General features: G+C 32.7%; 3 protein-coding genes and 1 long non-coding RNA gene across 5 annotated transcripts; 3 read left to right on the forward strand and 1 right to left on the reverse strand.

Annotated features, from left to right (window-relative positions):
- Window positions 1-11,866: 11,866 nt before the first annotated feature.
- On the reverse strand, window positions 11,867-39,469 carry LOC133190498 (nuclear receptor-binding protein-like). Its single transcript, XM_061326159.1, has 14 exons — window positions 39,289-39,469; window positions 37,866-37,988; window positions 27,164-27,265; window positions 26,224-26,313; window positions 25,589-25,629; window positions 24,275-24,363; window positions 20,193-20,273; window positions 18,239-18,297; window positions 18,037-18,144; window positions 17,578-17,707; window positions 16,988-17,096; window positions 16,347-16,397; window positions 15,802-16,105; window positions 11,867-14,741 (listed from the first exon to the last, which is right to left on the reverse strand). Exons 1-14 carry the CDS (start codon window positions 39,397-39,399, stop codon window positions 14,649-14,651), a joined length of 1,491 nt encoding a protein of 496 aa, XP_061182143.1. The 5' UTR covers window positions 39,400-39,469; the 3' UTR covers window positions 11,867-14,648.
- On the forward strand, window positions 29,990-34,497 carry LOC133190500 (uncharacterized). Its single transcript, XR_009721598.1, has 2 exons — window positions 29,990-30,120; window positions 34,465-34,497. It is a non-coding gene; the product is annotated as an uncharacterized LOC133190500 (long non-coding RNA).
- Window positions 39,470-40,703: 1,234 nt separating the features above from the next.
- LOC133190501 (protein phosphatase 1G-like) lies at window positions 40,704-48,855 on the forward strand. 2 transcript variants are annotated; one of them, XM_061326160.1, is made up of 10 exons: window positions 40,704-40,916; window positions 41,099-41,168; window positions 41,312-41,530; window positions 42,533-43,320; window positions 44,733-44,887; window positions 45,981-46,074; window positions 46,676-46,910; window positions 47,142-47,271; window positions 48,260-48,353; window positions 48,487-48,855. In XM_061326160.1, exons 1-10 carry the CDS (start codon window positions 40,806-40,808, stop codon window positions 48,712-48,714), a joined length of 2,124 nt encoding a protein of 707 aa, XP_061182144.1. In that variant the 5' UTR covers window positions 40,704-40,805; the 3' UTR covers window positions 48,715-48,855. The 2 variants fall into 2 exon arrangements, with proteins under 2 accessions (XP_061182144.1, XP_061182145.1); XM_061326161.1 differs by having other exon boundaries at window positions 41,312-41,503.
- A 23,270-nt stretch (window positions 48,856-72,125) lies between these two features.
- On the forward strand, window positions 72,126-88,525 carry LOC133190732 (uncharacterized). The gene is made up of 16 exons (XM_061326419.1): window positions 72,126-72,219; window positions 75,717-75,989; window positions 80,860-81,046; window positions 81,833-82,020; window positions 82,250-82,386; window positions 82,639-82,680; window positions 83,078-83,231; window positions 83,868-83,950; window positions 84,095-84,326; window positions 84,462-84,619; window positions 84,848-85,019; window positions 85,368-85,517; window positions 85,645-85,800; window positions 86,061-86,163; window positions 86,259-86,313; window positions 87,800-88,525. The coding sequence occupies exons 1-16, from the start codon at window positions 72,126-72,128 to the stop codon at window positions 88,505-88,507; spliced, it is 2,892 nt and encodes a 963-aa protein (XP_061182403.1). The 3' UTR covers window positions 88,508-88,525.
- The last annotated feature ends 23,428 nt before the right edge of the window (window positions 88,526-111,953 follow it).

The following is a 111,953-nucleotide window of genomic DNA, read 5'->3' on the forward strand; positions in this document are numbered from 1 at the left end:
TGCTCGAGTAATTTTTTACGTAGAGATGATGTGAAATTGCCGTAGTTATCTTTAAAACATGGAAACCCCAGTGTGTCCCGGGAGGAGAAAAACGGTAAAAATATGTGCAAGTTCAATATATCAGAGCTGCCTCTTTATATCCACAAAAAAGTTGATGAAGTAAACCTCAATTCTCTGGAACTACTGCATGTGTAAATAATTTTGAATTCGCATGACTTCGAATTGTCTATGTAAGGGGTCTCTTTACACACATGGAGATGGTTGAGAGACCTCTGGGGCGATTCAAAGCTTGTCCGTTCTCTAAGCGATCTCTGAACATCTCGACAAGCCTGTCTCTGTATAATTTTAAAGGAGATCATGATACGCTTGTGCTATGAAGCATTGAGGATTTTTCCATCGGCAATCTCTCCCAAATCACACACCATTCCAGTCCCTTATGGGGCACTTTTTCTGAGTATATATAGTCTTTTATCGTAATTTTAATACATAAAGTTTCTTTTAGAGTCTACCCCCAACTTTTAAAAAATGTTGGTACGGGGCTTCATTCTCCAAGATCTCTAAAAAAAAAATCCCTCAACGATATCTTTAGCAGATGGTTGATCCCGCGTAGATCTCCGATGTATTCTCTATAGCTAGTCAGTTCAGCTGGTCTGCGATCTCGCAATGATCTCTCGAATCTTTAGGCGTTCGTAGTAGTTTTTGTTCTTTGAAAAAAATCTGAGAGATCTTTATCGTTATTGCATCTTTTTGTGCTCTTGGGGCGATCCCTGGGTGATCTTTCAGAGACTGCTTATTTTTGCGATCGTTAAGACTGTTTTGGGGTAGAATCAAAACATTTAGGAGATCACAGAGAAAAGGAATTGCCAATTCAAATTCAATTTCGAAAAATTTCCCTCGAGCTCTTTAATTTTTAAACAATTATTTCAAACTGCATGTCGTTTATCTCTAGCCTATTAAATACAGGTAGAATTCCCCCAAAAGTTAATCTGTAGCATATCTTCAAAGCTGCCAAAGAAAAGAAAAGATACGTCGTCATTTTTTTTTAGAGGTCGTCTAAGAGGCCTAATAGAAGCATCAATATCCAATATATACTGCTTATCACATTTAACATTATAGTATCCTGTCCTTCCGGAAAGGAAAATCATCAGAAAATGACAGGGAAGGTTCCCCGGCTGTAAGAGATGTTCGGCATTTTCTGCAGCAGGGCACGAACATCTGCTTCCATCTCTTAGAAGCAACTGAAGACAATAGATTATCTATACAATGGGTAACGCTTACTGGGGGCCCAAAAGCCCCTTTGGAACATTTCCAGTTTGTCTATCGAATCCTTTTGGATATTCACCAAAGCTATTGCAACTTTAGTAACCTTTGGTTTCCCTTCTCTGCCATGAGAATAGGTTAAAGAAAGGATCAGGCCCCCCCCCCCCCCCAATCGACTTCTGTATCCTAATGTGGTAACGTTAAGTGTTTGCGATGTGACAGTGTTGAACTCCACAATAAAGACATTTTCACCTTTGCAAAAAAAAAAGTGTTAAAACCGATAAAACGCACTTAACTCTGAATCGGAATAGACTCGATACCAGAAGTAGACCCCCAGATATTTTTTTTCCCTAATACACATTCTTAAAATTATCACAATACATTGTATCTGCAGCAATAATTTTCTGAGAGCCTTTCCTTCATACTTAAAATCGTTTCTTTTCTAAACCGTGCAAAGAAGCGTTTAATAAGCAATCACTTCTGCACAAGTTTCACTTTATATAATTATATATTGAACGTTTAATCGAAACAGGCAGTACTAGTAATTTTATATAGCAGCGGAGGGGCAATCTAAAAAGAAAAAAAAAACTAAACAAAAACGGGAAATAATATCAGAATGTCTGCTAAATGGATGTGTGATGTTTACAGTGTGTGTGTCTGTCTGTGCCTATCACTCTTGCTTTCAGCTCCACCCTGGCTAGCAGTTCACTGCAAAAAGTAAGCAGAATATGTAAGTCTTATCTGCCAGGTACAGCCTCTCCACAGTTAGACCTATGTGGCCCAGAACCCCCTCGAGGTAGCACATGAACATTTGGTACCTTAGGGCCCCAAGCAGAACCCCAGGGTCTTGGAGGAGACTAGGCCCATAAATGCACGTCACGCATGGGCCACCGGTGAGTGGATATGCCCTGCTGTCTGCAAACCTAGCCCCCAGCTATGGGTCAAATAGCCTCACTGCCTTTTGGGAAGGCTTGGGAAAGTCAAAGGCTATGGAAGAAAATCCTGACAGAAAATCTGTGTAGATGAGCACGAAAGCAATGGAACGCAGGGGAAGGAAAACCTGAGAGAAAACCACTGGCCCTCTGAGTTCAGGGGGTTAAACTTAGGGCCAGCAACCCTAACATGTCAAACAATGCAGCTACAGAAACCTTAATCAGAGAACAAAATGGTGGAAGAAGGATTGATTCAACACAGGATACTGGTAGTATGACGGGTGAATTTCCCACCCTGATATATAGATGTCCTTCGACCAAAAATAACGAGTGGGCTGCTGGAACGTGCGGACCCTTTACCAAACAGGAAAACTGGCGCAAGTGGTAAGAGAAATGGAGAGTTACAAGATCGAGCTCCTTGGAATAAGTGAAACTAGATGGACAGGTAATAGGTCAAAGCAACTAACTAGTGTCAGGACATCAAATACTCTCTTCTGGAAGAACTGATGAACATCATAGCAGAGGAGTAGCAATAATCACAACAAAAGAGGTTCATTGAAGTCTATAAGAATGGAAACCTGTAAGTGAGCTGATATTAACAGCAAGATTCAACTCAGCTTTTTCCAAACTAACTGTAGTTGTCTGCTTTGCAACCAACAGATGATGCAGAAGATGACGAGAAAGTCTCCTTCTATGATAGCTTACAAAAGATAGTAGACAATACACCATCGCATGATGTTCTGCTTATCTTGTGAGACTTAAATGCAAAAGTTGGGAAAAGCAATCAAGGCAAAGAAAACATCATGGGTGGGAAAGGATTAGGAGAATGTAACAGCAACGGAGAGAGGCTTGGCACTTTCTGCCAAGAAAACAACTTGATAATTGGTGGGGCTATATTTATGCACAAAGATATCCAAAATGACAACATGGAACTCCCCAGATGGTCATAAAAAACCAAATTGACAATGTCATTGTTAACAAGAGATGGAGAAGTAGCCTCCTGGATGTGCTTGCAAAACAAGGGGCTGACATGGGAAGTGACCACTCATTAGTATTGGCTAAAGTCAAGTTGAAGTTAAGGAAATCAAGGAGAAAGGATAAAGACCGTCTCCAATTAACATCAAAAAGCTAAAAGACACAAAAATTAAGATATCTCTTTAATTAAAAGTTCAAAATAAATTTTTGCTTCTCATGGAACACTCAGATGAAATTGATATGGAAACATTTAATTATTAGAAAATGCTCAACAACTACTTGGTCCAAGAAAAGGGGGAAACAAGAATAGATCTCAGACAGTGCATGGAAAATAGTAGAATAACGTAAAGAAAAAAAAGAAAATGGTATCCACTAAATCAAAGAGACAACAAGATCAGCCCCAAGCAGAATATCGGGCTATAGACAAAGAAGTAAAGAAGAGTGCAAGAGCAGACCGCAAAGTATACACTGAAAAACTAGCTAAAGAAGCAGAACAAGCAGTCTTTAAACAAGATATGCAGACCCTCTATCGAATAACAAAAACACTAGCAGGTAAATTTCAGTCATCAGATTTACCAGTTAGAGATATAAAAGGAAATGCATTATCAAAAGAAGACACGTTGGAAAGAACATTTGAGGAAGTTTTAAATGTTAATGATACAGAAAACGAAGCCCTGATAACACCAGCCATAGACACATTGGACATTAATACAGATTCACCCAGTGTAGAAGAGGTGAAAAAGGCAATAGCGAAACTAAACCAGAAGTCTCTGACGAGACTGTAACTTTACTGGTTGTACATGCACTTATAAAAGAAGATAAAAGTAGCACTTGGACTTGAAACTTTGCAACAGCAATAAATAGAATAATAATCCTTGGTTTAGTCTCTTTTTGTGGCAAGATTTATTGCAATCAGACTAAAACTGTAGGAGGAAGTAGCCTTTTAAAATAAATTTACAGAAATTTCGATTTAAGTAACCATGGCAACATCATTTAACAAAATCAAAAAACAATAATGACAATTACGTATCTCAGTGTAGTCTACTTGTATGCCAAGTTATACTGAAATCAGACAAAAAGTGTACGAGGAGTAGCATTTTGAAAGTATTTTAAGGAAATTTCTATTTTTAGTAACCATGGCAACACCGTTCATCAAAAATAGAATTATGTATCTTAGTGTAGTCTACTTGTGTTATATTGAAATCAGATCAACACTGTAGGAGGAGTAGCATTTTGAAAGTATTTCCAAGAAATCCCTATTTTTAGTAACCATGGCAACACCGTTCATTGAAATCAAAAACGGATAAATAGAATCATGTATGTTAGTGTAGTCTGTTTGTGTACCAGGTTACTTTAGACTGAAATTGGACCAAAATTGTAGGAGGAGTAGCGTTTTGAAAGTATTTTAAGGAAATTTCTATTTTTAGTAATCATGGCAACATCGTTCATTGAAATCAAAATCCGATACATAGAATCAAGTATCTTAATATAGTCTACTTGTGTGCCATCTTATACTGAAATCAGATCAAAACTGTAGGAGGAGTAGCGTTTTGAATGTATTTCCAAGAAATCTCTATTTTTAGTAACCATGGCATCATCGTTCATTGAAATCAAAATCCGATATACAGAATTATGTATCTTAGTGTAGTCTACTTGTGTGCCAAGTTATATTGAAATCAGACCAAAACTGTAGGAGGAGTAGCATTTTGAAAAATTGTTTACAGACGGACGGACAGACAGACAGACGGACGACGGACACCTTACTATCGCATAAGCTCTTCTGGTCTCTGACCAGTAGAGCTAAAGTGGAAAGCCTGCAGATATTGATCAGATAAATGCAGAGCTTCTCAAGACCGAGGAATACTGGACACCTACCATCTTGACAAATATTCTACAGAAGATATGGGATCAGAAGAGACCAATTTTCTGAAGAACAGGCCTTATAGTTAAACTACCAAAAAAGGAGACCTCTCAAATTGCAACAACTATAGAGGGATAATGTTGCTCTCGGTAACCATGAAAGTTCTAAGCAGAGTGATATTTAACAGAATCACAGACATAGCAGATCCCCTTCTGCGGAAAGAACAAACAGGTTTTAGAAAGGAAAGGTCATATGCCGACCAGGTATTAACTCTCAGACAAATATTAGAACAGAGCAATGAATGGAACTCTCCACTTTACATCAACTTTATCGACTTTACAAAAGCGTTTGACAGTGTTAATTGCCTAGCCTTAGAAAAAAATTATCAGTCATTATGGGATCCCAGATAAGCTCATCTCCATCATCATGATGCTGTACACATGCAGATATAAATGCCAGGGTTATCTGTGGATAAAACCTATCAGAGGAGTTTACATTGAAGACTGGAGTAAAACAGGGATGACTGCTCTCCCCTCTTCTCTTCACATTCTACATTGACTGGATCATGCGAGAAACCGCCAGGAATAAGCGTACGGGAATCAGTTGGGCTATGTCAGAAATGCATGAAGACCTAGATTTTGCAGATGATGTAGCACTGCTAGCTCACCAACATCATGATATACAAGAAAAAAAACAACCAGCTTGCAAAAACAGCAGGCAGGAAAGATTGGTCTGAAAATCATCACCCTAAATGGTATAAAAAATTGAAGATGTCAGAGACCGTCTACCTAGGTCTACCTAGGAAGTAAGATCACCGCAGATGGGAACTCTGAGGTAGATGTACTAGCTCGGATTTCTAAAGCCACAGGAGCGTGTGTTGCTCTGCAAAACATCTGGAGGTCAGCAAAGATCAGCATAAATACCAAAATTAGGATTTTCAACAGTAATGTGCTTGGGGTCCTCCTGTATAGTGCTGAATCAGGAAAGTAACAAACGCCATTTCAAACAAGCTAGATGCCTTCCAGACCCGTTGCCTTCGCAGAATTTTACGCATTTTGTGGCCTTATACCATCTCAAATGAAAAACTGTACAAAAGGACTAACACCACTCCTCTATCCCAAGTAATAAGGAAAAGAAATGACTGTGGATAGAACACATATACAGAATGCACCCAACCTCCATCCCAAGGGTTGCACGAAGATGAACACCAACCGGTAAGAAAAAGAGAAGAATACCAAAAGCAACTGGACATGGGAACAGGTCCAGAGATGGAATAAAGACAGACTAGCATGGAAGTCTCTGGTGACGAACTTATGTGCTGAACAGCACGAAGAGGACTAAGTAAGTAAGTAATATCAGATTCATGCTCTGTTAGAATGCCCATGGTACTATAATTGTACCCCATTATTAGCAACCTGTTTTTGGAGTCTCATATTATATGAAGCAGGGTTTATTCAAAAACGTTTACATGAAAAAAAAAAAGTCTCTTGCTGTGGCCTTCAATTCAACATACATTTAGATATGTCGATGACTTTTTATCAATTAACAATACTTGTACTAATTTTCATTCATACATTGATTCGATATATCCATTTGAACTCCGATATATCCAGTTGCACTACAGATAAAGATATTACGAAGTATTGCACATCCGCTTCATACATGTTTTGGATATTTTACTAGAGAAAGACATTTTGATAAACGTGACGACTTCAACTATTTTTATCGTCAAATTCCCTTATTTATGTAGCAGTATTTTAACCATACTTGTGTGTAGAGTCAGAATGATTCTTAGCAAAGTACAGTGGAACCTCGTTAATCCGGACACTTTGGATCTTAGAAAGTGAACTGGGTGTATAAGTTGGATTTCTAGAAGTAGAATTCAAACCAACTTCTTCTAGGAAATCGCTTATTAGATGTCCTTGAGAGGTGTAGGTAAATCAAAGCTATGCATTGATATGAATTTTAGAGATAAAATATGAAGATAACGAACAGTAATCAAGCTCAAAAGTCCATATTGTATTTGTATTGTTCCAATACAAAATGGAAGCAGAGCAAACACTGACCTCTAAAAACATAGAGGTCGGATCAGGTGTCATGGAGGTGTAAGCATCCTCTGTCAACCGGTCACACCCACTTTGTGCCCCTTGTCATGATCGGGTAAACGGGATAATCCATAGACAATTCAGTGTGATTAATTGATTGATATTGTTCAACGTCTCGTTCGAGAATTTTTCACTCATATAGAGAAGTCGTGATGTACCGGTGAATGACTTCAAAGATAGACCTTTCTTCGGCACTCAAGGTCATTGACCAATGAAGGATCTTTATCGTGCCAACGCTTGCCGTGTCACGGGATCTCAGTTTTTAAGGTTTTATACGAAAGACCCGCAACTTTCACTTCAAAGTTGCCGAGAGCTTGGCGAAGGAACATTTGCTACCTATTTTTTTTTTAAATCGTCTTCGGTCAGTCGCGGTCAGGGTTTGAACCCACGACCTTCCGATCACGGAGCAATCCCTCTACCGACTGAGCTACCGTGACGGTACCATTCAGTGTGAATATAATTTGAATGAAAATCATTTGTCAACATTCGACCTAACGATAGATTGTATTTGCTATCACGGTCATTGTAGCGATAATAGAATTTGCGAAATAATAACTTTCAACGAGAATGTTCATATCCTTGTGTCCCTTGCATCAACTCATTTGTCGACAGCTTTATTTCGCAATCAATTGATTAGATTTTAGGTACCAGGTACATACAGGTAAATACTTTGAATCTAGTTATTTTTTTTTTTACAATTATGCTGTTCTGTTGTAGTATGTACATGTATATACAGCTGCATTACCGATGATGATTTTTCCAAAAAGTGGAGGGTCAAGCCCCCCCCCCCCTTCCCCCGAGTCTACGTGCCTGCAGAAAATTTCAACATTCTTTTTTATTCAGCAAGTAAGTGATGATTACAACCTCCAACTCTCCAACGGCTGATGCACAAATATTTACGAGAACAATTTGGATTTTTTTACTTATAAAAGAAAACTCAGTCACCTATTTAAATCCCCCACTCAATGCATCTCGAGAGCTATCACTGCCTAATATTTCTTAAATGTTGTATATGTACATGTTATATTAAACTAAATAATCTTCTTCGAATCGGTCATTTTGAGGAAAACTATGCAATACTAGTTCAATCTTTATGTATTTTTGAAAGATTTTTTTTGTTGGCATTATATAGAGTAGATTCTCTAATTTCCTGCTGAAAAGACTTATGTGACTACAAAGTTTACATTCAAACTAGCTCCATCGGAAATAAAAAGCATTCAATTTAAACATTTTTATTGTACAGACTGTAAAATTGTTGACAGGAATGAATGTATGTGTGTATTATGTCATTTGAAAGGGTTTTGAAATCCAATGCGCGGCGATAAGGATCACAGACTCACATAAAAACAACTTCCTCACAAACAGACAAAGCTAGAATGTATGGGATCACTAGAACACTGGTAAATACGGTTAATTTTACACACACGTGGATTATACCCTCTTATACGAATTGTCACTTGCACATTCACATTCTGAATCTTTAATGCTCCCATGAAATTGTTCTGATTGAACGTAATGTAATGAGTCCTTCAATGTTCCCACTAAGTTTTGTCCTCCATATTAGTAGAATGGACATGAGCCCTGCCTCTTTCCCGCCTGTTTCCACATCCAGAATTCTCTTGGAAGGCTCGCAGAAGTTGCATACGTGTTTGCACAACTTCGTTGCTTCGAATCCTCTTCTGGATTTTGAACTGGGAATTTCGCAGATATCTGTAGAGTTGGACCTCTTCTTCACTGTTGAGTCTTGTCTTCTTTATATGTCCTGCAATGAAGGCGACAACGGCACCAGCATACACTAGAACCGTGGCCACCACGAACAACATGGCGCCATGAGCATCATACTCCTGGACTTTCGGGTCAGTGCTGTTTGCTAAAACACACAAAGCATCCGTTTCATTGCATTGCATATTAACTTAGGTTTTAAAAATTGACATGAAAAACATCATCCCTCTACCAAACGATTACTAAAATTGTTCCATAAAACTCCCTTTTATTTGGACTATTAGTCAGAAGAAAAGTTTTCAAGAATAGTTTGCAAAGGATTTTTCTTTTTTTCATAGCAAATTGAAAACCAGTCAAAAAGATTTAAAGGTAAACCCCACAATTAATGGATTTCTATACAGAAAAATAATTATCACTTATACTTAAAAGCACAATATATACACATAATCGAGATATATTATGCAGCAAGATCATGCAAGAGCTTACCATTGATTAATAGGGTTAGCAAGCAAAGGATAATTTTTATGAGGATGTCTCATCGTCTGTTTGGCAAGATGAATCAGTGAATGTCTTTAAAGGCAATTCTTTTAGTTCCAACGGTTCCATTTCTCTTTCGGTCTCATTTTCAATATGAAACGTGACTTTAGGTCTATTCTCGTCAGTTTTCTTGTTTCCTTCGTCGCCATTATAATCTTCTTCCTCCATTCTTAAACCAAGTTCGTCGATAGTTTCGTTGGTTTTGATCATTTTAACAAAAGTGTTTCGACGAAAAATTAGCTGCTGTCTGCGAAAAGATTCTCGAAGTGTTTTTCCTGTTTTGATAAAATGTTGAACGTCATCATCCAACTGACGACGATAAGTGTTAGATTTTTTCCGCAGACGACTGACCATCATTGACACGATTCCAAGGAGAGAATACACCAGGATGGTGCTGATGATAAATTTCATGGCCCCCTCATGATCGTAAGCTTCTGTGGTAGTTGCTGGAAAAACTGTCGTCTGATTCCAAGAGATCATATCTATTGCAAGCGCGAAGAGGAAATGCACACTAAGATTTCCACCATTGCACGAAAGAATAGTTTCGGACCACCTCCCTGTGTGTAATAAAACAACTTTTACTTGATGGGATTTGTCTTTTGTGCTCTGTCTATTATCATATTTAGACCTATAAAAAAAAAAATTTAAAAGTGTGTACAAATTTGCTTGACAGGGGAGTTATACGGACGATTAAGCTGTATTTGAAATGCATATATATGCCTTGGCATTGGGCGGTATGAAAAGCACGGGGGAACTATTCAACTTAACCAAACGTCAAGTAAATCTTATTGTTTTGATGACACGAAATTCTCTTAGACATTTAAATTTTGAAAAGAGGCATGGACTATTTTCAGTAAGTATTATCATAATCTATTAAGATTTGTTCTGATATTAATTGATCAAACAGATAAGTATCCCATTAGACAAAAGGTAAATAATAATTGTAGGATTTCAGTATCCGATAGACGCCACAACACAGCTGTACATAAGAAACCTCAGAATGTTTACGTTTTTTAAACTCGCAACAAAGACACTACATATACATACATACATTATATTTTAATACATATGTGTTAAAATACCTTTAAATACTCCTACACTTCGAAACAGGTGTTAAGACTTTTCTTTCATATTCCGTTTTAACCATGCACAATGGCCTCACCATATATAATTAATCGAATTCAAGAGGACTGTTAATTTGCATGAAAACACATATTAAATTTCGGTTTGTCACTGTGCTCTAAATGCATGCGCCAACCCTGATGTTGAGCTGCATGGTGTTTTTGCATGGTGCAAATAAGTCCATTGTCCCTCTGTTCACTCGTATAAAAAACTTTACTTCAAGAGTCTTCTATACACTTATCAGAAATATTTTTTGGACTGTGAGAAAATTATATTGCATAAAGATGAAAATATTAAATTGATATATTTCATTTTCAACAAAGGGTATCTGTCAGTCTTCGATGTTGAAGGACACTAATGAATTGAACAGATACCACTGTTGCTTACTATTACAATGTATGTGGGAAAATACACTCAAATAAAGTATTCTACTAAGTTTATCTTGGTCTTATACAATGTTAAGAATACTTGAATTGATTAAAAACTGTATTACACTGTAGAATTTAAATCAAAGGGCAGATCACTCTACAGTACCATGGATTAGGAACTCTTCAGTGTTTATTGTTAAAGAGTCCTTAACGCCGAAAGAAATCTAAATTGAAAGACACACAATTTCAGCATACCTTGTGGGGCAAAATTCCACGGAAATTGCCTTTTTATGTGACAATTTTTAGAAACATAAGTCATTTATCCCACTAAGATTTATCTTGTCTCGGGACATTTTGGGAGGGGGGGGGGGGTATACTAGTAATCGATATTTTGTGAAGATTTTTTTAATTTTCATACATTTCTTTTCCAGTTCAATACGTCCCACATGTCAAAAATAATCTGCGAATCTGTAAAATATTGTACATCAAATTCTTCACGTTAAAACTACCCAATGCACACATATTTCGAGATGTTCCGATATTTTTGTGCTATCACTACCTAATGCACACGTATTTCAAGATGTTCTGATATTGTTATGTTATCACTTAGCTTAAAATAAATACACCCCCAAGTATTCTTCAATCTGTTTCGATCTTGACTTTTGATTTGTATCCCAAACAAATAGAAATAAGCTCTGGACAAGAATTTCACAGAGATTGGTTTTGACCATGACGTTTGACCTAGACAATTGAATCGTCTGTGATGCATGAGATAAACTTACCAAAGGACAGAAAATATATGTCCATACAAGGATTCTGCACACACAAAAAAAAACCCACCCCATTTTTTGACCTTCAACTCTGACTTAGAATTCTGGTTCAAAGTCACTGCACATCAGGGACACTCTTTAGGTCAAACATTAACAAGGGAGTCATATTGGCTTCACATCAATTCACAGAGTAACACATAAAAAAAAAGAAATATCGAGAAACTCAATATTTTAATGCAGTTCAAATTAAATGTAAAAATATTTGTAAATCATTGCACATGTAATAACAAACCATAACAAAACAAAATGTGGCATTCTTATTGTAAATCTGAAATGACAATCTTATTGTAAAACTTAAATGACCAGTGTTAATTTTCTAATTTGATAAAAAAAATATTTCAGAACAAATACTTTTTCTCAAAACTGAAGCAAATAATTTTAATTTAAAGCTATGTCCAGGAACATTCATGTAGCACAGAGTTTATAAGTTATTCACAGTATATATTTACAAGTGGCCACATTAAAACAAAAATAATATACATATAATTATATCTGTGTTTAATCACTGACCCCAATTTGCAAATCTAAAAATACACCCACAAGGTAACTGTACATACATTATGAGTTATACAAAGAACGTCTATTATATAATAAGTTGTACAGAGTACCTCTATTTTAAGTGTCAGAGAGGGTATAAGAGCACAAGTTAACTATATTAGCAAGGAGTCAATTTGATTTCATTACATTTCAGAAACATAGGTTATCAAAATTACAAAGTTCCTCTCGACAGACATCATCTATATTAAGTAAAGAAAAGTCCACCAGAGGATGTTCCAGCAGTGTGCACCCCTAGATGCAACATCAATGCAAGTTTGGTCTTGGTAGGGTTTAAAGTTACTTGGGAATGGACCTTAAAACTTCAACTGTTCAATCATCCTGAAAATGTAGGTCAGATGATGCATCCAAAGCAATTCTGGTGATGTGCATCCCAAGTTGTATCATCTATGGAAGTTTGGTAAATGTAGACTAATATATTTACCTTGAAATGGACCTGCTTCAAAACTTTTTCCTGGTAACTCATCCTGAACATATAGGTCAAATACTGCCTCTGAAGCAAGTCTGGTACTATGCATCCCTAGATTAGAACCATCATCCATAAAGATTGGTGACCATAGGGTTACATTTACTTGGGAATTGATCTGCTCAAAAACACTAATCCATAAAATGTAGGTCAAATTCTGCATCCAAAACAAGTTTGGTATTGTGCATCCCTATACTCATCATCCATGCAAGTATAGTCACAACAAAGCTTAGTCTATTGAGAATGGGTCTGCTCTAAAAACTTAACGGATCTGCTCAAAAATAACTTTAACCGGGATGTCAATGCCGACACTGGTGACAACACCAGTAGCATAAGCTCATCTCAACTTCATCAAGGTGAGCTAAAATAAGGGGAAAAAATGGGAAAGGTCACTGTAGACTACATAAATGTACATGTTTGATCCGTTTCAAAAAATTTCACAAAAATATTCAAATTGTATGATAAATTGATAACTGTACTAATTCTTTTCCACCGGTAAACAAGGTTTTAATTTGAGAGAAATCATAAATAAATAAACAATGGCAAAATAAAACAATATCTCAAGGCAGAAAGAGGATAAACATGTAGGCTGTAATAATAAAACATTGAAGACCATCTTCAAGACAGGTGTATTTACAAATTTTAATCAAATGTGTTTGTATACCAGTTCAGTTATCCATTATGCTGCATACAATTATATTTGAATAAAGTTAAACTGTCAAGTATTACACAAAATGTCTTGTACAAAAAATTTTGTTGAAATTTAACTTTCATAATCTACAAATTTAAGAATTCTTGACAGTATGCAGAGCATTGATTTTAATGAGTGATTAAATACACATACCTTTCTAAGTGTAATTCAATATATAACTTGTTGTTAAATTTGTTTTAATGCCCTTTAACTTGGAATTATGGCACAAATGCAATTCCTTATATATACAAAAGATAAAAATGAAATATTGAAAACTATATGTTAATTTCATATTAAAATGATTCCATAAACATATATTAGCAATTCAAAATGAGAACTAGTTGTATCCTCTTTTCAGTTCACTTTTTTGCCCTCAAATTCAGAGGAGAAATATGAATCTCTGCTTTAAATCATCCAATTACTAAAATGACTGAAGCAAAATTGTTTTCAATGCACTTTGGCCAATATATCGTGAAGGCAAAAACTTAATATAATAGAGCATTTAAAATTTGTTTTTTTCCCCTTCAGTTCTTTTCATTCAATAAACTTTGTTCACTGTAACAAAAAATGCAATCAAAGAATCTTAAATGAAGCATAATTATATACAAATGTATATACATGTATACAAACTATTTATACACCATGGTGTTGATAAAAGAAAAACATTCAATATTTCACAACTGAAATGAAAAGTCCCTCTTTAAGACTTGCATTCTTTGTGCATTTCAATTCAATATCTGTATTTAACCTGCCAACTTGACAAAGTTAGTTTACATAAATGCCAAAATTAAATTCAAATATGTCTCACTCATTTCATACTCCATATAAAAAGGTTTACTACAAGTTACTGTTCAAAACTTTGAAAATAATCTTTTAAAATATCCTCTTTCTAATTAGGAACAAAAGAGTAGGTCAACAAGTGTCCTTAGCTTTGAGCTATTAAAATTTGACAGGAATTCTCTGGAGACAGCACCATGTACTGTGTACCTTAATATAAGGCAACAAAAAATCTCCTAATCATTGGCATCACATTTATCAACCGACTCTGAAGTACAAGGATTGAAAGGATCATGTTTCTCCACAACTTCCTGAAACTGTTCTTCCTCCCACAGGCTTTTCCCAATATGAAAAGGCAGGTGTAGGCAAGTTATCTTAGCCACACTGGTTTTTTATAGTTTGGAGTGGCCCCTTTACTATCACATTATCCCAACTCAACAGAAGACATCAAGCTGTGGCAACATTTTCTAGTATACCATTTTCTAACATAGAGGGGCGAATGGAATCTTCAATTAGTTTTGTTATACTATCACGGTCTCTCTGAAAAATAAAAATAAAACAGTTTCAAGAATTGAAATTCTCTTAATGCATTGACACAGGTTACTTCTGTTTATTTTTGCTTTTATCAACACCCAAATAATTTTGAGCATTGCTGACATGGTTCAGAAAATCTAAATTTTCCTGCCTAGACAATAACACTGAATTTGACACAACATCACATTTTTCTCCTGTATGCAGTGCAACTGCAATACAAAATTCTCTTTGAAATGGGTATTTCATCTACAAATGAGCAAAACTGTACAATAATATTTACAATACAGTGCATTTACTCCGGTCATAATGGAAACAATTTCCACGGTGGAGTAAAGTTTTTTGACACAGTAATGAGAACTGCTCCTATTACTGGGAAATCATAAATTTCGTGGGGGTTTAATTTTTGTTGTTTCGAGAAATGAAAAGACCCATACATTTATATCAACCACGAAATGTAATTTTTTTTTACATATATTAATACTCAACAATTCTTCATCCACAAAATCAAATCCCCACAAACCCAGATTTTTTCCTAAAACCACAAAAAATCGACCCCACGAAAATACATGTATGTAATTTCACAGTACTAAAATACCTAAAAGCAGGTGTATGTACCTATAGATACAAATGAAAGTAAATAACATATTTTCTGGATTATGAAATAAAAACAAACAAGAGGCCCATGGGCCACAATGCTCTCCTGATTCTCTATGGCTCTGCTGTTCCTCATCAGCAGATTTTTTTTCCTATACATTGATTGACCATTGTGGCCTCACCCTAACCCCCGAGGTCATGATTTGAGTAAGCTAAAATCTATACTATGTAATGAAGCTTTTGCATAAGTTTCATCTTTTCTGGCCAAGTGGTTCTTAAGTTCTTGATTTTTGAAAAAATATCATTAAATTTTCATTAACTCTTAACGATCTTCTCTTAATTTAAACAAACAAGAATCCCCTTAACCCAAGGATACTCTTTGCCACTAAAACATCATTATATACACTGTACACTGGGTGCATGGTAAATCACCATATACTGTCCAAACTTTGCAGTAAAGATACACACACACCTGATTAATGAAGCCATAATGCACCAGCTCCTGAGCCAAATTCTCTGGCGTGTCCTCATCATTGACCTCTGCTGTTAACTGCCTGTTCATTTTGTCATCCATTTTCAACTGTAGTGTAAGGTTGTATGTGCCTTGTTCATCTGTTTTCTTCACTGAACAAGTGGACTGCATGACGAGGCGATTCTCCACATCCACCGGTTCAGGGATCTCTGACTTAGACAGCTCCTCCACTTCTGGAGTTTTGGCCCTTGGTTTGGGAGGGGGTGTGGGCACATTAAAGGCAGTCAGAGGAAAGATGCCATTTCTGAGTGATAAAAATATTACATCTATACTTGAATTTTTCTTGGAGAAATCAGTTTCAGAGAGTTGTGAAATGGATTTAGAAAATCACAGTGTGTGATCCAGAAAATCAAAAACAACCATTATGTGATCGAGTTAACCCAACAGTAAAATTGAGTGATTCACAGTTGGGCATATAATAAATCAGAATTCAATTATTTGCAAATCAAGGATTTCTATTACAGAAGAAGTGAAAATGCAATAACCTGACATCTTCTAATAATTTTTCCCGTTCCATTGGAGGACACTTGGACACTCTGCGAAGGAAAAGAAATATATTTAAAACACAATAAAGAACATGATTAGGCTATCTTTAAAATAATGTTTGCCCTTTCCCAACTCAGGATAAAAAAAATTGGGTTGGTAGGTAGGTGGGAAATTTTTTTTCACAGAAAATTTCAACATCAATTCTGAATTTTCAGAATCTTTTAAAATTGAAGGTATTTATAAAATTAAAATAGTTGTTGACAGGATGAGAAAATTCCAGAATGAATTGAAAAAATTATTATTTCCTAAAGGTTTAAAATAGTTTGAGTTGGGCCATTTTTAGCCAGTCGGTCAGGAAAGGGCAAACAAACAATCATTTTAAGATGGCCTTATGAAATTTGTTTATAAAAAATTCTATCATATTTGAAATTTTGTTTTTAAAAGCATGAACAAAGTACATGTCAACACATTAAGTGCAGCACTAAAAGAACTGATTAATAAAATACATTTCAGTTAACATCAATTAGTGACTTGTAGGTAATTCATTAATCTAATAAATATGTAATTTTTAATGGTAAATTTTGTAATACCAGGTATCTAAGCATCTACTTATATCTGCCCAAACATTATAACTGTTTACCTCCATACCACCCCTTCTCTGCCATCAGGGTGTGTAATCTCTGCAATCACTTGATTGGGTTCAAGCTTGTACTTGTTGGCTTGGTCTGTTAAATTTTCTGGTAAAATTGCTGGAAAGAGAAAAGTAGAGGAGAAATTTCAATATCATTTATATTATTATATTTTTGTACCATATACCTCTATCATGTTAACAATTTAACATAATGTCATTTACCAATTGCAAGGAAATTACAAATGCAATTCAAATATATTTACTAAATAAACAAAGCACTTTAAATTAAAGTACTTTCTACAGTGAACAGACTATAAAAATTAAACTTAAAAAAAACAATGTCAGACTACAACTGATAAAATGTGCTTCTGTTACAAAATTAATGATTTTCCCCCCAATCTAGACGTGTACAATAGCGTGTACTGCAAAGAGTAAGAAGTACTTATATCAAAGCACAGTAGCATGTACTGCAAATAGTAAGAGGTACTTATATCAAAGCACAATGATATGTGCATCCACTATTTTCAGATGTATGCATTTCACAAATACATGTACATGTGCAGTTACATATTCAACAACATCAAAAAAAAAATACTTACATGAATGTACAATAGCATGTGCAGCTAAGAGTAGCAGCGAGTGGACTTCAAAGAGAATTTCATGGAACAGAAGCTCCCTGGCCTGGGGCCGTTTCTTAGGGTCCTTCTGTATGCACTTGGATATGAAATCCTACAGGAAAATAGGTCGTTCAATTTCCATATAGAATTGCTGGTTCCAGCTTTTATTCATGTATGTATCAGAAAGAACAAACATTTCAAATGTTTGTGGAAAACTTTAATCTTCTTTTTCTAAATGATTTAGATTTTTAATCTTCTAATTTCTTGCATTTTAATCATAGTGTTTGTTCTACCAATGGACATGTACCTTTTGTATATCTAAAGGGATTTCAAATAAAACCCAGTGTATTTTTCCATGATTTCTTTAGGTTCCCCAGCAAAGCATTATTTCTGGAGAGCTTACTTTTTATGACATTTTTCTGGTTTAGCTACTATTAATACCTTTTGAAGAGGATTTTCCAGCGAGGCTAGTGTTTTTTCTATGGCCTCTTCAGTGACATGATTAGTACCACCTTCTCCTCCATTGCCCTGGAAACCTAGTGCTGCAATCTATGAATGTCCTCACATTAATCAATACAAGGAAAAATGAACCAAATAACCATAAAGTAAAGATCTAATACAAATAATTAAAAACGATAATTACCTCCAAAGCACACATTCCAAATGAGTAGATATCTATGGCAGTTGTGCATCTAGATGGATCTGAAAGGATATCTTGTAAATTAGCCTCTGCTGCCTTTATATATGTAATTTTGTATAATAAGAAAATTTTTTTCTTCCTAAACATTTCAAAGAGAAGACTTCTCTGTTTGATACATGTACTGTAAACACACTTATTTTAGCGATTATCAAATTTTAGCACCTTTCATGCTGCTTTTTGTCCGCTAATTTAAAACTACTGGTAATACATGTCATTGTTAAAACTCTAGTGTGCCAATTTATGATTGTCCTAATTCATTTACATAACAATATTTTCTTATTCTCTCATAAACAACACTGTTACAATTTATCATTCAGCAACAGCAAATGAAATTAAAATTTGCCTAATGATATTAAATTTATTGATCAATTTAATGTGGACCTGCTACCCTTGACAGTAACTTTTAAAATATTTTCTTACACTCCATATAAAACTTTGATCAATGAGTCAGACTTTCCAACAGAGATAAGAAACAAGAGGCCCATGGGCCATAATGCTCATCTGCGTAACTTTAGTCTTGCTGCTCCTCTTCAGACTTTAATATTCCCATGGAAAACTATGACCCCATATCATGGTCTAAAAGGTCTTTGTGTGAATCCACACAATATGGGGATGTTTCAAAATGACCAACATGGGCTTGAAGTTATGGTGAAGAAATTTTTTTCCTATACACATGCACTATATTAAATTTGATCCTGATTTAAGCTAACTCTAACACAGGATCCATAACTTAAAAAAAAAAATGAATCCACACAACTTTGGAATGTTTGCAAAATAATGGGTTCTATTGCGATTCTTGAGAAGATTTTCAATTTTTTTTTCTCATGTAGTCCCATGTAAAATTTTGATCCCCTACTGTGGCCCCACCATAACTCTAAGGGTCTTGATATGAACAATTTAGAATCTACATTATCAAGATTATATTAGGAAGATTTCATACAAGTTTCATCTTTTCTGGTCCAGTAGTTCTTGAGAAAGAAGTGATTTTAAAAAGATTTTCCCCTATATATTTCAATGTAAAACTTTGTTCCCCTCTATTGTGGCCCCACCCTACCCCTGGGGCCATGATTTGAACAATTTTGAATGCAGAACAATGGGTGATCAGAAAAGCTCAGGGATGGACACTTTTGCTTTAATATAAACATTCTTTGTTATATCCATTCAGTTTACAATATATTTTAAAGCCACGGGGAATAAGAATCACTTTGCTGTAAGCATCAATTCATTATAAGCATGTTTTACTGTACATATGTCTGATTATAAGTATTGATTAACTCTAAATTAGTTTCATATTTTTGGGGTACATTCAGTATGTTCGTTAGAATGCACCCTTGATAAGCACAAGACTCAGTTAGATTTATGTTGAGTATTGAGCATCTGAAATAGTGAGATTCTTTTATCACTAATAAAATTGCTATAAAGATTTTTCATAATACATGTAGAAAAATAGTTTTACATGATGTATAAACTTTGTATGTTCTGCACTGTATTCAGAATTAAAACTGTATCATGTTTTTTGGCATTTGGTGACACATAAAATTATTTACTAATTACTAAAAACTTATCTAAACTATTTAACTGACTGTCTACTAAGTGACTGTCATCTAGCTGTTTGAACCAAAAAAGTTTACATGCTCGACTAAAGTTGCAAGTAGGAATTTGAAATATGTAGTAGCTAAATCAAGGTAAAATTGCATGAAATCACTAAAAATGGTTTCAAAAATGTGTCAGACATAAAGGTACAACATATAGGTTACTGCCTTGCAAGGGAATTTTACGGTCACACCCAACAATAAGCTGTTTTATATGGTGGGTTGCTATCATGGTAGTTCTAACTGTATATATTTTCAAATATTCAGTAACTCCAGTTTTTATTTCAAATAACTCAGTTACTTACCTTCATATTCAGGAGCCACACAATGCATGTTTTTGATGTCTTTTCTGTATGTTTTCACAATGTGCATGGCATCAGGAGCCACTGAAATTGACAAGTTAAAATTTAACAAACTACCCATATAATTAACCTTTACAGCCATGTAATGATCTTCGATTTTCCAATTCATCTGATCAATTAGTCAAATCAACATGTTCATCAGCCCAATAAACAAGCTTCTGAGAGTATTGCATAAGTAATACTACTGGCAAGTTCCTCCTAAAAAATTAATTCTGTCATAAATCATTGAAGCGGAACAAAACTTAATCCTGTAACTCAAGGTACACTTATTCAGCTCAATATCTGCAAGTGTTTAGGAAAAAAGTGCAGAAAACCAAGTGGGGCAGACCGACAGACTCCAGTTTCACAAGTAGGGGACAAGAGGAAAATGGATTGCAGCTCTCATTTGAGTTACACCAAAATTCATCTTCCCTCATTAATATGATCAATTTCATTTAATTTACAATGGAAATAAATAGTATTTTCTGGTCTCTCCAACAGATAATAACATTATTAGTAACATTGGTGATAATTTGCAAAAAGTTATTTAAAGGGAAGGGTGGGGGTGGGAGGTGAGCAGCTATCTAATCAAGAGTGATATTAGATGTATTGTATTTGGACCAATTGAAGACATAGCAATATGTGATATGGAAAAGGGTATGTGTTATTCTCTATGGATAACAAAAACATTCTATTTTACACTTGATCAATATTAGTTTGGCATGCAGTCACTCCAATATTGGTGAGACAATCAATTTTGTGTCAACAAAATTCAAAGACCACGTTTAAATAATGATTAGATTTGTTAAGGACCATAAGAATAAAATGAATAACTTGAATATGTGTCCAATTTTGTGGGGCTGGCAATCTGCTTTATTAGAGAAGGCATAAAACATGAGTTTACAGTGTTCAATATCACTAAACATGGATGCATGCACATAAATATGACAAGGCATGACCCTGCTGCTCTCAGGAAAAAGATTTTTACAGATTTTTTCCTAAATATTTCTATGTAAACCTTTATGCCCCATCCTACCCTTGGGAGCCATGGTTTGAAAAAATTTGAATCTACACTATTTCAGGAACCTTTCACATGTTTCCTCTTTTCTGGCCCAGTGGTTTTTGAGAAGAAAAAATTAATATGAACAAAATCAATTCTGTATGTTTTTGGGGGGATGAAGGGGGGGGGGGATATTGGCTCATTGGTTATGGAAAAGAAGATGAAAGTGTGAAAACTTTACTATGACACAAACGACAAACAATGGAAAATTTTTTATCAGAATAGCTCACTTGAGCTGGCTCAGGTGACCTAAAAAGCTATAAACATACCATCCCTACAATGTGATGGCAAAATTAAAAACCTTTGAAACTAATTTCAAAATTTTATGATGCATTTCAAACAATCAATTAGAAAGAAAAAAGTTTAAAAAAACAAAATTTATTGCTCAAACTTCTCAAAAATAAGATAAAGAGAATCTTTCTTCTGTTTCATGTACAATGAATATAAGGTATTTAAAATTTTTACAATTGTTAAATCAATTATAAATGTTTAAAAACTGCTTGTACATATACATGTAGTATGATGTCAATATTCTCTATTTCAGATAATTCAAACAAAGATAACTAAATCAGTTTTGTACATGACAATTTATAATAAGGCCATTCCAAGTTTTTTCTATGTTTAGCATCCTCTTGCGCCTTGGTTTTTGACACCCATATCAGAAAAAACAAACAAAATCAGGAGTCCTGAAATTGATTATTCTGGTCAAAATCTGTTAATTCTGTCAATATCTCTAAGTATTTGTCTACAATATGTCATATTAGGTATATTTTAAGCATTCAATACGTTTACTTTGCTAAAGAGTAGATCTTTCTAGGAGAAAAATAGATTTATGAAATCAAATGCTTTGAATGACATCATTTTTAACACTACAAAGTCTGTGTTTTATTTTTTGGCTTTTGTGTCTTTTGCGAACAGGTAGGTGGGTTTTTGAAAGATGGGTGGACGCTAAACAGAGAAAAAACTTGGAATGGCCTAAGCTTGAAACGTGTGCATAATTTACACATGAAATGTATACTGATCATTTACTTTATATTTCTGAATGGAAATTTGTATTAACTGTACCATATTCCTTTGGAAGTCCAAGGTCACCTACACATAGTAGTATTAAAAGGAAAAAAAAATTATCAACACAATGCTCACCTCTGTCATGTAGTTAATACTGACATTTTAATCAAAAACCAATCCTTTATCAAGAAAATAAAATTTTTTTTAAAAAAACTGTTGATTTAAAAAATTTCAACTTACAGAAATATCACAACATCTGTACTTTCATTTGTCAGAATATCTTATTATCAGAACATGTGCAGGTCTATTCAAAACAATGGTGATGTTTAACTACTGTATGGTATGTTAACTTGATAATCACAGACTTGTTATGTTGTTCTTCAGAAGAATACTTAAAGAGGCTAATGTACTTGAAAATGACAATACAAAAATTCTGCCCAATCCTCCCATCCCCCAATCTGTGGCCTCAGCCTTGACCCTTTTGAAAAGGAATGTAGCCCTTTGTTTTTTTTTTAAAAAAAATAATTTTCTCAAAAAGATGCTATGTAGAAAGTTAATCCTGTTAAAATTAGAATAGACTAATGTCTCTTGTGAAAAATCTAAAATGTCAATAGTTATCAGAATCCATAAAGACAGATAACTATAAAAGTGTGATCAGATAACCTCACATCAGTGTTAAATGCAGGTAAACTAAATAAATACAAATACAAACAAGAAGTCTGTGAGCCAATGCTCACTAATAATACCCCCGCTCTGATGTGAATATACAAGTTCAGTTATGGACAGACACAGTGATAATCAGGAAGTGGACATTGGATCTTTACAAAAATGAATTTCAAGCATCTGTGACGAGTAGTTGCTGAGAAAACTGCGACCAAAATGTTATGTATGGTATGGACAGACAAACGAATAAACAGGAAGTTGACATCGGATTCATACAAAAATGAATTCCACCATATGGCATGCCTAAACAAAGAGTGTGCTAAAATTTAAAGAATCTGCGATGAGTAGTTGCTGAGAAAACTGTGACCAAAATTTGTTATGTATAGTGTATGGTACGGACAGACGCATCAATAAAGAGGAAGTTGACATCAGATTCGTACAAAAATGAATCCCACCATATCGCATGCCTAAACAGAGAGTGTGCTAAAATTTCAAGCATCTGCGATGAGTAGTTGTTGAGAAAACTGCGACCAAAATTTGTTATGTATGGTATGGACAGACACACGAATAAACAGGAAGTTGACATAGGATTCATACAAAAATGGTTCCCACCATATGGCATGCCTAAACAAAGAGTGTGCTAAAATTTCAAGAATCTGCGATGAGTAGTTGCTGAGAAAACTGTGACCAAAATTTGTTATGTATAGTGTATGGTACGGACAGACACACCGATAAACAGGAAGTTGACATCGGATTCGTACAAAAATGAATCCCACCATATGGCATGCCTAAACAAAGAGTGTGCTAAAATTTCAAGCATCTGCGATGAGAAGTTGCTGAGAAAACTGCGACCAAAATTTGTTACGTATGGTATGGACAGATGCATGGATTAACAGGAAGTTGATATCGGATTTGTACAAAAATGAATCCCAACATATGGCATGCCTAAACAAAGATTGTGCTAAAATTTCAAGCATCTGCGATGAGTATTTGCTGAGAAAACTGTGACCAAAATTTGTTACGGACAGACACACAGACAGATGGAGAGACAGACACACAAGGGTAAAACAGTATACCCCCCTCTCCTTCGGAGCGGGGGTATAAAAATAAAATTGCTTTGGATAGGGTAGTGTTGTGTTAGCTTATTTTAATTAGGAGAGTTTTCTCCATTTTACAAAGATAAATTTAGCCATAATGGATATTATTCCAGTGAATAATAGTTCCAATAGACTAACGAACATCATTAGGCCAGAGAGAAAAATGTGCCTAGACATACCTCACTTGAAAACAGGCAATGAATTGAGCACATACTTACCGGAACCTATTTTGATGAGCCCATTGTGTTGTATAAAAATTGTATCACAGGTCAAATTGCCATGTATAATCTCACAGGAATGTAGGTAACTGTAAGTAAGATTGATGAAATTTTAAAGCTTTTTGAAAATGGATCCTATAGAACAGTGAAAACATAGGTAATCAAAGATTACAGAGCTCATCTCAATGAGTATTGTCTTTAAGTGAGGCAAAGTCTCATACCAAACAAATGTTTTGGTAGTGTGCATCCATAGATGCAAAATTTTTTCATGTTTGGTCTGGGTAAGAGTTTTATTAACTTGCTCTAAACCATTTTTCTGCTCAATCATCTGAAAAATGTATGTAAGATTCAGCACCTAAATCAAGTTTGGTAGTGTGCATCCCTAGATGCATCATCCATGCAAGTTTGGTCAGCATGGGACTTCTAGTCATATATGAATCTGGGAAGGAACCTCTTAAAAAAACATAGGTAATCAGAGATTACAGAGCTCAACTCAACGAATGTTGTCTTTATGTAAGGCAAAGTCCCTTGATGCATCATCCATACAAGACTGGTTCAGATAGGCCTTATAGTTACTTGGAAATGAGATCTGCTCCAAAAACTTTAACCTGGTCACTCATCTGGAAAATGTAGGTCAGATCCAGCATCTGAAGCAAGTCCAGTATTGTATATCCTTCTTCTGTATCATCCATGCAAGTTTGGTCAACATAGGGCTTATAGTTACTTGAAAATGGGATCTGCTCCAAACACTTTAACCTGGTCACTCATACGGAAAATGTAGGTCAGATCCAGCATCTGAAGCAAGTCCAGTATTGTATATCCTTCTTCTGTATCATCCATGCAAGTTTGGTCAACATAGGGCTTATAGTTACTTGAGAATGAGACCTGCTCCAAAAACTTTAACCTGCTCCAAAAACTTTAACCTCCTCCAAAAACATTAACCTGTCATTCTTTAGCTGAAATTGCAGCATCTGAAACCTTGACTGGTACAATGAAACACATTGCTCCAAAAAACATTAACCTGGTCATTCTTATGGAAAATATTGGATGAAAATGCAGCATCTAAGCCTGAATGGTACAATAAAACATACAAGATGCATTACAAAAACTCCCCCACCCCATTTGAAGTGAGCTTAAAGATGGGTTAATGACAGCAGGTCAAGCATGATATTGTCTAATGCATGATTTTTTTTTTTTTTAGCAAAAGAAGCTATTAAAGAAAAAGTCCTATCATTCATTCCATACTCTTATTTTAAATTAAAATTTTGAATTTATTACATTTTTTCATAATGCTTCATTTAATGTGCAGATTACCTGAGAGCTGATAAGATCTGTGTACACCATCTCTTCCACGCCTGGTAAAAAAAATACATTACAGTAAAACACGCTTATAGCAAACACGCTTATAATGAATTGATGCTTACAACGGTGATTTTAATTCCCTGTGACTTCAAACTGTATTTTGATACTAACGGATATAACAATTTACATTTATTACGAATCAAAATCATCTGTCCCTGGCACTTCGTTATAAGCGTGTTTTACTGTATACATAAAAATATTTCCTCCAAATTGTTCAAATGTCTTTCTCATTTTTTGTATCAATCACAGGATGGTGTGCACACGGCGGGGGTGACCGGTCGGCAGGGGATGCTCACTCCTCCATGGCACCTGATCTCACCTCTGATGTCTTTGAGGTCTGTGTTTGCTCTGCTCCCATTTTATCATGGTTAATGAACTTTTGAGCTCGAATGCTGTTCGTAATCTTCACATATTTCAAGGTAAATACATATTATCATAAAATAAAACCCATCATAATTTGGCATTGTCTCCATACAAGGGTTTGGATGTGGATTGCACTGAATTCTCGCTACATTGTAAACATGGTAAAATTAACATTAAATCTATAAATACAAGAGTTGTACATTGTCTGTCTTAATTGAACTGACCTTAAGCTGGAATGTTTTGTTGTTCTTCTTTGTTCTCTTTAAGAACTGTTTCAGGGAACCAGATGACATATACTCTGTGATGAATATAACCTGGAAAGGAGTGAAGAAAATATTGCATCAACATCAGAAGAAACTGTGAGCTCTGATCTCACATAATGATACCCCCACTCCAGTATGTGTATAATGGCAAAATGCGTTAATTGTAGTATTCTGTGAAAGTTCCATTGAATGTCACTCCAAGCTTTTTTTTTTTATTTAATATTTATTTATGTACTTCGAAAATTGCTAGAATATAATTCCCTGCTTTAAGTGACTACCTGACATATGTGACCATTTAAGCATTTCTCTTGATAGTTTGCTTAATACAGGTTTGAATGTATTTCAAATAAAACAGAAGTCTCTGATGAGACTGTAGTTCTACTGGTGTGTATTTAAGAGAAAGATTGATTGATTGTAAGTTGTTACATCCAATTCAAGAATTTTTTACTCAGATAAAGACGTCACCATATACCGGTGACTTAAGTACTAAAAATCGATAATTAGAATTGTATATCTTAGTATAGTCCACATATGTACAGACAATGGACACCTATAAGTTATTACCGGTAAATAAATGCATAAGTTCTTCTGGCCCCAAGACCATAAACTGAGAATAGACTTAAGTCAAAATTTTGATTTTTAATATCTTGAGAATTATTTCATGTAATTGCTTAAAATTTTGCAGTTTTATATAACATTTAAATTCTAATATATGATGAAAATTTTGTTTCATTACCAAAATTATTTCAAAAGTTATATTGCTTTGAAATTTTGACTTAAGTCTGTTCTCAGTTTATGGTAGTCTAAGAGCTAAAAATGGCAAAATAGCAAATGATACATGTAAACATACATTTACATGGTCTAAAATTAGAAATCAAGAATAAGTTAATTTGACACTCACCCTTGGTCGCCCCTCTTTGGTATCAGTCCAGTACTTGTGGAATTTGACAATATTTGGGTGATCTAGCTGTATCAGACTGTTAAAGACTTGTCGAATCTTTTCCTGCAAAATGTTTTTACATAAAGATACAAACCCAATCGGACACAAATACAAATCCTTATTATGTAGCAGCTGATTTTGTATACTGGCAACTCTCAAATGTAACATTTGATATTAATCTATGAAGATTTGTGATCATAAAATTAGTTTAGTGTATAAGTAAGTTCTAAATTCTAACTCAACTATTAAACTTCACTGCAAACCAACTTTAAACTTGAATTGCTCAATTATTTTCATTTTTTTTTTTTTGAAAGCCATAATAAAAGATACATGTATCTCTGCACTGATGTACAAGGGGTTATCAAAATGTCTGTGGACCAAAGTCATAAAATTAAGGTACTGGTACTAGGCTTTGATTCAAAATGGGTGCATAAAATAACAAAGGTATAAGTGTTGAAAATTTTAGCTTGATGCATTGATAATTTGGCAATTAATCATTTTACAAAAAAAAAAAAAAAAAAAAAAAAAAAAAATTATACAGTCATTTTTGATTCCCTGGCACTGTTGCTGTTTAGTTTTGTTGTTTGTCACTGTCAGTCGGCTTCCTCTGCTTCTTGACAAAATACCTTAGTGACACTTATTGAAACCCATCTTAAACATTTCATGAACTGCTGATTTCATGCACAATATCATCAATCATGCATCTACACAAAAGATAAAGATCCTCACTTGACATTGTGAGCTTAATCCATTTTTCTACCTCACACAAACAATATTGCTTTTTGATGTGACTATCTTTGGATATCTGGACTGCAAATCCGCATTGTGTCTCTCCCCTCTCTTTAAAAAAAAAGTTTAATAATAGTCTGGACTTATTTTTTCTCTCTCCAGCCTGTTTAAACATTTTCTAAGTCTCTGTGAGTTTTTCTGATGTGAAACTATAAATTACAACAAGTAGATAAACACCCCTGCCCCATTCCAGCATCTTTTTTTATGATCACTCTCTGTAAGAGCTCAAATTATACCTGACAAAATAAGGTAAAAAATGTAAATTTTATGAAAAACTGTGTCAAAATTACATGAGTGAAAATTAGGCAACATATGCTTATATCAAAATTCGACCCACGATAGAAATATATCATATTTTGAGGTTCTGCTACATGCTTACAAAAAAAAAAAGACAATATATTCAAAGTTAAACCCTATGTCTTATAGTCTATTCTGTATACAGAAGAGATGATGTTGAATAAATATTTTTAAAAATCAATGATGTCCCTTAAACAGTTTAAATTTAATGGCCCCAGTGCACAGACTTTTTGAAAACCCCTTGTTTGTGTTCTGCAAATTAAAAAATTACAACCATATCACATTGGTTACCAGTGAGAAGGATGTCTAACTTTTTTAGCATTCAAAAACTTTTAATTTGAAATATTCTGTGTGTACCAATCATGTATATACCAAACATGACATATATTCTATCATGCAAAATCATACACCATTCTCATTTACCAATACAATTATAGTGCATAGCAATGTGAGATGTGCAATATGCTAGGTAGACACATAATTATTTTGACATATGAGAACATGTATTGTGTTAACTTTCCCAAACTCCAGTACAGCTTCCATTTTCACCTGTAATTTTGTACAAATGCACAAGTACAGACTTGAAGCAAAGTATTCTATTGTACCAATGTATATATACTATAATGTTAGAATGAGGCCTGATAGCACATCAGGACTCACAGACTTATACAAGTGAGTACTAGTAACTCTGTAAAGCTATGTCAGCTGCAATACACTTTATTTCCAACCCTAACACTATCCACACTGGGAACCTTCATATCTACAGACCATTCCACCACATTCCTAAAAGACAACTGACAAAAGCATGTGGTTCATGTATCTTGATGTTAATAACTTTGTATTGTATTTTAATAATTTATTGGAATTTTACATTCTTTTTCTCTTAAAATAAGGTTTATGAATTGCAAAATTCTAACAAGCAGTAAATCTTGAAATAACAGGAATAAGTGAATGCTACTGGAAAAAATCTTGAAATACAGTGAAATTTTAATACTAATCTCATATGCATAGATTAATTATGGTGCTCTTTTTTGGTACAGTACATAAATCTAATTTGTAAAAGTCTCTGAAAAGTTTGAAATAGAACATATTTTTTCCAAGGTGTAAAATTTTGTAATTGTATTTGACATACAATCAAATTTGTGCATTACAAAATGAATGGCACTGTTTTTCTGAAGAATATATTTTTTTCTGAATGCTTTCTATAATTCATAATTTTCACATTGTAAAGATTTTTTCCCATATATTCCTGCCAAATACTTTTTTATTTGGTAAATCAAAGAAGTTCACCAGGTTGCCCAGCTCCAAACATGGTGGCCAAAGTGAGTAACTCAAACGGAAAACATGTCATACAAAAACTATCTATTCATGAAGTCCTATTTCATCTAGGGCTAGGTAACTATCTAAATTAAATTAATGTACATTAGATGAATACTTTTTTTCTGAAAAGTAATACACTATACATTAGTACATGTATTTCAGCATTCAATGTACTAATTTAGTTGCTTTTGCAGTATTGTCAACATAATCACTAAATAAACTGTCATCTTGTTGAACTAAGAAATTATAAAGTATCGAAAAAAAGAGAAAAATAATACTGTTACTGATTTATGCTTAATAACTTTTTTTTATACATGTATTTATATAATCATGGCTGCTTGTAAAATGACAGAGAACAGTTAGATGCTACACAGTAGTAATGCAAAAGCTTGGTGTGGACAAGCTGAGAAAACATACGTTCAACAGGTAATCATTCTGAATGGAAGATTTTCGCCTGGGTTTGCTGGCTTCTGAAGTCTGAAAATCGTGCATGCAGTAGAGAAGAGTCAAAGGTGAGAAAGCAAAGTTCAAAGTTCAGCATAAAATTTTAAAAACTAAACACTTTGCACAGCAAGAGAAATGCAGGAATAGAGAACAAGCAATTTTATCAGTGATGTTTTAAATAATATGATATATTCTATACTAAAAATAAATACAATGTGAAAAATTTAAAATAATCTGCAGTACTTGAAATACTGTGCTATGATTATAAGAATTTAAATATTATAAGTTGTAATTCAATTATTATACCTCACTGCAAACCAACTTTTAATCTTCAATTACTCAATATTTTCATTTTTCTATAAGGCTACCATAAAATCTATCTCTACACTGACTTGTGTGTCTCTGAACCTGACAATTCACCAGTAACTACAGTTGGTTTACAGTAAGGAGAACTGCTATTCATTTTAAAACATTCAAAACAATTTGCAAAATATTACTGTTATATATATACCAGACTGACCACCCTGACATATATTCTATCATGCAAATTCCTATTCCATTCTGATTACCAGTTAAAATGCATAGCCATGTGATGTGTAAGGTAGAGACATACACATTTATTTCTATATAGCATTAGAACATATTGTGTAATGCTAATTTTCCAAAACCACTCCAGTTTCTTTTCTCACTTATACCAATATACCAACATATATACTAATTACCTTAGAATGAGGGCTGATAGCACATAAAAAAGGCCTAACAGGCTTATATAGGTGAGTACTAGTAACTAGTGTTGCTAAATCCAACCAAAGTTACTTATGATTATCAAAATGAAATTGGCAGCATTTAATATATTGTAACGAAACCGAGGGTATAAGGTTATTACTTAATCAGTTAATCGTGGGCCGCTGTTGGTTACTGTTAACTGGTCAAGGTTGAAATGGTTATCCACAAAGTTTATATACAATCGGAATAATGACCAATTTTTAGTTCACTATAATATCTGCACTAGAACCGTGACGAATAACACGTTGTAAAGTTTATGATATTTATTAAGACGATCAAATGGTTCAATTATAAGCACAATGATAAACTTGGTTGGTACAACGTTATTTGGTTAATACAAAGATGACGAACCAATGGTCAATCCAGGACGTTTCTACTCTGAATGACTCTTCACTAATGATTTCGTATACATAGACTTGGTACTGTTTGTACATACCACTGTCTTACACCCGAAGTATACGGAGTCGCAACCCAATGCAGACTGACTTCTAAACACAAAACAGCTGTCTTTTATAGACAAAAGTTGTTATGATGACGTATAAACGTCAGATACCAATAACGTCACGATCAATATCTAATTTGTAAGTTAGCGGGTTTTGACCACTAAAATTACTTAATAACGTTGTACCTATATAGAACATATACAACATAACGCTTTGTAATTACAATACATAAATCAAATTGATAAAGTTCAAATAATAAATCATTGTTCAATTCTTTCGTTCATTGTTCATTGACAAATATTTTAGTAGTTTATATACATCGGGTTCAGGGTCCGTTTATTCGGAACTTGTCAACAACAGTTAATCCGAATTTCACAGGTAAACCTATCGGAACGTAACAATATTATTTAATTGATTGTTTGAATTTCATTCAAGGTTACATTTAATAAAAATAACCATATAAATTGCATTCTGAGTAAAAGATGTCCTTATAAATGAATTAGGAGTGAAACGGTTCACCGCGGTATTGATGTACCGCGGTATTTTTTCTCGGTTTGATACACGGTGCAAAATCTCAAATTTTCGGTTCGGTTCATTTTTCGGTCGGGATCGTTATTCAGTCGGGTGTGGCATAAGGTATAACACGTTACTCAGTATAAATAAATATAGAAAACGTAAATTTTTGATGACTGATAGCTTGTAAAATAATTTTTGACAGTCAAATAATTTTAATCAATTTCTTCTAGTCAATTTGCAAATAAAATTCGTAAAATATGTGACTAGATTTAGAAAAAGAAAGCATAAAACAACGTAGAATTTGTTTCCTTCTATCAAAATGTATCGTATCGAAAATAACCGAACCAAGACAAAATTATACAATATGTATCGAACCGTGAAGGAGGTGTATCGTTTCACCCCTAAAATGAATACAATATTTTATTTATACAAATCTGAGAGACCAACTTTTAAACATGCTTAGTTGAAAAGTTTGTCTGCCATTTGCATGAAAAATAGAGTAATGCCCCTTGACTGTGTTAAAAATTAAACTGGTTTGGTTAAAAAAAAAAAAACATGGATATTTAGCATTTATCACTGTTAATTTTTTTTTATATTAATCAATTATTGCAGATGTGTTGTCTTCACTCAGTTCACTGACGATTTTTTGATAGTCAGTTCAAACTATTAACTCTATAAAGATATGTTGGCTGCAATACATTTTATTTCCCAACAATGTCCACATTGGAAACAATCAACCCCATGCCTCATATCTACAGAACATTCCACCACATTCCTAACTGACAGAGAACTGACAAAAAATTGTCATGACACCTAACAATAATCTACCACAGTTATCTATAGTTTACTACAGTATATTCTTTGATACTATGATTTACTTTGGAACTTGACTCAAGAACTTTTTTCAAGAGTTTAAACCTTGATAAATCCAAAACTTCATTCCATTGATGTAAATTTTGGAAATAATATGTAAATATACAAGTAATTTTCCTGCTGATAGAAAAAAATCCCACTGAAAAGTAAGATAAAATATAAAAACTTGAAATTCATAGTAAAAACTTTGATTAACTATGATTTACTATAGTAAAAACTTTGATATTATAGTAAACTATAGTTTACTACGGTAATTTTTTGTTAGGGGACTGCTTGTAATAGGATAAAGAACAATTAGCTGCTGCACAGTACTAATGCAAGCGCTTGGTGTAGACAAACTGAGAAAACATACGTTAAACATGTAATCATTCGGAATGGAGGATTTTCGTCGGGGAATGCTGGTGTCTGAAGTCTGAAAATTGAGCATGCAGTAGAGAAATTACAAATGAAGAGTCAATAGTGAGAAAGCTAGGTTCAAAAATCAGTGCCAAATTTTAAATAGAGGCCCATGGCCACAATGCTCACCTGGGTCAACTTGGCTCCGTTGTTTCAAAGATTTTCTTTCCCCTCTATAATCTAATGAAAAATTTTGATCCACATTGTGGCCCTCTTGAATCCAAAAGGGTCATGACTTAACCAACTTGAAGCCAAACAACATGGGGATGTTTCAATATCAATATGACTGATAATATGACCTTGCTGTGCTGAATTTCTGAATTTTTATCAGCAAATGGCTGATGGACAACGGTAATCTGAAACTCTGACTTTAGAATGTTTGTATATTACTTTTGCCATCAGTGCTAATCTAGAAAGGGTTTTTTCAGAACTTAAATTCCTATAAATTCCTTTATTGTGATCCCTCCCTACTCCCAATGGTCCACGATTAAACAAATTTGAATCTTTACTAGGCAAGGATGCTTACATATTAAATGTGCATAATAATGGCCCTGCTGTTCCCCTTCATTAGATTTTTTAAGATTTTTCTTATATATTTCCTTGTAAATGTTTGACCCCTTACTATAGCCCAACCCAAAATTGAACAACATGAATCTGTACTACAGGAAGACACTTGCATATTACATGTAATATATGACTAAAAAAAATCATGATTTGGTAGATTTTTTTTTCTTCTATATATTCCAATGTAAATTTTTGATCTCCCCATTGTGGTCTGACCTAACCCAAGGTGCCATAATTTTAACAAACTTGCATGTGCACTATGTCAGGAATTTTTCACTAAGGTTTTATCTTCTCAAGCTCTCTGATTCTTAAGGAGATTTTTAAAGACATACACCTTTCTTTGTCTTTTCTTGATTATCATCCCTTTCAAGAGGACGTGGCCTTAATTTGAACTAACTTAAATCCTCTTTTCACAAGGATACTTTATGGCAAGTTTGGTTGAAAGAAGACAGGGGTTCTGGAGAAGAAGTTGAAAATGTGAAATTTGAGTTAATAGAAGGACTGACAGATTATATGTGATCAGAAAAGCTCAAATGAACCTTTGATTCAGGTGAGCTAAAACTTCTCAGAAATTCAGAAAGAAAGAATATTTTTAAACTGATCCTAAGTAATGACATTTCTTAAAATCAATATATACAAAAAAAATTTAAGAACAAAGAACAGGTTGATGCTTCAGAATCACAGAAGTAATGCAAAAGCTTGGTATAGAAATAAAGCTGAGAAAACATACGTTTGACCTGTATTCATTCTGAACAGAGGATTTTCGTCGGGGACGGGTGTTGTCATACAGAGTCTGAAAATTGTGCATGCAGGAGAGAAATTATAAATGAAGAGTCAATTGTGAGAAAGCAAAGTTCAGTGTCAAATTTATTTTCAGACTGTTTGTTTACCACTGCAAGATAAATGCAGAATTAGAGAACAAGCAATATAATCAGTGATTTTTGAATTTCTTCAGAACAATATATATAAATATTACATATTTAAAAACAATCTGATAAATTAAAGGGATTCTACTTGCAATATTATACTGTGATTATAAGAGTGTATTATATTAAAAAGTAGCAAATCAATTATCAAATTTCCCTGCAAACCAATTTTAAGTTTGAATTACTCAGTATTTTAATTTTTTTTTTTTTATCTATAATGCTGTCCATACAATCAAATTCACCTCTGCACTGAATTATGTGTCCTTGAACCTTACAAATTAAAAATAACAGTAAAATCAATTGGTTTACAGTAAGAAGAAGATTTTTTTTAAGCATTCAAAATTTAAAGAAAAAATATTTATGTTATATATACCAAACGGACCAACCCTGACATATATTCTATCATGCAAATTCGTATCCCATACTGATTTACATAATTACAGTCAAGTGCATATTCATGAGACGTGCAAGGTGGAGATATAGAGACACAATTATTTCCATATAACATTAGAACATGTACTGTGCTAATTAACTTTCCCAAACCTTGATACAGCTTCTATTCTCACTTGTAATTTTGTACAAATGCACATGTACTGAAGTACATTCTTGATGCAAAATATACCCATGTACCAATGTATATATACATGTACTATAATGTTAAGATGAGGCCTGATAGCACACCAAAAGGGGCTCAGAATTATACAAGTGAGTACTAATAACTCAATAAAGCTATGTTGGTTGCAATACATTTTATTTCCCAACACTATCCACTTTTGGAACAATTATATCTACAGACCATTCCACCACATTCCTAATAGACAACTGACAAAAGCACATGGTTCATGTATCTTGATCGTTAATAATTTTGAATTGTGTTTTTATAACTTAATGGAATTTTACATTCCTTTTCTCTGAAAAACTACTCCTGAAAATACAAAATTCTAACAAGCAGAAACTATTTCAAAATGATAGGAATATAGTGAATGTTATATACACAAAAAAAAAAAAAAAAAAAAAAAAATGAAAAAAAAAAAAAAAAAAAAAAATCTCAGTATGCAATGAAATGTTTATGTTTAAATTTATATGCATTCTTAATACATGTACTTGCCATTGCATGATTATATGGTAAATCTCATGTGTAAAAGCTTTTGAAAAGGTTTAGAAAGCCAATGCATTGCTTTCTCATGTGTAAAGTTCTGTGATTTGTGTTTCAGGATATCAAATTTGTGCAATATAGAATGAATGGTGAGATATTTCAGTGATTCAGTTCATGTGCCATAAAGTGAAGTGTTGTTTATAATTTCTTATCCATATTACATTTGGAAAGATTACAAGAAACATGTGACACCTGCAGGGTTTTAAGTGCAAGAAATTAAATTTTAAATCACTTTAATTAAGAATTGTGACCTTATAATTTTTTTTATATAGTACACATATCACACTGAGACTAACATTTTCATAACTTTATATATGTTATAATTACATTTGTATAATTGTAAAACTCCCATTTGGAACAATGACCTTGAACTGCACCAAGTGTTGAACAATGACCTTGAACTGCATCAAGTGTTGAACAATGACCTTGGAGATGCTTCTCAATGACATTGTAAGCAATCTTTTTATCAAGTTCCTTAAAGATATCAATTAAGACAGACCCTGTGAAACATGACTTGTATTAGACAGACTGACAGTCAGATAACAAAGTGATCCCTATGCATCTAAGATATCTAATCAGCTCTTAAAAGAGTGACCTTCTAACATGCAATTAACCATGTGCCATAAAGAATTGTAATTATTAATTAACTCCTAATTCATCTAAGGTTAAGTAACTATCTATATCAAATTTGAATGTGTAAGTATGTGTCCATTAGAAAAAAAGTTTTTTTATAAAATGAGTATATGTTTTGGTTTTTTTTTTTCATTTGTTTACAGCATTCACTATATTAATTTGGTTATTTTTCCAGAAGCATTTAACAAAATAATAAATCTACTTTAATTTGTCACCTCTTCAAAACAAAATTAAATTACCAATACTTACTAATATGGAATAATTATTTTTTTTATTTAATACATTTTTAAATATAGAAATATATTAAGACTGTTTGTAAAAATTAAGACAAAGAATTGTTAAATGATGCACAGTAGTAATGCAAAAGCTTGGTGTGGACAAGCTGAGAAAACATACGTTCAACAGGTAATCGTTCTGAATGACGGATTTGCGTCGTTGGCGGCCGGTGTCAGAAGTCTGAAAATTGTGCATGCAGTAGAGAAATAACCAATGAAAAGTCAATTGTGAGAAAGCAAAGTTCAAAGTTCAGTATCATGTTTATCTTTAAAACTAAATGTTTAGCACAGCAAGAGAAATGCAGGAATAGAGAGCAAGCAATGTTAAAAGTGATGACTAAGTTCCCGTAGTACAAAATATATCGTAATATATTTAAATACAATGTGAGAAATTAAAAAAAAAAATTCTACATGAAATATTTCACTATGATTATCAAAGTACATTGTGATCATTAGCATTACTAATTATGTACAACTCACTAGTATCTTAACACTTTTAGGATGTATATGAGTTAATTATTTTTGATGATTTTCTGCAAACTAAAGTGTACATTATATATCAGCAATAGCTTTACAATTTGATAAATGGTGACAGATTTCAAATTCTTTTGACATAATATACCAATGTAAAACTATATCAACATATTCTAATTTTCCAACCAAGATGTCTTAGAAATGCACAGTTTGCCATGCTAGTAACTAACTAAGAATAATGCATACAAAATTGTCTTGACCTTAAACTTCTTAGTATATAACCTTGACATCAAAAAGAGATTCATCATGCAATTATTAAAAAGTTCAATAATTAAAAAAAAAAACTCAATGACAATATTTTTACAATCTTATGACCTATTTCACTCATCTGGATAAAAGCATCTGGACAACCAATGGATGGTGACTGCCCAGAAAAATAAATATTTATATGATACACAAGTTTTCCAGATCATTCAGTCTGTTGTGTGGTATTTTGATTAAATCAACAAAATATTAATGGTTTATTAAATCAAATTATTTAGTGTAACAGTATTACGGAAAAAGGCTGAGCTAAATTTGTCATCATTACTATGGCCCTGATAACAATTATTAATTAAAAGGTTAACACTAGTCCAAATGCAGAAAGTATGTGAATGACAATAGTTAAGCTTGAAATATCTTGACAAATCTAAGAGTAAGTTTAAAAAAGTAAAAAAATAAAAAAAAAAACATTTTTCTTCTCCAATTCTTTATCTGCTAAAAGTTAGTTACCTGTTGTTCTTTCAAGTTTCTATTTCCAGAAAACTGCACTTCATTCCAGACAACCTCTACTCCTTCTTCTGTGTCCATGGCCAGGAATGCATTATCAATACCAGGCACATCTCGCTGCTCTACCTACAGAATATAATGTAGTATTTTTTTTAAATACATGTATACATTTAATGTTAAGAATGCATTTACTAATAATACTTGTCAAATTTTAAAAGTATCATCAAGATAAATAGAATGCCTAGACCAGGATAAAATACTCATTAATATCCACCCCTTACAAATACATGTGGCTAATAATCAAAGATAATACCTGTTTACATGCAGGATATAGACATTTAGTAGAGTCAAACTTGTTAAATTGCCAACATGTTCTATAAATTTCACACAGTTTTCAGTATGTGTCCATTAGAGATTTTCTGCTCTTATTAAACATTCTTTGTTAAAAATTTGCACTTTTCAGACTTCATTATGGAAATGCAACTAACATAAGATGTCATGTGTCACAGTCTAATTGTTCCAAATGAAGAGGTGGATATGAGTTATAAGTAAATGGATATCCAGTAATCTCAGCAAAATTCGTCAAGACTAAAAATTTCGTCATGACATCTCTTTTGAATCTCAGACCAGTGCCACACAAAGTGATTAGGGAAATTAATCTTGCACCAACTTCAACTGCTTGTTAAGATCAAAACAGGTTGAAATGAATTCCTAATCTCAGCAAGAATTGTCGAGACTAAAAATTTTGGATTTTCAAATACTTCGTACTATGGTTCATTTCTATAGGAAATCATAGTAGAATGAAGTTTTGAAGTAGACTATTGCTGGAACTCTTTGGCATCGGAGGTTTAAATGAATATATCAATGCTATGAAAAAATCAACAACTTGATTTTGGTTGGATTTAAAGTTTTAAATCTTTTAAAGGTAAGAAACACGGGTTTCATAGTGATAGGGAGTTAGAAGGATGTCCAAAGCCAAAAAGGTGAAGCAGGAAGGGAATTCCTTTCAGCCCACATTGATCGAAACAAGTGGTCGAAGTCCGTACAAGATTTCCCGAATCACTTTGTGTGTCTGAGATTCAGAAGAGACATCTGTACAAAATTTTTAGTCTCGACGAATCTCACTGAGATTATTGAATTCCCTGCTTCAACTTTTCGCTTTGGACATCCTTTTCATAGAAATGTTGCCTCTGGCATATGATATGGCTACTATACCCCATTCAGGCATTCAGTCTCAATCTATTTAACAAGTCTGACAAGCAGTTATGAAAGGCATGCTTTTAAAAAGAACAAACTAGTGATACATCATTAACACGTTTACTTTTCAACAGCAGTTAAACAAATATATCGTGTAATGAATAAATGACAAAATCCAACATCCTTTTCTCTTGCCTATTGGCTAGGCCTACATCAAAACATTTCTCACCTCTTCTCGTCTCTTCTGCCATCTTCCACAAGGACTTTCCTCTAAAACTTCACTTTCATCCTCAGATTCACTGTCTGCTTTACTTTTACTACCTTCGTCTGGTTCTGCCATTCCTATGATGCGTTAAACATGAAAATATGCAAAATATGTGATAATGTCTTCCTTCCAAGTTAACCGGATACAAGCTAGTGAAACTATTCCGCAGCAAATAAAAATGAATACAAGTAGCTTGTGCAATGCTATGTTCGTTTATAATTTTAAGCTTCTAACTTTAATAATTGTGAAAAATATAATACAAAAAATCTTAGTAGAAGTTCGTTTCTAACAATAAAATGTGTCATGAACCACTCATACATGAAAAGATTATGCTACTATATTGTCAATGTAATGAATATTGGTACAACTTACTTCTAGCGTACTTGATTCCCATAACACTACTGAACACCTCCTAAATGAATTCTCTATCCAGAGGCGCTACTAACACCTCTGTTAACGCTCGTTGTACAAGATTCTCGTATAAGTTTTAAACGGTGAAAATTTGAAATTAAAATCGTTATTAACTTCTGTAATTATTGATAAAGATGACAATTTATCATTTCCTTTAATAAATCTATCATCCCTCAAAACGATTTATTTTCATAGTTTTTAAGGGAACTATTCCGCGGAGAAAATATTAAAAAAAAAAAAAAAAAAAAAATCCTTTCAAGGGGTAATAGATTAATATAAATCCTGTTTACCGATAAGAAATAGAGAATTAAAATCGATAATTAATACAATTTTTCATCTTTTACAAATTTTTTAATAATCTTGTTTAACAAGCTTTATTTCTTTCTTTTGACTGGACTAATTCATAACATCATTTAATAAATATGTAGTAAAATATATGTACGATTTGCTGAAATATATAATTCATTAATATGAGGAATCCAACATTTGCTATACCAATGAAAATTTCTTGCTTATGAATATTTATTAATGAACTTTAAAAAAAAAATGTACTTATAGCAAAAGTTATTTCATTGACTATCAAAAATTAAAATATTAAATCGTTGAGAAACTGCATATTTTGATTAATCTTATCGGTTGGGAACTGCAGAAAATGTCGCAGCGGCGGCCCTTCACTTTATGCAGTAACTGTCGTTGTCCACTCGAAGCTCCTCGGGTGGCTCGTGCTTTATTGTCTGTTGATCATGACCATCATGGTAATCAAGTACGCCATTTGATTTTTTTTTTTATCGAAATACTTAAAATAAAAAAAATAAAGTAAAAGATTATATCCCCAATGGTAAGAAAAACTATGAACATCAGCATAATTCACATAACTTAATGAAATTTTTTTTTGAAACGTTGTTTATTAACATTCAGAAATCACGTGGTCTGTCCTGCACGCCGCGAAAATGTGTACACATGCAGGATGATCATGATACATTTGTTTTCAGTGCTTTGATGATATCTGAATATATTTACGAATGACACGGATATATTATAGAATATCTGATACGAGGAGATTGTAAAAGATGGGAGCTTATCTGTCCACTCCAAATACTGAAAAAATATCCATTGACAAAATCTCCAAAAGGTTTTGCTACGGTGCTTCCTCTATGCAAGGATGGAGAGTTTCACAAGAGGTTAGCTAACTGGGTATTCGTTTATTGTGTATGAGAGTTTTGTTAATTGATTAAAACTGACTGTTGTGCAACTAGTGGTTGAAAGTTATCAGGTTCATGGCTTTTGATTTTGTAAGAATTTGTTTATGTTTCTCAAGGAACAAAATCCAATTTTCAAAAGAACTTGTCATTTTCTATTTAAGGATTCACACAACTGCATTGATGACTTGGATGAAGATACTGCTCTCTTTGCTGTTTATGATGGACATGGAGGTAAGCTAGAATTCTATAATTTAGCATAAATTAATTACTGTTGTTTTTTATGATATATTATCCACCTGAACATGCTGCAAACACTTCCAAGGTTTGTATTAAGTTTATATTAAATTTACATCTTTTATTATTTATTAAAACAGGATCTGAAGTTGCCCAGTACTCGTCACTTCATTTTCCTGATTACATCAAGCAACATCCCCTTTTCAAAGAAGGCAAACTGAAGGAGGCACTAGAAAGTGCATTTCTTGGATTTGACCAGAAATTGCTAGAAAAGGAAGCCTTGGATGAGATGAGAATTTTAGCTGGAATAGACGAAGAGGAGGATGAAGAAGGTGAAACTTCCAATACTTTTAAACAGTGTAGGTCCAAATCTCTCACTGTGTTGTTTGATCTGGCTAAAATTTTAATGCTTTTCGAAAATGTCAATAACTCATACATTTAACAAAAATAGCATTAAAATTTTGGACTATAGATTTAACTTTATCTGTCTGAAAATTGGTGTAATGGCAATGTCTTGCCTGTCTTTTTGTCTTTGAGCCCATCCATATTTAATTAAGATATCTTAGTCATCCCTTCTTTTTACTTGTCAACATTTGAAGTAGCTAGGTCACTCATTGACACTCATGTAACAGGAAAAGAGAAAATGTATGGCTGGACCAGGAATCAAACCTGGGACCTCTGCATCACTAGTCAAGTGCTCTACCAACTGAGCTATTCAGGCCGATGTCCACAGCTCAAAATATAACACTCAACTATATGACACTCAAGGGCATAGTTTTAATGTAATAAAGTTGATGAAAGTTCATAGAAAAGAATTCACTATAATGAGTGCATCATGCAACATGCATAAATAATGAAATTAAGATCTTATTTTCACCCATTCTTTGAGAAATTTGTCAAGACATTGGAGGTTTTTAATCACACATAAACGATATTTAACTAAGAAACCAAGAAATGCTTAGTACAAGTGTTTTAAAAAAATAATTTGATTATTAATAATAATGTTACAAGGTTTGCAAGATTCATTGATTAAATTATTATATTTTTTCATTAATATTTTACATGCAGGATCCACATTTCAAACTTTTATCTTGGGAAGTCAGTCATCTGGGGGATAATGTATAATTTAAGTTATTTAGCTAGCACTAAATTTCACTTGTTGATATTTCACTTTCTCTTGTAAATAAAGACTGCAAAAGAATTTCATGTCTGATTACTGGAATTGAAACATAAAGAATACCAAATAAGTTGCAGGTTAAAATGAAAACTATGCTATTAGGTATTTATTAATTTAAGGAGATTATTTAGTATTTATAAGTTTATTCAACTTGTATATATGTACATTATTTTCTTCCTAAAAGCTAAAAGGAAAATGAAATCGGAAGCAGATCTTTTGCGAACAGAGGCTGACATGCCTTTGGAAGATTTATTAGCAAAGTATGAAGGACTTCCACAGCCCAGATTACTAAAGAGAAATCGTGGAAGTGCAAAAGTAAATTCTCCCATGTTAAAAGGGAAGAAGGAGTCTAAATTTACGGCAATGTGTGCAGTAGAAACAGAAGAAGCAGGCAGCTCTGCTGATTCAGAAACTTCCTGGACAAGAGATAAGCTGGCCAATGGACATGCAGAGAATGAAAACAATTTAAACAGGGAGAAAGAGCAAAATGAAAGTAATCAAATGTTGAATGATCAAAATGAATGTGAAAGTGAGGACCTCAAATTGGATGTTAAAAACCCAGTAGATAGTACTGTAGGTTCTTCATCTAGTTTTCAGCAGTGTGTATCTTCTAGTTCAGATGGACCCTCTAAGTCTGAAGAATCAGCAGGGTCAAAATCGGACAGTAGTGACATTAAGCAAGAACCTTCAGTGGTAGACAGTGTATCCTCATCCTCATCACATTCATCTGAAACCTTAAATCCTGACAGTAATTCAAACAGCCAGTCAGAGAGTGTCAATATATCTGATTGTTCTGATAAAGTAGTGAACACCTCTGATGCAACAGAAAAATCTGTAGAAATGGAGGAGTCTGTAAAATCCAATTCCAGTCCAGGGAAAGGGAAGGGAAAAGGAAAGGGAAAAGGGAAATCATCCAACAAATCAGCAGAAAAAACAAGTTCTTCTACATCCATGGATACCTCAGTAACAGACGTAAGTATAATTTGTATCTCTTGTAGAACATTGCAAATATCTAGGGAACATTGGCTGTATTCAGTCCCTCCATTTGTCTCAGAGGTGTGGCATGTTCATCCGAAAGATTACTTGCAGGTGACACACTGCTCAGATACTCTAGTTTAATAAAGGTAACAGAGTTCTCTATTGTCAGAAAGCCCAAAGTTAGTCATGCAAAAAAGAATCATGATCTAGAAACACTTTATGAATAATCTTTTGTGAAATATGTAAGGCCAAAAAAAATAATAGTCTTGTTTCCTGCTACCCGACCTACCCTATTTTTTTGCACCCGACCCTAAAGTTTTTTTCAAGTTTTGGGAGAAAAAAAAATCGGGAATTTCCAGAATTTCATCGTTCTGTCACTGTAACCGGTTTCCGTGTTAACACAAAACAAGCATTTCATGAAATTCTTGTTTTAAATATGGACTTTCATAAAATACCACTTGAGTTGTGCATAAAAGACATGAAATTCAATTTTAAAAGACAATGTTGACCTGTGACATGTTTAATTTTATCTTGTATTAGTTCATATCCAAAAAATGCTGTCGGAAAAAAAATAAAATAAAAATATAAAATAAAATAATTTTCCTACCTACCTACCCTAGGCCAAACAAAAAAATATGTGTGGTTCCGGTTACACCTCCAAAAATATTAGGGTAGGTAGGTAGGGATTTTTTTTTTTTTTTTTTTTTTTTTTTTTAAAAACAAAATGATTTTCTTAATTTTTCTATTGTAAATAATACTTATCACTACTTTGCAAATGACATTTAGATGTGGTGTGATAATATTCTAGTCAATATTGGTAGGGGACACCTACTTGCAAGCTTGCTTTGGATTTAACACTAATAAACACTTGCACTATGTTGTGCAAGGGGGCCGTCATTGCTGAAACTAAAACTTAAACCGGAGCCATTGATGGAAATTGGGGAAAATTCTGGTAAAAATATGAAAATTGCCAAAAAAAAGTTTAGGGTTGGGGGTATAAAATAGGGACGGTCGGGTTACCGGAACCACACATATTTTTTTATTTGGCCTTATTTTTTTCAGGCTGGTAGCAGGAAACAAGACTATTATTTTTTTTGGCCTAACACATAGAAGTCTCTTAGAAATGAGAATTCCATAAAATTGTAAAAATCATTAATTTCCCATCATAAATAAACTGCTACCAACATATTTAAATTCTGCTTTGAATGAAATGAAAGATTGGGAAAACATTTTTTTCATAATGTAATGAAGATTTATTTTAATACAAATGACCATTGAAGAAGACAAAATGATTATATTTCATTTTGTATACATATATATATATATGATATTTTGCTCTAACCTGGGTAGAACACACATTTACTTTTCACATAAATTTACATTTTTTAAATGACTATTTATTGCAGGCAAAGCCTTCTTTCTTTCTGGAAGAGTCAAAGAAGGAAGAAGATGGTAATGAAGATGAAGATCAAGAAGAGGAGGAGGAGGAGGGTATTGAGAAGCAGTTGGAGGAGGAGTTTGACAGTGAGGAAGAGGAAGATGAGGAAGTAGAATTTGACAGGTAAACAGTCTGGTTCTAGTTTATCAGGGTTTGATACCAATGGTAGCGTGTTAGACTCCGAGTAATTTTAATTTGGACTAATAAAATTTGTGGCTTGTCAGTTTAAGTGGACCATTAAGAATTCCAGGTAAATTCCAGGAATAATTTCTCATCAACAACTTTTACTTGAAAACCCCAAATACAGTTTTTGCTTTAATACTGGTCATTATGAAGTGAAATGTTTTAGTAATCACAATTTAGTGTGACTCATTAAGATGTCCAATATTTCTAATTAGATTTGAGTGTGTGTAATGTTTTATAGAAAGAGAAACAATATTGAAAGTACCTGTTCTGCTCACTGATTGCTAGATTTCAATGAATGTGGTTTGATTAACAAGTTTAATAAAGGTGAAATCCTATGAATTGATTTCTCAATTTTTATCATTTAACAAATACTTCACATATATGCTTTGTTCATTTCAGAGAAAAATAAAGAAGAGTACATATTGTTATTTTAATCATAACAAAGCATTGACTTTTAGCTCAACTCAGAAAAAGTGGGGGGGGGGGGGGGGGCTTATGTACATGTAATACCATCAGTGTCAGCATTCAGGCACTATAAATCAAACTTGACTAATGCCTAGAAATGTTTATTTGGTGTGCTTAAATTAGAGTGCTTAGAGTCTACATTCTAATGATAGTAAAACTGGTCTAATCTGGACATAACTGGTTCCATAGAAATTGGTCAGATTAGACAACATTTCAGATTATATAAAATTTTGAACAGCTGAATTTACTGAAAGGGACTTGTATTAGGCAAGAACATCCTGATTAGACAAGTTTCACAAAAAAACGAAAATCAATCAGAATTAAAAAAATATTAGCATCTTACAGAAAACCATCTTTTCTGAAGTTTCTTATTTTTATATACCACTATTATACATACCTTTTTTTCTGAAACGAATTTAAATCAATTGTATTAAAATTGATTTTTAAAAATCAGGAAATTATACTGCAAGAAAAAGAATAGGTCCTTTGGTAAAATGTAGTTATGAGAAGTAGTAATACTTAGACAGTTTCCTATTTCATCTCCAAACAATCTGTATGGTTTTAGTGAGGAAGAAGATGATGATGAGGAGGAAGAATCTGAAGAAGAAGAAGAGGAGTCAGGAGGATGGGGCCTTTTTTCAGAGGATTCAACCCAAGAAGTAAGTTGACTCTGCTATTCAAGTCACTTTCCTACAATTTTTATCTGTCTGAGTTTGTTATGTTACATTTTCGTTGTGATAAAATTTCATAGGTTTGTGTTTTAATATGGTTTCATGGAGATTTAATTTGTTGTTTGCAAAGTAACCATTTTCAGTATATAGCCAAATAAAAATTTTGGGTTTAATTTCATCCTTAACATCAAAATAAATGGAAATTAATCCCCGAGAAATATTTCTACTTTTGCAGTATGTAATTGCCATTGACTTAATTTGTTGACAGTTATATTTACATTGTATATAGATTTAGCTTGCTAGGTAAGAATTGTGGTCCTTAGGCCTTCTGTATAAATGATTTTGATGATAGTCTGTAGTAAATGTTACATAAATATATGCTGTAAATAGAGAATTATGCTTTATTATGGGTATTTTTAGGTGTTCACATAAATAATGGACACAAAATTAAAATTCATGATATTTTCTTGAGTAGCTGCACAACCATTTTTTGCTGCTAAAATTCACATAAATGTCCTTTCTATAGCCCCAGATCAGAAGTACAGAACAAAGGTTCTAGATTTTAATATTGCTGACAAAATGTTTACAGCCTGGTCAGGAAAGTGGTTGCACTGCCATTTTAGCCCTTATACGAGACAAAGAGATAGTTGTGGCTAATGTTGGAGATTCCAGATGTGTGCTCTGTCGTGGCGGTAAGGCTCTGGATTTGTCAGTAGACCACAAACCAGAGGATGCTTCAGAACGGGAAAGGATAGAGGCAGCAGGGGGCAAAATAACAGTGGATGGGCGAATCAATGGTGGTCTAAATCTTTCCAGAGCACTGGGTAAGATTTTTCTTTATGCCTCATTTATCTACAGCAGAAGTGTGCATAATGTAAGGTAACTATTTGATGGAGAGAGGGTAGAGGAGGAGAGAAGGTCTTGATTAAATGTTTGTATGAGAGAGAATTTTTTAAGATAGGTCCAGTCATAACTGAGATGCAAGTATGATTTAAATACTCAGCTCAGTTTCTCTTGTACATATATCATTTATTGATAATGTTGTTACTGTGTAGGTGACCATTTCTACAAAAGAAATAAAGAGAAGAGTGATAAGGAACAGATGATCACTGCCCTCCCTGAAATAATGATTGAAACAATACAGGAGGAGGATGACTTCATGGTGCTGGCTTGTGATGGAATCTGGTGAGCTACATCCCCCCCCCCCCCCAATCTTGCACACATAAAAAGATATAATAAAGAAAAATAAAATGCAGCAGATTTGACAAGACTTTAAGTAAACGCCTTTCTGAGGACCCATGTGTTTGAAAATAAGTGACTGGTATGGTTTGATGTTCTGTCATTATTTGAGTTTTTCATAAGATTATATGCAGTAAAGACTAACTCATCTACAAATGATTGTTACATGAAAATTTTTTGTTATAAATAAGAAATGGGGAAATCATTCTGTTTGAATGCATTCATGCTTTGAAAGGGGTAGATAATCAAGAAAAGACAAAATAGGGTGGGAGTTTTCAAAAATTTTCTTAAGAGGGCTGGGTGGTTGTGGCCATTTTCAGACTATATTAATCTCCTTTAGAAGAAGAGCTCCATATAAAGATATACAAAAATGATCAAATTTTAAAACTAAAATGTATGAAATATTTGTTTGCCAAATGATAGTTGACAGCTTAAGATATCATATCTAAAAAAATATGTTATATCTGATGGTTAATTTGTTGACCCCCCAGCCTCCTTAAGAACCACTAGGCAAGAAAAGATAGAACTTGTGTGAAAGTCTCCTGAAATAGTGTAGGTTTAACTCTTGATAATAAGCAAAATGACACAATTTGTGTCCCTTCTCAATAAAAACAATGCCAACAAACCAATTTAAATACTAGTCAATGTACCATACTGTTTTATAAAGTATTACTTTTTGAAAAGTGATGTTTGAATAGCTTATATTTCATGTTTTAAAAACAATGAAATTCATGTCAATTATTTTCAGCAGGAAGTTATTAATGATAACTGAATGATGCTTCATTTTACTTCCTTGTACCAGTATTAACTAAGAAATATAACTCTAGAATACTTGTTGGCATCTCAATAGATTTATTGTATTCTAAATAAGCTGTAGTAAGTAGCAGGAAAGATGAAATTTTATGCAATCTAGAAAAATTGAAATTTATTTTAGGAATTATATGACAAGCCAAGAAGTGGTAGATTTTGTCAGACAAAGATTAAATAAACCTGAATTCCAAGGCAACCTGTCCAGAATATGTGAAGAGGTTTGTATAAGTGCTTGTTGCACAATTCTCACTTGTTTTGAAGACATTCACTTTTCTGGAGTTTCTTGTTTTGTTTGCTTATGTACATGTTGCCATTACCTAATGACTTATCATAGACTGTTTTAATTTGCAGCTATTTGACTATTGTCTTGCTCCCAACACATATGGTGATGGCACAGGATGTGACAATATGACTTGCATTATAGTCAACTTCAAAGAAAATCTTAGTAACAAGAGAAATTCCAGCACTCTTGATACCAGTATAGAGGGCCAGCCTGAAAAAAGACCAAAACTGGACGTTGATGAGACTACCCAGGGTTTCACTCCTAGTGAGCTTGGGGGTTTTGAGACTGATAAATAAGGCAGAGAAAATGTTAGTCGATTTCATATAGTTTTCATGTATCATATACATTGAAATTTTATAGTATGTTTGTTTTTATTACAGTCAAAATTATTGCATCCATTTGTGAATTTCCTGAGTAATAAACTTATTATGGTCGTGCTCAAGGTTTTTTTTTTCTTTTTTTCCTTTTAACATCTGCATAAAATTGTGCACAGATTTCAGTATGTAAAAAGTTTTTGAAGAGTTTAGAGACTGAAATAAATTATGTTTGTAAGAGATGATTAGTAAGAAAATTTAAGAAGGCAATATCTGAAAAGTCAGGATATATTGGTCTCTGCAGAATTGAAAATGTAGACAAACCCTTGAAATTTTTAGAATACTATCATTTTTTTTTTTTTTTAAGAAAGCACTTTAATGACACTTTCAATTTATTAATTTTTCATGTAAAATATATGAGGAGGCCATAGCAGTTTCTGCAAGATTCTGTTTGTATAGTGATTGACAGTCAGAGACTATCTTCTCTAGTGAGCAATAAGCTGATTATAGACCATTGTCTAGCATTTATACCCCCACCCCACCCCACACACATTTTTACTTAGTGCCATTTATAATAGAATTACGTTATGACGTCACTAGTACGTCACAGTAGTCTGTACGTTCTGCGTACCCAAATACCTAAACGTAACAGACAATTATTATAATGTTCGTGAATAAATTCTTTTTATCAGGAACAAATCCGGATTTGAACACCCCTTCCTGAATTTTGGAACCTGATCCTCATACATAGATCATTTTAAAATTGAAATTATTCATTCCACAAATAATTTAACAAAAAGGAATTTAAAAATTCTTAATCCCGTTTTATAAAAGACTAAAACTACTAAAGCTGATTGTAAAATCTTGCAAGTGCGATAAAATTTGCTTGCATAAAAATTTGTTTCAAAATAAAAGTTACTTTCAAATAAATGTGACGAAAAAGAATATCTGGAATAAAATTCCAGTACATTTATTATATAATTATGTAGTTTGCTAAATTTATAAAAATTATATAGTACCAGAGAAATCCCGACAACTGCAATTTAAGTAAGAAAAATAGTGAAGAATAAGCCGTTTTAAAGTAATAGGGTATTCCTTGTATCGAGTAGTGAAGTGGCGTTTTTTGTAATGAATTGTCTGCCTGTGGAGGGCGTGGTTTATGCACGCAGTAGTGTAACAAACGCCTTCCAACCGATCAGATTCGACTAATGAACATGAAAGTATAATTTAGAAATGAATTTAATTTTTGAAGATTCATGAGGACATGAACTACGACGCTTCACACCGGTATATATCATGAGGCGCGTTAGATTCATTTCTTATATCTACATTATTTTTCTGATGAGCTTTCACAAATTACGCCAATGAACTGTCAGTACGGATCCTTGTTCCGGCAAAGTTCCCTCTTTTTCCTGAACAAACAGCACATTTCATTCGCTTCTTTTCAGGGATCCAGTCTATGAAATGTTTGGCAGACAATCTAGCACATCTCAGTACACCAAGTCGTCTTGATCTTCCTTCCCTAAAATTTCCCAAAAGTCTCTTTATTATCTCTTTCTGAAATTGTAAGTGGTCGATTTTCTTCTATATCACGAAGGAGGACTTGTAACAGATGTAGGCATTGACTGAAAAAGATACCGGTTTGTTAAATAATGCATAATAGCATTAATACATGTTGCACATGCATGTATTTTTGAGTCCTATATATATTTGCGAGAAGTAATTTAAAGTCAAGAAATGTTGCAAAATATGTATTACCTGCAGCCATCATTAAGAAGCTGAATAGAATTTTCTTCCATAGTTTGAGACTACGAAACTGGGGTTCATACTGTGTAAGAAGCTGATCACCTAGATCTACTCCACCCATTGTTTCGTTATACTTGTGCACAACTCCTGGTGCTTTAACAATTTTTAGCTCACCTCGACGAAGTCGAGATGAGCTTATGCTATACCCCCGGCGTTGGCGTCGGCGTCGGCGTTAGCGTCGGCGTCCCAGGTTAAAGTTTTAGGAGCAAGTCCATTCCCAAGTAACTACAAGCCCTACCTGGACCAAACTTGCATGGATGATGCATCTAGGGATGGACACTACCACACTTGCTTCGGATGCTGGATCTGACCTAGATTTTCCAGATGTGTGACCAGGTTAAAGTTTTTGGAGCAGGTCCATTCCCAAGTAACTACAAGCCCTACCTGAACCAAACTTACATGGATGATGCATCTAGGGATGGACACAACCACACTTGCTTCAGATGCTGGATCTGACCTAGATTTTCCAGATGAGTGACCAGGTTAAAGTTTTTGGAGCAGGTCCATTCCCAAGTAACTATAAGCCCTACCTGAACCAAACTTGCATGGATGATGCATCTAGAGATGGACACTACCACACTTGCTTCAGATGCTGGATCTGACCTAGATTTTCCAGATGAGTGACCAGGTTAAAGTTTTTGGAGCAGGTCCATTCCCAAGTAACTATAAGCCCTACCTGAACCAAACTTGCATGGATGATGCATCTAGGGATGGACACAACCACACTTGCTTCAGATGCTGGATCTGAACTAGATTTTCCAGATGAGTGACCAGGTTAAAGTTTTTGGAGCAAGTCCATTCCCAAGTAACTATAAGCCCTGCCTGAACCAAACTTGCATGGATGATGCATCTAGAGATGGACACTACCACACTTGCTTCAGATGCTGGATCTGACCTAGATTTACCAGATGAGTGACCAGGTTAAAGTTTTTGGAGCAGGTCCATTCCCAAGGAACTATAAGCCCTTCCTGAACCAAACTTGCATGGATGATGCATCTAGGGATGGACACTACCACACTTGCTTCAGATGCTGGATCTGACCTAGATTTTCCAGATGAGTGACCAGGTTAAAGTTTTTGGAGCAGGTCCATTCCCAAGGAACTATAAGCCTTACCTGAACCAAACTTGCATGGATGATGCATCTAGGGATGGACACTACCACACTTGCTTCAGATGCTGGATCTGACCTAGATTTTCCAGATGATAGACCAGGTTAAAGTTTTTGGAGCAAGTCCATTCCCAAGTTACTATAAGCCCTACCTGAACCAAAGTTGCATGGATGATGCATCTAGAGATGGACACTACCACACTTGCTTCGGATGCTGGATCTGACCTATATTTGGAGCAGGTCTATTCCCAAGTAACTATAAGCCCTACCTGGACCAAACTTGCATGGATGATGCATCTAGGGATGGACACTACCACACTTGCTTCGGATGCTGAATCTGACCTAGATTTTTCAGATGAGTGAATTTTAGCCATATTTTAATCAAATTAGCATGGATGATGTATCTTAGGATGGACACTTTCAGACTTGTTTTGGATTCTGAATCTGACCTACATTTTCCATTAGAAAATTGGGTGACCAGAGTAATGTTTTTGGAGTAGCTATATAATATTATGGCATGTTATGATTAAACAGCTTGGATGGTACATCTAAGGATGAAAACTTCCAGACTTGCTTTGGATGTTGGAACTGTCCAAAATTTTCTTGATTAGTAAACAGGTTAGAAGTTTTTTGAGCAGGTCTATTTCCAAGTATCTATAAGTCCTTCTTAAACCAAACTTGTATGGATATTGATCTTGGGATGAACACTAACTATAAAAAATATGATGTGAGATTTGCCTTTCTTATAGATAGCCTTCGTCGAGGTGAGCTTCGTAATCTTTGATTACCTATGTTTCCTTTCGTGTTAGCTTTTCGCATCATTCTAAATATGAAATGTCACATCATTAAATGCAGTCAACAATTTTAGAATATTATAATATTATTATGTGATAAACCTACCTGGAACTTCCTGTAGTGCTGAGGAGAGTCACCTGTCGCCGATCACTGTACAGAACTGCCATCAAAGGACCTTGCGACTTCAAAATCATGTCTCCCTTGGGCAAGCGGGTAGCTTTAAAACTAACTGGCATTCCCTTCCTCGAAGTAATAACTGTACCTGTGCCAAAAACTCCCCTTTCCCTTAAATCATGCAGAAGTTTGGGACTGGTAAACCAGCTGGCAATGGTCACGTGGTGTGGGTTACCAAAATGTGGTCTCATTAAATCCATTACGACTTTATATCTGAAATCATTTTGATAGTTATTTTTTATGAACTAAACGAGTTATTTTTAAAATTCTAATACAACTGCACAGATTTAATTCTGCACTTGAAAAGTATAGTTGAAATGCCTTCACAAGTGCTTGTGGTCAGGACCACCCCCACCCCCCTCCACCCCCTTAAAGTCTATATGCACACCCAGGCTTAGGGATTGTTTTCAAAAAAGTGTTTAAAACTTTAAGAGCATGTAAGCCATCCCTCTCCTTCCTATAGTGTGGACTGGTTGTAAATGTATTTAATGCATTAACAAGAATGATTTGATATTTTAACACTATAGAATTTACTTTTGAAGATAAATAGTGTGATTAGAGTGGAATGTAGGGACAGCATGGTTAAAGACAAAACCGAAACAAAATATAATGATACATTAAGATTTTGGTGACATAAAGTATAGGTATACATGATTTTTAAGATCCTAAAAGGGGGGGGGGGGTAATGTAAATAAAAACCAAAGTGACTTTTCTGTTCTATTTCATAATACAATACCGTGAGTATTTTTAATTTTAATTTTACTTTTTTGTTGGAGTTCTTTCTATGTTGGATATTGTAAAATGTTCAATATAAAGATGTTGTATGAAATAAAACATTTAAAAAAAAATACCAAGGTTTGGGGTGTATGTTGGTTTTACAATTTATTTAAGTACATGTTTAAACTATAAATGACTGTACAAACTGCTGCTGCAAAGCTTTATTCTTGAAATTTGTCTGAAGGCATTGAATACAGAAGTAATTTCGTATTCAACATAGGTCCATCTTCTGTCTGTGGCGCTTTTTCAGCTTTTAAAATACAGATTCACATCATGTACTGTTGTACAGACTACTACTGCAAGACATGCGTTGATTGGACCATTAATTTAATGCACCGGACACAAATTAGCATGTATATTATGAAGATCTCGTCCCCCAAAAAATCACATTCAGCTGAATGTTGCCGAGATGAAAAATTAAAGCTTACTTTCTTACCCTTCTCCTAAATGGACTTAATACATGTATCATGCATTTGGGTCTTTGTTTACGATAGATTTCACTGTTAGAAAGGGTTAAAAGAATTATAGCATAATTTTATTAAATATATCCTAAGAAAAAATGTCTATTATTCTTCCCTCAATGAAGCAGGAACGCCAATTTTATGAATTCTGTATACATATACATGTATCTAAGATTTTTACAATCAAGATGACTTGAATTGCACTTTCTTGTCAGGCAAATATAATAACGTATCATCCACGTTCTTGGAAACTCAATTATTTTTTAACATGTGATCATTCTATTCTTTCTAAAATGAATCAAAAATAGAAGAAGAAATTCCGAGAGATTTGAGCAAATCCCTTAATTTCTAGAAACTAGCATTGACATGGGATGCTGTTATAGTATCATATTTTGTTTTAAAAAGACATGTGACCTTTAACAGATTATATAGTAAACGAGAAAATATGTGATTTTTACTCATCGATTTTCTTTATCACTTAAAAGAGCCTGAGGATAATCTCTCAAAATGAATTATATCTCAAATAAGATTAAACAAAGTCACACTTTTTTAGGCCTTGTCATAGGCACTTCCATCTAATTTCATAAATGACAGTGTCTAGACAGGTTTACCCCTTTATACTATAAAATCAACGTTGATTTTGTAATATTGAGGGGTAGACCTATATAGATATCATTTCTCATTTATGATTAGATGTTGAGTGCCTAGGGACCTAGATTATCTTTAAGGTATTTGTTATTTCTCAACTTTATTTTAAGTTGAATTTCATAAAGTCAGTCCATTAATAGTTGGAGAGATTGCTGCCCTCTAATTACACAATCTAGTTAAAATAAGATACATACGATACATACGATCGCTACACCTTTGTGTTAATTTTTTTAAAAATATTTTTAAAAAATAAAACTTGATTTGTTAGAACTAGTAGACTTTATATTATAGTTTCAGATAGTAACAAGACTTTTTGGATAGAAATTCCTGTTTGTGATGTACTTTTATATTAAAATACACAAAAATTGTAATTTTTATGCATAATTGTTCCTTGTTTCATGCAACAATGATATTCAGTTGGTTACCATAGCAACAGTGACCAATGAAAAAAAATGTTTTGTTTAAAGCTCAAGTCTGTGAACATACATTACATATAAATCATCAAATATATTTTTCATCATGCACATGTGCCACCCTCTGCCTGAATCTTACATGGAGCAGTACTTAATTAGATTGACTAATTACTTATATGTAGGAGTATTTTAATTTTAATTACGTACTTTTTTTGCTCCTAATGTTACCAATTATTCAAAAACTACAAAATGTTAGAAATAACTATAGTATGTTTAATCTTTATATGTACATTCATGCAATATTAATTTAATGCATTAGACATAGATTAACCAATATAAAAAAATTATGAGTATCTCGACCAAAATTAAATTATTTTCTGCGAAATTTACCATATTAGATATAAGCGTACTTTTAAAAACTTTTGCTAATGTTAGTGGTTATGGAGGTCAATTTCTTAAGTTTGGACATTTATCATTATAGATTTGTTTTTTCAATTAATTGGATAGTCCTATTAAATATCACCGAATATTAAAAAAAAAAATTACTCGTAAGAGTAATTTATCAATTATTCACACGAATTTCTAAAGTGCACCAATTTGGAATTTTTATATCGGTAACTTAACTTTCATGCTTATTCTCAGAGTCAAATTGGTATTTCCCCTACTTTTCAGACAACAATTTTCTAGCCCGCCATCAATTAAAGTAGGAAATTTATTCAAAACTTTATTTTATTTAAATAATTTACCTTTACTTTTAATGCTATAGATATAAAATCAATTATCCTCTCTTTCCTTCAATCTGAAATTTTCAATATGGAGAACCAGATTTAACGCTACCTATCAACAGCAAAATTGGACAATAACTGTGTGACGTATGTCTTTCCCTAATTTTTGTACAATCAATTGGTTTATTTATATATATCTTCATGCAAGTTTATTAGAAATTCTACTCATCTTTTTAACATTATATTTAAACCCTGTTGTTGCATGGTTTTAATTTAGTACTTTATTCCTCTGTCGGTTGGGCTATTTCAGCTTAATACAGATTCAGATCATGTACAAATTACTAATATAGGACATGTGCTGGAACATTAATTTATTGCACCAGACGCAGATTAACGGGCATATTATGGGGATCTTGTCCCAAAATAAATCACATTCTGCTAAAAGACATTATGCGCATTAATAATATAAGTATTTGGCCTCTGTTTACTATAGATTTTCAGTGTTAAGTAAGGATTAAAAGAATGACATAATTTCTTCTGTGTAATCTCCAAGTTAAAGTTATGAAAAAAAGTCAACTATTGTTCTTTTAATGAAACAGTAACACGAATTTCCAAGACATATACATATACAATTGTAGAAGGTTTAGGTAAAGGGCTTTCTATTACCTACACTTTTAATGTCCGACAATTGCAATATTATCTTTGCATCAAGTCCTAGGACACTAATAATTATTTGAATTGAAAAAAGAAAATAAAAGTACAAAAGTATGTAAATCCCATATATTCTAGATACTAGCATTTAAACGAGCTTCGGTTATAAAAATCAAACTTTTGTGCGAAAAATATCATGTGCCTTTTCAAATAAGTTGTAAACCAGAAAATAATATATTTTCGCTCATTCATTTTCGTGATGGATTAAAGAATCCTGTTTCAAAATAAATTCTTCCCCAATTAAAGTAAAATTTATCATATTTACACTTTTCTGGGCCTAGTGGTACCCACAGTTAAGAATATAATCCCCATTAACTTTGTGTTTGGTATTTTCCCCACCATGTTTCCTGTTTAATTTCATTAATTTAATCCGCTTACAGGTTGGCACGATGGTTATCTATTATTAACATAAATGAAGATGTATTTCATTTGATTCTATTTTTAGCAAACATTTTCCTGCATGGGTCTAATGTTACCAATATTTCAAAATATTACATGTTTCTAGTGTGTCAAAATAGCTTCAAAATCCACACAGCACTGGGTTTAATCTATTTGGCACTAAAGAAATATAACAGATAAATCTACCGCTTCAGGATATTTATGTTATACTTTTCTTCTGGAGGAATGGAAGAAAAATATAAGCATAGATCCATCCTCTGTGTGAGGTGCTATTTCAACTGAGTACAGATTTAAATCTTACACATTCTTGTATTCCATGACATAATCCATCTTGAGTTGATTGAAACACTCATTTAATGCACTGGACATAGATTAACAGGTATATTATGATGATCTTGTCCAAAAATAAATCATATTCTGCAGAAAATAGCTAAGACGAAAATTAAAGCTTACGCTCTTAACCTTTTCCTAAAAGACATAAATTGCCTAAGTGTCTGGACTCTTATAACGGTAGATTTTTTCAGTTGATTCTTTAAAATGTTACCTAAAATTATGAATAAAAATGTCATTTTTTTCCTAAGAAAGTAATTAATTTTTTTTTAAAATATTAATTTTAGAATCAGTTTAGATTTAAAAAAAAATGATACATGTAACTAGCATTTTTATCTACTATATTACAGCAGATAGACAACTGTTTTTTAACACTCGATTATTCTACTCCAAATTTATCTTATTCAAATAATTTACTAACTAACTTTTAACGTTTTGCCTGAAAAATAATGGGTTTTTTTCGGGGTACCAGGGGGTAAGAAATTTTTTTGCGAGAAATTATTGCTTGGGAATACCTAAAGCTTGGACGTCTCCATAAAATGTTTTTAATCATATTCAGGTATATTGCGGATAAATGATATTTAATTTGAAAATCACAGTTTGATGTAAAATTGTTGCGTTAAAACATGTACTCACGTTCAATGTAGCTAAATGAAGCGGATCTCTATTTTTATAAGTTTTTTACTTGATGAGGAGTTACATAGTCGATAGATCTTTGCTTTCTTTACATGCACTTAATTCAGTTATGGACTTCAATAAACTGCCAATGAGGAAAAAAAGATAGACGAACATGTATTCAAATACTTCTTTTCTACAAACAAATAAATTGAAGATGGATGCCAATAATTTAAAATCATTATATACCGGGGTATCCATATAGTGTGTTTGACATTCAATAAAAAAAAAAAACAAACAGCAAAAGTAACTGTTCTTTGATGAGAACTAAGCTCTAAGTGCTGTTATCTGCTTATCTGCATTACTCTCAAAATTTACACTCATCAGTCAAACACGAGATTTCTCTCTTTTTCAATCTTTCATATACCCAGACTAGGAGTTCCTTAAAATAATAAACAGCAATGAAAAAAATTGTCGAAAAATCCTTCGACATTATTACTGCATTGTTAATTTAGATTCATATGAAAGAGAACAATCATATAAGAAAATGTAAATGAAAATATTCCATCCAGTCTGTTTTTCAAAACATTTTTAAAACCAAAAATTTATTAGAAAATATGTTAATTTACACCTTATTTTCAATACCATAATGTAAAACAAAAATGGACTTCATTTTATTGATTGACATTGCATTGTAGTGCAGTGTAATAAAATGCAGTTAAATTCTTATAATGGTAAACAGTATAAATTCTCTTGCAAACAAAAAAATCCACTCATCAGTCAAAAAGGAGTGTTCATTTCTTTTGGATCTTTTGCGCATACCCAAACTAGTCATTCGATTAAAAACAGCAACACGTAACTTTGCGAAAGTCCTTCGACTTAATTACTGATTGTTAATTTTGATTCAGATCAAAGAAAACAAATATTTAAGAATGTGAGAATAAAAGAAATGCTCTCTAGTCTGTTTTTGAAACCTTTTTTTTAAAGCATAAAATGAAAAAAAGTGTGTGTATTCAATCAGTTTTTTAAATTCAATTTAGGAAAAAAAATTGACCAAATTAATTTTGATTGGACAATTCGGCAGGCATCACAATGTATCGCATTGTATTGCAGCAGATTGCAGTATGGTGCAATTCTACTTGTATTTAAACAAGCACAATTATTTTACTTGTCAATGTATTAGAAATATTCCCCACCATCCACCCTCCAAAGACAGCCTTTATATACAGTTTGTCCTTGTGATTGAATGTTTATTTGCAAATTTGCATAATGTAATTTTTGTTTCAAAGTTCGATAATCAAATGATGTCCCTTTGAACAACGTAGACAAAACGATCATTGATTTCTGCTTTATATTATGTAAATGTTTAAGCAATGCTAACGAGTAACAGGTTTGTATACTATCTAAAAGACGTTAGAGAGACATTCACAAATGACCATGTGTTAGTCAGGGTAAATAACGGTAATATCGCGTTTAAAACACTTAGTGTGAGCTTATCTCACCAAACAAGTACTGCTAAGCAGTATTGAAAAGCGTCTTTGATTGTTCTACAAAGTCATCGGCGCTTTGTTTGAGTCTCAAAATATTCACTCATCCGTCAAACAGGAAAGTTTATATTTTTTCACTGTTTTGCCTAATAATAAAAATTGACCAAGTATATGTTTTTATTAGACAGTACATCAAGCATTACAATGCATTTATATTGTAGGACAGTTATATTTTTATTTAATAGCAAAATTAATTAGCTTGCAATTAAAGAACTTCACTCGACACTCCAATTTTCCTCGGGATGTTTGGCATATATCCATACAATGTTTTTGACATTCAATAAAAAAAACAAAACAGCAAAAGTAACTGTTCTTTGATGAGAACTTAGCTCTAAGTGCTGTTATCTGCTTATCTGCATCACTCTCAAAATTTACACTCATCAGTCAAACACGAGATTTCTCTCTTTTTCAATCTTTCATATACCCAAACTAGGAGTTCCTTAAAATAATAAACAGCAATGAAAAAATTTGTCGAAAAATCCTTCGACATTATTACTGCATTAATTTAGATTCATATGAAAGAGAACAATCATATAAGAAAATGTAAATGAAAATATTCCATCCAGTCTGTTTTTCAAATCTTTTTTAAAAATAAAAATTTATTAGAAAATATGTTAATTTACACCTTATTTTCAATACCATAATGTAAAACAAAAATGGACTTCATTTTATTGATTGACATTGCATTGTAGTGCAGTGTAATAAAATGCAGTTAAATTCTTATAATGATAAACAGTATAAATTCTCTTGCAAACAAAAAAATCCACTCATCAGTCAAAAAGGAGTGTTCATTTCTTTTGGATCTTTTGCGCATACCCAAACTAGTCATTCGATTAAAAAAAAAAACAGCAACACGTAACTTTGCGAAAGTCCTTCGACTTAATTACTGATTGTTAATTTTGATTCAGATCAAAGAAAACAAATATTTAAGAATGTGAGAATAAAAGAAATGCTCTCTAGTCTGTTTTTGAAACCTTTTTTTTTAAAGCATAAAATGAAAAAAAAAGTGTGTGTATTCAATCAGTTTTTTAAATTCAATTAAGGAAAAAAAATTGACTAAGTTAATTTTGATTGGACAATTTGGCAGGCATCACAATTTATCACATTGTTTTGCAGCAGATTGCAGTATGGTGCAATTCTACTTGTATTTAAACAAGCACAATTATTTTACTTGTCAATGTATTAGAAATATTCCCCACCATCCACCCTCCAAAGACAGCCTTTATATGCAGTTTGTCCTTGTGATTGAATGTTTATTGGAAATTTGCATAATGTAATTTTTGTTTCAAAGTTCGATAATCAAATGATGTCCCTTTGAACAACGTAGACAAAACGATCATTGATTTCTGCTTTATATTATGTAAATGTTTAAGCAATGCTAACGAGTAACAGGTTTGTATACTATCTAAAAGACGTTAGAGAGACATTCACAAATGACCATGTGTTAGTCAGGGTAAATAACGGTAATATCGCGTTTAAAACACTTAGTGTGAGCTTATCTCACCAAACAAGTACTTATTTCTAGGTCAATTTTCTGAAAAATGCACCTTTACAAGGGGGATTTAGAAGATTTTTTTTTCAATAATTTGTTCATAATGCAAATGGGGAAGATAATCAGTTCAACCAATGACATTTTCCCCATAAATTATCCAAAAAAAAAAAAAAAAAAAAAAAAAAAAAAAAAAAAAAAAAAAAAAAAAAAAAATAGTACCATACACAAAAGTGCACAACTCTTATATATATATATATATATATATATATATATATATATATATATATATATATATATATATATATATATATATATAATTGATCCATAAAGTATAACTTTGTCTTGAAAACTGTAGGAGGAGTTATTCGGACAAATGATCTCATAAATTATCAAAATCCAAGTACATGCAAATCTCTGAAATGTGTAAAATTTCTCTCTACAGAATCAACTATAAGAAATATGCTTATCTTTCAATATTAATTTTATGTCCACCGAATTTTTTCTGTATTTTTATGAAAAACCACTTAAGGTCAAACGCAACGTATATGTACAAAATTGTACATGTAACTTACAATGTACCTTTATCTCTGATAAGATTTCACATATTCTTGATTTACAATCATATTACCATCAGATGCAATTTGTACAAAATTTAAATGAAACGTCAGGCGGATTGATACGTTTTTGACGCAAGTCATTGTGACGTAGGCAACAAAATTTATACGATATAAAGTCAATTTTTTTATCCAACCAAATACTGCGTTATAACCATAATTAAATTATATGCAAGTAAAAGCTTTCTGACAGAATGAAGGACAGCAAAATAATGGACCCTTTTAAAAGAAATGAATGTCCTAAATGACCTCCGAAGAAATCCTTGTAAAAGATTTATTTTTTTTCCTTTTATCTGCTTTTTTGTTCAGAAATTTTAATTAAAACTAGGGATGGCAATCGAATACAGAATTGCTAATCGGTTAACCACAAGACGTTCCGACCGATTAACCGGTTAACCGTATCAAAATAGAGCCTATGCATTTTCTTGACGTCTCTATATGAGTGAAAAATTCTCGAAAGGGACGTAAATCAACATACAATCAATCATCAGCCCTCAACACACCACTTTCTTGGAAAGCACCAAACAAATTTTCATTGTCAAGAGTTCCAAAGCTTACGACGGTCAAATAGCAGAACTGGTATGTCTTTAACATGATTTCCAGGTGGTGGGAAAACATTAAATATCACATTGTTAAGTACATGAAGTAGCCATGATCTTAAATTTTGTTCGTATTCATATCGGACATGTCGGATAATACTTGTAAGGCCCGGTTTGTCTAGATAGTGTGTTTTGTCCCAATTCCTCATTAGAGAGTAAAAGTTTGCCTCATTATCAAATCGGATTTCCCGCATGACATTTTCGACTACTAAGCTGAACGTTTTGGTGGCAAATCCAAGATTTTGTTTATCAACTAAGTCTTGTACTAGTGCAAAGTTTAAATTTGACCTATTCAATTTTCCATTTTTCGCAGTTTCTATTCATGCTTTTCCTGAAATATTTGCTTTTAGCATGTGTGTGCTGCATATTTCCGTTCTCATGTTTGTCAAAAGATGTTCAGGATCTACGAATTCAAGCAAATGTTGTGTTTCAGAAGGTAGGTTTTTGCTGGCAATACTATAAATGTGGTATGTGAGAACCACTGATCGTGCAACCGTCCTGAAATGTTGCTTCACTCCGCCTTTTCTGCAATTCATAAGGTTTACATGCTGCTTGTACTGCAATCTAATAAAAGTGTTTTGGGAGTTTTTTCTGAAACATAGTTTTTACCATAGAACGTAACGGTTGAGGTTGAAATATTCTCCTCTTATTGTTAACAGTGGATCCATCACCAAACTTTTCTTTAAAATTTGTTACAATTTCACATTTCCACATACTTGAGAGCGATTGTATGCCATTCCTCTTCAGCTTCTCCTTTATTGTTCTACAAAATGAAATTATTTCTTCCTTCGTCAGTTTGCTCAATGAAGCAGGTGTGGATACAATGTCGAGGAATTCTTCTTTTGAACAATGTCTCCTCTTTTCTTTTTCACTAAAAATCAACCACATTTCATGCCTCTAATAATAATCGAAAAGCTTTGAAGTTTCTTCGACATTTTGTGCTGGACGATGAACTCATCGTCATCGTCAACAAGATCCTTGTTTAAATCAATTTATATGTTTGTGGTTTTATTTTCTCCATTTACTTCTGCGGATATTCGTTGAAGTTCTGTCCAATGTAACCTTCAGTAGTTTGTAAAATGACTGTTACAATTTCTCCGTTTTTCATTAGATTGATCCGTTAATGTCTCTCTGAATTAAGAAGATTCCTTCAGATTAATCGAGTTCTGAAAGTATTTTCCTTCTCCCCCAAATAGCCAATACAGAATTGATGAACTATGCCATTTTGTGTGGAGATGTCTTGACACTGAACATCGATTCTACTCTTCAAATCTTCATAGATCGTCACGGTAGCGCAGTCGGTAGAGCGCTCGATCGCTCCATGAACGAAAGGTTGTGGGTTCAAACCCCTGCCGCGACTGACCTAAGTCGATGAAAAATGGGTAGCAACTGTTCCTGCATCAAGCGCTCGGCACTTTGAAGTGAAAGTTGTGGGTCTTTCGGGCGAGACCTTAAAAACCGAGACCCCATGTCACGGCAGAGGTTGGCACAATAAAGATCCTTCACTGCTCAATGGCCCTAAGTGCCGAGTTAAGTTCTAAATTTGAAGCCCTTCACCGGTATATGGTGACGTCTCCTATATAAGTGAAAAAATTCTCAAACGGGACGAAGAACAACAACAATCAATCAATCAAATCCTCATAATTGTTGATACTATCGAACTTAAACAAATTAACAATGCTTTTGTGCTTTGGCATAGAACGGTTTATAATATCGGTCAAAATCAGACAGCGTAACTACTAGCACGTGTTTTGCAATATCTCTTGTCAGCGAATGGCAGCTAATATACAATTTTGGTACTTTCGAAGGCCTGTTTCTATTTCTTCTGTCGATACCATCTCCATTTTGCCATTTAAAGCATCCTTATCTTTATTTACTTCGTGAGATAAGTAAAGATCTTTCACGTTATTGACATCAACAGAATCATGTGAACAGGGATTTGCTGTTAATGATTCTACCTCACAAATGAAACTGCATTTCTTTCCAGTGAATTCAACAATATCAGACTTCAGCTCTTTCAACTTTGGATGAAGCTTACTTGGTCTTTTAGGAGAAGCACCTCCATAAATACCAACTATAATACACCAGATCTTATTCCAAAGGTTTTCCAAGACTGTTACCTCAATAAAAGAAGTGGTTATGCTTGGAAACCAACAAACCAGCAAGGTTGATTTAACTATCATAGCCACTTCCAACTTCAGTTGCAAGACAGATCTATCATCTGGTAGGAATTTGTAGTAAGACCCAGCCTTAGATGAATATAAGGACATTTTATTTCGATAGCTTTCTCTGCATTTTCATTTCATCGAAGACTGCCACAATGGTTCACCATTTCTTCAACGATGTAAGCACTTCTTCTTGGAAATGCACATTTGTGTAAAAGGTTGGAAGAACTGAAGCTATCAGAGTTGCCATTCCATTGACTTCATTCTGTTCCCAATGTGCCATTCTTTTCCTTGTTTCCTCATTCAAAGGACCCTTTTCTTTGCCGCGGAATCTCTGTTCAAAATGATCCTGTTTCCGTTTTAATGACTCCAGACCATGCTGTACTTCCAGATATGCAAGCATTGGCATATCAAACCATTCAGGGGATCACTGTTTGAAATATATACATGAGGCAGGCAGTGGGATGTTGCAGCCAAGTATAACTGGGCTGATTATCCAGATCCACCTTGTTTGATATTGGATTCTATTCATAACTGAGCCAATATGTAATGTATCGCTTGCTGTGTTGTTTATATCAGACATAGCTATTCAAATGTTGCAAAGTGAAATTTGGATTTTGCTGGGAATAAAGTTCTCTTTGGGCAATTTGAACCAGCTTCAGTTTTTAGTTTCTCGATTGTATATTCTCTTTAACTCTTGTAGATCCTTTTGTCCTCTACTCAGTATTTTCACGATCTGCGTTAAATTGTTGAAGTTTTTCATTCTGATTGTCTTTATTAATAATAATACTTTATTTAAAGAGGGTGACTCATTTAGTGTATAAACACTACTGTTCTTTGAGGCCCTCTACATAAATTACAGTTATACATAATAATAATAAATCATAAACATTCTACAGTTGTATAATAAACAAAACATATTAGCAATACACGTACTACTAAAATATTCACAGTTAACATATAGGATTACAGTGTTCAAAATTTAAGTTGATCGTTGGTCTGTTATGAATTTTCTTGTTTTTGATTTAAAATTTTGGTGTGTTGGAGACATTCTTATATGTAAAGGTAAACTGTTCCACAATATTGTACCTGAATATTGGAAGGAATTTTGGAATATTTTCATTTTGTGTTTTGGAACACACAAGTCGGAATTAGACTCAGATCTAAGATGATAGCAATTGGATGCTTGATAATTGAACAATTCAGCCAGATAAGTAGGGCGCTCGCTCCGTGATCGGGAGGTCGTGAGTACGAATCTCGGCCACGTCTGACCTAAGTCGGTAAAAAATGGGTAGTAACTGTTCCTTCGCCATGCGTTCGGCACTTTTAAGTGAAAGTTGATGGTCCTTCGGATGAGACCTTAAAAACCGAGGCCCCATGTCATGGCAGGCGTTGGCACGATAAAGATCCCTCACTGCTCAATGGTCCTGAGTGCCGAGTAAAGGTCAAAATATGAAGCCCTTCACCGGTATATGGTGACGTCTTTATATGAGTGAAAAATTCTCGAATGGGACGTAAATCAAGATACAATCAATCAATCAATTCAGCTAGATAATTTGGACTTAAATCATAAAGTGATTTATACAACAAAACATACTTTCACAATCAATTGTTCGTGTTCAGTTAGCCAATCAAGTTTTTCAAATAAAGGTTTTGATGGTGTATCACAGGCAGCATCAAGAATACAGCGAGCTGCCGGTGTTTGTAACTAGTAAACCCTATCGAGGCTAAGGGCTGATGTATTCCCGTAAATTGTTAAACAATAATCGATTGATGGCATAATATGCATTGTAAAATAGCTTTCTTGTATTTAATGGTAGATATTTCTTAATTCTATGTAAAACATATGTCTTACGAGATAATACTTTACAGATGGCATCAATATGTGTATGAATATTGAGAAAATTATCAATATGGATTCCAAGGATTTTTTTCATTTGTAACATTCTCCAGACAATGATCTGAAACTCGTAAATTTAGATTTTGGCTGGTTAGCTTTGACCATCTTTGGTGTGTTCATAACAGCATACACTTAGTTTCACTAGTGTTCAAAATCGTCTGATTCTGGAACACCATGTTTCTATATTGTTTAAATCAGAGGATAACATATTTTGCATTAAAGAAACATTACTGTCTGAAATATGCAAGGTAGCATCGTCGGCAAATAAGTCAATATTTTAATTTTCGACAAATATGGGAGATCATTAATAAAAATTAAAAAGAGAAGTGGGCCTAAAATTGATCCCTGTGGCACTCCCGCTGTGACTAGCTGTTTTTCAAATTTTGTGTTACCAAGGTGGACACTCTGAAATCTGCTGTTTAAATATGAGTCAAACCATTTCACTGCTTTGGGGTCAAATTGTAGCAATGTAAGTTTTTGATCAGAATATCATGATTCACCAAATCAAAGGCTTTACTAAAATCAAGAAAGATTATGCCTACAAGTTTGCCATTATCCATTGCTTGCAACCATTCATCAGTGAGTTAAGTTTGGCAAGAGTGTAGCTTTCTGAATCCCAACTATGATCTACATAAAAGATCAAAATCTGACAAAAAGTTACGAATATGATTTGCGACATGTTTTTCAATTATATTTTACAATGTGGGGAGGATAGATATTGGCCTATTGTAACCAGGATCTGGTCTGCTTCCTTTCTTGTATATGGATGTTACTTTTGCAAGTTTTAGTTCATTTGGAAATACCCCAATACAAATGCTGATATTTATTAAATGAGTGATTGCTTTGAATATGATTGGTGCAGCGTGTTTTAGAAGACGTGGAATAATAGTATCAATACCAGTCGACTTATTTACATCTTCTTTGTTCAGTAATGATAACATTTCTTTTTTACGGATAAGAGGAATATTAAATTTCTCACCATGTTCAAGTTTCTTTTGCATAAATTGTAATAATTTCTCATAATCAAAAGCTTTCACAGTGATATCCGGAATAAGTTTATTTGATATCTCCGTAAAATAATTGTTAAAAATCTCAACAATTTCTTTCTTATCCTCAGTGGTGTAATTATTGTCAGAAATAGACACTGGTACACAATTCTGTGAATTTGATGCAAGTTTGTGCAATGTTTCCCACACTTGTTGTGGATTTTTGTTCTGCTCAATGGTTGACCTATAATAGCTGACCTTTGCATTGTCTATTAGTGTTGAGACCTTGTTTCTCCATATTCGAAAGTTTTTCAAATCACCTATTTGATGAAAATTGTCACGCATGTGCTGTGCCTTCGTGACTTCTGGTGTTTACCATTTAGGGCGAGTATCACTTTTCACAAGCTTTTTCAAAATTTCAACGGGATCGCATATGGTTTCTACGGATGTAAAATTTGCATATTCTAAGTCATTCGGGAAATTGCGCTCATTGAAATTTTTAAAGCATCTATATGTGATCTCTGTGTACTTTCCTTTACGAATAAGGTTATTCGTTTATCTTGTAAAACACACAGGGTATTGGTCTGACATGGCTGTCGGGGACACTTGAATTTCACACATGTTTTCAGGTAAATAAATGTAAATATGGTCAATAAGTGTACTTGATATGTTTGTAACTCTGGTAGGTACTTGAACAACTTGTGTAAAATCAAATTCTTCTAAAGCAGAGGTCCATTACTGTGGGGGTTCTTTGAGCAGAACAATATTAAAATCACCAGTTAAGATAATTTCATTTTCATCACAGCGGGAGGCACAGTTTATCTCCCTTACTTGTTCTTCGACCCAGCAGGAAGTGACAGATGGTGGACGATATGCAGAACAAAAGAAAATTAGTTTAGAATTGGGAATTACTAGTATTATTTCAAGCATGCAATATAGATTCTATTACTTCTTGTTCAAGGTAATTTCGAAGCTTATGATTTTAATCTTTTGACACATAGACCGCTACCGCCTGCTTTACATAATCTGTCTTTTCTCTCAAAAACATATCCCTCTATAAATAAATCATTATCAGCCATATTTTCATTTAAAAAAGTTTCACAAACCCCAAACACATCCAATGACTGTTCACTATTTAAAAATAATTGGATATGATCAATTTTCGGCAAAATGTGACAAACATTTAAATTCTCGAATTTTAATCTTATTTTAAGGCCAAATGGTGATAATTTCAGGAGGATTATTTCTATACTTTTTGTAAGGGGCTTTGAATTTTTTGAATGCATCGTTGTTTTAAAACTTTCTAAAGCAATGCTTTTTGATGATGAGCTAACAGAGATTTGCTGGATAATTGATTTGCTTGAATTAAGGCCCACGACAATATTTGAACATTCACATTTTACAGTATTGCATTCTGGGCCTAAGTTAGCGAGTTCTTCAAAAGAGTTTTTACAACTAAGATCATTGACATTTATATTGACGGCTGCACATTCATTGCCGATTTCCTAGTATGTGCAGAATTTAAGTATGTGGCCAGCCTTGCCACACTGCCAACAAGTAACTTTTCTCCCATCCATGCAGTTTCGTGCGGAATGGCCCTCTTCACCACAGAAGTGACAGGTGCATTTACCCGAAACAATTTGGTGGTCTTGTACTCTGTCGCGTTTCAAAATGTTCTCTTGTCCTTGCAGGATTGTTAGTAATGAAGATGTTCCTTTGTCAGAGAGGTGGATCCCGTCTTTCTAGTATAATTCCGGGCGAGGTTTTTCTTTTTTAAACACGTGTAGCGGGAATCAATGTAGCTCCATATTCCTTACAGACATAACGAATCATATTATTAATCTTGCACCCGTTGATATCTTTACTTGCCAACACATCACAAATAAACACTTGGAGACAAGACTTCCTGGACTTGAGATCAGTGATAATTTCCACAAGATCATTTTCAATAGCCTCCATTTCACGGTTGTTTCCGACATCGTTCCCACCCCCCACCCCCCCCCCCCACCCCAAAAGAATAATTACATTTTTATAGGATATTCATCTTGGCTAGCTTTGCACGTATATGGGAAACTTGGGCTCCTCTGTTCGTGCTAACTTGCACTGAAGGTAGTAATCCACGAGTTCTGATTCTCTGAAGAATTGAACTCCCAATCAAAAGAACAGATTTTCCGTCTTCTGGCTGTCTCCATACTTTCTCCGTCTTTTGAATTGATTGCAAACTTGAACTGGATTCTGTATAGTTGTGGACATGCTGCAATCTTTCTTGTTGGTAGTTAAGATGCACTGGGTGTGTCTGGAGACTCCATTTGAGACAGGAAGTCCTTCTGTATTTGTTCCTTTCTGTTTCACTGATTTTTGAAATTTAAGAACTTTTACACATTCCTTTTTTTGGGAAGCAACTGCTTTTTAAGATTTTCTACTTCCTGTGTTAATGTTTTCACCATTTCAGAAAGTTGCTTTATAATCTCTGCACTGTTGCACTAGTCACAATTAATGTCCGCAGTTTGTTTGTTATTTTGTCTATCTTTGTAGGTAGATTTTGGAGTTGATGCTCAGTGTGGAAGCGTTTGCCCAACAACCAGTTTGCATTACGTATCACTGTGGTTAATATTGCATTCGCATTCTCAGTAGCAAGTCATTGTACCAGGTAAAGGCTGCATCTCCTTGAATATGCAGTGTGTTGTTTGATTGATAAATAGTAACAGTAACCGTTTCACATGGTGTTTCATAGATACTTCCATTTTGACTATCATCTCTGCAGTGTAGAAGATTGCTTTGTAATAAGCTTAAAATAAAGTAGTACTTCTCACTGTTAAAGGTTATGGTAACACTTTCTTTGTTCAATTTTACTTTTAGAAACTCTGAAATACCCACAGTCTCTTCGGGTACATCCTTATTTTCAATAAAGGATTTAAAAACCCCACTAAATGAGTGCACTATTGATCTAAAAAGACTAGAATTAGCATTGAAATCCAAAATTGTTCCTCATAATTTCATAATCTACCTTATCAATATGGAGAAGATAAGAGCTTGCAAAAACACGTCTGGTCACCTAGGCTAACTGATTGATTTCAAACCTATTTTTGTGGGATTCTTGCATTGCTGAGAGCATCTAGTTCTTCTTGTAGTCGTTCATTTCTCTCTCTAAATCTGTTTTTTTAATCCTCAAATCCCAAGTAGTTCACATCCGCAAATTTGCCACCTGGATTAAACTTTTTTTTAAACCCATACTCAGTTTCAAAAGCAGATGATTTGGGTTTACACTTGGTGCAAATTATTCTATAACTGGAATCACAATGCCAGTTGATTGGCAACTTTCTTTCATTGCATCGCTTTCTATTTACAGATCGTATTTACTTGGAACAATAAAGTTACATGTAATCTTTGAATCCTTTGTTTCGAACTGACCTAACTGAACACCTTCAAATTCTTGACCTTTTTGCCTCAATCCTGACATAAACTTCAAACATTTATCTTTGAACAATTATTTTCCTGTTCTCCAGAAGAGTTTCACATTGGAATCATATCGCCTTCCAAGGGAATTGTATGTAGCAAACCATGTAACAACGTTCATGAACATTTTGTGCGAAACCTTGTTGAGAGGAAGGCTTCTCTTTGCCATGATTCTGAGAAGATTTGTCCATTCCTCTACCTCTTAATTTAAACGATGTATTCAGCCGCCCCGGGTAGAAAACTAGATCTTTGATAAAATGCTTCAATATGTGATAATGGATGGTTTGATGCACTGCATTTTCAAACGGTGATACTTTGAAATGACAGCGATAACAACTTCTGTCATCAGTAAAGAAAGTAACATTATTTGTACTACACCCTTGTGTTGTATATATATACAGCAGTAAAATATCGCACCATATATGGAAAAACACACAAGCAAAAAGTAGCAATTACAGATGCCATAAATCGCATATACTGCGATATATATATATATATATATATATATATATATATATATATATATATATATATATATATATATATATATAACATCACAAAGAACATCTTGATCAATTGTACTGTCATGCGTTTAATTGACATATGGTGCCTCATTGATGTAAACAAATAGTGACGTTAAGAATTCCTAAAGAAGTTAACTTGGCTAAATGATTTCAATTCTACACGTATGTGCAGTCATTAATATACACTGTATATAGTCTTTGATTAAGGTTAGAGTAACCTTAATGTTTCATCATCATCATCATCTTCAGATAGAGTTTTTAGAAGTACTTGTAGTAGAACTGCGACTCGGGTGAGAGTTGTAACCTTTCAGACTTTGTTTCAGAAGCATTTCTACATCATAATAAATACTCATCTTTACTTAAATCAGTTCTCAAAGTAGATTTCAATATTTACCCGTTGCCAGCGATTTCGACCAATTAAAACACAATTTGTTTTACAGTCCAATAAATCTGGCACTGACCTTTTTCAGGGCTTTGTGACCCGTCCGTCTTCTTACATGTAGTTTTCTCCTGACCTATACCAAAGCTTTGCAATTTTGCTACTAAGATACTTGTCGTAAATTAAGTATAACTGTGTGATTTGCATTACAACGAATTTGTGTGCTCGTTGTTATACGTACATTTTATTTTTCTTTTGAAAGTCCCTTGTTCTTCCCGTCTCTCTAAGTATGTATGTACATTTATGAAATCATATGCTTCAATTTGGAACATTATTCAACCAAGGCTATATATGCTTCATAACGACTTTTTGTACTAGACTCCTGACATGAAATGTTCAGTATTTTTATTCTTATAATTATGTTAAAAATTATATTTTCTTAGTATCATAAAATACACATTTTTACATGATTAAAAAACTCCCCTGAGACTACTGGAAATTATGTGGCTTGCGTGTTTGGTATTGAATGTAAAGAGATTTAAAAGCTCGTGTATTTTAAATATCCGCAATATATTTCCTTCATACTGTCACAGATCAATGAAGTTACATTCGTGTCACACTAATTAAATGGCACAGATGAGGACGCGTTAGCTCGCAACTATACGTCCTGTGGATTTGTTAGTACCTTTTTTTTTTTTTTACTGTAGACCACTTCCTCCTCGACTTAAATGTACAACTTGCCAAAATAGACTTCTGTTGATCCGACACGATGAAATTGGAAGACTTCTTTTGGAGTGTATTGTTTTTATGCATTTTAACATTAGTTTTCGGAAAGGAGCAATGCAGCTTAAATTTTACAGCAGGTATGTTTTTATTTTTGATTTTCCATCAGGGGTACTGGGCATTTTGTCCAATGTACTTTTTTGGTTCAGAATATTTTTTCAGGTGGAAAAATTGCAAGAAGATTAAACGGACAAATAAGATACTTAAAAATATCCTCAATTTACACATTTTAATTTAAATGTCAAAGAGTCTCAATTGCTAAGATGAACAGATAAGTTTTCATATATCTATTTTTCAGACCATTAATTTTTGTCGGAACCGAATTTGTAACACCTTAATGTGCAAATCGCGTGTAACATTCTTTGCTACATGAACAAGTAAACACATGTACATGTACTTTAATATTTTAACTCATATACTAGAGAAAGTTAACAGCGAATGGACAAAGGTTTAAATATTTTGACTTATCCCGTAACCCTAACAAGTTCAACGAACTGACTCAATAATACATGAACGCCTTATATTAAATACATTTTAAGTGCATATTTCAAAAAAAACCAAACTATTTTAATCCCCTAATCCAGTGTATTTCAAACGAATGGTCTCGTAATATGTTTTGAATGATTACATCAATATTCAACATATCTAACGAAGCCTTGAAGTTATTCACATAGTTTGCAGTTCTCCAAATGCATTGAAACGCATTAGAGAAACAATAGAGATCTGAAGGATCTGACCGATTTTACACAATACTTTGTTTGGACTGCTGCGCGCTAACAATAATTACAGTGCACACGAAAAAATCACGACCTTCTTTTAGAGCATAACGACACTTTTATTTAACGGGTAGCCAGTACCTGCTTATAGAGTAAAAAATACAACTAAGTAACGACCATGGCCGTAGGAACCGGTGGGGGGGGGTACGGGGGGCCGTGCCCCCCCCCCAATAATTTTGCCGATATATAGATTACTATAGTAAACATAGATAATGTGTGATTGTGCCCCCTCAATAAAAACGTCTGATGACCTTTTTTTTTTTTTTGCTTGTTAAGGAATTTTGGTAGTTGATGTTTTTTTTTTTTTTTTTTTTTTTGCTTGTCAGGAAATTTTTGGTAGTGCCCCCTCAACGTCAACTGAAAAATGTATGGCTGTGCCCCCCCCCCCCCCAAACTGAAATTGCTTCCTACGGGCCTGACGACTGCAAAGTAAATTACTAAGTCACCACTGCTAAATATAAATAAACAAATGGCATGTCGAGCGTTGCAATATTTGATCTTTTCCATTTGTAATCTACGATTGTCCGTTTGTATTGTATTTTAATTGTCCACTTGTATTTATATAATGTATAATCTATTACGAAAATTTGTATTTTATATTTTCTATTTTGTGTTCTATAATTATACCAAGACTTTTTAAAGAAAGTTCGGAAATACTGTTGTAATTCCGGTCCGTCCGTCCTTCACAACATTTTTTTTTCTCAAACTCCTCAAGCAGTAGCCTGATCTTTTTCAGTATGGTTGATGGTGTCCTGTAGAAGTGTTAGAAGGTTTTGGAGTTTTCATTTAAGTTCTAAATTTTGAATGCACTAGGTTGAGATAAATACAAAATTTACAACACGATAACTGTAAATTTTATCGATAACTGTAAATTTTATCTGCACCTTGTCTATTCAAAATTTACAACATAATACAGGGGCCAATACTAAGTAATTCGGGGTTTGAAAAACAAAACCATGTTCCAAAACCTGTTGTATTCTACGCATTAGCCAAATAATCTTTTGGAATATGTTTGGTGGTGTCCTATAGATCTGCAATTAAGTTTCTGAGTTTTCATTTCTACCCAGGGAGTCAATTGACGTCCGAGAAACGTCGCTTTTCAAAATTTATGTAAGTTATAGTATATATATATATATATCTATGTGGTTTCTTTGCTAGTTATTTAGATATACAAAGGAAAGGCATGTACACTTATTTGTGGGTATTGATGTTTTTAACGGTATCTAACTGCATATTTCTATTTTTAATTTTATATTTATATTGTGTAAATTTCATTTGTTTTGTATAATACACTATTTATATTCTATGATATTTCAATTTGTATTTGTTTTCGATACTAGTAAAAAAATATATTTTTATTTTACAAATCGAATTATAGTATAGAATTATGTATTATACCAAACAGATGTAAATCATACAATATAATTAACGAAAAAACATTTACAAATGGACAATTAAAGAAAACAATACAAGTAAAAAAATATACAATACAAACTGACAAATATTTAAAACAACTAAAAGTATACAACACAAATAGTGAATATACAATTATACATGTGCAATACAAATAGAAAGATTGATTATTGCAAAGTTTGACATGAAAAAAAGTACAAATTTTCGAATCTATGTCCGTGGTTGTACCATCTACATGTACAATAAAACGCGCTAAAATTCAGTAAAATTATTGAGAATAACAAATTGAATATGCCCAATATGTACAGTCAACATTTATGAATTGAATAAAACAATAACATACGTAAAACAAATCTGATATCTAATTATATCGTATTCTGTTTTATTCAATAAGAACTGATTACAGTTTAAATGTATGTGCTTGTAAAGGTATTTTTAAGTATTGTGTATTTATACTGTATATTGTATAGTTTCCATTATTTTCAGCTAGGTCATACTATTTAAATGGAAAATTAACATATATGTATGTTTGTTTATATGCTTTACATCATAATTATCTCATATTTCATTCATGGTGTCAGTGAAACATATTCATCATCTAAAAGTTTATGTTTTTGAAAACCATACGGTACAATTCCCGTTGAATGCTTCCGCACACCCAAATGGAAACGTTTTCTTGTAAAAAGTATACTTCTTAAATCCAGTTATCCTAATAACTTCTCAGTTTCTGGCTGTAAGACTTAAAAGAAACATTAATAATTAAAATTACTTCTTTATTTCATGCACTTTTACGTCGTCCAAAACATGAAACCACAACGTAGTGTATGATATTGCTCTTAAAATCTTTTATCCATGATTTGGTACATGTATTCAATCTTTCAGGTGATTTAAATGAACTGAAGATATGCATTTCTTAAAAATACTTTCCAGTCTTGGAACTTATTTTTGTCTCCTACTCACGGCGGGTGTGACCGGTCGACAGGGGATGCACACTCCTCCTAGGCACTCGATCCCACCTCTGGAATTTCCGGAGGTCCGTGTTTTATGCCCTGTTCACATATTTATATTGTTTGTAGATTTTTCGAGATCAATTACTGTTCGTTATCTTCGTTATTTTCAACTTTTTCATTGCTATTTGTCACATATTAATTTAGTAAATGTAATTTGTTTCATTCTACACTATTAAGTATTTAAGTGTAGAAGGTGTTCAACTCGTTTATTTCAAAATACTTTTGGCAATGCATACCCAAATCCCATATTATTTTTGTGATTTTTTTTCCTTTTAAAAACAACCTCATGCTGGCATACAAATAAAATGGCACATGAATTAACAATTCCTAAAGTAAAATGCTTTTTTAATTTTTATTTATAAATATTCTTTTTTGCAGATCCTCTATACATTTTCTTTGGGGAGAAGATTAATCTCTCTTGCACGCTTCTTAGTTCAAGAGCACATCTCAATTCTTCAGAAAATATCATCTCTATAAAAAGACACAATTTGAACATTTCAAGCAATATACACAATAATGACCCATTAACTGCACGAGGTCATGATGTTGTGTCTGTAAATATGATTCCTGAACAAGCAGGATATTTGGCGTATGTTTGTACCTCTCCAATCTGTGAAGGAAAGAAAGGCAAACAGTTTCTCACCATAGAGCGTAAGGCATTTGTTTGAGTGCATGCAGTGTATCGTTTGATTTTAACATGTTGCATGTTCTTTTAACACTTTAAACCAGGCATGCTGATATTGAGTTATAGGGCTTTAACATTACATTCTAAGAGGTGAAGCATAAAAAATCTCATGACAGTGTGGTTTGTAATAATTGCTAGTCTACGGCGAGGTAATGCTTTGTAGATTCTTAGTATAATGTGTTATATTGTAAATCAAAGTGTGTTTAGTTGGTTGTCCAGATTGAGCTATAGTCCTTCAAGTTAAGAATGTCAGATAATTTGCTTCTGCATTTCAGGAGAAAATGTGGTTTACCTTTTAAAAAAATTACATTTAATATAGTTTATCTGCGTCGTTTATTTTGATGTCCAAACAGATTAGTTTGGAATTTTGTAAAGTCCTATTTTGTTCTCATAAGCTCTTTTTTTTCCAAACATTCATGTTTCTATGGGAATCAAAAAGCTTGACAGGTGTGACATTGAATTGTAATCTTTTTATTACTTGTTCACGAAGTCATATATAATTCATAACTTGGTTGTAAATTAAGTTATACATGTATTCATGACTGTAGGAACCGGGCTACCGGGGGGGGGGGGAGGGGGGGGGTTCCCCCCTGTAATTTTGCAGATATATATGTAGCTAGCATACTATAGGAAAGAAAGCTACTTTATGGATATACCTTTTCAATAATAAGGTCTTATGACCTTTTTTTGGCTTTTTAAGGAATAATTGCTCGGTAGTGACCACCCAAATGAAAATGTTTGGTTGTCCCCCTCCCCCTAAATCGCATCTTATATAGGGCCTGATATTTCCCAGCATGTTTCTGTTAGGGGGATGTCTGCATGTTATACTTCTGAATCTAATGCTGAGTAAATGCAAAAACAAGTACTACTTTACATAGGTATGGAAGGAAGAAACATTAGGGACTTTTAACCTATATCAGGAGATTACTAGGAAACGACCAAATATATTCTAGGAATTTTTATTTAAGGACAGATGATACAAATAAAAAAAAAGATGCCCGGATTGATATATATTTTTGAACTCGATTTGGTTGTAAACGATGCAAACAACCAATTTCTAAATATTTAGAAATTGTAAACGTTGACAGATGTGACATTGTAAACTTCTATGATGTTCAAAAATTTACACCTTTGCTGTCACAATTATAAATATATACAACTTTTTATCACTTTATTGGACATTTCTGGGAATTTTTTAATGAAAAATTAAAATCTACGCAACTAAACTTATTCATTTTACTTACATAAACATTGCTTTAGTTGTTATTATCATGATTTTTTAAGAAAGTTTGTATCATCTGTCCTTGAATTTAGAATATTAGTTTCTACTTATATAGTGAGAAACAAATAAGAAATAAATTACAGAAAAATTAACCCCCATCCCCACAAGTCACGTGGAAGGCAACACTTGATGTATGGTCACTCTTGAAACTAGTTATTTAGAGGATTTTGGAGACGTATGTTTAGATATCTGCTCATATAGCATAACTAGAAATCAGAAAGAAAATTGGGGGTCAGTGTGCATATTACTGACCAAACAGTACAATAAACTTTTTTGCACTTAAAATGTATATATTATATTAAGCACTTTAACTTAAATCATGTTTTATCAGATGAATTATTGCAAAAAAATAAAATCTTAATTTATGTAAAATAAATTTTAAAAAATAAAATATGTAAAATTGGTTAAATAAAAAACATTATTGAAAAAATATTACCAATTAATGCGTGTACATTATTTTGTGACCTTTTTGGGTATTAAAATTCGTAACACTCAATATAATTTTTTTATATCAAACTTTTTTATAAATCAAGTGCTAATGGGTAAGAAGTATCTGAAATTTGAAAAAAAAATTAAATAAAAGTTGAGACAAGTGATGTAAATTTTGAGATATGGGTCAAATTATGCAAATTTAAGACTTTTTCATCTCGACTTTTTCAATATTTCTACAGTTTTTGGCAAAGTATATGTATGTTGAAAACTGTGTAAAATTTTTGTTAAAATATTTGAAACTGACACTAAATATTTCTTTTTAGTGCCAATTAAAGTTCCAACATAATGAAATAAGCACATCTGTAGATTTCGGAAAAAAAAAATGTTGATATCCATTCATCAAAAGAAAATGGTCCCTCATGAATCTTATTTCTAGTTGATTTTCTGAGCGGCATTTTAATAGAATGTTGTGCAATTTGTCAATTTTGTTATTAAAAAATTAAATTGTAATAACTTTGATATCAGAGGTTTTGACTAAACTTTGCTGAAAAGTGACGAATGACATACATGTATGCACACCTCAAATTGAGCCTTGTTAATTTGCAGAGCTGTGTAATATTTGACATCTATTTGGACGGTGAATCTGATGTACTTGTACCTTTAGAACTTTTAAAGTTTGATCGTAAACATAAAATATTTTGCATAGCAAATTTAGCAAATAAAAAATCCAAAAAGACTGTCAAATTTACTTTGGGTATTAATATATCGGACAGAGAATGTTAAATTGCACAAGTTGTTATTTTTCAAAAGAAAAACATATAACAATCTCCATACCCTCTAAAAGAAATAAAGAGAGAACATTAATAATGGAGAACGCATTGATTATGTTTCCTATCACATATAATAATAAACAGTTTGGAGGTTTCATGTTTCAGCTATTGCTCCTTTACTTAAACACCAGGATGTTTTTGACAAATGTTCGTTTGAGATAATTTTGTTCGTTTTGTATCCTTTGAAGGTCAACGATCAATATCTGTTTGAAAACAGCGTAGATACTAAAATTTCTTAGCATTGTTACAACACAAACTGCAATAAAGACACAAACTGTAATAAACTGGGATTATGGCATTTTGTATTATTACATTTTAAGTCGAGGTTAATGCAGAAAGTAATAACGCAAAATGTTATAACATACTTTTTGGTTTATTACATTTTTGGTATTACAATTTTGTTTAAAAGTGTTGTTACGTTTTGTAGTGTTACATTACGCACTAATCTTGACACAAAATGTAATAACGCAAATACAACCTATCATTAAGTCAAAATCGTTTTTCCTACTAATTGTTAAACCATTATTTACACACTGAATCATCTACGGATTTTTCCGTTTTTCCCGATAATGACAAGGAGCACATGGCGGGTGTGACCGGTTGGCAGATGCTCACTCCTCCATGGTACCTGATCCAACCTCTAATGTTTTTGGAGGTCCGTGTTTGTTCTGCTCCCGATTTGTATTGTCTAAATGAACCTTGAGCTTGAATACTGTTCGTTATCTCCGTATTTCATGTAATAATCTTAGTTTATTACGTTTTGTAACAATTAATGCATTATTAACACTGAAGGTGCTTAATAATATGCCATCTCTATTATTATCATGCTTGCTTGCATCAACTACTATATAGTAACTTGAAACTGCTCTTTTTCACAGAGCCATGCAATATTCAGGTTTGTCAGTGGATCAAAACTTCAACTTATTTATAATATGACTATATAAAAGTACCCACAATTTGCTTAGTAATGTAATGTTTGTAAACTTTTCATTTTCGATAAATGCATCTATTTTTTGTTTTTTTTTCTTGTTGATTCTAATCTGTAACAAATCTCCATAGGCAGTGTGATATGTGCACATTTTTGTTGTTTTTTTTCTTCTTCATCAAAATAGAAAAAAAAAATGTACGATTAATCCTAATGTTTTCAAAACCGAAGAGAAATCTCCGAACTGGTTTGTAGCTATAAGATAGGACTGCATTGCAAAGATATGTTTTTAGAATTGTTTTAATATGAAGTCGTATGTTACATGAAAAATTACAATCGTAAGTTTACATTTAAAAAAAAATTAAGAAAGGATTCTGTCAAGCACAAGAAGAGACAACTCTTGGAAAGTCACAAGATTTTATGAACGATGAATATTTCATTTGGTGCATCATTTTGTTTATGCGATTTGCCAGTATCTTGGGGAAATACCTATGTAAAGGAGGAAATGTGATTTTCAAAGCACTCTCTAATATTTTTCTTTGATTTTAATTATATTATAGAATGTTGCAATTCTTCAAAAGAAGCTTAAACATATGCACTGTTAATTTTTTTTTTTATCAATTGCAGTACTGTATTTCATTATACATCATCAACATACATCTATTTTATCATCCAACAATTTATGTCTTCATTGTTAGAAAAAGAGGTGGGTATTAATTTTAAAGAGCTCAAGAAAACATTTTTTTCTGTAAAAGTGTGACTGAATGCAGTTATAAAACTGAACAGTTTTTCTTAATCTTAAACTTCAAGTGAGTTTCTTAAATACGAACAAAGTCATATATCAGTGACGAAATATGTTTTGATGTCTTCACATCGTATCTTGATTGGCCTAGTCTTAAAGGCAGTGTCATTTTACGTCAAGTTACTAGCATTTGAATAAGCATGGTGTGTGCTACATGTTTTTCATAACAACGTTTATTGTTTGTGTTGGATCTTTCAAGAAGTCTTTTTGTGCTTTTTTACAATTTTTTTTAACTTTGTCAAGGTCCAATTTGCCAGATCTTCTTTTTTCATCATTTGACATTCAAGTGTTAAAGGATGGGAGTAGTTTTTTCAAACCCCAATATTAAAAAAAATCTTAATTTATGAATAACAATATAGATATATCTATGTTTTGCAATATTGCATCCTCAGTTACTATGAATTCGATAAATTCAAACAAATATGAACTTTCTATACACCAGTATAAACAAAAGTCATACCAGTTACAAGTAACAATGACAAATATGAGAAACAGGGAAAGAGAATAAGAATATTAAGCAGTACTTTTAAAACCTGATTATTTTAATATTTTCTAACATGAACAGATCGCCCGCAGAAGGTAGTAAATGGTTCCTGTCTGGTTTTCAACTGGCAAAACATGACTTGCGTTTGGGACTTGGGAGTGGTCTACAGACATTCTGATAACTCGGACATGAGCATCACGGCCCAGTACAACACCACAGTGGAAGACTTTACTCATCTAGACTACGATGTATCTTTGCATTGGAGCGTGTAAGTCTTTTTTTTTCGTTATTCCTGACATTTTTTGCGCGGATAGTAAAAGTCTATCTTAAATTCCACAAGGATCAATGAAAATTGAAATTTTGTAGTATATTAAATATAAATATGTTATATAACATACCTTATTAAGGATATTAAGTGAGAAATCAAATGTCTGTTTCAACTTTCAAAATGTGAGATAGCTTTTAATAGTACATGTATATGCTTAGAAAGGGCGAACACGCGTATAGGATAATTAAATTGATACAGTCGTCCACACTCAAGAAGGCAATACAACTTTTTTTTATTTTGAATTCAACGAAAATTACTTTTAAAATATATATATATATATTTTTACAAAGGCATTTTTATATTTTTTTGATAATGAACATTGAACATTTGATCTACATGTACTTGGCATCGATTCAAAGGTTAATGGGCCACCAGTAATCAACCTCTGGGGTGTGCCACATAAATATCAATCATTAGCCTTTTAGACATTGCTTTGAAGGACACGGTTAACATTTTAATGAATAACTTTCTTTCTGTCAGAAGTCGTATGTTTACTGTTACTCCTCCTTAATGAAGAAAGCAAAGTTTTTTTTTCAATTGCTCTGATTTGTAACATGATAATAAAACTTTTTGTGCTTTAAAGAATATATATAAATATATATATATATATATATATATATATATATATATATATATATATATATATATATATATATATATATATATATATATATTAAGAAATATAGTATATTCTTAAAGTATTTAATCCCCTTTCATCACTTCTAGGTATACGCACTTGTCTCCTTGCAAAAATGTTAAAATCGAAGGAAAGTGCTTATCTTGCACGATAATGGAAAATGACGGTAGAGACAGCTACAAGCGTGGGGCATACGTGTTTGTTGTCAATATTACCAACAACAGGCGACCGGAAACCAGTGTTTCGTCTCATTTCTACTTCAATACAGACGAATTAGGTATTGTGTCTTCTATTATTATGCTTTTATGTACAGCGTCGAAATTCATATCATAGTAAAAAGATATAATTATTCCTTAAGGGAAAAAATAAATAAAGAGGGATCCATCTGGGGATTTTTAAAATGTTTGACAAATTAAATATTCTTAAAACAAAATCCGTTTCAAAATAAATTTATGATAAACTGTCTCGAGAACATTATCAGATAAATAAATATATAATTATTGTAGTGCAGCCAGCAAAAGTTGAAAACATCAGGACAGAGGTCAATAAAACAGGCATGATGATATCATGGAGCCATTCTAAACCGTATATGTCGCTCCGCTTTAAGATTGAATACAGATCCGAATGGGAAAGCGCATGGAAGGTATGTTGTCAACTACAAAGGTGGATCATTAAAATGACTGTCACGACATTATGTTTCTAAAGGAACGATTTGCTGACCTTTTTCTAGGAAATGATAGGAATAAAAGAGTGCTGGGATCAAAGTGCTAGTGTTGGGTCATTATTACTAGTATCTAGGATTTGTTACACTCCCATACGTTTACTTGGTTTCTGGCAGAACTACTTGTTTATGATATGTCGTAAAATTGGAAAATGATGTTTGACCAATTTTCAGGAGGAAATCTACACCAGAGAAATCGACGACTTTACCGACTTGGTAAATTTATTGGTACTAAACTTTGGGTAGATGTGCTTTGTTAAATTTTAATTCGAAGGTGTCGGTTTACAAAAAAAAAATATTAAGGTTAAAGCTAAATACAGGCAATGATAAGGTAGACATCATTAACAACATCTTCTTCAATGGTTTTGAGTGAGGCTTTATATGTTGTACTTTTTAATACATGTACAAGCTAATTACTGTTTTTCTTTACGATTTTAACAATATAATTTCTTCTTTTTAAAAATTCTTTAACTGCATTTTATTAAGTTGCTTTGTTTTCTATTTGCTTTAATTTGCAATTGACTTACTTTAGTGAAAGAGAAGGAAGGCAATGGTGTTTGCTCCTTATGACGAAAAGAAAACATTACTCATTTGAATATTTGATTATCATTAGACAGAGATATCGAGGAGGATGAGCACAAACCTGGTAAACCTGATCCCGTACACAACATACAAAATACGAATATCTTGTATACCAATTGTACAGGGTGAAGTCAAGGGGTTTTGGTCCGAGGTTACCACGATTAAGGCAAAGACACTTGAGGATGGTATAAGAAATAAGTTTTTTTTTTTTAAAGAAATAGAGATATCGCAAATCTTTACAATGAAGTATTGACCTTTAACTTATGTAAAATAAAATAAATAACAGATACCATCTCGAATTTTAAGGAAATCGTAACTTCGGTTAATTTCCGGTAAGGACAGACGGGCAAAAAAAATTATTTCGTTTGGTAAATACACTTGAAATATAACTCATCTTTCGTTTTACTAACACATGTAGACAAGCAAATGATTCTTAGTTAATTTCAAGTAACAAAAGCAGAAAGTGATAAAAAATTCAATTGATGCTTTTTTTATCTGAATTTATTCCGAGTTGCGTCTTGCTGAATAACCTTCTTTTTTAAGTTTAATGCAAGGGGAAAGATCAATATATTTGTTTCTTTGAGAGCCCTATTTACCATGTAAACACAATTATTCTTTATTGAAATATATCTCTTATAACTTAACATTTTTCGGGACGATTCAGGACGAGTAGAACTCCCTTACCCTATTTAGTTAACTTTTCTTCCATTTGCAATTATATCACCACCTCAGTTTCTATGGTATCACAAATATATTCTTGTAATCCAAAGACTAAAAACAAGTGTTTTTACCCTTTAATCTTTACTTACATTTATTTTCAGTCCCATCAGCAGTTCCCAGGGTCCAGCCATCATTTTTCAGTTGTTTGAATGTGACATGTGATAAAGTCGAAATTTACTGGAAGGTGAAATTATACGTAACTCATTTAAATTTTTGTTGTTGTTGTTGTTGACGAAAAAAATCCAGATATATATTTCATTGATAGAAAATAAAGAACTATGTCATTTAACAAGTTGAAATTTGCATTTAAAATTGTCATATTTTATAGCCTATCGAGCAGAAGGACATAAGATGCGCTGTAATGCAGTACAAGATTGAATCAATGTCTCCAAAATCTCCTCATCACAAACCAGTTTACGCAAACCAAAATTCAGTTTCAGCAAAGATGCCAATTAGTACAAATGTTACAAATAATATTAGCATCATACCTTTTAATGGAAAAACCAACCAATTTCCAGATCTGGAACCGTCTGTTCTAGTTATTCCACCAAAATCACAATGTAAGTGTGTGCATGAAAGTATAAAAAGAAAGAAACTAAATTATGTGTTAATTAAATATCCGTAGGGTTTCTCAATGAAGATATAGCTGAGAATCACAACTACTGAGAAATATGTAAAAATTCTGTATTTGACAGGGCCAAAATCGCCTGTGCATACTGAAGCACTGAGTAATAGTATAACTTCGAGGCACGTCACCCTGAGTTGGAGTTTTCCAGCTCATTTCAAAAACATTCCTTTCAATGGAGACTTCACTGTCGTTTGGTGCAAAAAGAGTAACGAAGGAAAATGCCAGGTAACTGAGAAGCTGACCAACAAGTTCATACTTTTTTTTTAATCAAATACCGTCTGTGTTATTGTACACAGTATTTTGTTTATACATGCATTCTTTCTTTAGACGTCTCATTTTCATTTGAATTTTAAAATGCATTTAAAAACAGAGTAGGAAACACACTCACAATCCTAACAATTTTGGCGACTGACTTTAAATATATGCCTTGTCCAATTCAAAATTTCAATTTAGGGAGAACTTAATTGGTTAACCACAGTTTCGAACACGTCCCATCACCTCGAGGTATCGGAGGGTACAACGGTTGATGATTACATGTATGGAATAGCTGCTAATGGATATTTTGGGGGATTGAGAAGTAGTAGTGGTATAGCCTGGGTAGAGTGCGTTCACTTCACAAATAAAAGTTAGTGTTCTGTATCCATGACTTAAGCTTTCATTTATGCAAGAAATGATATATTGACAATGTTCAACAAGATTCTTAATTGTTTTTTAAAGTATTTATTCAGGATCTAATTGAAAAGGAATAAATGACTGAAATAATTAGGGATATTCATAAAGATCATACCAAATATGAGTTAAAAATTCTTGAAGGGAAGTAAAGCAAACAAACAAAAAATAAAACACAGAAATTAAGGGGCTTTTTATTAAAAAAAAACAACTTTATTTAAAGGCTGATACACTGAATTCTTCTGTTCTTGAATTCAGAAATGTTGTTTCCTAAAATATTAACAAAAATATTTCTCTTCACTAGCTCTATCAGAAAAGCTGAATGTGAAATTTGTATTAGATGATATTGATCAAAACGCAATGAAGATTGTGTGGTATCGATACAACTGTAAACAGTTCAGAGGTCACGTGACGCAGTATAGAATAAAGTATTGTGAATTTAGGAGCTGTGAAGGTAGAATATAAAATTAGAAAATACAGATAAATACCTAACATTAATTTAATTTTTAGAGAGAGATTTTCTTTGCGCTTTCTGTGAATTGCATTACAATCATAAAGACTTTTGAAATTTCTTTTTCCAGAAACTTCAACATTTGCGAACGTTAGTAGATATGTAAGTAATTATACATTAAGGGGTCTGTCTCCCACCAAATACAGCGTTTGGGTATCCGCTGTTTCCGATGCAGGACCTGGGCCCAGCAGTGAGGTGGAGTTTCTAGTCTTTGGAGAGCAAACATGTATGTTATAATTTTTACAATGAACTAAAATTTATCAAAATTCAAAAATCACTAGATTATATTCCGCAAAAATAAATTAATTAATTAACAAATAAAATGAATAATAAAAAAAGATAAATAAATAGATAATCTAGCTACAGAATTTAGCCCAGGTGTTAAATGTTTGATGAAGGTAAGTTATAAATAAAATATTTTGAATTTAATGTTCATATTTTAAGTGTGAATAATATATATAATTCATATTATATGATACTTTTCAGATTCCAATCATAATGAGAGAGTAAACATTGCCAAAATGATTATAATTATGTGTGGAGTGTTGGGAGGAGTTACATTGTTGGTGCTTTTATCATACTGCTCTTGGTCAGTATATTGTATAATTAAAAAGCTTAAACTACGTAAAATAACAGATAGTATTAATGAATAAAAACAAATAATTTATCTCTCCCTTTTTGCAGGAGACATTGTAGGAATTTAGAAGAAACGGAAATTATATTACCTGATATTAAAAAAGTATGTACCTATACAATTTTTAATCCACTTGTCATTTTAATGTATTGTACATCACCAAATTTTCGCTACACTTTATTTTCTTGAAATAGTTCTTTGGTATTAATAACCGAGGGAAAAAAATAACGAATTTTTGTTGCATAAAATATTTAATGATACAAAGATACAGGAGAATAATATTTCTCTAGCATGCATTCTTTCGTGATTACGCGAATGAAGAGTGATTTTCAGAACATAAACAAATATTCTTCAAGGGTTATTCATAGCTTCATGTATATATTAGGGTGATTTTTGAGAAAGATGTCGAAGGGGGAGGTAAGCCTCGAGATAAGCCAATGTGACAATGAATTACACAAATCAACAATTATGTGATGACAATTTATAAATTTAAAATTGTTTATGTAGTAAAACTTGTCTAATCCGGACACCACTGGTTTCCATAGAAATTAGAGATAAGACATTTTAAACAAATGAATTTACTGAAAGGGACTTAAAGTTGATACCGTATTAGGCAAGATTTCGGAATACCCAACATCCAGATTAAACAAGTTTCACTATTCATACATGTAGTCACTGGCTTTTTACCAAATTAATCAAAGCATTTTTCCCATTTTATGACCCCGCCCTGAAATGGCCGGGGCAAATATTGTTACCCCTTTCCGTCTGTCATTATGTCATTCCATCATAGTTTTCTGGATTTTTTTTTTGCTATGTTTCGCGTATGATCGACTTCCAGATCATATTTGAGTTTCTTGACGATTGACCTATTTTTACAAAAGTTATGGCCCTTAGACTTTGAAAATTTCTAATAATGCATTGTTTTCCGGACCTCATTTTGCTGTGCTCGTAGATAATGATCTAATTCTTGGTATGTCCCTTGATATTGATAACTTACAGATCAAGTTTGAGTTTTGTGATGAATGTCCTATTTTTACGAAAATCACGAAAGTTTTTGTCCTTAGACATTGAAAATTTCTAATTCTCTGTTTTCAGGACTTTTTTGCAGTGCCTATAGATAATGGTCCTTGGTTTGTCTCCTCGTATTGATGACTCACAGATCAAATACGATATTCGTATTGATTGACCCATTTTTAAAAAAGCTATGGCCCTTAAACTTTCAAAATTTCGAATTATTCACTATTTTGGATTTTTTATTGCCTTGCATGTAAGCGATCACCATTTCACGCAGCTTAAGCATGTTGTGGTAAAGACAACTGATTCTAGGAAACAAAACCAGCAGTATGATAATTTTTCCACACATTTTTATCTTCACATTCTTAGAATTTCATATATTTAAACATTGCATATCAGGAGGCATTCGTGTCAACCTGACACATCAAGTTTTATTGAGTATACTAACGACAAAATATTTTGTATCACTTTAACAACATTAATTCGATCACTCTTTGAAAGTAATTTGTATACAGGATATTTCTAAACCTTATTATGAAATTTTCTGATCAACTTAAATTGTACGTCTTAATTTCAGAATGAGGAATATGACAAGACCAAAAGCTCCGCGTCAACGAGTGGAAGGGGGAGTTCTACCGAGTCTAGTCTTCCAGCCATGCGTATGAATAGTGTTAGTTCCGGCGGAACCTACGATTCTGGATGCGGGCAGGTGGGAAATTTCGACGACGAGAAAACTTACAAAACTGATTATATACCGCTGCAGATTCAGAGTTCATGCATTCATGATTCCGTCCGGGACAAGTACTATGATCCAGTAGAATTTCAGAATGGTGGAAACACATTGTACCCAAGTCAAGCTATTAGAAGTTTTTCGGAGAGAAGTCGATTACTCGGTCAAAAAGAAGGTCCCATTTCCGAGGAAAGTGCTTACATTTCAGATATGAGCTCAAAAAACAAGAGTTCACAACCTTCTGTGTCTTCTGAAGAACTTCGGCCTTTAGTGACGCAAGCAGACGATAACGCACACGAATCAGACGAGAGTTCTGGTGATAGATTACAGTATAGTACGGAAGACATCAGTTGTGTACTGGACAATTGTGAAAGTGAGAATGAAAACCCTTTAGAAACGGGTACTAGCAGTTATAGCGGATCTCTGCCTGAATATTTGCCGCCACATTCCAATACAAATATTAATCCAAATAGAAAGAGTCCATCACCTATTACTTCAAGTACAATTTGTGAAATTGAAGGATATGTCTTACATGAATCAGTTTCTGCAAAATGATTGATAATGTTTTACTTAGATAAATATGTAGTATTGTGATTTATATTTGTGTTATGTTTGGTTGTAACACGTTTTATATTTTTGCATGCAAATATTTGAATACTATTAAACTGAAATCCGATGTTTTTTTTTTAATTTTGAAAATGTGCAATCATACAGTTTGTGGCATTAAAATTATGAAGAATTTTATTTTATTTGCTTGATTGGTTAAAAATCAAATGTTCAATAATAAAGTAGTAAATGTATTTCATGAAAAAAAGAGTTCACTATTTTGTTATGACTTGAGATATTTTTTTTATAATATCTAAGTAGAACTGAAAAAAGGAAATAATAGGTTTAAATTACTAACACATGAAGTACAAAATGTGTTTTAAAAAATCCTCATAATGATTAAAAATACGTTCTAAAAATTGAGATTTTACAGCAGATACATATACAGTATATCAAGTGCAATTCTTTATCTCCCAAGTACAGTAAAATAATTCATGCAAAATACACGATTTGGTTAAATATTAAAAATTGCCGCCAAAACTTAAAAAAAAATCTGTACAATTTGTTCCAAATGAAAAATTAAAGATCACAAGACATTAGCACGCATATTTTGAAGGAAAATTCCTGGGAAGCATTTTATTTTCAAGCTTAGGTAATAAACAGACGATAATGAATAATGATTGGATATGAATTCTGATAGTCGATACTTATTAAAAAATTATATGAAAATAACAGCTTGGGTTCGGTATATTAATAAGGAGAAATTGATTCAATCTATTGATTAATCAATTAAAAAAATGCTTAACGTAGTCATTAATCTAAAAATGAAATGAATACAGCTAGGCCATAAAACCATATAAACAGGAACATAACTCGCCGAACAAATAATACTAGTAGATAATTATATTGCAAATGATCGATTTTGCTCAAATCAACACTTAGACAAACTCAATATTCGGATCAATTTGCTTTGAAATTTGAATAATCTGATTATAATCGTGATAGGGCCATTTGATTATATTACCTTCAGATGAAATAAAAATGAGATTGAAAACGATATGTTTAAATGACATATTTTCTTTCACTAATAAATACCATCAACAAAACGATTGTTTTACTACATGACTGGCTTATAAAAAAAAAGTTTGGGCTTCGGTGTTCCTTTTACATAGATATTACCCCTTATTATATAAAATTCTTATGATAAACAGGACTCTTATTCTTTTAAATAAGAGAGTTTTCCTTTTTAAGATATATGCGAGAATTAGAATTAAAATGTGCTCTTATTTTTTTGCAATTTTCAAAGCTTATTCTTTAAACGAGAGAACTTCCCAGAAAAAGCGGTGTAGATTTATATAACATTTACTTTTTTTTTATTACATGTGTAAATGAATAGGGCACCAGGCATTATCTGCCTATTGAATTCATCTCGCACAAGAGTCTAGGTTTAGGTACAAATGAACATAAGCAATAAACGGAAAAACATTAAATTTAAAGATTTGGAATAATAATATGCTAATCAAAATTTCTACCCCGCCACTCAATTAAGCAGCATTACTACATGTGTATATGAAATTCCTTTGGTAAAACTTAATCATTCAACACCAAGAATATTTACATGTATTGAAAAAGCTGATAGATCTATTGAACAATGAAATGTTAGGTTCTTAAACTGCATTTCCAGGAAAATATTTAAAAATTTAAGCAATAGAAATATATCTACAAGACTACCCTGATACATGTATTATTTGAACGACGGGTTGGAAGTTTTGAGAGTATATACCGGTATATATATATATATGGCTTAACGTTAATATGAAATATAATAAACAGTATGAAAAAATTCCAATTCATTTTTATTTATATATTCATGTACTTCATGAAATAATTTTAGTCACAACAAAAATACAAGGGAAAAAATTAATAGGAGTAGGTATCAAATCTTGCTTTTGATTATCATATATTGAAGAATGAAGTAAAAACTGAACAATCAATTCCATCGAAAATTAAGGATCATTCTTGATTTGATTAAATATAATAGCATTAATATTTTACTGTTGACAATATGACGTGTTTTCCTTTCTATACAAAATTTTATACAAATAGTTTTCCTTCTCTTTGAAAATCTCCCAGTACTAGTACTTTTTTTCATTAGACTTATGGGGAATAAAACTTCATTAATGAGACTGTTCTTTTGTCAGTACGGTAAGTATTACTTTTATTAATTTTTGTTTCTTCCCTCTTTTACTAAACCTTCCCACACTATTCAAAAAAAAAAATAAATAAAAAATTGATCAATTAAGTTTCTAAATCAGTTATCATTAGAGCAGCAACTATACTTGGGTTAATACATACTAGAACTTTAAATTTGTTTTAAACGATAGCGGAATATCTATTATTAAAAATATACTTCTATAAAGCTTATACATTTTTTTTGTGTACACTGCAGTATTTTTAAAAGTATTTATACACTTTGGGGCTTTTTCATAGTTAATAACTTAAAAGTAAGATATAACCAGGTACAGACCTATGTTAAATGTACAGGTAAGTTCCAAACATTGTACATGTATACATTATCATTATAGGTCCTGCCATTACAATGTATATCCAAAATTGATTCGGGGAAATCAGTTTCTTATGAAAATATTTTTTAAAATTTTCATTGGGTTTTTATCCACTTTTTAACTTTCTCTAAAGACATTGTTATAGATTTCGTGGATTTATCTACATAAGTCTAACTAATTTAAAGTTAATGATGAAGTCGTTTATAAAATGACTTATTTTTCACTAAGTCATTGCAACATCTATTTAACTGCCGAAATTTTTTTTGAGTTAGACTATTTTGGCTAGAATTCTCATTCCCCTCCCCCCGAAATAAGGTATTAGAGAAGTTTTTTTGGGAAATTCTGAAAGCGATGCAAATGCAAGAAAAGTGGAAATTATCCTGCAGATGGGACAAATTCTAAACTGCTTTGCTTAGAGCACTGAAATTCAGACAATTATAATAGTACATGCTCTCAATGAACTTTATTCTCATAAATGTGTAGAAAACATAAAATTAATATGTACAAAGTGTAAAAACAACATAATAAGCAAAACAATATATGCCTGAAGGATGGATAATAAAGTGTAATTAATCAAGAGAATCAACTCTCTCAAATATATATTATCCAACAATTTACAAATTTTGCTCAGTTGAATAATATATTTTTGGTACACTGAAAAGCATTTCTAAACATAGATTTGATTGATATTTTGGTAAATATAGAACTCTTGAGTTCTTTATAGATACATCAGTACATTAAAAAAAATGATGCAATTTACCAGTTATAATGCAATTCAATTGCAATTACATAATTTACAAATTCTATTCCCTCTTGGGATATCAAACCATCTACCAGTCTCAATACAAATTTTGTATTCCCAGTTCTAAATACACAATATTTCTTGGACAGTCCAGAGGCAGATTCAACAAATGTTCTTCAACGATTATTTTTTTTAAGATTCTGTAATTCAAACCTTTGCAGGGGAAGTTTGTACTTCACTGAACCATGATTGTTTAAACTGATCTAAAAGAGTGGTGTATACCTAATTTTTTAACCAAGATATATCAATTGAATTTTCATACCACACATATGTCAATCTACATTCATTAAAAAAAAAATTTGAACAAATTCACACCATGGATTCCTAAAATTTTTCAGTGCACATATAAGCACATATAAGTTTTGTATACAATTAAGAACTCTGAGCATGAAGTAGTTTACCCCAAAATGAAATTTATGTGAGCTTACTCATATGACAACAGTGACAGAATAAAAACTAATGAGCCAAAAAGAATAGAATGAAAAAGAAACTTTATTGAGTAATCAAAATCTATCTTTTTGTGTTTTCTTCACTGATTTCATAAGTTCAGCTATTAAACTGATTTACTGTTTCAATGCGTCAACGTACCACGAACTACAAAAGGTACGTTTTAAACTATTTTTATCTCTCTCTTATTAATTCCACACTATAATTCAATGATCATTTATACTAGTATTTTGTATGCAGTCTCTTTGAGACACAAAAAAAAAGCCAAAACAAAAAGTTTAGGATTAGATTTTCAGCAATTAATCATTTCAATATCATCTTTACTAGCCAGGTTAGTGTAACGGATGAGAAACTGGACCCTGCTTCAGGTATCAACACTGTTATGTCTCTTACTTAAATATACGATTTGTTTACCATATGTACAAATGCCTATCTGTTCTTGAAGACCACTAGTATTCAATCTCTATGAAACAGGAAAATAAACTATAGTATATAGTTTATAATTCTAAAAAGTTAGGTATCAAAAATAGTTTCACATTTAAGTGCAATTTTATTTATTTATTTTTTATTTTAAAGATTAGATTAATCAATAAGGAATGCTTTTTTTTGCGACATGTACACAACAAGAAAAAAATAAATATGTCATACATTTCGTATTTTCAGTAACATAAAAGATTATATGCTCTTTCACAAGCACTCGAGTACTATTTTAATAAGGTAGAAAATCAATCTGGTTACCCAAAATCTGGTGTTGTCTTCAATTTCTGAGCACAAACCTAAAAAACTCTTACTCTTTCCATTTATTTTAAATATTCCCAGCTTATGCATACTAAGTAGCAGGTATTTTCAACCATTTATCTCGCCAAAAATATTACCATTGTCGACGTAGCCTTCAACTTCTATGAATGGTCTTGAATCACTTTTAAGCAGAGGTTTTGATCTATCTGAATATGGAGGCACGTATTCAGATACAGACTCATGATATCTACTGTAACCCGTATCTGTTAAATTCTCATCCTCGTCCACACAATTGTTGTCCAGCACGATATTAATGTCTTCTAAACTATAATGCATATCATCATCGACAGAACTGTCCTCTGTTTCCAGTCTTTTGTCTTCTTCAACCGTCAATAAAGGCTGGAGAACTTCACAATTCAAAGAATGTTGTATACTTTTGTTTTTAGATCTCTCATCTAAGACGTAAGCTCTTTCCTCGGAAATAGCTTTATCATCCTGTCCAGAAATTAACTGACTCTTCTCTGAGAAACCAGGTATTTTTTCGCCAGTTGTATCAAACTGAATTTCTGTAGAATCATATGACCTATCTTCGACAAAATCAGTGGCATGTAACTTCCGTGCCTGTAATGTTAAAATTTCAGAAGTGTATTCATTCTCGAGATTTTCTACCAATTCGTATCAAGAATCTTTGGTTCAGCTTATTCATTCATAATACATATTAAATGACTGATTGAATTAAAAAAACCATCCTTTTAAATGCAAGATAACTATTCATATTGTGGTATTATAGTTTCTTTGGTTATACTTTTTTTTAATTACAGATAGATGAAAACGTTCTACATGTAAACATTATGCATGTGGCTCTTCACCAGAAGTTGTTTAATCATCAATTTATTGTACAAAAAAAAAATCCTATGTACCTTATGTACAATTTACCAAATATGCACATACTAAGGAAATGTGTATCATCTGGATTAATGAAAAAATAAAATGACTGTGTTGTAATTGTTGTGGTTGACAGGTAGATATAGAAACACGACGAGCACAAGCCCGTAGGAAGCAATTTCAATTTGGGGGGGGATACAAACAAACAAATAATATTTTACAAAGCCAAAAAAAATCATCAGATATAATTAAGGAGGCACAACCATAAAGAAGCTTGTTTTCTAGGTTTTATGCAGTATAATACATTGGTAAAATTATTGATCCCCCGGGGAATGAAGCAAATGGTCAGGTACATTTATGAAGCTCTAAAAATAATCTTCAATAACATTTTTAAAATCATTTTTTAAAAAGCGCTTTTAGATAAAATGTCCATAAAAATGTTAACGGAAAATTAAATTTACAAACATACCTTTACAATGTCAGGTAATATAATTTCAGTTTGCCCTCGTATTTTGAAACGTTTTCTGAAAATATAAAAAACAGAGTACAATCAATATCTTTAACAATACTATGATAGCTTTGAAACTTATATTCTTGTAAAATACAAAACCTCATCTAAATACGTACCTGAATAAGTATACTAAAAATACGACCAATATGAATCCTAATATACCAAATATAACAGCAAGTCCATTTGCGAGAATTTCATTGTCATCGTCTAGAAAATCTTCCATTAAAAAACATACAACAAACAGAAATTTTAAATACAAACATATTTTAGAACAACATATTGAAGCAAAGAGGAAATTAATAAAACTCTATCTCATCGAGAGAAATTAAGAGGATTGCATAACATTTTCTTAAAAATCGTTGTTAAATTCGAATTGATTTTCTTTCGTAATCTAGTAAATAACTTTCAGATATTTATCATAAAAGGCATACATTTTCGGTGATGAAATATTGCAAACTCCAATTCACTGCTCGGTCCAGGTCCAGCATCTGATACGGCTGATACCCAAACACTGTATTTAGTAGGAGACAGACCTCTTAGGGTATAATTTCTTACATGTCTACTGACGTTGACAAATTTTGAAGTCTCTGAAAAAAAAAAGTGTCTAATGTTACCCATATACGTATTATTGGAATTCAACGATGCATTTGATTTTGTGATAAATCTGTCATATTGTAGTTTTTGTATTTAATACCACCCGGTAAATTCAAAACTTACAATATGACAAAACTTCAGTTAAGTTTAAGTGCATATACTTATTTTTTATTTGATATTTTAACATATTGATCCTGTTCCAAAGAGAGAGAGAGAGAGAGAGAGAGAGAGAGAGAGAGTACCTTCACAACTTCTGAATTCACAATATTTTATTGCGTAATGTATCACGTGACCTCTAAACTGTTTACAGTTGTATGGAATCCATAAAATGTTCATGGAACTTTCATCAAATTTGTCCAAAACAAGTTTCACATTTAACTTTTCTGACGTTGCTATTAAACAGGAAAAAAAAATCAAAGAATTTGCACAAAAAAGAATTAATATAGAAAAATCACATATTTCTAAATTTTTTTAAATTTCCATTTCCAATTCTAATCTGTAAATTTTTTCTCTGTTGCAAAAAAAAAAAAATAAATAAAATAAAATAAAATAAAATTACATGTACTTAATATTGATAGAGAAAAAAACAACAATTTGTTCTACTACTTAAAATTAATCCCAGACACGACATAAAAATCAGGAGAGATCAAATACAATACAAAAATTATAACAATTTTTTTACTAACTTATATTGGTAAAGTGAACACAGTCTACCCAGACTATTCCACTACTACTATTCACTCCCCTGTAATATCCATTTGCTGCTATTCCATACATGTAGTCATCAGCTGTTGCTCCCTCAGATATTTCAAGACGGAGTGATGTGTTTAAAACAGAGGTCATCCAGTTAAAGTCGCCCTAAATCGAAATTTTGATTTGAAACATGAAAATGTAAAGATTTTATCTTTTATGGGGACATATTTTGTTTTTGGAAGAGACGTGAAGTGAAATTTAAAAAGTTTATAAGGGAAAAGACGAAATTTTCGAATTGAAAGAGAAAATACAAATGTAAACATTATATATTGAAAACGAAATATATAAATATATGTACGTGTATTTCGGATTGTCAGTGCTCAGCTTATTTACCTGGCATTCTCTCTCTTTCCCCTTTTTACACCAGGCGACAGTGAAAGCTCCATTGATACTTATGTTATTAATGTAAGGATAACTCCAAGTCAATGTGAGGTGTCTAGACTTGAGATGATCACTCAGTACCTCAAAATGTAAAGGGGAAGGTGGCCCTGACAAAAAAAGCGCATGTAATGTACAATTAATAATCTGAGGCAGTTTGGAATATTTATTATAATAAACATTTATTCATAAAATCCAATATTTCTTATTTATGAAAAAAGAATATCAAATGTATTAAATATTGTGTGTTATAATATATATATATACACTGTATATATTTAAATATTTAGACCAGGAGCGCCCCCCTGGTTCAGACTTCTGAACTTTGTAACTTACGTTGCGATTCTGGTGGAATTACGAGCTGAGATGGTATCAATTCTGGAAACTCCTTAGTTTTGTCATTAAAAGGTATAATGGTGATATTGTTTGTACTGTTCGTGGTGAGTGACATTTTTGCCGACACTGCTTCATCGGTTGCGTAAACAGGTTTACTGTGTGTAGAGTTTGGAGACATCAATTCAATTTTGTATCTCATCACCGCACATCTCTTATCTTGATGATTGATTGGCTAGATGAAAACAATACTCACCTTGATTTATTTATAGTAAAATTCCACATTAAATAGTCATCTTTTCGACGATATTTTTTTCTTTTACATAATTTTACCTTCCAGTAGATGTTGACTTCGCTACATAAAACATTCAAACAGCTGAAAAAGGACGGATGGACTTCAGGAACTGCTGATGGAACTGACAGTAGGAAAAATACATAAAATACATGATGTATAATAAACAGTAATAAATAATAAATAAAACATTTGTAGAGCACCCTATCTAATAAAAATTACTGTAAGGCGCTTAACAATAAGATTATCCTAAAATAAATGTACAAGAACGTAAATTAAGCTTTAAAAAAGAATAAGAAAAAGAAAGATGCATAAAATACAGAAACATACAAGAAAAAGGCAAAGTTAAATAAAAATAGTAAAATCAAATATTTACATTACAAAAAAATACTCAAGTACGAGGGTTGTTCGAAAAGTTCGTGGACTGATGTGATAAAATTAATACTATGTAGGCTATGCTTACAAAATTTTTATTGAACATAAAACAACAGAAGTTAAAGAAATGTTAAAAATTTTAGCTTGATACCTTGAATATTTACCAAATTATCATAAAATAAAAAAGACAATATATGATCACCCGGCGCTGTCGCCATTTAGTTTTATGACGTCATTGTTTTTCAATATCCGCATTCTCTACCTCATACACTTATCTTGATGAGTTTTCTTGGAGTTAAGTAAAGATTTAAACCCGTCCTGTTTATATGATTTTACAATGTCATAAACAGCTGATTTCAATGCATATGATATTGGAAATAGATCTGAAAGATGTTCACTTGATTATAACAGTATGTTTGCTTGTCGGGGTTCAAGATCTATCACACATGATGAACTCCACTTTTCGACGTGACAAACTTTGAACACCCTTACTACAAATCGACATTAACTTTTACATCTCTCGTCTCTCTAATCTTTTTCGGCGTTTAAAAACAAGTACTCTGAATGCATTTTATTTTTCAGTAGCCCATTTAAATATTTCCTAGGTTTATACCAGTTTTTCCAGAGGGTGAAACTTTATAGAATGTTGGAAAAAGAAACCCACCCCCCTTTCTGACATCATTATAACCCCATAATTGTTTGGACATTTCATATAAATTTTATAATAAAATTTCATAGAACTTACAGAATGGGGTAAAAATTGCAATTTAAGGTACAGTTGTGTCATAACACATGAATGAATTAACGGGATTTTTGAATGACAAATGCTCATATCAAAAAAGAGTTTTTCCTAGGTAGAAAAACCGTGATCTTCGAGGTTGCGCCGCCTGGACATACCATTGCTTTCAAAAACATCAACAATTTATTTAAAAATAAAATTAATGATGTATAGTTTATTATATAAATAAAAAAGATGATGCTAATTGAACGTTAAAAAATTCATTGATGTATCTTAAGCGGTTTTAATTTTATGGTGCTAGTCCACGAACTTTCCGAACAACCCTCGTATTAATAACATTAAAGAAGAAAAAAGATACAAACGATATAGCCTCATGAATTGATTTAAAAAAAAACAACCCAGAATTTGAGATATTTGAAAAAATATAAATCATAGGGGTTTAAAACTAAGGAAAAGCAATCTTTAAAAAGTGTGTTTTTAGAAGTTTTTCAAAAACATCCACATTTTGAGTAAATTTTATGCGAGTCGGAAGTTCATTCCACAAACTGGTAGCAGCCCAACTAAAAGTCTGTTCTCCAAAATTCTTAGTTCAAACTTTTGGTACAGCAAGTTTTATTCATGTTTCCGATCTTGGTGATCGAGCTGGCTTATAGAAGAATGACAAAAATGTTTAATACAAGATGTTTTTTTTCTAATGTTTCAAAGGGAAAAAAAATAGTTTAACTAAAAATATGGTGAGTAGGGACTTACCTTGAACATTTTTGTTCATAAGATTAATCAATATAAACTGAAGAATATTTGCCAGTATAAAGAACCCCTATTATAAGGAATTTCATCTAGATTTTTAAAAAAACATAATAGTTTGCAGTAAAAATTCCTACATTTTCCTAAACTAATTCCAAGTTTCTCACCATCTTCCAGTGTTCTTGCTGTTGTCGGAGTAACTTCAGACCAAAACCCCCGGATTTTCTTTTGAACAATGGGTATACAAGATATCCGTATTTTGTAGGTTGTGTAAGTAGTCAGATTGGTTAATTCTATGCTTATTTCTTTCGAAGGCCTGGTCTGTACACCAATACAAAAATAAAGTTTTTTTTTCTAATGTTAATCAAATACGGTACCAATTTTGATGCACCAGATGCGTATTTCGACAAATTATATTTCTTCAGTGATACTCATGCCGAAACGTTGGAAATCCAAAATATAAAAATAAAATTAAAAAAACAAAACAAAACAAAACAAAACACTTTGAAGAGCTGAAAAATGTGCCAAAGACTGGAGCCAAATACGTCGAAAGATCAGAGCAATGCATGAGGGAGATAATCTTTAATTTTGAAATAAATTTCTAAATTTTACCACAGCAATTAAATATATATCTGTATTTTCAAGCTAGTACCGAAGTACTTAGCAGCTGGGCTGCAGACACCCTCGGAGACTGACAGTCCACCAGCAGAGGCCTCGTCCCAGGGGCCATAATGTAAATCATATAGTGACATATATACGTTACCAATTCCGATGCACCAGATACGCATTTCAACAAATCATGTCTCATCAAGAATTAAAACATAACGTGATAGCTTTCCATCGCTTTTGCTTGTTGTTAAACAATTTCATAAATCCATTTATAAACAAATAAAAAAAGCATTTCTCCTTAGGTTATAAATGTCACTCGATATGTAGGTATTTTAAGGAACGTTAATGTTCACAATAAGGACCAGTAACAAATAATCCAAATTTTGTATTCACTTCCTTCTAGTAAAGATTTACAAAGTAGTTATGTTACGACATGACAACAGAAGTAGAAAAATCAATATTAGGTCATCTTTAATATAATGTCTGTTTGCCCTCTCCTGACTCAGGATAAAAAGAAAATGGGTCGGTAGGTAAATGGGATAATAAAATTTTTTTCCAGACATCAATGCTGAATGTTCAAAATCTGTTAAAATTTAAGGTATTTATATAATTAAAATAGTTGATGATGGGGTTAGAAAATTCCGGAATGAATAAAAAATATCGTTTTCTGGAGGTTTAAAAGAAGTTTCAAGTCGAGCCATTTTTGGTCAGTCGCAGGGCTCTAATTAGCGACTAATTTAGTCGCCATGGCGCCTAAAATTTTTGATTGGGGCCTTTTTTTTCCATAAGTCGCCAAATTGGCGACCATTTTAAATTGACTTGGCGATCGTCGAATTCCGGAAACTTTCACATTTTTTAAATAATTTTTCTGAAAAAGCGAAAAGAAATTTAAAAGAAGAGGAAATTATTTTTAGCAATGGACATGCCGTGTTTTCTTAGGCATGTCATGGGTCCCTATATTCTATTAATTTTTAAAGTTGGCGCCTTACAAAAATTGCCTGGCGACTAAAAATTTGCTTTGGCAAATTGCCTAAATTTTAGAGGCCACTTAGATGCCTGAATCGGGAGGGGGCAAACAAACAATTTTTTTTAAAGATGACCTTATATGAAAAGATATATAGAATTTCCTCTGTATTCATGACCAACAAATGTAAATATATTACCAAGGCCGTTAAGTCGTCTATTTCTCTATTAATGATCTCCTCCTGAAATTAAAGATTGGCAAACTAACAACAAAACTTTATGAAAAACGTTGGTGTCAATTCCCCTTTTTATGTTGCAATATACAATTATCACCTGCATATGGAGTTTATGTTAAATCCATTTCATTCGATACTCAAGAGCATGTTCTAAGTGCGAACAATTTTCTAAAACGAAGCAAAGTATTGAAAAATAAGTTGATTAAACAAGGATATCAATAGTCTCATTTAAAGTCAACATTTTGAAAATAAAATTCTATGGTCGATACAATGACCTTGTTAGCAAATACAATCTATCGTTAAGTCAAATTTTGTCTGACGTTTTTCATACAAATAGTTATGCCATTATTTTCACACTGATTTTCTATGGGTTTTTTTTCCGTTTGCCCGAACATGACAAGGAGAACACGACATGTGAAGCCGGTAGACATGGGACGCTTACTCCTTCATGGCACCTGATTCAAATTGGTTTGTGTTTGCTCTGTTCACAATTTGTATTGTTCCAATGGACTTTTCAGCTTGATTACTGTTCGTTATATTCATATTTCATTTAGCTGAGAAGTTAAAATTTACGTGTCCCAAGAAGGCGTGTATTATCCAAAAATATTTAAAATATGCAAATATATATTTGTGGCACGCCCAGACCAACTGCTTTTGAAAATTTCCTTCTTGTTTGATATCAAACTGTAATATTTCTTGAGCTGCATAATGTTTTAGCATACTCCCAATATAATGGTAGATACCATGTTATTTCCTTCGAAAATTCATACATATACATTAAATGCAATTTGTTCTGTAGTTATTTTTTTTTTTACCTTAATCAATGAAAATATCAAGTTTTTAAAAATCTTTTATAAGATTGTCCTGGTCGCCATTTCTTACTATATGATGGTGTTTAATAAATAAGCATAATTATATAAGATCAAACATCAGAAATATGGCCATGACATATCAAAACATCAGAAATATATTGTTTTAACAAAAATAATTAATACTAATAATAATAAAGAACCAAAAAAAATTCTGCTTAGCATTTAAACACTAACCTTCCAGTAGTTTTCCCATTCAGGTTTGTATTGTATCTTAAAGCGAAGTGACCGTGCTTTGGAATGGCTCCATGAAATCAGCATGTATGTTTTGTTGACTTTTGTTTTAATGTCATCGACACTTGCTGGTTGAACTACAAATACACATATGCATGTAAATTATCTCAATTTTTTTTAAATGTTCTTTGTTGATGACTTATATGAAAGAAAATATGAATAAAATGGAAAAAAACGGTACCCAGTTCATCTGTATCGAAGAGGAACGGTGAGGAGACGCTGGTTTCCGGTCGTCTGCTGTTGGTGACATTGAGAACGAATTTGTACATCCCGCCCTTGTAACTATCATTGTCGTCATCTTTCTTAAACACGCAAGTCAGACATTTCCTTCCGATTTGTAAGTTTTTGCAAGGAGACAAGTGCATCAGCCTTGCAAGAAAAAGACTCGGCTTGAAGAATCCCAGACAGAAAAAAATCGCACAAGGTATCAATATAAATATGCTTTTATGAGTAAAATTATTTGCATCCTACATTACATCTACGTAAGGCTTATAATTCTTTTTCTTTAAAATATGCATGAAATAATGCCACAGACATAAAGTTGCTCTCTGAATATGCTGTGGTCAAAATTTGAACATAAGAGTAATGCACAATAGTTATTAGGCTATTGTGTATTAAAACTTTATGTAAAATTCTAGTTTAACATATATTTCCTTATGACTGTCTAGTTTTGATTGATTATTTTGCAAAGCAGATTGATAACCAAATGCATTGTTATACAGGTATGTAGTACGCAGGGAGGGGGTGGGGTGGGGGCAGGGGCTGCTGCTTGCCCTTCCACTTTTTTTGTTACTCTACGGTCGAACACTAGCATTTTAAGAAAGTTAGAGAAAGGTCCAATCCCCCACCACCAACCCACCCACCTCCATCATAGAGTTTGGCCAATTTAGGAGAATGTCACCCTCCCTACTTTGAAAAACATTGTTACGGGCCTGTTACTGCAACTTACACACTCCAGTGTAGTGATACATCGTAGTCCAGATGAGTGAAATCTAGTTCTGTGGTGTACGGAGACTTCAGCTCTGCAGTGTTAGCATACATGTAAACCGTCTCCAAGTCCCAAACACACGTCATGTTATCCCAGTTGAAGACCAGACAGGAACCATTTAATACCTTCTGTGTACGATCTAATAATATTTACAAAAATGTTGATTATTTTTTTTTATCAATTGAGGATATATGTGTATTTGAAAGAGTTATGGTGCTTATCTGTGAAAGAACAATTTCTGAAATTGTCTTATGCCCCCAAATTAATTGGAGATCCCGGGGGTATATAGCTTTATGGTTTGTTCGTCTGTCTGTTTGTCCGCGAAAATTTTAACCGTTGAATAGTCGGTGTTTTATATTTTACATGTGTAATCCTTGTAACAAGACCTTTATCTTGGGTACCAACAATTTCAACTCCATGACCTTGACCTTGGAGTTAGACTCACTTTCGAAAAACTTTAACCAACTTTAACATTGGCCATAACTTTTGAACAGTCGGGTGTTAGGGCTCTCATATTTCACCTGTGTATTCATTGTGACATGACATTTCTTTGGATATCACCATTTTGACCTTATGACCTTTAAGTTTGACCTGCTTTTGAAAAACGTTAATCTTGGGATGCCGAGACACCAGTGTTTCACTAATACCGGTACATCTTGTTTTACATATCATAATAAGTATTAAATATATACTGATGTTTTTCTCCAAGTAAAATTTTTACCGTCCCCCCCCCCCCTTAATTAAACGTTATCATACAAGAGGCATCAGTTTCGCTAAACATCAGCCAAATAGGTTAATGGATGTATTCGCCCCAAAGTTGGGTGGAGATTGTTTTCAACTGAGTGCGCCTATCCGTAATGTAATAAACAGTATCTCAAAAAAGTGAAATCAATCTTAATAAAGTTTAAGGGAAATGTGTGCCTTCAACGGGGGAAGACAGCAATTGTTCATGTCATACTACGAAGCAAGACAGGTAACTCCTATAATTTTATTCTTGGTGCAGGCACCTGAAATGTAACCAATACAAACTTTAAACGTTAATGAATCCGCCAACGGCTTTAATTCGTACATTTACTGAACACTTCTTAACAATTGCACGACAACCCTACTTGGCGCATAGTATTTCTATGTATATTCATTCACCATTTTGTAAATCAATGTGAACAGACACTGGCATAGAATTTTTTGTAAAGATCTTATCTTCTACACAAATTTTAAACAAACTCAGCGCATTGCTTGCAACTAGAAAAACACGCAATGTCCACACTGCTATTTTTTTAAACCATCTACTTTATTGTTTGAAGTTCGTTTGTTGTTCACTGTGGTAGATTTTTCACTGTGATATAAAAAAAAGACCTTCGTTTCAGCCGTGACCATGCAAAACTGTTCTACATGAATATTCAATGATCGTATTCGACTTTCTACCCGAAATATCTAAGTATGACATATCTGATCTTGGAATTTTGGAACGGTTATAACTATTATTGTTTTTACGTTTCTTTATTTAAAATAATTCAAAAGCACCCCATATAACATATGCAAATGTATAATTTAGTTATCTACAAGCGACCACAAGACTTTGAAAAGTAATTCTAACCATTGTCCATTAGCTGCTTTTATAAAGATATTAATGTACTAGTATACATTTGTTCTGATTCACTTTCTATAAATGATCATAAATTTACCTTAGTATATATGAGTTTCATTTTAGGCTCGTCCTATAGCTATCTATTACATTATTCATTGGATAATAATATGATATATACTATTATGAGACCAAAAAATGCCAGCATAAGAAATCAAACAAACGCATTTACAGAATATATAATTTTCTATGTCTGTATTCTGAGCTAGAACTAAGACTATATAATATCTGTAACTAAGGTTTATTTTCATTGGAAGAGGTTTTCATCAAACTCATTGATACAAAAGTATTTCAATTCATTGTAAAACACACTTTTTCACATCCCACCCCTTTATTTTCCTTAATAAATACATTTGTATATTCGTATTTTAATTTGTTTTTTTTTTTTCAAAATTGCAATAAAAAGAAATATTATAAAGTACACTATATCAATTCTATATAGTTGAGCTTGGCTATTAGGAAATACTTAGTAATGATATATAACTTTCATTTTAAACTTACCTGGTTGTAGAATCAAGTTGCATTGTTTCTCGGTAAAAGCTACACCTAAAATGCTCAAAAACAAAACAATCCCGAGGTTTCCTTCTGATTTCATTGTATCTTGTATCTGATCAACAATTAGAATTCAAACAACTTTGTTAATTGTGTATAAAAAATTACCATATCCGGTGTTGCACAGTAAAATGATATGTTAGCTCAACGCACCGCAATGGCCAATTATATGAATCTAGGGTACCCATCTGGATTATTTAAATGTATTTTTTCCTTCTCTCTCTATACAATATACTTTAATCTGTAAATTTTACACATTAATCTGTAAAATTTACACTTTAAAGTGTAAATTTTACACTTTAATATGTAAAATTTACACTTTAATCTGTAAATTATACACATTAATGTGTAAATTTTACACTTTAATCTGTATAATTTACACTTTTATCTGTTTAATTCACATAATCAATTTGGCAACCTCATACATCTGAAGTAACACGCTATAAAGCCAACAGACTATGAATACTGCATGATAAAATTTAATTTTGATTTCTTATTTAACAATAAACGTGGCAAATAATTACTTATCAGATCTCATACCTGTATTGATATAATACAAATAATAAGCAATCTAGTATCACTGATATAAGTGAGGCTTTCATAGAATATTTGAAAGAATAATGAATTCAATGAAAGTGAAGATCAAAGCAAACACACATATCTCAAAGAATATGATACTGACATCATTATACGCAAATTCATTTGATGCCCTTGGCAGTTCAATTATTGATACATGTAGCATTAATTGAATTACATTCAACATTTATTATGGGCACCAATTGAATGACTTACTGAATTGAAAATTTTTAAATAACCAATTAATATATTAATTATTAAAGTATATTAATGTAAATAATTAAAGTATATGATTTTGTATTAATTTTGGAACAGCATAGAAATTAATATCCTTTAATTCAATGATGTTTCTTTATTGTTACGTTCTAAAATCACCGTAATTTTAACTGTTATATTTACATCATGATCATAGACCCATAAATTTACAATAGCAATCCGAACTGCAAAAGAGAAGACAAAAATATTTGAGATATATATTTTTAACTGTTTCGTCGCTCTTTACTATAGTACTAAAGAAATATACTGGATTGAAAGCAGATTCCCGATATTTTGCTGGGAAAAATTACGAGGCCAATGCGCAAATCGCCCATTCTTACTTATCATATATATATATATATATATATATATATATATATATATATATATATATATATATATATATATATATATATATATATATATATAATATATGCATAAAATTTTCAGCAAACACTTGTGAACATCTAGGATGACATTTTCAAATGTTATAGGTATAACACTATGAAACGACCGTTCGATTATAACAGATTAAATATAAGTTTTTCAGATTAAAGTGTAAATTTTACACTTTAATGTGTAAAATTTACAGATTAAAGTGTAAATTTTACACATTAAAGTATAAAATTTACAGATTAATGTGTAAAATTTACAGTTAAAGTGTAAAATTTACAGATTAAAGTGTAAATTTTACACATTAAAGTATAAAATTTACAGATTAATGTGTAAAATTTACAGTTAAAGTGTAAAATTTACAGATTAAAGTGTAAATTTTACACATTAAAGTATAAAATTTACAGATTAATGTGTAAAATTTACAGATTAAAGTGTAAAATTTACAGATTAAAGTGTAAATTTTACACATTAAAGTGTAAAATTTACAGATTAAAGTGTAAATTTTACACATTAAAGTATAAAATTTACAGATTAATGTGTAAAATTTACAGATTAAAGTGTGAAATTTACAGATTAAAGTGTAAATTTTACACATTAAAGTGTAAAATTTACAGATTAAAGTGTAAATTTTACACATTAAAGTATAAAATTTACAGATTAATGTGTAAAATTTACACTTTAATGTGTGAAATTTACAGATTAAAGTGTAAAATTTACAGATTAAAGTGTAAAATTTACACATTAAAGTGTAAATTTTAGACTTTAAAGTGTAAATTTTACAGATTAATGTGTAAAATTTACAGATTAAAGTGTAAATTTTACATATTAAAGTGTAAATTTTACAGATTAATGTGTAAAATTTACAGATTAAAGTGTAAATTTTACACATTAAAGTGTAGAAATTAAAAAATAAAAAGTGTCAAAATGGCACTAATACGCTTCCGTAGATGACAGGTTTTTCAAGACATTGTGTAAAACCATTTGATGCACCTGAGGTATATATACACATCGTTTTTCGATATTTACAGACAATTTGAATTTCTTGCAATCGCGCTACCCGGCTGACGGAAGTTTCATAGGGTGTGCCTATTGCGTAGCATAAGTTAAGAAAGGGGCAAAAACAGGTTGCTGTGAAGTTTGTGGGGAATTTTTCCACCATAGAACGTTTTTTTCATCGTTAGAGTGGAACTTGAAGAGTTTCCAACCAACCCTGACGATGACGTGGGCGCGTAACAACGTCACATCAAGATTGTGATATTCATTCTGCCTCCCGTGTAATTGACATCTCATTACCACAGTACTGAAACCTCTATTAATAAAGTAGACAATGATAATCATTTCATTCACCCATAACTGAAAGGAACCGATTCCGCAATTTTGGTTTGTGAGCTTGTCAAATTTACGTCGTGCGCAGGTGCGTCGTATGTCTAATTTTCAGCATGTTTACCACCGTCCCAATGCAGCCAGAGATTGTCAAGACATTCTGTCAAACATTCACATTAACCAACTCCACTGACCTTCGTAAAGTTCATCTTTTTCTCCAATTGATCATCTGTTGGACTAACTCGACGGTAGGGCTTATAGTCGGAAAGCCGAAGCGACTCGGCACCTTATAATTATCGGAATAGTCGAATAACATTCGTATAAAAAAGATAAATGCACTGCATGGTGAACTCCATGCAGAGGAAAAACCAGAAGTCTTTGACGAGACTGTAGCTCTACTGGTTGTACTTATATAGGAAGATAAAAGTAGCACTTGGACTTGGAACTTTGCAACAGCAATAAATAGAATAATGATCCTTGGTTTAGTCTCTTTTTGTGGCAAGATTTATTGCAATCAGACTAAAACTGTAGGAGGAGTTATGGAGGGTAATCGTGTTCAAAAATCCAGACTTGTAAGTTTGTAAATCCAAACTTGTAAGTTTGTAAATCCAAACTTGTTATCTTATCAGTTTCATAGTCTACATATGTAAGTAGGTAATTCCGACATCCTAGCATGTAGTTCCGAACATACAGCTGTGTTGACTTTCAGTTTATACTATGAATGTGTGTAGTTTTGATGTTGTAAACTTTGTTTTCCGGAATTTATATTTCCGCGCTCTGAATAAAACACAAAGACAATTGACAAGTCTACAAATGTGAAGTCTACATGATTGTCGAATTTTAATTGAGAAACTATGGAGGGGCATCAGTGCCACATTTCCCCCCCCTTTTTTTTAATTTTAACTTCTTCTTTTTCCAACTGAAATAAATTATTTAGATTTTATTTCTTTTTTTTATTCTAACTTCCAATTTTATATTAATATTTTCATTTGAATTTGTTATTTAATTTTAACTTTTTGTTTATATGTTCCAATTTTATTTTATCTTCTTAATTTTATTTTATTTGACGATGTGACATGAATCATTACCCGCTTATTCACGACTTGCGCGGATCTAGAGGGGCTTCGGTTTTTAAGGTCTCAACCGAAAAATTATTCAATTTGATTTTCAAGGAATAGTCATTACCAACACGTATGTTAAACGTCTTACATTTTGCCGGCCGGCACTAGGAACTTAGGACAAGCGAACTCTTACCCTCCAATGGCCTACGAAGCTAGCGCCCAACCACTAGGCTACTGTGATCAGTGCCCCAGTTTATTAAGAACCAATGTAACTGCAATGATATTGTATTAAAAAAAAACAACAACCACTCAGTAGATGAAGAACCGTATCAATGTTTATCGGGGAGGGGGGGGGGACTCCAAAAAAATTGACGATGAAAAAAAAAACTGCCCAAACTCCTCCTTCGTGGGAGGCGATGTTTAGGATATCTTTAATTTTTCAGTAACTTTTTTCTCAACGCAAGAATTTGCCAGAGTTTAATGATACTGCAAAATAAGGGGGGTGGGTGGGGTGGGGGTAGTTGGGCATACAGCCTATAAATGAATTTTCATGTTAAAACAGCTGCAAAAGATTATTCTCCACACAAAAAAGTTGGGAACCCAACCTTTCGATCCCTCCTACTTCGGACCTGAGATTTGTGAGTGAAATAAATTTTTCTCTGTCCTACTTTAAAAAAATAATGTGATGACAATATCAATATAAAGATACCTGATATTTGTGTACATGTACCATAAGCGGGCAATCAAAAATGGCGGTCATATTTATCATATTTGAAACATCTTGCACCAGGGCCATAAAACTTAGACGGGCTCATTTTTGATCACAGTCTCGCATTTACCAAAAGGAATTAATATATAGTACATGTATGTAGAAAAGAGAGACTGGGATCCAAATTGAGCTCATCTAAGTTTTATGGCCCCGAACCAGGTCCGTAGGTAGCAAGTGGGGTGAGGGTGCCAGTATGTACTAATACTATACCAATAAAAAAAGCAATTTCTGATTGTGCCCCCTTCAATAATTTTGTCGGCAAATACATAAGAAAAGAAATAAGGCTAATTCATCATTGTGTCCCCTCAACAGGAATGTTTCATTTTGGGGGGGGGGGGTATCAAGAATTTTTTTTGTGCCCACTGCTCCACCCCCACCCCCAACCCAATGAAAATGCTTCCTACGGGCCTGAAAACGAGAGAAAACACGCAAGAATGATATCATATGGTTTTTAGAATGAAAAAAAATATGTTCCATGGAAATGTTTCTACGTTTCGAACGTTTCGTATAGCTAGACTTTTCGCCAAGATCTCTGTGTACCTGTACATAAAAGGCCGTAGCGCCCCTTTTCGTTTAAATTTTATTCTGATTTCTTAGTTTAACTATGGAAGTTCTACTTTCTTAAACAAACTTTCGATTTTGCTTATAGTTGTTACCAAAAAAATTAAGTATTAGGTTAGGTGAAGTGAAACATAATTGAAATTTTAAGATAGAATCAAAATACGAAAGGAAACAAAATTGCCATAATAAAATAAATAAAATAAAATAAAACTGGAAAATATAAACAAGAACAGGCACGGATCCAGGGGGGTCCATTCCAGTCCAAAAAAAATCCAACCCAGAAATTTCTTGACAAGCAAAAAAAAAAAAAAAAGAATCCTTTCCCAAGCATGAAAAACCTATTTCGCGCGCGCGCGTGTGTGTGTTGGGGGAAGGGGGGGGTAGTCGTCAACTTAACTCAGATCAGCGTTTTCGAGGGGGGGGGGGGGGGGGCAAGGTCACTTTTAGTTCATTTAGTATAAACATTTAATAAGTCTGCAAATTTCAGGGGGAGGGTGGGGTGGGGGTGGGGGCGGACCCCTTTCTAGATCCACAACTTCAAGAAGTAAGAATTAAAATAAGAAATAAAAAATGAAGAATTTAATTTGGAAAACAAAAAGTTAGAATAAAAAAGAAAATTAGACCATTAAAAATAATTGTGGCACTGATGACCCTCCATAGGTTCTCATTATCAAAATTCGACAAACGTGTAGACTTTACATTTGTAGACTTGTCAATTGTCTTTGTGTTTTATTCAGAGCGCGGAAATATAAATTCCGGAAAACAAAGTTTACAACATCAAAACTACACACATTCATAGTATAAACTCAACGTCAACACAGTTGTATGCTCGGAACTACATGCTAGGATGTCGGAATTACCTACTAACATATGTAGACTATGAAACTGATACGATTACAAGTTTGGATTTACAAACTTACAAGTCTGGATTTACAAACTTACAAGTCTGGATTTTTGAACACGATTACCCTCCATAAGGAGTAGCCTTTTAAAACAATTTTACAGAAATTTCGATTTAAGTAACCATGGCAACATCATTCAACAAAATAAAAAAACAATGACATCAATTATGCATCTCAGTGTAGTCTACTTGTATGCCACGTTATACTGAAATCGGACAAAAAGTGTAGGAGGAGTAGCGTTTTGAAAGTATTTCAAGAAAATTTCTATTTTAAGTAACCATGGCAACACTGTTCATCGAAATCCAAAACTGGTACAGAGAATTATGTATCTTGTGTGCTAAGTTATACTAAAATCAGACCAAAACTGTAGGAGGAGAAGCATTTTGAAAGTATTTCCCAGAAATCTCTATTTTTAGTAACCATGGCAACACCGTTCATTGAAATCAAAAACCGATACGCAGAATTATGTATCTTAGTGTAGTCTACTTATGTGCCAAGTTATATTGAAATCAGACCAAAACTGTAGGAGGAGTAGCGTTTTGAAAAATTGTTTACAGACGGACGGACAGACAGAGAGACAGGCGGACGGACGACGGACACCTTACTATCGCATAAGCTCTTCTGGTCTCTGACCAGCAGAGCTAACAAGGCTGTGAAAAATGCACGAGGGAGGCATAGGTGATTTTGATTTTCACTTTTGGGGGTACTGTCATATGAGATTCAATAACTCATGAATTATCAGTCAAAATTAAATGAGATTTTGATTACTTATTGACTAAAGATGGGTCTACATATTTGATTACAGTACTGGAAAATACGTGAAAATACATTTGAAAAAATAGCATAAAACCACTTCAAAAGTTTACCCTGTGTTTTATTTTCCTTTCAGCAGTATATATACATACATGTATATCTAATGTAAGATAGCTACTGATTACAGTATGTCGAAGATAACTACTCTCAATACCAATAAACCGAGTATAATTATCTTTTTTCCGAACAGGGAAGGGATGGATGGACATATACTGTGAAGAAGACCATTTCTAAATGCCACAGTAGGTAACAAATAAATTAGAAGGGGCAAGATCTCAACCCCCTCCCACCGCCTGCGATTTAACATCCCAGATAAAACAGAAATATGGTGTCTATTTCTTGAAAATGTGACTACAAGGTGAAACTTTTTTTTTCATTCAAGCAAAGTGTAATTGAAAGCCAGGAAGTTTTATAACCACAAGAGGCAATGTTCAAATGATATAAACTGAACCAATTTGTTTAAGTGTCGTCGTAAAATTAAACATACTTGGATTTACACATAACATTGAAGTGTATCCAATTCATTAGCTTCCTTCAAAGTAAATGAC

Source organism: Saccostrea echinata, unplaced genomic scaffold (assembly GCF_033153115.1).
Source record: "Saccostrea echinata isolate AGI-Se365-2 ecotype Australia unplaced genomic scaffold, CSIRO_AGI_Sech_v1 ptg000022l, whole genome shotgun sequence".
Classification (NCBI taxonomy): domain Eukaryota; kingdom Metazoa; phylum Mollusca; class Bivalvia; order Ostreida; family Ostreidae; genus Saccostrea; species Saccostrea echinata.

What these genes read in the sequence shown, in the direction of transcription:
- LOC133190498 (XM_061326159.1), bottom strand. Translation starts at nt 39,399, where the DNA reads ATGGCAGAACCAGACGAAGGTAGTAAAAGTAAAGCAGACAGTGAATCT. An exon ending in TGTGGCTCCTGAATATGAAG is followed by an intron (nt 18,298 to 20,192) that starts GTAAGTAACTGA and finishes ATATCCTTTCAG; the next exon opens with ATCCATCTAGATGCACAACT. An exon ending in ATTATGGCTTCATTAATCAG is followed by an intron (nt 14,742 to 15,801) that starts GTGTGTGTGTAT and finishes TTTATTTTTCAG; the next exon opens with AGAGACCGTGATAGTATAAC.
- LOC133190501 (XM_061326160.1), top strand. Translation starts at nt 40,806, where the DNA reads ATGGGAGCTTATCTGTCCACTCCAAATACTGAAAAAATATCCATTGAC. An exon ending in GATGGAGAGTTTCACAAGAG is followed by an intron (nt 40,917 to 41,098) that starts GTTAGCTAACTG and finishes TTTCTATTTAAG; the next exon opens with GATTCACACAACTGCATTGA. An exon ending in AAATCTTTCCAGAGCACTGG is followed by an intron (nt 46,911 to 47,141) that starts GTAAGATTTTTC and finishes GTTACTGTGTAG; the next exon opens with GTGACCATTTCTACAAAAGA.
- LOC133190732 (XM_061326419.1), top strand. Translation starts at nt 72,126, where the DNA reads ATGAAATTGGAAGACTTCTTTTGGAGTGTATTGTTTTTATGCATTTTA. An exon ending in CTTCAATACAGACGAATTAG is followed by an intron (nt 82,021 to 82,249) that starts GTATTGTGTCTT and finishes TAATTATTGTAG; the next exon opens with TGCAGCCAGCAAAAGTTGAA. An exon ending in TCGACGACTTTACCGACTTG is followed by an intron (nt 82,681 to 83,077) that starts GTAAATTTATTG and finishes GATTATCATTAG; the next exon opens with ACAGAGATATCGAGGAGGAT.